General features: G+C 38.5%; 3 protein-coding genes across 9 annotated transcripts; 1 reads left to right on the top strand and 2 right to left on the bottom strand.

The window, feature by feature from the left end:
* Positions 1-55,291: 55,291 nt before the first annotated feature.
* LOC125226701 (netrin receptor unc-5-like) lies at positions 55,292-76,434 on the bottom strand. 4 transcript variants are annotated; one of them, XM_048130764.1, is made up of 13 exons: positions 76,014-76,434; positions 75,523-75,908; positions 64,907-65,117; positions 62,822-63,021; positions 62,516-62,594; positions 62,221-62,403; positions 61,818-61,874; positions 61,385-61,546; positions 60,980-61,111; positions 60,553-60,721; positions 60,107-60,198; positions 59,191-59,439; positions 55,292-57,368 (listed from the first exon to the last, which is right to left on the bottom strand). In XM_048130764.1, the coding sequence occupies exons 1-13, from the start codon at positions 76,093-76,095 to the stop codon at positions 56,209-56,211; spliced, it is 3,162 nt and encodes a 1,053-aa protein (XP_047986721.1). In that variant the 5' UTR covers positions 76,096-76,434; the 3' UTR covers positions 55,292-56,208. The 4 variants fall into 4 exon arrangements, with proteins under 4 accessions (XP_047986721.1, XP_047986722.1, XP_047986723.1 ...); XM_048130767.1 differs by lacking the exon at positions 55,292-57,368 and having other exon boundaries at positions 59,278-59,439; positions 60,174-60,198; XM_048130766.1 differs by lacking the exons at positions 55,292-57,368; positions 60,107-60,198 and having other exon boundaries at positions 59,230-59,439.
* A 2,543-nt stretch (positions 76,435-78,977) lies between these two features.
* Positions 78,978-111,514, bottom strand: LOC125226396 (cytochrome P450 4d2-like). 3 transcript variants are annotated; one of them, XM_048130372.1, is made up of 10 exons: positions 111,432-111,514; positions 85,922-86,011; positions 85,392-85,502; positions 84,493-84,678; positions 84,098-84,294; positions 83,725-83,781; positions 83,294-83,481; positions 82,540-82,691; positions 81,855-82,031; positions 78,978-79,852 (listed from the first exon to the last, which is right to left on the bottom strand). In XM_048130372.1, the coding sequence occupies exons 2-10, from the start codon at positions 86,004-86,006 to the stop codon at positions 79,674-79,676; spliced, it is 1,332 nt and encodes a 443-aa protein (XP_047986329.1). In that variant the 5' UTR covers positions 86,007-86,011; positions 111,432-111,514; the 3' UTR covers positions 78,978-79,673. The 3 variants fall into 3 exon arrangements, with proteins under 3 accessions (XP_047986329.1, XP_047986328.1, XP_047986325.1); XM_048130371.1 differs by lacking the exon at positions 111,432-111,514 and adding an exon at positions 90,625-91,081 and having other exon boundaries at positions 83,294-83,477; positions 83,724-83,781; XM_048130368.1 differs by lacking the exon at positions 111,432-111,514 and adding an exon at positions 90,625-91,081.
* Positions 110,569-115,283, top strand: LOC125226398 (caspase-like). Of its 2 annotated transcripts, none has more exons than XM_048130373.1 (8): positions 110,569-110,686; positions 111,031-111,149; positions 112,222-112,371; positions 112,822-112,958; positions 113,379-113,524; positions 114,022-114,166; positions 114,624-114,753; positions 115,008-115,283. In XM_048130373.1, the coding sequence occupies exons 2-8, from the start codon at positions 111,097-111,099 to the stop codon at positions 115,117-115,119; spliced, it is 873 nt and encodes a 290-aa protein (XP_047986330.1). In that variant the 5' UTR covers positions 110,569-110,686; positions 111,031-111,096; the 3' UTR covers positions 115,120-115,283. The 2 variants fall into 2 exon arrangements, with proteins under 2 accessions (XP_047986330.1, XP_047986331.1); XM_048130374.1 differs by having other exon boundaries at positions 110,569-110,707.
* The last annotated feature ends 4,753 nt before the right edge of the window (positions 115,284-120,036 follow it).

Below are 120,036 nucleotides of genomic sequence, written 5' to 3'. Positions count from 1 at the left end.
TTAACCACCGACGCAAAAACGAAGGGGTGTTATAAGTTTGATGTGTCTGTCTGTCTGTCTGTCTGTCTGTCTGCCTGTCTGCCTGTCTGCCTGTCTGTCTGTCTGTCTGTCTGTCTGTCTGTCTGTCTGTCTGTCTGTCTGTCTGTCTGTATGTCTGTCTGTCTGTCTGTCTGTCTGTCTGTTTGTCTGTCTGTCTGTGTGTGTGTCTGTCTGTCTGTGTGTGTGTTTTTTGTCTGAAAGCTGAGTTATATATCTTCAAGACAGAGTCTGTGAGAAAAGAGAAGTCATGTAATGTATTGAGTTTCATACTCATACGTACGTATAATACAGGGTGTTTCAATAAAGATAATACAAAATAAGTGATTCCGGCTCTATTAACGACGAAGAATATAATGAACGTATTCAGGTCTTAAAATTGTACGTAATTGAATTTTGCTAATTTTCTAACATAATTAATAAATGCAATTTTCGAAGTGTGATCATTGCGACATCATGGCATGTCTTGGCATGCTAGTTGTAGGTGTCTTATCAGTTATCAAGGTGTTGATTATTGTGACAGAATGCGTTTTATTCATAAAATGTTAATTAGGGTTCAAATTCAACATAGGGTTCTAGCTAGGGGGGGGGGGGGGCAAATGTAACTGGTCCATTTTTTCCATATTTTACAATGTTTTCATTATTAAATAGAGTGTCCACCGGTTATATATGGTAGGCGTGTTCAGTCGATACATGTAGAACTCAACATCATAGTGTAATAATGGGAAAAATGGACTAGTTACAACTGCCCCCCCCCCCCCCCCCCCCCCCCCCGTCGAGATATGCCCCGCTGTACCTTAGTCAATATAAATGTACGTATCCGCAAACATTTTCCGTGACAGCTACTGATATAAAACGAAATGTCATTGGACGTGTAAGGTATAGCGCAGTCTAGAGTGTGGACTGATTTGAGAATATCCCTGCGTGTCGGGACATTAATTAAAATGGTCTGCATATGCATGCCGGTATGTCGGGCTGCTCTGACCAATTTTGAATGAAAATACCTATACGAGGATTCCCAGATTTAAATCTCTATGTTATCTGGCGAGTGCAGGCTTATGCTAGTGCGTTGTGGTCTGCGGTTCATGTATATTTGTATAATATTTGTAGGATACTATATTTATGCTGCATAATTCAAACTCCTGTGCCAAAAAACATATACATATTATATAACTCCGTAATTATAATATTATTGTATTATTATATTACAAAAAATTCTTACACAGATTGACTGAGACCCACGGTAAGCTCAAGGCTTGTATTGTGGGTACTCAGACAACGATATACATAATATACAAATAGGTACTTATATACATAGAAAACGTCCATGACTCAGGAACAAATATCTGTGCTCATTATACAAATAAATGCCCTTACCGGGATTCGAACCCAGGACCGCGGCTTAGCAGGCAGGGTAACTACCGACTGAGCCAGACCGGTCGTCATCAGAAGTTAACAGTCAACAGTATCATTTTATTAAGTTGGTTAAAATAAAGTTTGTCAAATGTGTGTGTTTCAAGTTTGTAGCAAGGACGATCTGGCAATCTCATACAAAAAAAGTGTACTCCTGAAATGTATGGGCCATTTATGGATGAAACTAAATGGCGCTGTTTTGCAGCCTGGAAGTGGCAAAAATCATATTTTTCCCAAATATTCGAACCGAGGACCGCGGCTTAACAGGCAGTGTCACTACCCGCTAGGCCAGACCGGTCGGTAAAACAAATAAAAAACAAAGTCAGAATAGTTCCTTCACCGTTAGTGATTTAGTTTATTAATTGGCTATATTTTCAAACAACAGAAATTGTTAGTTTGCTATACAGAAGAACTGCGTTATTCGTTTTTTTATTCTTTGTTGCTTGTTTAACCCGTAAACTGTGTGGGATAGGTTTGTTAGGTATAACTATTTGATTCTCATATTGATGTTTATAGTGACCTCTTTATACATTCAGTAAATTGTAACCGGCGATGGTATTTGTCCATCCAAACAGAAAGTCTCTTTTTTTTATTAAATTACTATCCATCCAATCTACGGTTTCGATGTAAATCTATTCCGCTTACATTCAGAGAGAGTGATAAGAGAACTCGAGCCTTAAGTGACTCGTCAAACTACATCATATATATTAGCTCCACCGATCCTTAGGTTCTCACGGCCGAAACAATTTTGCTTACCGTAATGACGTCACGATGACACGATGTTGCCAGTCCCCGTAATTACCCGGAATCAGGGTAATCGGGACGTTGAGTACGGCTTTTTGCTCGTTAGTTGTAAGGTGCAGTCCTAGTTATAGCGTTTAATTTGTTTTTTTGAGATGTACAGTCAGCATTAATATATTGTCACAGCTTTATTTTAAAGCTTTTAGCGATCTCAAAATTGAACATAACGTCCATAACGGAGAAGAAGAAAGAAGAACGGATGGAGGGAGCAACCTATGTAAAGCAGTCTGATTATAATGGCTGATTTGGACATACGTCTTTCATTTAATTTCCACCCCACTCTTCATAGCGACCGTGACAGGACATAACGTGGAATATTATGGCCTTCAGTGGTGCACATGAGCAAGCACAATCTTAACGTAATCATAATTGTTGCATTGGATGACCACCTAAAATAATTGGGTCTGCCCGCTAGCAAACAGGCTGAACTCGGTCCATTGGCTGAAAGTGCTGAAAAGCAGCGTCATCGCTGCTCGGTGATGCCTGAAAGGGATTTATTCCCGTCAAACTTTAACAAAACGGCGACGCCAAATTTATATCTCATGGACTAGTTTCAACAAAAACTTTGCGAATGTGGTGATTACGGTAGGGTATGACAGTAACTTGTGGTTGCAAACGAATATGCACTTTATAGAACACATCAAATAAAGAAAATAATTGTTTTCCTAAATATTATTAAGGACAATTTGATTTTAGGCACAGGGTGAGAAAACGGCATTTTAATTTTATGTTCAATTCCAATAAAAAAATACTATTAATGACCTGGCTGGCTAGCATAGTCGCGTGATAAACAATATAACGTCAGGGCATCCTTTTCGCACTATTTGTAAGTGCGATAGGGATGCACCGATGCGATAAAGATTATCCCACTAGTGTGCTACGCCCGCTGGATAATTTAATATAATGAATTTAATTTAGGTTTTGTAATTTTTAATTTGGCTCAGTTATTGACTAAATTGTAAAACCACTCGCAGTTCGTACATTAGGTAATAAGCCACCTAATAAATGCTATCGTCATCCCAATCGTTTTATAAAGAAACTCCCTACAATACCCGCCACAGTCCTGAAGATATAAGACTAGGGCTGTCACGACTGCCTTATTCTATTCCATTCATCAAAAACGTCCCAGTTCCTTAGAATTTTTAAGTCACTTACTGCCTTCTGGTCACAGAACTTTGCTGGCATCCGTTACGAGCTAATGCTCGCCATTATGCAGGCTTTTATACCGACAGACGCACTTCCGGTGCCGTCGAACGAGCCGGAAGTTGCGTCAATAAGACCGGTCGTGATTGAGCTGAGGGAGGACTGTCAGTGTCTACCTATGGTCCGTGTCATCCACGAAGACAAAGAAGAACGCAGTCTAATTTCACCTTTAGTAATATGATATTATGAGTCCACGCGCACGTCTATGTGAATGACACGATCTAATAACGATGGTAAGAAAAGTGTATTAGGGATAGCATTCTTACAATAAATTGTAACTACATTGGAATTATTAGTCAAGTTACTACCTTAGCTAAGCAAGACAAACTGGTAGTAATTACTTAACTAATAGTACTTGCCTAAATTTAGTATCCCTACAATTTAGTCTAGATTTTACATTCTACTAAATAAGTCTTCTTCTTCCTCGGTTCCTCATGACTGAGGGTCGCGACCACATGAGATCGTAATTTTGTGCACTAAAGCTCTCCATTCAGCACGGTGTTCTGCAGTCCTAATAATAAGCATTTGTATTAATTGCTGGGAGTCCTTCTGGACACTGTCCATCCAGCGGGTAAATTAGTCTACATTTTACTAAATAACTGAATTATTTAGCAGTCGCTAGCCAAGATTTGCAGCATAACTCCGCTACAAATACATCGGTAAACTAAGATACCGTTTCCAAATGAGCAGTTCAATCCAAATTTCATAGCTTGCGTTATTCCCTCACAGAACGGGTTGTTTCGGGCCATTGAATGTTATTAATGTTGCGTCCTCGGCACATATTCTTATTGCTTGTATCAGCTTAGTTTTTGAATAAACCATTTGATCTGGACCTTTGAGACACATCTGGAGTACAGAAAAACTATTTAGTAGTAAGAAAACATTGTGGGGTTTATCCTAAAATAGAGACCAAACATGATACTCGTATCCATCATCAACACCACCACACCCGTATTGTATGTTGTATATGTATGTTATTCGAACTCAGAATTACTAGATGATTTAATTTTGATGATAACTAATTTCATAAAAATTTTGTATGGAAAATTTAGTTCTCTAGATAATTTTCATTGGTGTGACAGATTCATCTTACTGTTAAACTGTGACGTAAAGGATTTTTTTAAAAGGTGGAATGTAAAGTGTTGTTGATTATGATGTTATGAGCGGAAGGCGCCCAAAATACCAGTAACAAATGGTTTGCAATATTTTTTTTCTAAAAACGTCTCGTTATACTGGTTATCTCCAGCGATGTGGTGGCACTTAGCAAAACATTGGAACGATAGCGCTCCTCAGACGCATAAATACGATTCTATGACTTGATCGTACCGAGAATTGATAGCATACTGGCCCAAACATTTGAGCCACATAGTACTGAGAAAGCAATTATTTTGAGAAACATTTACTATATCTAGTTTAGTTTTAGCTACGTACATTAATCAGTGCGAAAGTATTATTTATACAGATGTTTTATCTATTATTATTTTTGTCATAAATAAATTGGTTATTAAGGTTATCATTTCATATAATATTTAGATAGCAATAAACTAAAAGAGTACTTTCCTATAAAATAAGGTAATATCCGCATCACAATAATATATGTCATTCAACGAGATTTGTTTGTTGTTGATACATTATGATGTTTCGAACTAAAAAAAATTACATGAAATAAGTTATATGAATACCTGTGATATTTTTTAAGGTTATATAACATAACACAGAAATATAAAAGCGTAAGTATTCAATTATATGGTAAGTACGTAAGGAACATAATAATAGAATTGCCGTCGAAAGGAAATTAATAAAATTAATGACATACCTACGGCATTCTGTGAACCATTTTATGACTAATCGTAACATTTAATGCCATTTTTAAGATACCTAATTGAAATTCTATTATTCATTACGGCTTTATCACCGTCTACATTGTTATTGAGACTTTAATTTCACTGTCCCAAAGATATAATTTTATATTATGCTGAGACCAATATTTCGATATTCTTCTTACGTTTTCTATTAGATACGTGAATCGGATAGTTATATGAACCATGCCTATTCAGTTTTGTTTTTAATTAAGTTATAAAATTGTATAGACTCTTTGCCACATGGCCCTCGATTCAGCTAATTAATAGTTATCACACTGAGTTACTATTTCTGTTTTTCTGTGTTATTCTGTAGATACGATTTTTTAATTTGGCGCCCAACGTGGGACTTAAGATTAATAACATCATACCCTATGAGCCAATTATATAGAAATACGTTAGAAGTCAATTTCTATGTTAATTTTTTTAAATTAATTGCCCAGTACGTACGATTTTTTTTTATTTTGGGGCCCAGCGTGGGTCAAGATTAATAACACGATGTCCTACGAGTTAGTTCGACAGAATAATGTTGCTATGCCCTTACAGGGTTCATGTGGAACTGTAATAATCTTAAGAACTGTATACTAACATGAGTGCAATAAACAAATTGAAACTTGAAACTTAAAACTAGAGAAGCACATCAGAATTTTCGGTTTTTTTTTAATCAATTGCCCATAGATGATACGATTTTTTTTAATTTTGGCGCCCAACGTGGGACTTAAGATTAAAACCATCATGGCCTATGAGCTAGCTAGATATAAACACATCAGGAGTAAATTTCTATGTTATCCATCCATTACTACTATATAAGTGTAAGATAGAACTAATAAATGGCTGAAACAACTTAGCTATGATGACACCGAATCACTTCTATACCGCGTAAATTATTGATTGTACACACACTCACACACACACACACACACACACACACACACACACACACACACACACACACACACACACACACACACACCCGTGTTAGTACTAGTATTAATATAGCAGCTAAAATATATTGGTTAATACAATAAATAATAATTAAAAGTATTACAAGCATTTAGTTTATATAAAGTAAATTAATTAGCTTATTTATTAGCTTATTAATAATAATAAAAAATAGATGTACCTATGTAAAATTTCTTTGAAAAATTAGATTATTAGGACTGTTAGTTATGGAGGAGCGGGGCATCCCAATACAGGTCTAAAGGGAAGTCCCAACCACTGATGGCAATATTGTAAACCTTTTTCAAGGAAAATAAAATATTTTTCATTTTTCATGTTTATAAGTGTACTTTTTCAATGAATAAAAACATTAATTAACTACTCAGTAGATACGATTTTTTTGGCGCCCAACGTGGGACTTAAAATGAATAACATCATATCTTATGAGTTAGTTGGATAAAAACACATCGGAAGTAAATTTCAATGTTTAAAAATATTCTCTTACCGTTTTCTTACGAGGAAACTGGCGATAAATCGCGACCTTAACGCTGCACTTTTACAAAACCTTGGTCCTATAGAAACTCTTATCAGTCTTTAGGTACAGACAGCCGTTCATCTGGTGATTGAAATTAATGGTGGGCTGGGGCGTTATTCCAATTTAGTAAACAGTGAAAACGAGTTAAAGATTCAGCAGAACCAGTTTATACGTGATTTGTGATATTGGGCAGTTATCATACATTCTGGGGTACATGTTAGACTGGTTATTGCGCTAGCCTATGCTTTGATAAGAGGAGGAATACTCGGGTTGGCCTTATCGTGGCTTTGTCGTCGGCCTTCGGCTTTTCAAAAACTCCCTAATAGTTTGTTAGTTCGCGAGGGTCCGGTAGATTAAACTGACATCTTGGAAAAGTGGAACAAGTTTTGGGACCGGCTTTTGATGTGGTAAATATGCAGGAACGCTATTGTAGTCTTCTTTGGAAAATATTCACAATGTAGGCGACATCTTGGTTTGACGTGGTTTGACATTGTTGCCCGTCTTTTTGATAATGCTTAAAAGTATATTATTAGATCTGGCATTCCCTTGCGGAATGTTTTGGTATAGTCGTGTTCAGTTATATTTACACATTTACGCCACCAAAAATATCTAAACACACTTTTATGCTTGGTGTATAAGACGCGTGTCCTCATTATTTCAAAATTCCTAAAATGTTATTTTCTGTCATGAACGTAGTTATGCCAAATCTCGACTATCGAAGTGAAATATCTGGTTTAGAATAAATTGGACGCCATGTCAGTTTTACGACCCTACTACACGAGTTGAACATCGATTCTTCAGACGTTAAGGTTTCCTCCGTAGCAGTAATATATGGACGCACCAGACCAAGAAGGCGGTTCCGGGACATAACAGTAAATAACGCATCCAAACCTCCCTCCGATACATGTAAGAGAATGACATCATTATATGCTTTTGGCAATGGCATGGCATTAAGAAGGGAGAATGACCACTAAACAGGCCATAATGAAACAGAACAATACCGTAATTATAATACAAAACAATACTGTACTGTAATATTGCAACCTCGGCAAAACATTATAATGAATACGTCACCTATTTTATTGCTCAAGATCGACTCAATAGTGACCTAGTATTAAAGTCATGATATGTTTGAGCCGGAACTCAAGTTTCTTTAAATAAAACAGGAATAAAATATATTACCATTTCTTTTAATGGATTTAGTTACAATGAGAGGTTCTAATCTAGGACACGTAGTGGAGAGAGAATTTTGGTTAGAAAAGAAGGGTCGCTGGTGCCGCGCACCGTGCTTTTATAGTGTCGCGACGGGGGAAACCGCGGCGCTTCAGTCTTCATTCCTATTGGTCCGGCAGGTCGAGGCTCTGGCCGCTGCTCATTGGATCAGCGGGGTGACCGGAGGTTGGCTATCCTGTCTGTGTTGCCAGTCAGGGCGTTAACATGATATTTTTACCCATAATCGTCTAAGTCCCACGTTGGGTGCCAAAAGTGAAATGCCTATCTACTTTGGCAAATATTTTACTATTGTCAATGGTTGAAATACTTTCGTTAGAAGAAAATTACGTTATAAACTCTTTAATTAGATTTCATTTTCACGGTGACCATTTGCTTCAATACAAGAGAGAATACAAATAGGATAATCTTCAAACTCTCATTGCTGCATGTTAAATCTCTCGTCTCCAGACCAACCCATTCCAACTAAGGGTCGGTTTTTCGGGCGAGAAACTCGACCACGAGTAATTAGAGGCTGCAAACTTCCGAACCATTAGTTTCCGTCGTTACACCGCTAATTGCGGTCCTACACCCTTGCTTTGCACCCAATTAGTTTATTATACGAATTAGAAGTAATAGTTTTGTTGGGATTACGCGGCGGAAATGGAATGTTGTGTTCATTAGGTGTTTTTGGTGAATGGTGTTGTGGGTATAAAGATTTTTTTGATTTCGTAGTTAATAGCAAGCCTTTAGAAATACAAGGATATAATAAATACGAGGGGCGTTCAATAAGTAATGATAATGAGTATTAAAACATAAGAATGTAAGTATCCTTATATTTTTATAATTAAAAGTAACTCTTTTGTGATTTATTTACATATTTAATTTTTTCAATCATTATTTTTTTGCCCCCTTTAAAAATTAAAATCTTAACGATAGTCTAAATACCATGTCAGTAAGCACTTCACTTCATTATACTTCAGATTAGCGATTATATTACAATTTTATTGAAAGGTCGGGTATAAAATATTAATGATCCTTATATTACCTTCAATATTAGGTATGTCACTTGTAGCTTTAAAGACACTAACTTGAGCAGCACCCTCGGCAATTTGAGGGTTCGGCCCTCTCGACTGTCATTTTAAAGGCCAAAAACATTATTATTTGTTTGTTTAAAATGTTCTTATTGTAACTAATCATTTTTTTAATATTAAAATGATTGTATGTTCTTCTTTAATACTAACGTAATTTTGTTTCCAATCTATAAATTTTCGTGATAATCTGTAAAAATCGTGAACATGACCCAAAACAGCACCTAGATTTTTTTTGGATACCATACCGTTTGAAAATGTATCTATACGAACTTTCTTTATTGCTGTTACTAACAAAGGATAAACCCAGCTTTAATTTAAAGATTTTTTTATTTTTTTTATTGATTTGATTATTTTTGATATTCATGTCAGAAATGAACTCACGACATGTCAAATATTCATGAAAACATGCTCTTATTTTACTGAAAATTTTCATCCCCCACCTTGTGTCAATTATTTACATATCAAAGAAAAACAAATGAATATAGTAAAAATTTGTATTATGCAATTTCACTTTAATGAGTACTGCTACATGGACAAGTTAAGAAAAATTAAATCAAGATACATCAACATATCCATTCTCATTACTTTTTGAACGTCCCTCGTATAATATGAGCCCAATTTATCCCACTGCCTGGACAAAATTCTCTCTCCTCCTTGGTCATACGTCTCGATTTGTTGCTAATTCTAAAGAGTCTTAGTACAAATTGGTTTTCTATTGGTATTCAATAACTTATAACGTTATAGGTATGTACGTTAACTACGGTATCATAAAACAAATCAACTGCATGAATCATAGAATATTGACGATTAAGTGAAAAACTACTGAACATGTTTTCATATGACTTTCACACCGATAGTTATTCTTGAGAAAGATGTAAGTAGGTGTTTAATTTGTTAAAATCTTGTATTTATAACTCCTGCATTTCCTGAAAACCGAGGCTGGTCACTAGTCAAATCATACAGATGTATTAAGAACAAGTACGTATCCAGTTCATACAACCCTGCCCTTCGCCACTATTCAGTGAAAATATCTCACGACTCAGTACCTAAAAGTAGAATGAGCATCCCGTTTTTCCACAGGCAACTATAAATCCAGCGCCTGCCTCAGACGTCTGCCGCCCTCCATTCGCTGTCCATTCATCTGTCGGCGTCTTTGTTTACGAGATTTGTTGCACATGTGTGTTTTGTACTAACAATAGAACCTGGTTTTGTGTTCTCATTGGTTAAGCGAGTGGAGTTTTTAGGAGCACTAGTGTAAATAGGCCTTCAAGATCTGTAGTCATAAAGGAACATTTGGACTCGCAAACATTTTAATTTTTGGGACGTGTGTACGGCAAAACTGGGTAGTTTTGGAGTACATAGGTATAGGCGTGCTTGCAAGGACTAGTATTGAAATAAACAACTAGTGCAGTAAATTCCGTCTGTTACCGAATTTAGTTTGGAATTTTTTGATGGGAATTTCCATAGGCTTATGCTGCGTGATATTAATATTTCTGTTAAGTGTGATGGATGAAACCGGTCCTAAACTCTGTGTCTTCTAAAATCATATAAACACAGTGAGGTCTTTGTTCAGTTTTAATTCGCACGAGCGATCCACTCGCTCTCGTTCGGAAACAAATTCTTAGAATTACATTCCTTACAATTTGACTGCATTTATCGCGTCCTCTAGGTACAAAGCACAAACTTTTCACAAATTATAAAGAGACCCTAACATGGAATGAACACTACCTATATAGATCATCAAAAAAAAGGAAGTGAAAATTAAAACAATATGAGAATTACTTTGAAATGTCGGTACATTAGTAAAGGAAAGGAAAATTTCAATGTGAAACCTATGTTTATACTTGAAGGCAAAAGTAGGCAACATATCTCTGCTAAATAATGACGATAATCCACTGGACGAGAACAGTCTCGTCGCACTAGGCTAATGCTTAGGTCACAAATCTTCTTATAGGCCAGCTGCTAGTCTTTATAAATTCGATTTGTGCTTAACTTACATATTAATCATGCTATGTATGTCTTCTGTGTTAACTCCTTAATAAAGAAATAATAAATTAAAAATAAAAACCAACTTTCAAATAAATGAACATTTTAGAAATGACTACACATTTCTATCGTTCTCTGAAAGCCATTTTCATAAACATACTCGTAGATGTAGTATGTACATCACATAATTACACGCAGTCCATTTCACATTTCACAGCATCCCCTGACGCTGCATTATCTCACCGAAGTTGCTTAATTCCGCAATCGGATTCTTCCGCCCCCGCATGTTCTATTTCAATTAGATCGGCAATCTAGTCCGGCCCTCGGAGACGCGATGCTGCGATAAGGACTGGTTATGTTATGGTTTGTTTTACTTGTAAGACCAGCCAGTCTTAGTATAATAGCTACGAGTAGTCAAGTAGTTTATATTTTATTTTCTGTTCTAGTTGTATAACGTAGTAATAAATGAGTCACGTTTGCTTATAAATATAAACGACGTTCGGTTAAAATTTTTAAGAATACTTCACAAAAAGTTTCATCAGCACGGCAAGCATGGTCGCGCGATAAATGATAAAATATCTGGCCGTCCCTATCGCACTTACAAATACCATACTTGCCTGCCAGGAATAATTAAATAGAAAACATAACCTAAATTAAGTACGTGTTTGTGTGTGTAGTACCTATTTAATACGTGTTTGTTAGTCGATGAATTGTTTGGTTTTGATATGATAAAGATCGTGACACCACCACGTGTTTTGATACATCGATGAACGTTTTGGATATTATCGCGCTTTTTTTTCTATTTTTTCTTTCGTTTCACTTTCAACATTAAATAGCAATATTCAAGGTCGTGTCAAATTGTTGTTTTTGTTAGTTGTGTAAGTAGTTGGTATTCGACTCCTTTATTTTCTTGCAGTTTTATTATGAAAAATAAATACAGAAATCTTACCATTGCACTGCAAGCGATCTAGCTAGGTCACCCACTCCAAAATAACGAAACAAAAGTATCACAAAAAGATCTTTCCAATTTTTGTTGTACCTAATATACAAGCAGCTGTAGTACTTCCTTCCATACACTCTGTCTCATTTACCACAAGTTCATGCTCTAATGGCTAGCTTGTGGTCAGCATAATGTAAGGGCAGTAATGGTACTACGTGGGCCATTGCGGCGCTAGTTATGGACCTAGTTCATGGGGAAATTTGGTCGTCTACTGAACTTGATCTTTATCGTAGTTGTAGGGTAAAATGAGTAGAGAAAGTTATGACGGTAGTTCTAAGTTATCTGTAGACGCTTAATGGATCCTGCAGAATAAGATTTTAATGTGTCACATTTTGACTCGTTCTATAATGAAATTAAATACATTTAATCCTACTTAATAAAACAAATATGTGTGTAACGTCCCCGTAAAGGCCTGTAACGTCCCCGCTTCTTTTTCGGCATCTACTTGGTGGTTATATTAGCTCACCTATCCTGATGCATGCGGCAGACGTGGCCTGCCCAGTCCCACTTCAGCCTGGCGATCTTATCCCCTACGTCAGCTATGCGAGTTTTTGAGCGCAGCGTAGTGTTTCTGATGCGGTCCATCCTCGTGACACCCAGGATGCTGCGCTCCATTTCTCACTGGAAAACCTTCAGTTGGGACTTCTGACTCTCGGTGAGTGACCAGTTTGGGCACCGTAGGTATTATAAGTAAGTTTTAATGTATTCGCTGCTACCGCAACTATTCGCTGAGTGCGATGGGTGTTGCTATTTATTATTGGGTATGAGTAGTGTTTTAGTAGGCAGAAGCTCTTATTTTCATATTTTATAGCTATCGAACTTAGTAAATATATGACAAAAAAGAGCTTTGGTTACATTATGGATCAAACTTATTTATTTGGAAAAATCTTATTTTTGACACTGAAATATACGATCCATATCATTATAGCTGAAATTGTATGTCTGTTGAACTTCGAATCCGGTGGATTCCGGCGGTTGACATTCTTCAATTTATAAAATAGAAATGTTTCATAAGTTCTTGCTCGCGCAGAGCAAATAAAGTGAATTATTCCTTTGCAACGGACGTGTTTCATTATTCTGAGCTCACTCACTTCTTGGCTTTAAATCTTTGATTATTCCTTTTCCCTTTGGGATTTCTTTTGTAACAGGAACTATGTTAACGAAGTATACTCGTACTGAATGAAGTTTTCCTGTATAAACGATATGTTAATAGGAAAATCAAATAAAGTTCATTAGGTACGAGTACTTAATTTAGGTAATGTTTTCTTGCCTACAGTTAGTGAGCTTCCTGAAAAAGAAACATAATGAATTTTATGAAAAATGAATACAATGCGAAAAAAACAATATTTATTGTGTAAATTTTGAGCTACTCCTCAAGTAAGACTGATTGAATTTTAAATTTTCTCCTGTTATAAAACAAATAACAAATTTAATTAGCTCTGCTTATTACATGTTACAAAGTTTACCACTCACATGAAAGCTGGAAACAACCAGGATAAAACGCATTTTTGTTCCAAACATTTTAACAATTGAAAGGTGTATGCTGGCTTTTACGCGTCCGCTTTGTGGAAACAATGTAGGTCATAAAGCGATGCGAATATGCGTGAAGTATGCGAAATTTTTAACTATGCATATATATATAGAGTAGCATAATGTGGACGGCCCTGCAAATAGTGTTCACATTGAACGAGTGCAAGAACTTTGGCTTTCGGGCTTTGATAATTTTGGACATACTCACCGTAATTTGAATTGTTCTCTAATAGGTACTAACATAAGTAATTTATGAGGTCAAAAATAAAAAATAAAACAGTTTCTCTAAACACCTACGCAATTTTCGGCTAAAGAGAAATACGTTTGTATAAAAAATAAGTAGGAGAAGGTTGTCTATTGTTTGCCCGACAGTCATTTGACGACCGGTCTGGCTCAGTCGGTAGTGACCCTGCCTGCTAAGCCGCGGTCCTGGGTTCGAATCCCGGTAAGGGCATTTATTTGTGTGATGAGCACAGATATTTGTTCCTGAGTCATGGATGTTTTCTATGTATATAAGTATGTATTTATATATTTAAGTATGTATATCGTCGCTTAGCACCCATAGTACAAGCTTTGCTTAGTTTGGGGCTATGTTGATCTGTGTAAGGTGTCCCCAATATTTATTTATTTATTTATTTTATTTAACATAATATTCATAAGCCCGAATCTAACTTGCCTGAATTTCATTTGCCCGAATGATTTATTTACCATAAAAACTGTATGACATACTGGTTGTTTATCCGAACATTACCTTCCATAATCATACAATGCCATACTATTTGTTAGCCATATTATTAAGTGCAATAATATACTTACTTACTTACTGCGATGGCTCAGCGACCCGAAGTGGATCTTGGCCTCCGACACTAGATTCCGCCATTCGCTCCTATCCTGTGCAATCTGATGCCACTCAGTCACTTGAAGGTCACGCAGGTCTTTCTGGACCTTTCAATCTGGGTCTTTCAATAATATGGTTTAATATAATATTCAAACGCCATAAGCAATTATTGCCATATTAATTGTTGCCCATATTTGAACCTAATTTCTGATAGCAGTTTCATTTTCCAGGGTGTCACAGTTCTAACCTAACCTAACCTACTTTCTGATAGCATTTTCATTTTCCAGGGGGTTACAGTTCTAACCTAACCTAACCTACTTTTCAAGCAGTTTAATTTTCCAGGGGGTCACAGTTCTAACCTAACCTACTTTCTGATAGCAGTTTCATTTTCCAGGGGGTCACAGTTCTAACCTAACCTAACCTTCTTTCTGATAGCAGTTTTATTTTCCAGGGGGTCACAGTTCTAACCTAACCTAACCTACTTTCTGATAGCAGTTTTATTTTCCAGGGGGTCACAGTTCTAACCTAATCTAACCTACTTTCTGATAGCAGTTTTATTTTCCAGGGGGTCACAGTTCTAACCTAACCTAACCTACTTTCTGATAGCAGTTTTATTTTCCAGGGGTCACAGTTCTAACCTAACCTAACCTACTTTCTGATAGCAGTTTCATTCTCTAGTACTTCTAGTAGTGTCGCCTCTGTGATAATTAAGCATTTCGATGATTCTGCCAAATCACATTATGGAAATTGACTTTTCTGGTCGCTAATTTGGATGATAAATGATGGTATGGAATGTGGTAATTACTGATTTCGATGATTCTGACAAATGACATTATGGAAACTGACTTTATGGGAAACAAAGTTTCTGGCACTTGATTAATATAGTAAACAATGATTATGGCATAAGATGTTATGAGAAACAATATTATGATTGTTGAATAGGGTGGCAAATAAAATTATAGCAAATGAAATTCTGGCAAATGGGGGTATCCCGTAGGAGAAATGTGTATAAAAGATACTTTGATGACTATAACTCTTTTAAACAAAATACCGGCGAGTCGGCTCGGCTTTGTGTAAGAATTTCACGGGTTGGCTTCATGCGTTGGGGGTTATAAATTGTAAATTTTACGGTGACATGTTAAAGTCGGTTTTCAATTGTTATAAGTGGCATTTTGATACTGCTGGGGCCCTTCCACTCGGTAATTACTTGGCCAAATATTTACTTTGCACGGATTCGCCTTTCTGTAGAGAGTAAGATTAAGGTGTGATCTTAGTGCCATACGACAGCGGATTTTGCCATATTTAACGTTAAGGCTAGCGGCAGCCGTTGGAACTAATTTAACAACATGCAATCAGGGGCGGCTCACTTGGCGATTCTATCGCCGCCCTACAAGTACATTCCGGCGGCTGATTCAGTGGTGATGACCTTCGCGCGGCGCATTAGAATTAAATGTCGGGTGCTCGCGTGCGGTCCGTTTGTTAATGTAGGTAAGAATTTAGAATGGCGGCATTTTGTGAACATCAAAGGAGTGAGCCTTCTGTACTTGTACTATTATATATTCTGTGATACAATTTAATATGGATAACTGAATGAAGAGAGAAACTGCTCCAGTTTCAGTGCCACTCTTAGCAATAAAAGAGTTGAAAGAAAACGAAATTGATAAAAGTGATATTGCAGTGGCACTATACCCACGGGAGAAAAAGGTTATTGTGTAATTTCTAAACCCTCGTCACACTTTATCACGGAATTACATATAAAACTGAAACTAAAGGCAGTAGTACGAAAACGGAACTTAATCATGAAGCTATAGCCGTCGCTTCACTCTATCCACCCAAACCGCTCCTTTTCGTAGATGAAGCGTCTTCGCTGGTAGTTGGAAAGTTGGGCGCCTGTCCACGGCGGGATTAAAAGCATGATAACATCAATGTCGCTGAGATACTGCAAAATTTATGCTTCTGACTTGCACTTTATGGAATTATTCTGCAGTAAAAAATACCATTCCAAAAAGAATTTTAAATGTAAGCACAGTATTGGTGCCGTATGTGACTGTTAGGTATCTTCTTTCTGAGTCGTAATCAGTTAATACATATTAGAGCACTTATTTAACTATTTTTTACTGACCGAATAAATTAGAAAACTTATGTCTTCTTTTATAATTACACTTGGCAGAGGACAGGACGAGTTGGAGATTGCTCCACCGACGAGAGCACAGTTCTTAAGTGTGAAGAAGAAAAATGACAATTTTTCATAAACAAAATAATTCTAACGCCACGCCACGGACACCGGACAACGACATAGAAGTTAAACCTTTGACCGACATATTTCAAATACTTATTGAAAAGCACGATTGTACCCGTTTGTTATACTGTCGAATCAATCGGCGATTCTTCGTCAGGTATGAGTGTTCTCAGCGATTACACTGAGACAGGTGTTGGGCCGTGTGGTAGATTTGAGGGACCAGGGAAGACACTAGTGTAGCTCCGTAATGGCCGTTTTTCCACATAGATATTATGTTCAACAGAGTAAAGAGAACATCAAAACAGTTCCCTGTCACATTCCTGCTTCATCAGCGTCCCCAAATTATGTCCCCAATTGATGTGTTTGATTCCCCATTTTTCCCGAGCCTACAAAGTGCAAGTTACCAGTTTAACGAGTCGGTAATTCGTTTAACTGCGATAAGTCTCTGATCCTCTGTAATCAGGTCGGGGAAGTCGTCCGTCTTATGGAATTAAATAATTTTGAGAGAGAAAAAGTTTTCAACTTGGTCGATACTGTGGGCAGATTTTGGATACAGGCAGAATAAGAATATTAATGAAAACAGTTTTATTTCATTAAAATAAACTAAAATATGCTATTTGTACTTACCAATTAAATAAAAAATTCATGTAAAGATTTAAGAATCTCATCCAAAGTTTAATACCTAAATCATACTTTACTCACGTTAAACCAGGGGATTGAATGAAGCTTCCGCAAAATTAAGCGCCTACAAATTTAGCCAGCGCCGGTCCGGTCTACGACGAGTCTTACTTTAGGTACCTTACCTACACGAAGTTCTGACAAGGTTTTACGGCGTAATATCGGTAGTTTTACAGTTAAGAATGCGACAAATAATGAAACAAATTACAACAATCAATACATTCACAACGATTGTCATTCGTGTTGTGGTAAAAGTATGTACCAGTGCCCGACGTGCTGCCTGCGTAATAGACGACACCCTTTACATTTATTGACAATGACTTTATACGTTACTTAATAACATGAGACTATAATACATTTGGCACCCAACGTGGGACTATAATACAATTGGCGCCCAACGTGGGACTATAATACATTTGGCACCCAGCGTGGGACTATAATACATTTGGCACCCAACGTAGGACTGCGTTGAGTTTTTCGTGATCATGATGCATGCAACTGCGTCGGAATATCGGGAGCTTGACAAAAATCAAAAAGGTAATATTCCGGACAATATAAGTATAATACAATTGAAAACAAAATATAAAACATCTCAGTCCTTAATTAAATAAAGCAAGTTTGTGGCATTTCTTGTTATTTCGGGGTTACTGTAATAGAATTATGAGGTTTAGCGGTTTAAGTCCCGAGGGTTAACACTGCGATGTTGCTAAGCCACAATAGAGCTAAAGCAGTAACACAACTTTTCTGAAACAAACTTAGTAGATCGACCGGGGTAAGGGCAACGTTTTCTCTAAATTCTCATGAAAATATATAAATGGTGATAGGAATTAAGTAAAGTGAAAGTATAAAATTGTGCTATTCATGTACTTCTGAAGAAGTCGTATATATACATCCAGGTTGAAAGAGTTCTTTTTTTTCTTACAGAAGAGAAAATTTCTGTCTACATGTTGCTACTAAGATATATTTTGTTTTTGTATACTTTTTGTTTTTCATTTTTTTTAACATTGGTTAGAACATACATAATTTTAAATCTCTTAACTGAAAGTACTGCTTTAATCTATTAAACATTATACGCCGTGTACCTAGAAATATTGTAGTGGAAACATAAACTTTAGAGCGGCAGTGCAGTGGTCGTAAAAATCTTTTAAGTCACAAGAATGAAACTAAAATGCTTTACACTGATTTAAACTTTCACGATTATTACACATCATTATTTTTAAAATCGGGACTTAATCGCGTATAACTACATATTAAACTGACCTCCAACGTTTCAAGGACGGCGTTGTCCCCGTGGTCTCGGAGAAGACTGGCTTGAAATGACATCAACACCTTCTGACAGCCGCGCGAGTTTTTCGAACTACCCGCACTTGGTTTTGATTATCAACTTGAACTGTTTGCGCACTAGGGATGTTACTCTGTCGACATACAACACTGACGATATTTGATTTAACGACTGTCGATATTATTTTCGGCTTACACTTATTAATGACAGGATTCCATGTGGATGAGATCCTAAAACCTTCGTCCCGATTGAAATTGCGATGTTTTTTGATTTCAATGGCTTCACGCACTTTTCTACTGTAGAAATGGCGTTCCGTGGAAAGGACTTTAGGGTCATGTAGTTCGATCCAGTGGTTTGGCCCTGACTCTAACAAATGTTCAGCCACGGCAGACTTGTTGACCTGACGATTTTTCACAGCCGCGATGTGCTCCTTTACCCTTTCTTCTATGGTGCGCTTAGTTTCTCCAATGTAGGAGCTACCACAACTGCAATCAATTTTATATCAATCACCTGGCGTTTATAAAATTGATTGCAGTTGTGGTAGCTCCTACATTGGAGAAACTAAGCGCACCATAGAAGAAAGGGTAAAGGAGCACATCGCGGCTGTGAAAAATCGTCAGGTCAACAAGTCTGCCGTGGCTGAACATTTGTTAGAGTCAGGGCCAAACCACTGGATCGAACTACATGACCCTAAAGTCCTTTCCACGGAACGCCATTTCTACAGTAGAAAAGTGCGTGAAGCCATTGAAATCAAAAAACATCGCAATTTCAATCGGGACGAAGGTTTTAGGATCTCATCCACATGGAATCCTGTCATTAATAAGTGTAAGCCGAAAATAATATCGACAGTCGTTAAATCAAATATCGTCAGTGTTGTATGTCGACAGAGTAACATCCCTAGTGCGCAAACAGTTCAAGTTGATAATCAAAACCAAGTGCGGGTAGTTCGAAAAACTCGCGCGGCTGTCAGAAGGTGTTGATGTCATTTCAAGCCAGTCTTCTCCGAGACCACGGGGACAACGCCGTCCTTGAAACGTTGGAGGTCAGTTTAATATGTAGTTATACGCGATTAAGTCCCGATTTTAAAAATAATGATGTAAAATGCTTTAATCTATTTGTTTTTATGGATCTACAAACAAGTTTTAAACACAGTTTTCTCTATAGAAAGCTCAGCCTACTTAAGTACTGGTATTACGATTGCTTTCATGCAGCCTGGCAAAAGAGAAAGAAGAAAAGATAGAAATTAAAATATGAGAATTTCATGAAATAAATTGAATTACTCTACGACGACGTTGCCACTTTTTAATTTTCTCTCTTTTTTACCAGACACACGATTGCCATATTTTGTAAAAGAAAGAAAAGCAATGGTACAGTACTTAAGTTCGTAAATTCGCTAGTACGTTGCTATTAATACGCCAATAACATCGTTATTAGATTTCAAGTGGCCATAAAACTACACGGTTGCCAATAATAGGTACTAAAACAAGTTATTCGATATGCGGACGTGGACAATAAAATGTCTGGAATCAATGAAACTCTTTATTGAAGTCGTTATAACTTGTCAAACATAACAATTTGACAAATATAATAAATTGTATGTTCTGTCTAATGGTAAGCTGCCAAAGTTATGAATTCCTAAAACAACAGGGATTTTCGAAAATTTAATGTAAAAAAAACCTCGACAGTGACAGCTCACCACCGCCGGAGCGTCTATTGTATACTTATCGTAAATTAAGACTGTAATGTAAGGTACCTATGGTGCAAATGTACTTTCTTTTTAATACGCATGTTGGTCTAGAAAAACATATTAAGTTCATTTTAATATAACCTTATTTTTTTGTGTTACCTCGCGCGTACATTGTACTTTTAAATTTTATTACTTTTCACTTACCCTAATTTCTTGATACTATTAAAAGCATTTTAGCATTTGGTCCCTGTTGTTGTTGACATGTCTGATAAACTCCTTATTCTCATTTTTATTTACCCCCACCCACACCCCAGTTCAGCTACAACATTAAATACGACAAAAAATGAACAAAGACTTTTCCAGTCATAATAAAATAATTATGTACAACAATTCTATCTCGAGGCGTCGCGCGTGTTTCTCTCAAATTGAGGCAATGTCCCACCTTTCCTCATGAACCAATATTTGTACCTTCAGATAAAGTCTAGCTAACAATTTAAACAATCCTTCATATTCTCTCTTTCACTCAACAACTGCTCGTGAATCGAGAGAAAGAGAAACAGCGATGGAATTTTCAGTCCACAGTTTCAAGTAACAGTCAGTGACAATTGTAACTATCAAACTTTTTGCCAGAAAACTTCATCCGATTCTACCTTGTGTGCAAACAAGAGATCTCGTAACTTTTGCTGCATCAATTTTAGTTCGTCTCGCAGATTGCGACTCAATGAGTTTCAACGTTTTAGTTTTAATTACTAACTTCAACGAGGTATAGAGACGCTTTACGTATTGCTTTTAATTTAGTGAGCGGCGCTAATACATAAGTTTAAGCATTATAAAAATAATATTTAGACTTCGCTATGATGAAAAAAAAATAGTTCATAGGTATTTATTTTATTAACGAGACTTCACCGAATTCAGCATGTCACCAATGTAAAGATGAATAAATAAAAGAACTCACAAACAAAAACTTTTACTAAGTATTGTATTTGACTTTACTTACCATGAAAATGCAATAAGATAATAATTCATTTCGTAGTAAGTATTTGATTAGGCAATGGTAATACGTATCATTGCCATAGCTTTTTGTAGAGTAAACATTATCAAATGAGTCGGTCTAAGAATCTAATGTCTAGCGCATACCTACATTTGCAACAAATTGGTTAACAAAGCGCTTATAGGCTCGCTGCACTCTCATGTACGATACACAACATGTACATATACTATGTCCCCTGATCCATCACGGAGCTAATTGAGTAATGGCCGATGGCAGACTGATTGATCGCGGCTAAATATGATGCATCGGAAAACTTGCAGATTGTCGCGAGCATTGATTTGGCGACTGGCTTCGTGGGGGAAATTATTGGAACTAGTGTACGAGTGTTCAAAGAAAATATTGATTCATATTGATGTCAACTATGGTTGGTACCTTATTAACTATGAAGAGGGGTTCTTCAAAAAAGGAATGTACAGCGTATGGAGCATCTAAACTCGCATGAAATTACTCTGGAGTTCATCAGTGACTGCTACCAAATCAGTGTGATCTGCATGCGTGTTTGCCACCAACATACCATTTGCCAATGTGGCACAGTGAGCTGCGACTTTTCATGGAGAAATTATGAATGAATTCATTGATTTTGCCATGCACTTTTGCAGCTCGCTGTACCTATGAAAAATCTCCCGTGTTCTTATATGTGAAAGGTTTATATTTATTCTCGGCTTGGAAGCTTGTTGCAGGTAATACTTCATTATTTCAATTATTTTCGTATCGTTTTTAATGCATCAATTTCTGAGTCTGTCAAGTGTATCATTATCAGCCATCTTAACTCACACACAAAGAGATCAAGAACAATTTTCTCTAACCACCGTGAACATAAGCGATACATCTGCCTCTCGATACAAATTGCTCGCAAATTGATACGAGCGCAATTAGACTCCACACAGAACAATAATGATCGTAACGGAATATGTACGGAACCTCTTTGGGGTACCGTATGAAGATCAAAGAAATAATGGTGCATATTAACTTTTAAAAGTGTTTAGGGAAATTTTACATAGGTGCGTTTGAATGAAGAGGGAATGAATATTATGTGAATGGATATTTAGATTACTTCATTATATATTTTATATACCCTTAATCGCCCACTGCTCAGCATAGGACCCCCTTATAGTGCATCACTTCTCTCGGTTCTGACGGGTCTTTGTCTCAACTTTAGATAACTTGGTATTCCGAAACTTTAAATCGAATAATTGTGAGAATAGAAGAAGGAGAAGATAAATGAGTTTATAAAATCAAGTACCTATTAGCTAAAGCGATAATATCTATTAGAAAATATTACGGCAATGTCTTGATGCCAGAGTGCAAAATAAAAATATGTGGCAGCCTGAAAAAAAAATTGGTGACATCCGTCATCGAATCTGCTAATGGAGAAACATATAAATGTTCTAAATATTTAGTATATCTATGTTAACAAAATAACCGCCGATAACGTCAATGAATTTGTAATAAATACTAAGCAACGCAGATAGAAACAAAGATTAAGTAGTTTTTTAATAAAGGTCGCAGATACCATTTACTAGTCGGTGTGGACGGTGATGATGATGATGAAAAATTAAAATTCACCAAATCACCATTTTTTGTCTTTTACCAATTTCAAAACAAGCATTGCAAAGATATCATGATGACCAGGCCCCGTAGCCGAATGGCATTTCTCCGACGCCAAACGAAAACGAAACGTACTCGTAGTCCGGCTCTGTCGCGCCAATATGCACGAGCGATAGGGATAGATATCTACTAGCGCTTCGTTTCGTGAGCGTTTCGTGATCGTTTGTGCCATTCGGCTACGCACCCTGGTTATCTAAAGCTTAGCTATAAATATTTAAAAAAAAAACTAAAGGCTGCGTAAACATGATTTTTATTTGTTTTCTTTAATACTCACGAATCAAGCAGTGTTGCAAAAATGTAACCAAATAATTGAACATCAGAACAATCTTTTCAGGAACACAGTTCCATTGAGCTTATTCACTTTCTCTTTCACTTGCAAAACATGTTGTATAGGAGCAAGCTAGACAGCAATATCGTTTGTAAAGTGAAATAGGTTTAGAGCGAGTAGCAAGTGAAAAATGGAAATATCAGGAGCACTCCGCTCCCCGTGGCGATGGCGGCGTGTACCACTAGACTGAGAGGGAAATGATGGTGCTAAGATGGGGGACTTAGACTCGACACTCCTCAGCAGTGGCCTATTTTACAATAGTGACAATTATCGCCCGACAGTGACACTTCGTAGTTCACCTGTTCAACAAGGGACTATTGACGCTGAGTAACAAACAATGTTACTTATCAATATATCCCACTGGAGTTCTGCTCATACAAAATCTGTAAGATGCTCCTGAAGCTTTGTGGTGTAATTTAAACGCTTTAGTGGTTTTATATTATAATAGCAGACTAAAATGCTCCTGAACTTTGCTTATCTGAAGTTAAGTCAATCGAGAAGATTCTCCTTCATTCGGGTATCTATCTACTTCGAGTCACATCGTCTCCGCTGGCTTGGCCATCTTATAAGAATGGGTGAGGATCGGGCAGTCAAGAGAGCCTTTCTGGGTTGTCCAACTGGACGCCGTCCCGCTGGCCATCCTAAATATCGTTGGGTAGACAGAGTGGAAGTAGATCTCCGTGAACTCGGCGTTAACGAGGGCTGGCGAGAGGTCGCTCTGGACCGCGTAAAGTGGCGTGCTCTTGTGTTGGAGGCCAAGGCTCACTTTGGGTCGTCGCGCCAACAAAGTAAGTAGTAAGTAAGTAAGTATCTACTTCGAGTGGGTTCGACTCACTTATTTTGCAGCTCACGGACTTACACACATACTTACTTAGCAGACAGTGCCTAAATAAACAAACAAAAATAACAAAATATGCAAATAGAAAAACGCAATTGAGAGCAAACGAAATCTCTCCACGCGAATTATTCTCGAAACGTAACAAATATACATGTATTTCTCCTCATTCTTTGACTCACAAAGGCAGGATATGGCGGAAATTTTTCAAAAGTTGTCTGCTTCCGTAGTTGATTGTATGCAGAGAAGAAGCTCGGCTGTGCTACCGTGAGCTCTTAACACGTTACTCGATAACGTGTCCCGTGTGGGTTAAGAATTTCATCACTCCGTTGCCTCCCGTGTCGTAGGAGTCGACTGTGGGATATGGGTTCCATTGTGGCACACCTCGGACAATGGCGATCAAATATATGAAAGAGGCGCTTTCCTACGCACACAGTCTAAGCTCGCGTAGGTGAACGCATACCATGCTTGTAGGAGTGAGATATGAGAGGTCGATGGTCGCGTTTTTGACAGACGGTAACTCTGAGATAAGCGAGAGCGGGTGGGCGGTACTTTCAGCTGGGAGCGTGAGTGGCCATACTGATACTGTAATTGTGGTATGGACGATAGGCTCACAACCTGTCACTGCAATATCACATTTTCGTTATCTTTCAACCCCTTTATTGTTAACTTTAATACTAAACTTGATCCCTTTCATGTGCTCTGCCTACCCAGTTTGGAAATATTAGCATGAGTGTGTGTCTTCAATAGCGTAAACGTCACTGAAAATGACATTTTTTTTTTATTACTTATAAATGGGCTTACTCTTGACTACAGACTAGCCAAAGGCAAAGACGTGGCCTACGGCATTAATTGTACGGAGAAAGTGCACAGTTACTTTACTAGAACCAAAAATGACACATTATATTATACCTTCTGGGTGAGTTCGCTCTATTGTAGGCCACGTGTTCGCCTCGGTTAGTCTGTCGGCCATCCATACTATACTAATGTTATAAATGTGAAAGTGCGTGTGTCCGTTTGTTTGTCCGTATTTCACGGCAAAACGGAGCGACCAACTGACGTGATTTTTTGAGGGGAGATATTTGAAGGGAAGGAGAGTGACAAGGCTACTTTTTGTCTCTTTCTAATCCCCCACTTCCCTAAAATGGGAGTGGAAATTTGTATGGAGAATTCCGCAATTTTAGAATTTAGTGCGACCAAAGCCACGGGCAAAAGCTAGTTTATAATATAACTAGCTTTTGCCCGCGGCTTCACTCGCGTTAGAAAGAGACAAAAAGTAGCCTATGTCATCCCATCTCTTCAATTATCTCCACTTAAAAAATCACGTCAATACGTCGCTCGGTTTTGCCGTGAAAGACGGACAAAAAAAGAGATACACACACTTTCCCATTTATAATATTAGTATGGATAAATATTTTCCGTGACTTTTCTCTATCGAGTATCGTATTCTAGAGTGAATAACCTAACCACAAAATTAAAATTTTGAAAAACCTCCGACAGCGACATAGTAGACCACTTTTCATGAACACTCCCGACTTACTTAGCTTTCAGACAAAAAAAAACTAAATCCAAATCGGTTCATCCGTTCGGGAGCAACGATGCCACAGACAGACACACACACAGACAGACACGTCAAACTTATAACACCACGTTGTTTTTGCGTCGGGGGTTAAAAAGGCATGGTAGTGGCTCTGTTGTGTCCTGCCGACTGACAAATGTACGGAGCGGACAAAAAATACTTGAAAGGAACGCGTTCAAATATTGCGAGAGACATGCATGGAAATCCTTATGGAAATCATTTTTTATTTTCAGATACCTGGGGGCTTATTCTTGAATCTCGGCCATTCTATTTCGTGAAATTCGTTCAGAAATAATATCTCCACTACTAGCGATTTACATTCTACTAACAGAATCAAAAACGAGTGGTCATTACCACTAAGTTTTAAAATTACTAGCCGTCCTTTTGCAAAAATAGGATTACGTCGTTTTCCACAGACTTTCGAATGGATTAACGAGGATTTTGTCCAAGTAAAATTTGTAATTAGTCAAGTTTCAATGACTGCCGTCTTCCAAAATGGGCTTGGAATATTAGGAACATCCGATTTGATATATGTTAAGATTATAAATATTAATCTTATTAACACAATTTATCAGAGCATCATGGAAAGATGTGGTGTGAAGCACAAATCTAAATGAGAAGTTTTTTCTAAATTTTAATTTTGTGGTTAGGTTGATACACACGATTTACTGAAATTTTATTGCAGTTTTAGATAATTAATTAATAATTATAGACAGTAAACTCCACCCTTTGTGCAACTTAGGACTTATGCCGAGAATGAGTGAGCATTAAATCTGAACGTGGTTCTGAGCATAAATATTATAAATTTGCATTTCTTGGCACTGTACTAGTCTCAGAGCAAAATGGTGTATTTTACTTATACATCTCTGCGTCGTTACGACTAGTTGGTTTTAGTAAGATCTCCCAGCACTCCACTACTGACTTTGATTAAAACCCGAGAAGGATATAATTTTGCATTTCTGACAGACACATATGTATAAATAGGTAAGTAAAGTTGCGTATGCACATGAACAAATATATACACGTAAGGGCATCCCAAAGAAACGTCTAAAAAAATCTTAACATTGCCCTGGCCACGTAGCCGAATGGCACAAATGCTCACGAAACGAAACGCTCGTAGATATCTATCTCTATCGCTCGTGCGTATTGGCGCGCCAGAGCCAGACTACCTTTCGCGGCGTTTCGTTTTCGTTTCGCGTCGGAGAAATGCCATTCGGCTACGGGGCCTGAACCTGAATGTAGCGATGGAGTACAGACAGACATCACTACTGCTCGAATATTTTTTTATAAGTGCTTGAAACTAAGTTTACTTCGTATGACTTTTGAAAAATTGCTTGTCAACAGTCGTTACTCATAACAGAAAACTACTGCTGAAGTGTAAAACGGAACTTTTGTTCGGTGTGTGTGTCGACATAAGTATTTGAAGACAAATGCATTTCGTATTTCTAGATAAAGATTGGGATTTTTCTACATTCCGTGCAAGTGCATGTTTGTGCCATAGATTATAGACAACCCTAGATGATTGTTACGTAACGTCACCAATGTCACCATTGCACTACTTTTAATTTCCATTGTCATAATATTTGATCTGATAATTTTCATAAAAAAAAATACTTTTTGAGTTTTTGGTGGAAAAAAGCGGTACCACACTGTACAGATTGAAGATGGAATAGAGATAGATGGATGATGAAAGTTATTTAAATTCTGCTAAATATCTTCCGTGTGTTTTTTTTTCCTGTGTATGGCGCCGACAACTATGACTTCGCGCGGGCGATAAAAATACCTACTGAGTACTTTGTTTTTGAAAAAGTTTGCAACTTTGATTTGTGACCCCTCCTTAGTTAGATATGCACCCACGTAATGCTATCTCGTTTTATCAATCTTCCTTGACAACTTAATGGATTATAGAAATCTTTAGGGGAGGCAGTGTCTTGAGAAAAAACTTTCCGAAGGCAGTTTCGATGGCAACGATGGCATGCATTATCAAGTTACCCATTAAGGCAAGAGAAATTTATGTCCCAAAAAAGAAATATTGCTTTTTGGCAAGATTTTAAGGGTCGTTCATTAAACATTTCAAATGTTCAAAAATTACCTCGTCAAGATAGTAAAAAAAAGCGAGCTACGTAGAACGGAAATTTAATGTTCGTCAACAGTAGGTACATCATATAGTGGCACCATTGGAAACTTCACTTTATTATTATGGATAACGGAGATATTAATAGCTTTCCTGTACTGCAACGGTAAGTAAATAACAAGCAGATAATATATAAGAATCGGTTGAGACTCGTAATTGCGACCTAGAGGAGAACATCCTGAATATGATATAATATAGAATGACATACAAAAGTCATCATCATTTGAGTATAACAGACTATACAAGCAGTGTCAAGTGGGCAGACAATGTATTTCATGGCTGTGTAAGCCAATACGGGAGCGACAAACACGACCACAACTCTGGCAGGTGTAGTGTACCCGTGGCGAACAGGTATCGCGCTGATGACGCATGGCGCGCTTACTTGCGAGTGCCGCAAACCCATGCGCGGATCCAGGGGGGGTCATTGGGGTCATGACCCCCCCCTGGAGCCTAGGTTGGCCATACAAATAGCCACGTGACCCCCCCCTGGGCACGAAGCTGGATCCGCGCTTGCGCAAACCAAGCACTGGTTGTGGATACAAAAGTAAATTACCCAAATCAATACGTAGAGCTACTAACACTTCAGTCAATAAAATTGATCTTCCCATATTAATTGCATATTTGGCAATAATAATTCAAACTATCAACTCAGTAAACCAATAAAAACTACACATTAAAACTAATCATTGCACCGGGAGAGAAATAAGACCACAAGCTAACAAATTAGTGACTTATTATTCCCTACTTCGTTTATTGAATTCTCGTTTGGCGGCCGGCCCGGACCGCCCACGCTTTCACGGAATTCGAAATAAATCCCGGGGCGGGATCCCGTCCCGGGCTGCGGTGCGACGACGTGGCGCCGACGCCGATTTATGTGGAGGCTTCCGCTGTTGGTTATTTTTTGACACTTTGGAAATATTCGTAAATTGTTACTGGTACGAAACAATTGGTTTAAAAAGATTAAGGATGCATTACTTACATAATTAAAAAAAATCATGAAATTAGAAAACAACAAACAATAGCACATCGATTACATACATACAATACAATACAATAGTTATTTGTTATACAAGGGGGCAAAGATGTATTTTAACGCCGAGTGTGGAATTGAAAAACGAGCAAGTGAAAGGATTCTTTAGTTGAACCACGAGCGAAGCGAGTGGTTCGAGAATAGAATCCTGAACTTGCGAGTTTTTTAACACACGAGAAGTAAAATACATTTGCACCCGAGTGTAACACAAAACTTTTCCCCTCACTATAGCGAGGAAACTACAACGCAAAAAATGCGTTTATCACTGCTTCCAGTAGTTCCACAGGTGGTAAATCATCTTTATTACTAGATTCACCTACTTTTATCAATTTTAAAGCAGTTAATTTCACTTTATTCAAGGTCAAATTACTTTACCCACTAGTGGATAAAATGCGTTTTTACCCGCTGGTATTAAAGGACAAAACACGTGTTTCCGAGCTAGTGAGGGGAAAATATTCTTTATTGTTCACCAATATAACAAGATTACATTAAAAAAAAAGCACATAACTTTAATTAACTATGGTAGACAACAGGCGGTCTTATCGCTAAAGAGCATACCTAACATACCTAAGCCAGTAAAGTAAGAAACGCCGGCCCGGGTCCACTTCGGCTGACAATTACATGTGATCTGAGGCATCTTGTTTACCATCCATTCATTTATTCTATTTGTTTCATTTATCCATGGATCTAAAAAAATCTAAATGTGCTACTCTTAAATTACCAAAGTAATCTTAAAATCCCCGTCATCTGGGGTCGGCTCTCCTTGTCTGTCGTTTCCACTGTTCCCGGTTCTACGTTTTGGGCTACGGTGTTGCCCACTCCTATCTCTTAAATAAATAAATAAATATTGGGGGACACCTTACACAGATCAACTTAGCCCCAAACTAAGCAAAGCTTGTACTATGGGTGCTAAGCGACGATATACATACTTAAATAGATAAATACATACTTATATACATAGAAATATCCATGACTCAGGAACAAATATCTGTGCTCATCACACAAATAAATGCCTTTACCGGGATTAGAACCTGGGACCGCGGCTCAGCAGAACCAAAAAACAAACTATGAAAGTAAATATGTATGATGTAAGGAAATATTATTTTCCTAACCATAATAAACAGAATATGTCCTTAAAGGGCTAGAATAATGCTGTATTTACCTTCCATCAAAAGCCTTGAATAAATACGTCCAGAAAGTAACGTCTTCGCCCGTTTTAGGGTACACATCAAAAGCATAAAAAAATATTTTGGCTCATTTGAATTTCATCACATGACAGCCTCATACATAATAAACAGTTATTTAGTTTGAGGCACCTACTTATGTATAAATATAATGTGGCTTGTTGGTTTTCGGCAAAGGTTGTGTTTCCAGATCGGGAGCCCGATTCAGACTTCGGAATTTGTTGCGCTTTTATTTTGTTTTGATTCGATCTGAGCCTTTGCCGTGAGTTTCTAATTTTTAGAAATAAAACAAATAAACGTCAAAATTAAATTCATTGAGTGGGCGATGGGCTGCGAACCTGTCACTGTAAATATCAAAATTTCGATTTCTTTATTGCTAAGAAAGTGGCACTGACACTTGAAACTTGAGTGGCACTGAAGTGTCAAAACCTGTTTAAATCTTAAAAACTGTAATTGTTTATAATTACATATTAGGTTCATGAATGGGGAACAACATGGAACATTTTTTGTCATAATGACTCACACATTGCATTTTTTATTTTAACCTTTTTCTAACGAACAATTTTCAAAGTCGTCGTAATAACACATACTTACAATACTTGAAACACCATCTGTACTGAAAAATACACCATCTGTATTTTTCAGTACAGATGGTGTTTTTTTTACGCACTAGTGCGAGAAGTGGTTCATTATATAACAGGTCAAAACTTCGGAAGCTCATCTGTACTGAAAAACGTCGTACGATAGGTACTCGTGCGAAAAGGAAATTCGCAACTCATGTCGATTTAAAACACTCCCTTCGGTCGTGTTTTAATTTATCGCCACTCGTTTCGAACTTCCTTTTTTACGCACTTGTGTCGTAATGTACTATTAAAAACTTATATGACAAGATTCATACTTCTAAAGAGTTTGCAGAAATATCTACCTATTTCATACCTGCTATAAAAGACTTCACCGTCTTGATTCCTAGTTACGGCGACAAGAAACTTGGGAACACTTTGAGCTCTTTAACTTTCCTAATAGAACCGGAAGAAAGTTAAATAAAGCTGTAGGTGCCAACAAGTTTTATTACTAGGTAACGGCAAACTAATAACAATCTGTTGCTGTAGTTTCGTCCATGAGATAGGTAGGTACTTATTAATATTTATTTAGGTATAATTTATGTTCATACCCGAATTCAGAAGGAATTTGGCATCATATTCAGATACATACAACTCATTATTTAATTCAAGCATAATGCTAGTACAGGTTCATAAAATATTATGACAAAAAAAATCTAAAACTTAATATAGACAATTTTCGAAACTGCAGACGATATGCATGTGATACATTGCTACCTACAGGATGCAATTTAATTTAGTCGATCGATCATATTATACCGACCTAAAACATTAGAGAATGCAATAAGACATTACACACAAAAAGTACAGCGCAAACATACATACATACATACATACAATCACGCCTGTATCCCATAAAAGGGTAGGCAGAGCACATGAAACTACTAAAGCTTCAGGGCCACTCTTGGCAAATAAGGGGTTAAAAGAAACCGAAACAGTGGCATTGCAGTGACAGGTTGCCAGCCTCTCGCCTACACCACAATTTAACCCAAACAGCGCAAACACTTAAGGAATATTTACTGTAAGTTTTTTAGCAGTCACTCAAAGAAGCGACCTCAATGTTATTAGAGTTAATGTTCCTACAAAGGATTATTTGGGTTCGGATAATTTTAAAGAGCAAACTTCGGGGGCAAATGCACCGATTCAATGACTATCGGGCAAAGTTACAGTCGATATTAACATAAAACATCAAAAGTCGCATTAAAGTGTCCAAATTCGCGGTCCCCTTTAATACCGATTCCCCTCGGCCGCCGTGGCCGGTGAAGCGAGCGAACATTCGGCTGCCAACTTTGCAACTTCTCGGTCGCGTCCAAGTCATGGACGAAGGGATTTCTTTTTCAGACCTGGTGCCGTAGCCGAATGGCATTTCTGCGACGCGAAACGAAAACGAAACGCCGGGCGATAGAGATAGATATCTACGAGCGTTTCGTTTCGTGAGCGTTTGTGCCATTCGGCTACGTACCCTGGAGATAATCCTCATTGGATACTGCCGGCCCGGTGTTCGACAGCATGCCCGACTCGGCTATGCTGGAGATCTCCATGCACCTAGTCGCCTACGGACTACGGACTAACGGCCCAGCCACGACATTGGTCTAAGCGCGGCAACCATACGTGCGAATGAAAAGTCCCATCGCTGTGTCTCTCTCCAATGTACGGCCGCCGCTCACCGCTGTCACGATTAGACCAACGTCGTGGCTGAGCCCTCCGCCCTGTGTAGTACATAGTTTGTTACCAGAAACTCGGCGCTATCGGTATACGCTTTGTTTCCGAGTGTGTGTTTGTGTGATCCGGGAAAGTGATGTGTGTATGTGATGATGATGATTTGTGGAGTGTAATGTGTGTGTTAAGTGTACTTACGTGATTATACTCGCCACAATTTAGTGGCTATTGAAGTCATATTGCTATCTCTTTCATGCCAAGAAAGACCCAGTGAGATAGAAAGGGTTATAACATCAGTCGCACCTTTGATGTTATTCAAACTAGACTGTTTTTTTGAACGTCTGTATGGTTTTCGCAAGCAATGTTACACACTTTCGACATAAGGACGAATCTTAACATTGCCCTTGGAATGTTCATTGACAGATTATAAAATCACAGTTGGTCAATGGTCACTATACTGTTTTAAGTAGACAAGCTCGACAAGCTTTCTTATCAGTTAATTACCCGCCGTACGCTTATGACTTTAACCAACTCCCTTTTATTCAACTACATCGAAATACTTGAACAATAAAATAATTATCATTTATCGCAATAGAAGTTATGTAGTGGAAGCGGCGGGGGAGAAGTGACAAAATTAAGATATATCGCCTCCATAGATACGATATTATGGTGGTGTTAATAGCTGTTTATCGCTAAGGATAACTTTATCACTTGTCATAACATTGAATTACTTGCTGTGATTTAATTTAATTTATTATAAGTTGTATTATACTACCTATTATGTGAATAACGGTGACTTTTAATAAAGTCAGGTACATAAAAATAGGCAACTTGACTGTAGTTAAAATTAGTTATTTGTTATACAAGGGGGCAAAGTTGTATTTTAACGCCGAGTGTGGAATTGAAAAAACGAGCAAGTGAAAGGATTCTATAGTTGAACCACGAGCGAAGCGAGTGGTTCGAGAATAGAATCCTGAACTTGCGAGTTTTTTAACACACGAGAAGTAAAATACATTTGCACCCGAGTGTAACACAAAACTTTTCCCGTCACTATAGCGAGGAAACTACAACGCAAAAAATGAGTTTATCACTGGTTCCAGTAGTTCCACAGGTGGTAAATCATCTTTATTACTAGATTCATCTACTTTTATCAATTTTAAAGCAGTTAATTTGACTTTATTCAAGGTCAAATTACTTTACCCACTAGTGGATAAAATGCGTTTTTACCCGCTGGTATTAAAGGACAAAACATGTGTTTCCGAGCTAGTGAGGGGAAAAAAATATTTTATACTATGCACGAAATAAAGCATCAGATAATTATAAGAAAAACATGAACAGAAGTTATTTTTAAATCCAATTTCTATTTAATAGGTCAGCTAGAAATATATAACTGAGTAATTTGTTTCGACAGTTCTTAAAAAGAAGCTGATTTGACTAATAGGAGGCAAGTAGCCTATTATACAGCGTGTGGATTCCATACGGGCGAATAATGTACCCAGTTATAGTATCTGATGGTACGAATCGTATAGGATAATCATTTTGTTAAAAAGTGTTTTTAATTAAGAGTAATTAATTTTCCAAATCTAGCCAAGCACCAATGTACACCATCCAATTAATTTGACATGACGTTCATGTCGTTCGACGTAATGACGTTTAGGTACGTTCGCTAATTGATGTGGACATAATACACTGCGTGCTGATTTATTATGTATGAAAAAATATATCTCATCTATAAAAAAAAAATCATGTAGTTGGATTCCTTAGATCCGATACTAATCGTCATTAAGATATTCGCCCGTATGGAATACACATGCTGTAGAAGTTTCGATCTTCGAGAACAAAAACTTACATTATAATCTCGTACAGACAAAGGACTAAGACACAAAATGTACAGAATGTACATTTCAAAACTATATGAACACGGTGTTCCTTGTTACAGTGGAGAAAAGGCTGTAAACTGTGAAGAACTTTTTGGCGTGAAAGACAGGCTCGTTATTCATCCAGCTAGCGAAGCGGTTCTTTCGGAACTTAACGAATGAGTGAGTTCGGGAGCGGAGAGATATTACCGTTGCATTCTGATTTGTTCACCCTTACTTGAGCACTGCATAATTGCATACCTATAGTGTGAACGTGTGCGCAAAAATGTAAGCTGCTCAAGAAAGAGAACAATGTAGGGTTCATTTAGACGGCGTGCGAATTTTAGTTACGCTGGAGGCCTAGTCTATACATATATAGATTGGGCGATAGGTTCGAACTCCGGCTGGCAATGAGATTTTTGAATAAAAATTACGAAGCTATGGAGACACTGGGTCCTTGGTCGGCCGACATGAAAGCCTTTGTGGGAGCTCTGTCGGCTCGGCTTATCGACTCTACTGGAGATGGAGACCCTAGAGCTGGCGCGTATTTCTCGCTAATAATAAAATAAGCTTGTAATAAATAATACTAATGAAATAATTAGAAAATAATAAAAAATATAACCCAATTATAAAAAAAAAAACATCTAACTAATCCGCCTGCGGCATGGTTCCCATTATGCTGGCGGCATTTTCTCGCTGTATCGCAACGCTGACACGCTGCGCGAAGATGTCGCCAGCTTGGTCACCAATTAAGTCAACCAGAAGCTTCGCGATTTCTGTAAAAAAAACTTTTGCCCTTTTGCGCTACCTATACTTTATATGTACATTAAACAAACATTAATATTTCAATTTTCTCGCTAAAAATCAAACCACAGTATTCTTCCCTCCAGTCTTAAATACGCTCTGGTTGCATCCCCTTCCGTAACACATCCCCTTACTGGTTCCCATCAAAGTGACAGATTCTGCCACTTGACTAAAGGAATGAAGTGACGTGTCGTGTTGGGAATAGCTTGTCTGTATTCCCAAAGCAGAATATGCAATATTTTTCTAAATCAGAATTGGGCATTGACATTTCCATTTCTCGTTGCAGCTGCCACGACAGCAACGCTGTGGCAATATTACTATAAGAAGTAATGTTAAACGAGCTATGTAGCCAAATGTACGAATGCCAAACGCTTACGATAATATCGTTATTGTAGCTAGCTATCTCTATCGCCCTTCAATATTGGCGCGACAGACCCAGACTGCGTTTCGGCGTCTAGCGCAAAGAATATAATACTCACTAGGAGAAGAACGCCAACTTCATACAAAAAAATGCCCCCTTCCAGTCACACACTTACACAACCTTCACACGTTTATATTAGTGGCGGTCTCAAACAAATCCCTGAGACATTAATGGAACTAAAATTGACAACCGGTTTAGCGTATGCGCGGATAGGTAGAGTATTAAGCAAAATATTTCACTAATACAAATAACGAAATAGAACTTTCCGCAACACTACACGTTTCACAAGAAAGCTTAACTACATCTCTCATGGATCTTCCAATTGCTAATTTACTATTTACTTCACAGTTATAGTTCTAGCTAGATTAGCATGACACTTTTCCTCAGCGAAGCGAACCTTCAACAACCATTGACACATTCTATTGTGTAATAATGTGGAATTTATGATTTACTGTGAACTCCTATTATAATTTTCACATGAAAAGAAATACACAGCGATGATAACAATTTTCAATGAATTTTCATATATCGACATTGACACATATCAATCAAAATATCAGTGGCCAGAAAGCTAGAAACAGGTTGCACAAGGAGGTTATTAGCTAAAGCCGAGAAGCCGGACTTAAGTAACAGTCAGGAGAAAAAAAAAATTTATTCCTGGTATACACGGCACTAACGACCAATTACTACATGCGCATTACAAGGGGTCTTATCTTACTAAGAGAGTTAACAGGCCTTGGTCTAGCGTCAACGATTGTCATTTTTGCTAGGCCGGCTGTCTCATATTACACGGAATGGAACGGAAATCAATTGGCATATCTTCGATTGCATATACCTTTTGGTTCTCGAGGTTCTATATATTTTTTTTTTTCATTTATACCGGTCTGGCCTAGCGCATAGTGATCCTGCCTGCTACGGGTTTGAATCCCGGTAAGGGCATTTATTTGTGTGATGAACGCAGATATTTGTTCCTGAGTCATGGATGTTATTCTATGTACATATATAAGTATTTGTAGGTATATTATTTATATCGTTGTCTGAGTACCTGCATCACAAGCCTTCTTGAGCTTACCGTGGGACTCAGTCAATCTGTGTAAGAATGTCCTATAATATTTATTTATTTATTATTCATTAATTAAGGTCTGCCAACAGCGCTTACAATAAATAGTACATAGTTACGTATGCATTCATTAGTATTTTAACCTTATTGCACAAGTTATAATTATAGGCAAACACCCAAGCACGTATATATAGAAAGTCTAAGGGGGGGGTCCGGGTCATGAACTCAACCGGATAAAAAAGGTCTCGAAAGGACTCGAATTAATAATGATGCAAAATAAAAGACACTACTTCGTTATAAAACTATATTTTCCCCTCACTAGCTCGGAAACACGAAACACCAGCGGGTAAAAACGCTTTTTATCCACTAGTGGGTAAAGTAAGTTGACCTTGAATAAAGTCAAATTAACTGCTTTAAAATTGATAAAAGTAGGTGAATCTAGAAATAAAGATGATTTATCACCTGTGGAACTACCTGGTAGCAGTGATAAACGCATTTTTTGCGTTGTAGTTTCCTCGCTATTAGTGAGGGGAAAAGTTTTGTGTTACACTCGGGTGCAAATGTATTTTACTTCTCGTGTGTTAAAAAACTCGCAAGTTCAGGATTATATTCTCGAACCACTCGCTCCGCTCGTGATTCAACTATAGAATCCTTTCACTTACTCGTTTTTCAATTTCACACTCGGCGTTAAAATACAACTTTGCCCCCTTGTATAACAAATAACTATTAATCGTTTTCTTCTTAAAATTAGTTGATTGACAATATCATTAGCGTCTATTATTACGGCAGCTATTTCCCTGTGGATGACATACTCGTAAGGGCTAGCCCCGTGAGGCGCTCTTGTCCCGTCCTATTACGCAAAAATGTTTTTAACCTTTTTAAGGTTGAAAAACTTCTTTCAGCAGTTGCTGTTGATACTGGTAAAGTGGCCAGTATCAATAGCAACTTTCTGATCGAAGTAAAGAAATTTGGATCACACTGGTCGATGGCCCCAATAGCAGGTCTAGGTTTTTTTTCAGGCTCCAAGGTTGACAAATGACTCGGATCTAACTCGGATATCAAATGTTCCAAGAAAGGATAATATACGTTTCGCCGGTAGTATATCTCCGCAGTTTCCCCTGGAACATTGCGATGGGTTTGGCGACCAGTTGTACGAGGTGCCACTAGTTCACCGCCAGCGCATACATTTTCGGCGCCCTTGGGAAGAAGATTCACTATGTAGGAAATTAAATCGCAAGCGTAGCGAGCGCGAAATTTTTTTCATAGTGATGCCGTAATTTGAAGATTAACGCAATACACAATTTATGGATTTCATCAGACAGAGTGCGAAAGGGACAAATGGTTGAACTTTCGTAGTCGCACCCTAGTATAGTTACGTGTGGCTGAACGTGAATATCATGTCCATATAATTTTTAAGAAAAAAAAAACCGCCTTCCTTTGGGGTTCTGGTGATAAATACTTTCAAATGTTGGATTATGTTATCAATTCGTCTGTATATTTTTTAATGTTTGTTATTCGATATCTCCGTCATTTCTGAACCAATTTTGAAATCTGGATGATTCTGAAGTACTTACAGATGAGAATGATTATCAGAACGGAACTCTAACCAGGGGCGGCTCACTCTTCATCAGCAGTTCCACTGCACCAAATATCACTGTTCTGGACGTAAGTGCATGCTGTTCTTATAAAAATACCAAAGTCACTATAAGTGTGCCGTTCAGATTTGAGGAGTTCCGTTCTGACCATCATCAGCAATTCCACTGCACCAAATATCACTGTTCTGGACGTAAGTGCATGCTGTTCTTATAAAAATACCAAAGTCACTATAAGTGTGCCGTTCAGATTTGAGGAGTTCCATTCTGACCATCATCAGGAGTTCCACTGCACCAAATGTCACTGTTCCGTACGTAAATGCATGCCGTTCCTTTAAAAACACAAAAATCACCATATGTATGCCTTTCAGATTTGAGGAGTTCCCTCGATTTCTCCAGGATCCCATCATCAGTACTAGGTTCTGAGAAAAATGGGACCAATCTGTATGCACATACATTCAATAAAAAAAAAAAAATTTCAAAATCGGTCTAGTAACGACGGAGATATCGAGGACCAAAAAAAAAAAAAAACATACAGACGACTTGATAACCCCTTCCTTTGAGATTTGGAAGGCGGTTAAAAATAACAAACAAAATGGGGCACTCATAGTGGCCAAGTCAGGAAAGCAGATTCGGAATTTGTCCTAACTAAAAGAGCAGATAATTATAAATAGTAAGCGCGATTTTTTTCCTATTGACTCGATTAATTAAGACAACCCGCCAGCGGCGAATTCGCGAACTTTCAAGCTTTTATCGTCTGCACTCTGCAGAGCTGCGGTCTTTGACATATTTTGGGGTATTTTGACTTCACAGGGCGCCTAAGTTCCCGACTTTTAGGCCTTATATTTCGCCATCACTATTATTTATTTTTATAATAATGCTTAAGAGTTAATTAAGAGATTAACTGCGGACTCGATCGTCACCGTCGGGACGCCCATTTCGGTATTTTGCCACGTGATCGGAGTGCTTTGAAATTCGCTCACCATCTGCTGCAACTCACAAAATTGCGCCTCCCTGAGACGTTTTGCGTCTTTGGCTTTATGAGGAACTCCGCTTTGGACTATCGGGTAGACTCATATTTTTGCATTTGGATAGCGACGTAACTTTGCCGTTCGCCGCACAATGTGGTTCGTCAAGGGCTAGAATCCTCCTTTTACGGCGCCCCAGCAACAGCGCCCTTATGAAAGGCAATATGGTGCAACTTTCCACTTAATCTGAATTACAAATCTAGATTTTCAATAGGTGGATTAATTTCCGAATCCTCTCGCCATTTTGTGATATGTGCGCGCCCACGCAACGTATAATTTTTTGTATGGATTTTTCCACATTCTCGATTTTGGCGCCCCCTTACCATGTGGCGCCTAGAGCGGCCGCTCCACTCGCTCTACCCTTAATCCGGCCCTGCCTAAGGGGGGGTTTGAACCCCCTGAACCCCCCCCCCCCTTATATACGTCCTTGCGGTGTTTGAAACACCACTTGTATAATCTTAATAAGTTAAATTAACATTAATTAGTTAAAAAAGGAATCTGAAACATGCTGTAGTTTTACGTCTATTATGTCTAAGCTACTATATTATATTTGCGTGTGATGTGACATACAGGGTGACTGGTAATTCGATCTATCTCTTCAAAGGGGTTATTCTATAGGTTATTTGCAATGTTTTTGGCCCAGTCAACTGGAGGTCGAAAATCAGTAGTTTTTGAGTTATGCGAGTTTTTTAGTTTTTTTCGGAAAAATTCTACCTCTCGGCCTATGAATGCAAATTGTAAAAAAAAAGTACCTCAGTGCATTAGGATAGTATTTTCGACCCCCAGTTGAATGGGCCAAAAACATTGCAAATAACCTATAGAATAACCCCTTTGAAGGAATAGATCGAATTACCAGTCACCTGTATAAACTCCGTGTCTTTGGTGTATCACGTCAACGTTAAATCTAAAATAACTAGTAGGTAGGTATGTTAGTTCCAAATACTACGAAACATAACTTATACAAGTCCTTATGGACTAAATCATTCTAGGAACTGACTTTTAGATAAAGAAATGAAGTGGGATGATGCATTTCCACTAGGGCTTCCAAATACCGGACCTTATCCAATACCGGTATTCATTCCGGTATTGGCGATTTCAATACCGGGATCCCGGGATCCCGGTATTGAAATCGCGAACATATAAAAACCAAGTAATTTGCTTAATATAACAAATTTTATTCAAAATCTCGTTTGTTACTTTTCATGCGTGTTATACTACAACGAAATCTTGCCAATCCGACTTATTGATATGTCAAATCGAATACATTTCGAACTTCATAAGTTTCGATTTCAACTCAAAACGGTTCGCAAACTTATGTTGCCAAGTCGGTTCAACTTCTATTGTTTTTAAGTATACATAGTTCAAAGGGCTACGGCCCGTTCTCTTTATTTTTGTTATGAGAGGAACTGCATGAGGACGCAGTATAAAAGTAAGCGGGAAAGAGCGCCAGATCTCTACTCAGGTGATTCTGTAAGTTAAATATCGCCGCCAGATTGGACATTTCGCAAGAAGACGCGGTCATAGCAAACCATGTTTTCTGCCACACCGATCTCTTTAGGCTCGTGCGGAATAGAACCTTGTAGTTCAGTAGATAATCTTTTACATTGTATAGTCAGTGTTATTTAATGGTGTCATTGTACTGTAGATTTAACTATGATATCACTTTATTCAATAACAAGCATTAAGAGCATTTCTCGATTAGGTATACACACTCTACACTCTACAGTTTCATCATTGATTTTTGAAACTAGAACATGAGATGATTTTTTTGGAAAGACATAAATATCTGTGGTACAATTTAGTGGTATTTTTGTTTTTCGTGGCGCTAAAGGCGCTAAAGCACTAGTAAAATAAATCCGCCAAATCATTGTACAATTAGCCAAAAAAGCTAAATTGTCCGACACAGATTATTTTATTATAAATCACATTAAGAAATAATCTATGGAATCACACATTACTTTGCGGAAATCCATGATAATCAAAACCAAGAAGATTACTTCGCGGAATAGGAACACTTAATTTACGGATTAGAAAAGTAATTTTCTTGATTTTGACAATTCAGATTTCCCAATTTCGTTACTGTAGGGAATGTTACGGCAAAGTTTTGCGCTAGAGTTCAACACATTAACGCACATGCACAATAAACCATTGAGTAGCTACGTTATACGTTAGTTCGTATGCATTAACCAATTTTTTTTAAAAGTTATATCTATGATATAGATACAGCAAGGCGATTTGTTTACAGAGGGTCTGTGACCTGTTGCAACTACGTTTGACGTGTTGCTTCTCTGTCACACTTACGTGCAAATTCACAAGTGCGACAAATGTGTCAAATAAGGTTCGCGGCAGGCCCTCCTCAATGAATGCTTTTGATACGTATTTTTAATTATTTATCAAGGTAATCATCGAAAAAACCATCATTTTCATACAAATATTGTAAAAACACCAAACAGAAAATGTGTCAAATCGAGAAACGAGAACAAGAAGCAAGATTTACGCGTGTAGCGACCATCATGATGCAGAAATTTAACGTTTTTGATGAGTAATTTACGTTCATTTGCCATAATTTGTTAGTTACTAAAAATACCGGGATCCCGGTATTACTAAATTAAATACCGGTATTGAAATGTGCCCAAAAACAGGCGGGATCCCGGGATCCCGAGATACCGGGATCCCGGTATTGGAAGCCCTAATTTCCACTATCTGAGATTGCCTAAAGTTAAAATGCATGTGGATGGTAAAGTGCTCTCTCGGTGTTTGTGACTGCGGCTTGCTTTGTGTTGCATAGTTCTATATATGCAACTATTCCTTTGATAATTTTTAAGAAAAAAAAACCGCCGCCTTAAGGGGTTCTGGTGAAAGCTACTTGCGAATGTTGGATTATGTAGAAATGTTTAGGTATTTTTTAAAACGGCTTTTAATACTTTAATTATTTGATGGCAACACAAATGAATATACGTATACCGTTAAGGTTTGAGGAGTTTCCTCAATTCCTCATGAATCCGATTATAAGAAATCGAAGCTTGACAAAATTTGACTTGAAAACTCAATATTCTTAACAAACATAACTAAATAAATGTCACTCTTCTGAACTTTAAATGCATGCTATTCTTATAAGAATACCAAAGTTACTAAGTGTGCCGTTTAGATTTAAGGAGTTAAGTTCTAATCTTCATCAGCAGTTCCACTGCACCAAATGTCACTGTTCTGGACGTAAGTGCATGCTGTTCATATAAAAATACCAAAGTCACTAAAAGCGTGCCGTTCAGATTTGAGGAGTTCCGTTCTGACCATCATCAGCAGTTCCACTGTTCCACAACGACGGAGATATCGAGGAACAAACATTAAAAAAAAATACGGACGAATTGAGAACCACCTTCCTTTGAGATATTTGAGGCGGCGGTTAAAAATACAGCTACTTAGCTAGTTATGTGGCAAGTAAACTTTGGGATATAATTTCAAATAATAATTTTATGGTTTTGATGTTCCAAGTTTAGGGCAATCGTCTCGGAACTCTAGTTAAATGTTATATACATACCTACCTATTTTTAACCGACTTCAAAAAAAGGAGGAGGTTCTCAATTCGACAGACTTTATTACAATAAAATGTTTTTTTTTTTTATAATGCACCGGTAATTATACGAGTAGGTATGTTAAAACTTCATTTTCATGCTTTGTGTCTTTATTTTTATGTGTGCCACAAATATTATAGAAACCTTCTTCTTAATCTCAAACATAGTTCGGGTTAAGTCGATTACCTTTTGGATATTCGTTCATTTCAGGTCTTATCATAATGAGATTCCGAGCCTTTTCATAGCCAGCCAAGCGGAATACTTATTTTGATATGGCCTTCCTTTTTCTTATAACTCCTAGCTCAAGTAAAAAAGCTTTTGTACTAGACAAAACCGTCTGAGAAGCTACAATTCATTAATCCGAAAAGAAATTCTACCTAGTCTTATACAAATACTTTTCATGAGTTTCCCTCAGTTTCCCTACACGTAATCGGTTAACTTTGTAAAAAATGAGAATAAGTACCTACGGCGAATAATCCAGTTGTCAAAAATGACCCAATTGTTTAAGGGCCCCTGTTTAAAAACTGCTTTTAACGGCTTAAGTAATAAATTCAAAAACTTTTTCCTTAAAGTTATGCATTATTAATAAATCGATAAAGGAGTAGAAAATTAAAGAAATGTTCCTACTTCAAATTCATGTCTTAATCATATTCTGCAACAACCGACCTTAAATAAAAAACATAAAGGATAAAACGAAACTTTACGCTTCAGCAAGTTAGGAGTTCGTCAAAATAACTGATAGAATATGTATTACCAGTTACCAGTTCTTATAAACATAAAATTTTCGGCACCTAGCCGTTGAGAGGTTTTTAAATTTATTCACCCTTCGATTCGGGAAATTCTCAAAGTTTGTGGAAATTCAGGCGATTAAACCGGAGTCCCATTTGCATAACGGCGCTGTATCGTCTAGTCAATGGTTAGAAGAAAATAGTCTACTTTCAGAACAGCTTAACGTCATATAAGTTTTGGGTATATGAGTATTTTAGTTTTAAAAGAAATCGGGCCTAAGCGTTTGGCTATGTCGATATTTTGGGTACACGGCTACCTGCATGATCATTTTGAGAACATTGGAATAGGTGGAGTGAATGATAGTTTTCTGAATAGGGATCTGCTATTGACAGGGTAATACTTTATTACCTAGGTAAGCGAGTGACAAAAAAGGTAAAGACATTTTTTGGGTAACCGGACATTACGATACGAAATACACGCATGGGTGTGATATAATTGGTGAAAATATGTGATTTTTTACAAACTGATAATTGCTTTTGATAGAGGGTACCCAATGTAAGTATGTACCTATTGTATGCAATGCAGTTTTCGCTGATAAATCAGTCAAATGTCAACCAAGGTATTTCATCACGTTGCACAACAGCGGTGCCCACAACATGAAATTGCAGCCACAAAAATGCATTATAAAGGGCACCAATCACAATCATGTAACTTTGCAGTTCACCTTCGAAGTTCTTCAGAGATATTTTTTGATCACTTTAATGATGGCAGAAGCTTTGATGCCATATACCTAGTGAAGATTTGTTATTTGTTTATCTGCTTGCAAAGTCCAATACAAATAAAATTCCCAAGAAAAATACAAATCGAATGCCATATCCCAAAGAAGAAAAAGCTTTTCAACAAAATCACGTCAAGTTTAAACAAGGGGCCACGCTAAACACCAGCATTCTTCATAGCCCCGTATTAGAAGAGTTGTAGGGCCGAGTAATTGGAGGGGGCTTGGCTCGCGAGCTCTCTAATACGTCTCTTGGAGAGCGCTTGTCCCGCTGCAAAAAAACTCGGCCTGACTGTTTACAAGGAAAGTTTTGCGTCTTTGTTCAGTCTCTAGTATAGTTTGACCCGTAGGACAATAGTTGAGCGGTTTTTTGGAGCGTGTACGATTGTATGTGCTTTAGGTACTTACATGCGCGACATATTTTGCTACATTCTAAACGCGCGTTTCCAAAAACGAGTTCATAAAGTCGATAATAAAAAACAACCCTTGTATTCTTTATAATAGTAGGTATGACATCGAAACTGAAGTAGGTGTCCCTACTTAATACAGAAATTAATTAATTTAAATTTAATCTGTTAAGTTCTAGTTTACACATCGTGTTGTCAGAATAAAGAAATATATAAAGCATTGGAAACGCATAGTAACAATACTAGTAACTATATATCTCTATCGCTCTTGCACATTGGCGCGATAGAGTCAGACTGCATTTCTATCGGCGTCAGGCATCGACGTTTGCCATTCGGATACGCCGACTGAATAGACATCACAATATTATCCAAATAAAATACTACCCAAACACCGTGGAACCTCAAGTCCAGAGTCCAGTCCCAAATTCCACAGAAACATAATTGGACTACCCAATCAATCTAAAAACAGGGTTAGGCAACTAAGTGGTCAGCCAGGACGTAACAGCGGCCTTGTAATGAATAATGAAAACGCAATCAAAATAACACGCGTCACGCGTGTACCTTTTAGGGCGTCCGTAAATGAAGCACACGAGTGCTAGTATAAATTGTAGGTGAAATTCGTTGCACTCATCCACCGCGCTCAGAACTATCGGCCCTATTCGTACTTACGTAAATATTAGATACGATATTGTGATCAATATTTAAGAGGCAGTCTTTGTTTGAAGAAATATCGCATTGATGTTAGTGTTTAGAAACCTGTTCAAATCATCATCGTCACATTTCTGCCAAAAAACGTTCATTGCTGGACATAGGCCTCCCCAGAGAATACCACATTTGCATGATAGGAGGAGAATGTCATAATCGCCACGCCTGCACGGATAGCATGGTCGCGCGATAAACGATAAAATTTCAGGCCGTCCCTATCGCACTATTAGTAAGTAATCCAGATATTTTATCATTTATCGCGCGACCATACTTGCCTGCCTGGATTGGCGACCGCAGTCGAGTACACCGAATTTGAGGGACGATGCCCCGTGGTCTTGGTCTGTAGTTTAAGGACATACCCGAACCTAACGGCAGTATTTTTCGCTCCAGGGTGCGTAGCCGAATGGCACAAACGCTCACGAAACGAAACGCTCGTAGATCTCTATCGCTCTTGCGTATTGGCGCGACAGAGCCAGACGTTTCGTTTTCGTTTCGCGTCGGAAAAATGCCATTCGGCTACGACACCAGGCACATGCGCTAGCAAGGACGCTCTTTATAGCGTAGTTTTCGTGAATGGCCTGAATAGGGCCCCGTGTTTGACCGGCCATCCGTGATGACAGCTGCGAAATGGTTAATTGGAACCAGTGTTTTCTATTAAAAATAGATTTGGAATCTGTGGCGCACCACTGTGAATGCGGGTGCAAAATTCGTATTAGGTTCCTACGCGACAATTTTCCCAATTATAATTTTTTTAGAACTTCGGACGTTTTACTACATTTATTTAATGTGGAAATTAGAAGCGATCCGTGTTTACTTTAATAAATATTGATTATACTGTGTAATAAAATGCCACATTCATTAAAAACTGAATCAAAGTATATTAGAATACACCGAGTCCTTTATCTTAGATACGGAGCCTAATGTTAAGTTGAACGTGTGTTGTCCTTGAGAATAATCTAATAAAGGATGGATGTGAAATTGTGCAATTCTACTGGCTTTTTTGTAGCAGCTATCAAAAATGATTTTACTATATGCATTTGATGCATTTCCATACAACATGTAGATACTAAAAACCACTTAATGTGAGGTGCTTCATGCATGCGAAGTTTTAAATGTACAATTAGAACTTCCGTACAACTCTCATCCCCAGAGTACTCTGTTATTTCTCTGTCCCATCCTGCAACATTAACAGTGCAATACAGGGTACCAAGCCAATATCACAAACACGTACTACTTCGTAAGCGGATCGTAGCTAGCTGTCTCTATCGCCCTTTCGTAGCAGCGCGAGCGCGACAGAGCTGGGCATTTTTACGACAAAAGATACAAAAACATTTCTTTTCTAAAATAGGTTAATTTAATTATAGTTTCCTACTCAGAATCACGAGCCCTTTCGACCCTGCTAGGTAAAATAATACATAGGTGCATACAAAAAAAATCAGTCGAATTGAGAACCCCCTCCTTTTTTGAAGTCGGTGAAAAAAGCGTCCATAATTTAATTTTTCTACTTCGTTGCCATTTTGGGACCATTTTTTTGTCTTTTGTAGATCGAAAGGGCTCGTGATTCTGAGTAGGAAAACCATTAAAACTTACCTTAGAAAAAAAAAATTTGGTGATTCCTCTCGCGAAAATACTCAGCCAGACGAGTCGATCGCCTCGTACCGTCAATGACTGTCACTTCGGCTAGGTTGTACACAAAACCAACAACTTGCCTGAAAACTTCACCAGCACAGTTCACATCTCATTAGCTCCTTCGCTGCGCCGTCACCTCTCCTTACTCTCGGCTCACCGGTTTGACGACCAGAATAAATCAGTGACTACCATGGGCTTTTAAGACGATACAGTAGGGGTCAATTCTCCATACAAACGCTCCCGACTATTTCCTCCCTGGTTTTTGAAGATAGAGCAATGATTTTTTCAACACAGATTGTTATTATTTTTATCTGTGTCGGACCGTTTTGATTTTTTTGATATTCTGCTTTTTAAAGATTCTAGAGCCAATCAAAAATTTCCAAAAAACGGCCCCCCTCTCGGTTACCTCACAGTTACCGCCTGTCAATAACGCGAACAGTCGACCTCTCATATCTCACTCATACAAACATGATACGCCTTCACCTACACGAGGTTAGAATGTGTGCTAGGAACGCGCCTCTTTCATATATTTGTCGCCAGTGTCCGAGGTGAAACACTAGTATGCTATGCCCGTAGGTGTGTGAACAGCACCCTCAAACCTACTAGAACCAAAATCTACACAGATATCACTATGTACACTTTTCGTGACCTTACCACTATCGCGAGAAACGTACACTAAAGCGTCAAAAACATAGTAGGGGCTCAGAATAAATCAAAAACAATGCACATTACCCAAACGTACATGTTAAAAGCGCAATTTGTTACGTCTTTTGTTCGCGAACGAGGTCCGTTTGTCTCGGGGTAGTGCTTTATGGAAGTATCTTGGATGCTTACGTAATAAATATACAAGAGGGAGATATTTCGATTTTCCGGTTGTCATTTATTTCTGAGAACCTAAACGTCTGTGGGATTATATTGATGCCGATGAAAGCGCAGTGAGCAGATTTCTTAGGTTAGATTTCTTAAAACATCTATTTGACATACCTAGTCCTAAAATTTGGCATGTGTGGCGGTGTGTGTATACTGTGTATGTAAGTACAATATTAAAATTTACCTACTTACATGTTCCGTTTACAATCAAAAGGATATTTTTGACGGTTGTCCATAAAGATATATTTCCATAGTGGCTTCAATAGGAATTTGATCCTATCGACGACAGACAATGGTTTTAATAAAAACGTCACATTTGGCTATCAAATGCGACTTTACACGTCGTTATAGGTAGACTAGTTACGATAAGTACCTACCGTCTTTAAGTATTTAGATTATAAATTTTTTCACTTTTCTAGAAGCAAATTACACTAACTTAGACTATTAAAGCCACAACTTTATTAGTCAAGAAACACAATGAATTCTCTATTAATCAAACTCGACGCAATTTCCTTCAGTAAAGCACCTTTGATGAGCCGACACAGGAAATCCTGGGACAAATTGACTAAGCCTTATTGACAACTTCCAATTCTGCCTGATGCTACCGCAAGAATAGATAGGTAATAATTTAATTAATAAGTGTGTTCTAGCCAAATGTAGGTACGCTGTGTATTCAATATTTATGTGTAATAACGATGGAATTTAAAGAACACTGCAAACATGTAAAGTATTCACCTGCCAACTTCTGAATATTTTTTTGCAATCATGCCAACCACAAATAGATAGGCAATGGTACAAACTACAAGGTCCAAAACACGGAGAAACTAAAAAGCAAAAAATAATAAACCTTTGAATTTAGATTTCTTATCGGATTGCAATAATCTAAACATCCAAATTATAAACAAATCAATTATTTTTGTAGTCGGTACGGTACCAGACCTGTTCATCGCCTTGCTATTTGCTGTTTGCCCCACCCAATCATACGCAGGCTGGCCCCGACTCCAAAAATAATTGATTTGTTTATAATTTGGATGTTTAGATTATTGCAATCATAAGAAATCTAAATTCAAATGTTTATTATTTTTTGCTTTTTTGTTTCTCCGTGTTTTGTAACGCGCTTATTTTTGAAGGCGGTTTTATTTATTTTTTTGTTCATTTTTAGTGGTTCCTATTGATATTATATGTATCAGTCCGAATATATGTAGGTACAGTAGTGAAAGAATTATCCTTTAACTCCTAACCATTGAGGAGTTGACCTTCCATCATCAGCTCAGCCACATAAAATTATTACCATCAGGCATCCTTTTTTTGAAGTCGGTTAAAAACAGTCATGTTTTTATATTTTAGTTATTTTTCTTTCGCACTCACAAAATATTCATATCAATAGATAGAAGAAACAAGTAACTTGTTACTTGCCTGTGAGTTTGAATATGTCTCAGGCCCTTGAGTAACTATTCATATGTTTATGCTGTTGTACTTAAATATGTATCACGTAACGAGGCATTTTTTATGTTTTTGTTGATTTCAACTTACAAACATTGAGTCCCAAAAGCAGCAAGCTGCGATTAAAGACGGACAACTCAGTGGATTTCACTGAGTTCATTTGACACACTAAGTAATATTGTCCTTCAGAAGACTTTAACTAAAATTTTATTTACTGATAAACTAGAGAAACCGAACCCCATTGAAGTTACGAAATATCTTTCAACTTAATAATGTATAACAAGTAGGGTCTATAGGTGCCATCTAAAGGCTGATATACAAAGACCTCATCACCATAATCAGGTGAAAATGTGACGTCATCAAACCTTCCGGGACATCCTGTGTTAATAATGCAAAATTTCAATTGTGCTGTTCAAGTCGGCACCGTGGGAGGCAGTTTGGGCTCGCATAACACCTTCATCTTTATTAAAGGTTTTCTTTAATAGAGCTGTGGCGCAAGTTAAGAGTAACTTCCCCCTCTTCAAGGTTCCGCTACATCCTCTAAGTTCGACAACAGGTTATAGGGCCGATTCGTGTTGTCCCTTTCTAATGCATGTTACTATCCCTTTAGACTAAACGGTTGTCAAAGTTAATAAGGTACAGCGGGGCAAACCTCGACTGGGGGGCAAATGTAACTGGTTAATTTTTTCCATGTTTTACAATGTTTGTATTATTAAACCGGTTGTATATGGTAGGTGGTGTTCAGTGGATACATGTAGAATCAGTTCCAGCGATTATCAGCACATAAAGTTTATTTATATAAATAAGTAGATTAGAATAATAAGACTACCTTTTTGTACCTTTCGGCGTATAAACTCTAGGTCCAGGGGGTTCCAGCACGAACAAGTTGTTCACAGAAATCGCGAAGCGTCTGGTTGAGATAACTGATGACAGAAGATCTGGCGACATCCTCGCACAACATATCAGTATGTTCATATAAACAAAGATTATCATACTATAGTATATAGTAGATTAGCAATAAAAGAAAATATTAGTTTTCAAAAATCGCTACCGACTATATTTGGACCACAATCCAATATAGTGAAAGGTCGGAACGTGGACTCAATTATTAAACAATGAAGGCCGGTGCCCGCAACCCTAGCTCTAATACTGAGCAGTATGTGGGTCAGGAGACTAGGGAATGCCCTGGTGATGGAACTAATCGTTTAATTGGTTATGAGCTCAGGCGATTGTTTAGAGAGGATTAAGGTAAATGTTTAATATATCATATTATTTAAAAGCCGACGTCGTAAATGCGTTAAAACGCTAGGAGCGAAAATGCTAAAATAGAAAGGAGCCCCCCTTTCAATTTGGGAATTCTACTTTAATATACTAGTGTTATTAACTAGATTTATCGAAAAAAAATGTCAATTAAGAACAACTCAGTTAAAAGATATTGCGAAAAAATCTTTAAAATCGAGGTTCCGCTCTCGACTGTTTCCTCCTTCAAAACTTAATCAATCGGAATGTTATTTGAGAATCTGAATAACAATGAAATAATCAGATGTGTCGGACCGTTTAGTTTTTTCGGCTAATTGTTACCAATCTTGAGTATCACACCTTTTTTTTGCGCCATAATGAAAAAGGCCGGTTTTAGAAATTTTTGATTGTCTTTAAAAATAAAAATATCAAAAAAATCAAAACGGTCCGACACAGATAAAAAAAAATCTGTGTTGAAAAAAATCATTGCTCTATCTTCAAAAACCAGGGAGGAAATAGTCAAGAGCGTTTGTATGGCGAATTGACCCCTCCTGTATCGTCTTAAGAATTTCACCAAAAGCTTTCCTCTGATTCGACTATTGACTAAATTGACTTTTGACCGTCGACGACCATCTGCATTGCCGGTGCAGCCGCAATGACTAACTTAACCACAGAGCCTGCCGGATGAGTGCAAACTTCTATGCTTTCTACGCCTTAGTCCGTTTTCACATTATCCGATCCGATATCGGATGTCGGAAGGATTTCAATAGAAAACATCCAAGATGGCGGCTGTAATGTATGGGATATCGGTTCGACATCCGATATCGGATCGGATAATGTGAAAACGGACAATAACGTCATCTACTTACATTCTTATAAGTAGATTCAAATGACGTTATTGTCCGTTTTCACATTATCCGATCCGATATCGGATGTCGAACCGATATCCCATACATTACAGCCGCCATCTTGGATGTTGCATCTATTTTTTTTCCCTACGTTTCTGCATGATAAAAGCAAGTTTATTATGGGTTAGCAATTATACATTCTTAAAGATTCAAAGATTCAAAGATTCAAAGAATTTATTTGCATAGAACACAGTTATAAGGTGTTACAAAATAAATAAATCCGTGCATTCAGTCTGCATGCAGGCGTGCAAATATTTAAAAACAGGCAAAATATTTACAAAATCATGTCAAACTAATAATTAAAAAATCGAGAGTCATTACTTATAGACTAAACCTAAACTAAAAATACATTAAACAATTTCATGTGTGTATAAGATAAAATTTCCAATTTAACAATTTATAAAATAATTAAAATATAAAGAAAACAAAATCTAACAGTCACGATTCAAATATTTTTTTACGCTATAGAAACAGTTTTCTAGAAGCCAGTCAGTCAATTTTTTCTTAAAGCTATTCCCTTGTAGTAATTTCATGTAATAATCCATTATATATCACTATACACATGTTAAATACATTTTTATTATAAATCATTTTAAAGCACGTGGTTTATACAGTAGGTTCATAATATTTGGTCTAGTCTGTCTGTTCATTACTTCACCTCGTTTTTTGAATAAATGATGATTATTATTAACAAAAATACAAATGTCTCTTAGGTACCGGCCACATCAGACCGTCGCGTTTCTCGGGGCGCGCAACGGACGTAAGACGCGCCCCAGGCGGCGTGGCGGCGGCGAGGCGCGCGCCGCGCCGCTTGGCGGCGCGCCTTACGTCCTTTCTATACAAAATGTACTGAGGAGACGCTTTTTGAATTACACTCAGGTGGCGTGGCGCGGACGTCCGTTGCGCGCCCCGAGACACGCGACGCTCTGGTGTGGCCGGTCACTTATGTACAAGCAGGGCAAAGGAAGAATGCGTAACTTTTTGAAAAGTGGAATGCAAGAACTGTCAGGCCAGGTATTACAGATAGCACGAACACATTTTTTCTGAACGATTAGTACTCTCTCTACATCGACGGAGTTGCCCCACAGCATCAGACCGTACCGAAGAACAGACGAGACATATCCGTGATAAGCCGCCAGCGCAGCTTCCATAGAGACAGTATTTCTCAGTCTTCTGAGAGCAAAAACAAATCGGTTCAGTTTTGTGCAAATTTGCTCTATGTGATCTTTATATCTTAATAGACACTGAAGTTTCTATTTCACATTGAGAATTCGCCAGTTACAATTGCTAACCCATAATAAATTTGCTTTTATCATGCAGAAACGTAGGGAAAAAAAATAGATGCAAAAATATGTTTATTAGGTGCAAAACTAAAACTAGTAAGGTACAGCGGGGCAAATGTAACTGGTTCATTTTTTCCATGTTTCACAATGTTTGCATTATTAAATAGAGTGTCCACCGGTTATATATGGTAGGCGTGTTCAGTGGATACATGTAGAACTCAACATCATAGTGTAATAATGGAAAAAATGGATCAGTTACAATTTCCCCCCAGTTGAGATTTGCCCCGCTGTACCTTAGCCTAGATATTATGTATCCTTCAAGTTAATCATGTAATCAAAACATATCCTTCACACGATTCCCCTGAGATTGAGTTTTCATATCCAGAGATGATTACTTTGATTGCCTTGCAACTGGCTCCGAGGTGCATTTCCTAGAATTTTATCTCATTCAAATTCAGATCCCATCCCATGGAGAGCACATATGTGGCATTCCATTCCTGAAGGGTCCTTGTGCTTCATCTGCAAATAAGAACGAATTCCTGTTGGAATTTGCGATGAAAGCATCCTTATTGCTCTAGAAGCCAAGCGAAACGTGCTGCTCCTCAGTGCAGTAAAAGTTTGATGACAATTTATAATTTAGTCCCTCTCCCTATTGCATTATGTGACGTTTTTAACTTAAAGGTACCACTATTTCGATTGCCATAAGGACAACATTTGTTCGTATACCATTAAATAGTGTGTATGTATAGGCTTTTCATACTATGCCTTAAGACTCAATAGTGCGTTTCATTTATGAATGAAAGTTAAAATCAAGAGAACATAATGGTACCTACAGTCGAATGAATATTACCTATTAGGTACCTAATACGTGTTGTATGACTTTTGGTGTGCCCGTGCAGTGAGTAGTTAATTGACCCTTGACATGGGACAGGCCTTTAGAATCATACCATATTTTAAATAGGTCATAATTTGATATCTAAAAGTAGTCAATTAGAAAACTCTTTATTTGTAGCGACTTGAGTTATTTTCAAAAAACTCTCATTTAAATAATTAAGTAGCAGTAAAGGAAAGACAAATTGGTGAACCTACTTTACATACTTCAAACTGCACTTTATATGCGTCAATTGTAGGCACGAAGGCGCCTACAATGTTTATTGGAATTATTTTGGAGGCCCAAATTACTTTCAGTTGCGCTTAACCCATTCACAGTACGTAGCCGAATGGCACAAACGCTAAACGAAACGCTCGTAGATATTTATCTCTATCGCTTTTGCGTATTGGCGCGACAGAGCCAGACTACCTTTCGCGACGTTTCGTTTTCGTTTCGCGTCGCAGAAATGCCATTCGGCTACGGCATCAGAGCTAAATAATTATAACAAGTTACAAAAAAAAATACACTTAGAAACATTTTCAACCAAGAATTCTAAGTAATCGACTTATGTCAATATGTAGGTTAGTGGCGAATGCGTTCACTCAATAACGGACTCGGGGGATGTAACTGATGTAAGGTCAACCAATTTCAATCCTATGCCACTACAGAACCCTGTCTTATTGACACCGTGCTTTATTTGCCATAGAAGTCACTTTGACGTTTATTATGAAAAGGTTCTACAATGCCCTCTGATTCAAATTAGTTGACTGTACATAAATATACAACCACTCTCCCAAAACACGTTTGATACATAGGTACCAGCTGTTCATAATAGGGTAGTTGAAGATGATTTATACAGCGACTGAGCGAATAAAACACAGATTTGCATAAACTTTTATTTCAATAAAAAAGAAACCCTATGTTGTAAGGGCAACAATTTCTGTCTGACACTAAGTATATTTATAAAACGGTGTACGCTGTTAATACGAGTTGAGTACAAAAAACATTAGCATTTCATCCTAAAGTAAAAACGGCTTCCTGTACACACATTATGTGCAATTGTTAAATAGAATTAGTCGATGCCCAGTTACTTTAATTTTAGAAGTTACTGAAGATAAACTGAAACGGGACTTACCTACTTGTGTAACACTTATTTTCATTTAGTCCGAGGTTATATTACGTAGGTAATTAATTACCTATGTGGTAATACGGATTCTTTGAGCTGGCGGACAAGCACGGTCGCGTGATACCTATAGCCTGTCACGCCAGGTCGTCCTTTTCGCACTATTTGTAAGTGCGATAGAGACTCACCGACGTGATAATTATCACAGTAGTGATGTGTTACGCCCCCTGGGCTGTCAGGACTAGCCTACCACTATGTCACGCAAAATAGGCTCATCCGTCCATTAGGCTTGACGAATCGAATTTCAATAATTCGCCTTCTACAGTTACTAGGCTTGTGCCGTTTCGTTCGTTGATCGGAGCGCTCCGATCTCGTTCAATCGCTCCCACGAACTAGTTCGCTCTTTTAGGTCTTTGCTCATTTAGTTCAGTCAGACTACTCAGACCAGCGACCACTACGGTCGGAAAGATCAGAACGAATGGGACCGACTAGTGTCAAAATTATACGAATATTCCACAGACAATAACAATTCCGGGCCGAAAGGTTGTAAGTAGCCGAAGCTTAATATGAAAACTTGACGTTTTTGTGTCGCTTTGCTTCGCTCGCGCTCGCCGATCCTATACTGAACTAAATGAGCAAAGAAAGACCGATTCACAGAGCACGGAAAGATTCAGTTCATTTCAGTCATTGATGGGATTTTATTCCTAACAGTTCATAGTTCGTGAACGACAAAAACCTAACAGTTACTATAAAAACTGCGTCCATTGGCGACGCGTCGAATTGAATTGACCGTAAGTACATAGTAAATGTACAGTGAGTTGCAAATGTTGCAACAGTGCATGGCGAATTTATGAATGAATTTATTTATAATTTCTCCATGCAACTTTGCAGCGCACTGTACTTGAGGCAAATTTTTGCGATTGCTAGCCGCAGGAAGTTTGCCCAAAATACACTACAATATATTACGTATGGTCATGGGAAGATTCCTAAGAAAGTTTTTGGTAAACATCACCCGTGTCGTAAGTCCCGTTTCAAAAAAATCAAGAAATGACTTTTGGTTCACTATATTGAAGTATATTGTACTATAATGTGGCGATTAAATATGTGTAAGGTGCAAGCACAATTAATATTTAATATTCTGTACTAAAATAAGACTTTGGGAAATTATTCTGATTCAACCATTATAATATGTACAGAAGTCCAAACTAGGTAATGTATGAATCTACATTAAGTAAATAAATATACCTTAGTTAGTTACCATCAACATCATAATATTCAATATTTAATGACATCTTTATTGCTAAATTAAAATATTAAAGAAGTAATTAGGTAGCCTCTAATATTATAGTACTTAATATATATTTTCTTTTCTGCATTCCAACTTTTTCGTATAAAAGTAGCCTAAGGTGTTTTCTGAACTATTTCTATGTCTACATCTAAATAATTGTGTCGAAGTTGCAATTAACGCTTTCACTGTCCAATGCCACATACATTTGAGCCACGGCTCTTAGGTTTCAGAGCGGAACAGTGAACGTGTTAATTGGGGAAACAACGTCTTTCAACAACAGTGGCACAGTCAATCCTGCCCATTTCTCTAAACACCTTCGACAGATTCACTAACATGTTAGCGTTATTGTTCCTACACATCCATAGATTCAAAATGTTCTCCGTCGGAGAACATGTATTCGAAAAATAATAGTAGTACGAAACTATCCTCAACTTTTCTGCTAAAAGCCTCCAATCATTACCTTTCGGAGTTTGAGAGTCTAGTAATTTACACAAAATAATTCGGTCCGACTTAGTAAGAATGTTCATACGGTAGTTATTGTCCACGCTTAAATTACTTCTATAATGATTACCTCTGTACACGAAATCGTATCTGCCTTCTTTCTTAGATAAAGAGGAATAATTAAACGGATTCTCTACAATATGCATGTTGTAATCGACGCTGGATGAACTAAAACGCTTGTTGCAAGTCAAGTTCGAGTTGAAATCGTTTGTTTTCAAAGTAAAGTTAACCGAATTCGATTGCTTTTGTTTTTGGTAAACGAACAAGTTTAACTCGAAACAACTGATAGCGTCTGTTTGTTGTAAGATAAAATTACACTGTAAAGATCTAACCCCAAGATTCCAGACATGGGCGTAGGCCAACTCCTGATATTTGTTTCCCGAAATTATTTTCCAGCCCACACCTAAATCTCTAAGGTTGATACATAAATCAGAACAACTTTCTTGAAAATAAATTGTTTTCGGTTCAGTTAGCAAAGAACTACCCATTCGCTTTTCATTTTCAACACAGTCATGCAAGGCATAAGGGGTATCATTTATCACATGAACTTTTAAACTATAGTAACTTTCGTCTATTTTTTTCGAAACAAACAAGGCTAGTTTCAGCAGTTTCGCGTCCAGGCTGGTGAAGCTCCGGCCAACTAAAACAAAGTCGCTTAGAAATTCGCACACGAGGTAAACTTTATTGGGATCGACTTGGGCGAAGATGGGGCTTCCGGGAGTTTCTTGACCCAGCGTTACAACTTTTCGCCATTCTCGTGTGTTGATTTCTTCTGGTTTCTGAAGTATGGAAAGCACCCAGCTGGCGTTTTTGAGTGATGCGTTGTGGGGGAAGGAAAGTATCACCCCTTTGCGGAAGTGAAAGTTTTTCGGCCCGCAGCGGATGACTGGGCTCAACTGAGTTTCCCCTGTAAAAATAGTCGTGTCATGATAGTGATACCCGCAATCTATTTTTAACAAAACAAGTAATAACTTTCAAAAATTACGCATAACAAACTATTTTTAACCGACTTCTAAATTCCAAAAGGGGGAAATCTCTATCGTTGTATATGGAAGACTCATTCCTGATGACACTAGAAAAGTATATTTCCGATAAGCCCTCCAAATCACAGCAATATTTGCACAACGAATATTTTCGATTTAGGTTCCTCCGTTAATCTTATATTGGAAAACTGTTACATAACAATAATAGCCTTGCATATGGTGTTTGTTGACCTCGAAAAAGCATACGATCGCGTACCCCGAGAGGTTTTGTGGTGGGCTCTGAAAGAGAAATGCGTGCCTGGGAAGTATGTGGAGCTAATTCGGTCAATGTACAGCCAATGTTGTACACGCGTCCGGTCAGCTGCCGGCACCACCGACAGGTTCAGTGTCGCAGTGGGCTTGCATCAGGGATCGGCTCTAAGCCCGTACCTCTTCCTGCTTATTATGGACGCCTTGTCGTCGGACATACAGGAGGAGGTACCCTGGTGTATGCTTTTCGCCGATGACATTGTGCTTGTCGGTGAAGACGGACACGAGGTACAGAGCAGACTCGAGACATGGCGGCAAAGGCTGGAGAATGTTGGCTTGAAGATCAGCAGATCTAAAACAGAACATATGTTCTGTGATTTCGGCGGTCTCTCTAGTTTTGCTGCCATAGAACTCGATGGCACTTTATTGCCGGTCTGCTCCGACTTCAAGTACCTTGGCTCGCTCGTACAGTGCGATGGCGATATCGATCAGGACGTGAAAAACCGGATTAGCACAGGGTGGATGAAATGGCGACAGGTTACGGGAACTATTTGAGACGCCCGGATGCCTCTTCGATTGAAGGGTAAAATTTATAAATCCATCATCAGACCTGTCGTCATGTATGGATCAGAGTGCTGGGCCCTAAAGGTGATGGATGAAAAGAGATTGCATGTAACAGAGATGAGAATGTTAAGATGGATGTGTGGCGTGACAAGGATGGATAAGATAAAAAATGAGTATATAAGAGGAAGCCTGAAAGTTGCACCGATAGTAGAAAAAGTAAGAGCTAATCGTCTGGCATGGTATGGGCATGTGATGCGAAGGGATGAAAGTCATGTGACGAGAAAGGCATTGCGAATGAGTGTGGAAGGAAGTAACGGGAGAGGAAAACCGAGGAAAAGGTGGATGGATTGCGTGAGAGATGATATGAAGCGAAAGCAAGTGAATGATGAAATGACGGATGATAGGGAGGTATGGAAGCGGAAGACATGCTGCGCCGACCCCAAATGAATGGGATAAGGGCAGGCGAATGATGAACAATAATAGCCAAGTTGGAACTGTGCTCAAACCTATTTCATACTGTCTGGTGGAACAAATATAAAACGAGGGCACAGTATGAGGCAGCAAATAGACAAGAACTGGGTCGAAAGTTCACGACGTTACATTGGGAACTGTGAATCTTGTTTTACGAATAAAATCTTGAAAAGTTTTTATACTTAAGCATATTTGAACGTTAGACAATTTTATATTAAATATGATGTCGTATCATGTCCGAGGATCTAATGTGTTAGAAGGAAACTCTAATAATGAAATCGAAATGGGTAAGAGATGAGAGACAGCTGACTTCCCTGTTGCTTTGCTAGCATATTTGTACAGGCACTTTATGAATCTCATTTCGATCTGGTAAGTATCAGATATCAAAGATACCATCGTGGAAGTATAGTGGAAAAATAAGGAAATTGATGACTGACAACATAGTACACAGTATGACAGTACCTTCTTGAAGCAAAGGCCTATTCCATTCCTCGTCCGTCACCTCGACCATGAATAGTTCTTCTTTCTCCACCACCCCGTCAGGCACGAAGAGGCTAACCCCACACTTGTCCATGATTAGCCAGTCGCCATCACCAGTGACGATCTTCGACGTGGTAGTCTCGAAGTGGGTGTTCATTTTAGAATCTAGTGAAGCGTTGTTCTTTAGCGACGGCGACATTTCTACACTTTCGTTGCCATATGACGAGCCCGCTGTAAGGATTTAAATTAGTAAGATGTTGTTTCTTTAGAGGATAAATAAACATATTAAACATAATTCAGTAAAAAACGTAATTTATATACCTAGAGACACGAAAGAAAATGAGACGAATAAAATTGTGAAACATTTTAAGATGAAGAAAACATTGCATTATTAATTACTAAAAAGGTGTATGTAATAAAAATGCTCTGTTTATATCTTTTAAAATTCATCAAACCACGTTATTTAGCACAAGCAGTTTTAGCGTAAACGATGAAAGCAGTAGTGTTAATGAATATTACCAGCATTCTAAAGGATAAAACACTGGTATAAACGCACGCGAATCTACAAAACATCCTCAAACAGATCTTGTGAATATTACTCCGAATAGTATGCATATAGGACTAGCTCATATAAAAAATAATAAATCGTAACACAGATCTGCTAAAAGATATGGTATTGATATTCTGGTGGTTCAAGGACGTAATAAACAGAATAATGATGTGCAGGATAAAGATCATGCAGAGAATTAAAAGCACGTGCATTATCATGTATCTATATCATGACAAAACATTGATAAACGGTGAAAAATGTAGCAAAAAGGAACCTATTTCATTAAAAATAACGAACATGGAAAATACAAAAAAAAAAAACAAGCGTGCATTAGTACGTGAGACTCACAGCTCAAAAAGCAGCTGGAATCAGAACGGTCTGACTCCACTTCGGCACGTCCGATGTCCGGTCTTACCTCATGGTCTATGGGAGACATGTAACTGAAGGAAATGATAAAATTATCATCCGAGTTTGGACATTGCAACCTACAAAGTTAAGGGCGAATTACTAGTTCACCGGACGATTTATGAGTCTGTCAGTTAATTGCAAAAGGTAAAGTTGACGATTGACGAAACGTAAGGTAAACAAGAATGAACAAGATCGGCTTATTTTTAGATTTTGTCAATTGGTAATAGTGGGCGTCTTACGGAATATCAAAGAAGAAGAAAGGTCACAGAATTGAAAGAAATTGTTACTGAAAAGGTCAATTAAGTGAAATCAATAAAAGTCTTGCAAAGAGGAGCGCTTGTTTCGCATACATACAATTGTATTAACCTTTTATAGTTATTACCTACCTATTGGCTAACTGCGGGACTTCATACAAGTGATCTGGCCTCGAGTTGATGGATGTGCTCATAGGTCTGTGTGTCCTCCTAGAGTCCATTGTCTGGAATTCTTCGTGTATTGTTAGGTCTGGCTGGTTAGTCAGGGTCCTTTTTATTACGCTGCCAAAGTAGTTTGAACCTAAAAGAAAATGTAGTTGTTAAATCTGTTTTCGACCACATCAGTAGGCCTAGCACATGATTGCCGCGAGAGTATGTCGCCGCGAGATAAATGACACGTCTTCTTCTAACTGTATTAATGACATAAGGACGGGTAGTCTATCTCGCGGCAATCATGTGCTAGGCCTACTGGCTTAGTCTTGTAGAAAATTTTGAATCAATAGCAAGACCATCTTTAAACACGAAGACGAAATAATAAATTATATTCATGATAAATTACCTGGTGGAGGCTTCACATAAGGTGAGTTTTCTGATAGCTTTATCTTCATATACTTTATTCCCAATAATACAACAACTATTAAAATCAAAAATGCAATTGACAATGCTACCAGAAGCGCCCAATACGATGACACTGGAAAAGAAAATTTTAATTATTTTTAACTCTGAAATTTGGATATGGATAGGATTGCATGGATATGAAATTTGTTATGAAAAAATCATACCATTTACAGATATGATTAACTATGGATTCCTTGTTGGGAATTGTTCGATTTTAGTGAATACAGTATGATAATGATTTTTCTTTCTTAAAAATGTCCAATCTATACAAAATGTACAAATCTATTTCCAGATCCAAATACTTTGATATGTATAAAATAGCATAGTATATGCAGTAGAATATTACCATCGTTTCCCTTATCAGTCTTGGATGTCCTCACACACATAGGACATTGAGCCATCTGATAGTCTTTCCCAAGGCAGGCCGCACTGGTCAGACAACGGCGTCTTCTGGTCTGAAGACAGTCGGTGTCACAGCGCGACCATTCTGACCATTGGGACCAGCGACCTAAAAACGGTATGTTTTATAACAACACTTTATCATCCTGAGCCCCATTGCACTTTTCTATTTGAAGCCTTCTTTTATGTCATTATTTAATTCAATTTGACTTGGGGGGTTAAGTCAAAAACTCTCAACGATCCTCTTAACCTGGTGTGTGGCTTCTTCAATTGAAATTGTTCCACTGCTGTCAGAATATTGGAAATCTTACTAATTATTTAGATTTGTGAAATGATACAACTAAATTGATCATACCTTTAAATGTGCCGTACCCTCTTACCTATTACTACATCAGACGATTGATCTGCTAACTCATCTAAACCATCGACATACATGTCTGAAACAAACTTATAATTAATATTAAGTTTACGAGTTAAATAATGTTAGATAAATGTTAACAAACGAGACAGAATCAGACTAAGCAAACTGCAGCACATTTTGCAGTTTGGCATTTGTATCAGATTCTGCGCACAACCACCAGAGCAACATCTGATTGCACTCCAAACAGTCCGGTATCTTTTGCACACTGAAGCAGAAGCACGGTCCCCTCTGGTCAGAATCCTAGGTGCAATGCAAGATCAGACCAATGGCCGACCTGACCGATACTTGGGTGTGTAATCGTTGCACCAGCATTCTGCCCATGATGATCAGGGTGACCAGCCTTCATTGCTGCTACAACCTACCTAGATCGCAATCCAAACAGTCCGGCGTCTTCTGCACACTGAATCCCAAGCACGGCTGACCTCCGTTCAAAGGTCTAGGTGCCGTGCATGACCGGACCCGTCTCCGACCCGTCCGGCCTTCGCGCGTTTGGCCGTTGCACCAGCAGTCTGCCCATGATGACCAAGGTGACCAGCCCCCGTTCACTAGTGGGAAAAACAAAAGATTATAAACTAACAAACTTGTTCTTTTTGTGAAATTACGACATTTTTAGAAGTCATTTATATGATTTTCTTTGAGGACTAGTTAAAAACTTACCGAAAACTGTTAACAGTGCTGGCTCAGATATTCGTTTTCCAGCTAAATTTTCAGCAACGCAAGTATAGTTTGCCATATCCTGAAACAACATCAGGCTGAGTATGTGTTAAGTAACTTTCGGTCCCTTATTTTGAATATTCCTTGGTTTAGAATGACTGCTAATGCCTCTTTATCAAATTCTTTCATTACGTTCAGAGAGCATCTTGTGTGGAATTCTAAAACCTTAAGTCTAAGCAGAAATGATCGCAATAGGCAGTGTTGCTCGTAACTTGCAACAGATTTACAAAGGCAGTGTCAAAGACTTACCAGCAGCGAAACCTGCTTGATGACCAGCTCCCCATCCTTAGTCACTTGCACGTTGTCACCAACAGTGATCGGTGCTCCATTCTTCAGCCAGTAGAGCTGCGCGAACGGAGCCGCGGGCGGAGGCTCACAGCGGAACGAGACGGGCGCGCTCTGTTTGACCAACTGGGATTGAGGGGCTGAGGTGAAATGCTTCTTGATATCTGGGAGAAATATGTCCATTTTCGGATTTCAATCAATATTAACAAAGGTAAATGGGTGCGTCTTTTGATGAACTTTCATAGGAGTTCGTTTGGGAAGTAAAAGTTTAACCATCCAGTATTTACTAAAACTTTTTAACCGATTTCAATAAACTTTTTAACAAAAAATAAAACCGCCTTCAAAAATAAGCGCGTTACAAAACACGGAGAAACTAAAAAGCCAAAAATAATAAACCTTTCAATTCAGATTTCTTATCGTATTGCAATAAGCTAAACATCCAAATTATAAACAAATCAATTATTTTTGTAGTCGGTACCAGACCTGTTCGTCGCCTTGCTATTGCCTGTTTGCCCCACCCAACCATACACAGGCTGGTACCGACTCCAAAAATAATTGATTTGTTTATAATTTGGATGTTTAGCTTATTGCAATACGATAAGAAATCTGAATTGAAAGGTTTATTATTTTTGGCTTTTTTAGTTTCTCCGTGTTTTGTAACGCGCTTATTTTTGAAGGCGGTTTTATTTTTTGTTAAAAAGTTTATTTATTTGTTGATTTTTAGTGGTTCCTAGTGATATTATATGTATCAGTCCGAATACATGTACAGTAGTGAAAGAATTATCCTTTAACTCCTAACCATTGAGGAGTTGACCTTCCATCATCAGCTCAGCCACATAAAATTATTACCATCAGACGTAAATACTGGTGTACCTTTGAAAAATAGACTAAAAACATTACATGTGCCTATAACATTTGAAGAGTTCCCTCGATTTCTCCAGGATCCCATCATCAGACCCTGACTTGGTGCCAATGGGACCATCTCGGGGTTATACCGGTTCGATCAAAAAAAAAATTTTGAAAATCGGTCCATGATTCTCGGAGATATCGAATAACATACATACAAAAAAAAAAAAAAAAAAAAAAAAAACATTCAGTCGAATTGAGAACCTCCTCCTTTTTTGAAGTCGGTTAAAAAGGAGAAGGTTCTCAAATCGACTGAATTTTTTTGCTGTTTATATTTGTCGCAGTAGCAATCATTGACAGATAAACATAGAAAAGAAAAAAAAAACAAAACAAATGTGGCGATTTAAGCGTTTCTAAAAGACCTGAGACTATCAATGGGACACAGATTAAAGTCTCACAAGCAAATTCCACAGTAAACAGTCGGTTAGAATATGGCATATTTTATTGGTCTTCGGGCACCTAGAGGATATGATAACATAGGCAACTCACATGCATTTTCCACAGTAGACGGTTGGCTCCTAATATCCTCCCGGCCAGTCCAGCTGGCGTAGCATGCTTCCAATTTTATCACTTATCTATGTGGATAAAGTATCCGTCACGCTTTGGCAAGTATGTCAGTGAGAGAGTGACAGATGTCTTATCCACGTAGATAAGTTATACAATTTGAAGCATAATACGCCGGCAGTGAAGCACGGGCACTGGGACTTCCCTAAGTACTCATCCACATGGCCCTTTTATGGGTCATTGGGCAGCTAGAATATATGGTAAACTCACAAGCAAGCTCCACAGTACCCAGGTGGCTCCTTATATGTCCTCAACTCAAAGCAGGAGCATAGCTATTCCTCGCTCTCGAAATACTCCTCCAGATGGCCCTTTTATGGGCATATGGTTAGTTAAAGGACAGTAACTCACAAGCAATTTCCACAGTAGCCGGCTGGCTTCTAATATGCCCCCGGCTAGTCCAGGCAAAGCACGGGCACTGGTACTTCCCGAAGTACTCATCCACATGTTCCTTTTAAAGGTTATTGGGCAGCTAGAGTATATGGTAAACTCACCAGCAAACTCCACAATATCCGGGTGGCCTTGTATGACGACTCAAAGCAGGAGCATGGCTATTCCTCGCTCTATGGTTAAAGGACTCACAAGCAATTTCCACAGTAGCAGGCTGGCTCCTAATATGCCCCCGGCTAGTCCAGGCGAAGCACGAGCACTGGTACTTCTCGCTCCCGAAGTACTCCTCCACATGCTCTCTGGTCACGTTGTACTCGCCCTCGATGATCCTCACCCCTGTTTGGGGGTCTACGAACGCGAAGTTTAAGGCATGTGTCTTTTCGCCGTTACATTTGAAGTACACCTAGGGAGTAAGGATCTAGTTATCAATGCTTGAAAATAGTAAGTAAGTATTCGAAACTTATGAAAACTCATTTTTACCGAAGGTTTACGGGAAACTAGAGTTTTACATACATACATACAATACATACAATCACGCCTGTATCCTACGAAGGGGTAGGCAGAGCACATGAAACTACTGAAGTATCAGTGCCACTCTTGGCAAATAAGGGGTTGACAGAAAACGAAACTGTGACATTGCAGTGACAGGTTGCCAGTCTCTCGCCTACGCCACAATTTAACCCAACTATACTTGAGTTTTATACAGAAAAAAACTCACTTCGCATAAATAATCACAATTTTTTTTATAAAAATCAGATTGAGCTCTTTCTAACGATACCCCACTTGACCTAGTTACTTGAAATTTTCAGTTTGCCCCCCTTTCATTTTGGCCATTTTCTGCAATGAATATTAATAAATTTAAAAAAATAATACTTTCAATTTGTAGAGGTTAACAATGTTCATAAGTAAATTTAAAAGTGGAAAATGTCTGCCTTGGGTGAGACTTGAACTCACGGCCTCTGGATCGATACTCCAGCGCTCTGCCAACTGATACACCAAGACTTCAACCAAGCCAGCGAAATTTTCCACCACTTAGGTCAAATTTATTCTAAGCCTAATGGCATCGATTGCAGACGTTTCTGCTAATCAGAAGTTAAAATGTTCATAAGTATTCAAAATTTCAAAGCGATAGCATAAGTAGTTCTCGAGATATTTAATAATGTGACAGATAGACAGACAGACGGACAGAGCGGCACCATAAAGCCCCATTTAGATGGTACGAGTTTCTCGCCTCGAACGTACGATTATCAAAGTACGAGAAAAAAAATCGTATCATGTAAACTATGCGTACGATATCGCACGAGAGGGGGCGATAATCGCCTCGCCTTTGATATTTGTATGTCTCCGTGTAAACAAAACACATATGCGAGAATCGTATACGAGTTTATACGCTACTCAGTCGAAATTAATTCAGTAGAAATCATGTAAAACATGGTGTTTTTATATTTATAGCTGCCTCTCAGTAACTGCTAAAACCAAAAATAAATTCGGCTTATTAATATTATACAGTTAATGTTTACCTACTATGATTTAAAAAAAATGTTATTTATATTCTATGTTTAATAATATCCTAAACCTAATCGCAACCAAGATTTTATTAGCTAGGTAACGCTACGGTCGAATTCATTATTTTCCCTATTGTATATTATTGAGACCTTCATAAATCATTTATAGTGTTTTTAATATTATTGGGTACTATTCAACTTAAATTCAAATAAATCCAAGGTAAATTATACCCAATATTATAAAAAAGCATATAATATATGTGTTTATAATGAATTAATTAGCAACTAAGCACGCAAGTTGACAGGCAAAACTCGTATGAAAATCGGTTCGCTCCGATTCGTGCGATAATCGCACATTCGAGAAAAAATGTCATACGAGAACCGGTTTAGACGAGTCGAGAAATGTTATGGAAATATCTCCCGAAAATTCTACTCTCCGTCTAAACTATTTCACCTGGCGATAATCGCCTGGCGAGTCTCGCATACGATACTCGTATGCGAGTTTTTATTTCTCGGACTAATGTAAACGTTTTGGTACGATACTCGCCAGGCGATTATCGCATACGATAATGTTTCTCGACCAAGACGGGCGAGAAACTCGTACCATCTAAATGGGGCTTAAGGGTTCCTTTTGTATCTTTTTGGTACGGAACCCTAAAAATGTTATAAAAGTGACACCAACAACTGCAAACTTTATTGGACTTAGTTGTTGAACCAGAAACAACGGGAAAACCGTTTATTATAAACTATTGTAAACTTTTCAGTACCTATGTTTTTAAGTTCACTAAAATTGTTTTTTTCGCTGAAGTTAGGTAAGCAGTAGGTACATTTACTTTATGAAGTACGTCCGATTATTGTAACTTAAGTTCAAAATATTTTCATTTCCCTTAATTTATTATTTCATAAAGCTTTGTTTCGTAATTTACGAGACTTATTGACTTGACAATATATCACACAGAACTATCAATGGGTAAAATATATACGGCTGCGGAAAATCCTCTAAAAGCATCGAACAAAGCGCTACCGGTAGTTCCACCGTCGTTAGAAGACGACATCACTCACGGAATGGTCCTGACACCCGTGCCGAACAAAAGTTGGCGGACATTGATTTATCTATCATACTCGCACGCGAATCACGATCGAGAAATGTATTATTGATGGATGGTTTAATTACTGTCGTCTGTCACGTATCGGTTTGAGAATTAGTAAAGTTATGACGGTAATAGTTCTAAACTCGTACCGTCTATAGTGTATTTATTTTTTCGAAAACTGGACGCAACGTAAAGACTCATCATCATCCTCCTTGCGTTATCCCGGCATTTGCCACGGCTCACGGGAGCCTGGGGTTCGCTTTGACAACTAAACCCAAGGTTTCGCATACGCACTAGTTTTACGAAAGCGACTGCCATCTGACCTTCCAACCCGAAAGGTAACTAGGCCTTATTGGAATTAGTCCGGTTTCCTCACGATGTTTTCCTTCACCAAAAAGCGACTGGCAAATATCTAATGACATTTCGCACATATTTAAGTTCCAAAAAACTCATTGGTACGAGCCGGGGTTCGCACCCGCGACCTCCGGATCGAAACTCGCTCGCGTTTACCGCTAGGCCACCAGCGCGTAAAGTATACGCTAAGAAAGCAGTTTTTGACATATAGCTTAATCTTAACAAATTGATACGAAAACGAAAGTTCAAGAGCATCTGAATATCTTCCAAAACAATCTACGAAATAATCGATGGAATCAGGCGTTACTTTGCGGAAATCCATGTTAATCGTAAACTAGAACTTTCCTTTGCTAATCCGCGAATCGATAACGTGCAAGTCAATCAGTGCTAACCTGTTATAATTACTTGCGTATTTTTTACATGCAATTAATTTTCCCACCCTCCCACCGCAAAAATAAAAATAAATACGCAAATAAATATAACAACCCACCACCAAAAATACAAAACTCGACACGTGTTTCGCCTCTCTACGAGTACTGGGGACGCTATTGCTATGTCTTGTATGGGAACCCTGCATTTTATGATTAAGCACTGAGACTTGGCACAGTTGTTCATTGGGTGGCCCTGAGTAGATAAAGATCGGGAGGCATCGAGAGCCCCCCTTAATTTAGGAGGGAGGAGGGGGGAAGGCTGGCGCCTCCGCGCTTCCTTTGAAACCATATTTCTCTAAAACTGTACAAAATAGGGCATGCGATATATCATTTTCGGATAAATGAAGGACGAGGAATTCATTTTTGGAACAAAAGAAATGTATTTTGAACAAAAATACAAAATAAAATGGGAAAATCTGAAAACGAGATTTTTTTTATACATATTATTGCACATTTTATAAAAACTGTAATGGTCTTTTCTAAATAAAAAATATTATTTAATAGCTACATTTATCTAGTTTTAGAAAATGTATAATTTGTTATAGAAATATATTATACGACGAGTGATAAAAATTAATTTACAACGCCCGATAGGGTGATTTGAATGCTCATTTCAATAAGTTTTGTCAATGATTTCAGGTATAATCATTATTTTTAACACACGAAAGCCGTAATCATTGTATTTTATGGCTATTTTAGTGATTAATGTACATAAATAAAAAATACAAATACAAAAAATAAAAAAAATATTAAATGTGATAACTTTTTTATAACATTATCCTATTATGTTCTTTCTATACAATATATATCTAAAAGCAATAAATATGAATGAAAAGCCACATTTATGTAGTTTATAAAAATATATAGTTTGTTACATAAATATATTACGAAACGCGAGATAAAAAATAATGAAAGTGACGTGGCAGGGTGATCTTGATGTACGGTACGGGTCAGCTTGTATGATTCGATGAGGTGAAGCTCTCAAAAAGTGTAGTTATTTAGAGTACTTCAAATTAAACAACATACTCCTATATAGTCTGAATTTAACTATTTATATCACATGAAATGATCGATTGATATGATAGGTCAGATAATTATATACATCTGATCCTAATACATCTTGTGACATAGTAGTTATCTATATGATTTGCATAATTTATGGATAATTCTTACTTGACATATTTATTCCGCACGAAGCGCTTTGCTTCTTCTTTTCTTATGCGCACTGCCAAGGAGTGGAATTCCTTGCCGGCGGCTATATTTCCGAGCTCATATAACCCGGCAACCTTCAAATCAAGAGTGAACAGGCATCTTCTGGGCGAGCTCACTCCATCGTAGGCCACGTCTTTGCCTTTGGCTAGTCTGTGGTCAAGAGTAAGCCCATTTATAATAAAAAAAAAAAAAAAAAAATTATTCCAGATCTGCGTCCTGTACTTTGGATAACGAGTGCCGAAAATAGTTATTAACCAAAAAAGACCGCCAAATTAACAGCATTTCACCGACAAAAGCTGCCTTGCACCATTTTTGTAAGGGTTATAGGTATATCAAGGTGTCCATTTATGGGGTCAACTGAACCCAATTCAAAATTTGCCATTATTTGCTACTTGTGGCTGGACGAAAGTCTGTAACAATTGGGATTTGGGAGCCTACTTGCCCGCAACGTTGCCTGTTGCTGCAGAAACATGCCTCGAAATTGTCAGATGCAGGTGTAAAAAACAGTGCCGCGTAAGGTGCAATCGTAAAAAAAGACTTTTTAAATTAAATGTTCGGAGCTGATGTGCTTATGCAGTGGATGTTGTTATATGTACATAATTAAATTCAGACTATTCATGTTGTTTTATTTGAATAACTCAAAATAGCTACACTTTTTGAGAGCCTTGAGTACTAGCCCCGATACACATTTTTCGTCTAGTCAGACCATTTTTTGAGGTTCTCCTTTGTACAAAAGCAATGTCTTAGTTCAAAAATCATTAATGTTTAATGCTAATACGAATCTAGTTTATTTTTTATGGCACTATTGCGCAATAACTAAGTAACTATCATTGATACTGAAAGGAAGAATATGACGATTTTTATTTTATCTTTTATGGATGGGTAAAACCGATTTAAGGGGGCCCAAAGGAAGTAACTAAATTCTGCTAGTAAACTAAAAAATCTTGAAGCCTATGCATGCAGAACTGCTTTAGGAGAGGAGAACGTGATTAAGACATTTTTTTTGCAATATAAGTCACATGCAATTTTATTTTACAATCAAAATATACTATATTATAGGATTTTTACAATTTTCTGTACTGGGTCGTGATAAACCTACATGTGTAAACGTTATTAGAATAAGTATATTTCTGTATTACTAGACGAACTCCACTGCATAGCGGGTAGTACCTTTACCTCACCTCATCGAATAATGCAAGCTGACCCGTACATTAAAATTTTCATTTTCATTATTTTTTATCTCGCGTTTCGTAATATATTTGTATAACAAACTATATATTTTTATAAACTGCATAAATGTGGCTTTTTATTGATATTTATTGCTTTTAGATATATATTGTGTAGAAAGAACAAAATAGGATAATGTTAAAAAAAATAATCACATTTTTAATATTTTTTTAAAAATTTGTATTTTTTTTTATTTTAAGTACATTAATCACTAAAATAGCCATAAACTACAATGATTACGGCTTTCGTGTGTTAAAAATAGTGATTATACCTGAAATCATTGACAAAACTTATTGAAATGAGCATTCAAACCACCCTATCGGGCGATGTAAATTATTTTTTATCACTCGTCGTATAATATATTTCTATAACAAATTATACATTTTCTAAAACTAGGTAAATGTAGCTATTTAATAATATTTTTTATTTAGAAAAAACCATTACAGTTTTCATAAAATGTGCAATAATATGTATAAAAAAAAATCTCGTTTTCAGATTTTCCCATTTTATTTTGTATTTTTGTTCTAAAATACATTTTTTTTGTTCCAAAAATGAATTCCTCGTCCTTCATTTATCCGAAAATGATATATCGCATGCCCTATTTTGTATAGTTTTAGATAAATATGGTTTCAAAGGAAGCGCGGCGGCGCCAGCCTTCCCCCCCTCTTCCCTCCTAAATTAAGGGGGGCTCTCAATGCCTCCCGATCTTTATCTACTCAGGGCCACCCAAGGAACAACCTGTGCCAAGTCTCAGTGCTTAATCATAAAATGCAGGGTGTTGTGCAATAGCGTCCCCAGTAGAGGCATCCTCAGGAGCTGATGTTGACGGTCCGAAGTCCCGCAACTGACTGATCGTCCCCAGAATGGTCGGCCATATTTATACTTTGTCCACCCCCCCTACCAAGCAAGTTAGATGGAAAAATTCGTAATAACGGCGATGACGCAACATTCAACTGCTCATTAAGGATTAACCCCCTATTGTTGTACCTAATTATCTCCAACTGTTCTAGAACCCCCAAACGCAGCCCTTTCTCACATACATGTAAAACATCAAAAGAATGATTCTCTGATACAGTATGGTCACTCTCTATCAAATGCTTTGCAAAATTGGATCTCTCTGGATGGTTGTGCCTGTATGATGCCATATGCTCCTTATACCTAGTAGTGAAATTGCGGCCCGTTTGGCCCACGTACACTTTGTTACAATCACAGCTCAACTTATAAACCCCAGATTTTTTCCCTTTCTCGATCCTATCTTTGCCGTTACAAAGCTTGGAGTGCAAAGTGTTATTTGTCCTAAAGGCCACAGGAATGCCGTTTGACTTCAAAATCTTATAAATGTCCTCTGACACTTTGCCAACATAAGTAATGCTCGCTTGACACCTCTTAACCGGTTCAGAAGGACGTGCCGCATACAACATATTGTTAACCATAACCATTCGCTTCTTTCTGATGATGCCATCAACGATTGATTTATCATAACCGTTCGAAACTGCCAAGTGGTAAATATTGTCCAATTCGGCTCGATAGTGTTCTTCAGAAAGAGGCACAGACAACATCCTATGCACATAACAGTGAAAAGCGGCCAATCTATGCTGCCAAGGGTGTGTAGAAGAAGCTGGTATAACTGTATCAGTATGTGTAGGCTTGCGGTAAATTTGAAATTGATGACTATTATTAACTCTAGTAATGGTCAAATCTAGAAAATTCAATGACTTGTCTTGCTCTAGTTCCTTCTTAAACTTGATCTTTGGATGTTTACTATTAAGCCCAGTAACAAATTCATCCAGCAGGTCCATACTCCCCGTCCAACAAATAATCAAATCATCTACGTATCTGAAGTAATACAATATATTATCATTCCCTGCAATATGCTGGTTCTCAAAGTGGTCCATAAAGATATCCGCCATTAAAGGACTCAGTGGAGAACCCATGGCTAAACCATCACTTTGCAAATAATACTGTCCCCCGAATCTAAAATAATTATGTTTCATACATATAGCAGTTAGATCTATCAACTCATCTACCTCCCCTGGATGTAAACGTTGCTTTTCAAAAAGGTCCCTTAGAATATCCAAAGTCTCCCCATACGGCACATTCGTAAACAAACTATCTACATCCAACGAAAGCAAGACAGCATTATCTGGAATAATAATATCTTTGATCTTTTCTATTAACTGCAAACTATTCCTCAAACAAAACTTCGGCCGGAACTGAGACTTTTCTCTAATAATGTGATTCAACCTCTTAGCTAGATTATAAGTTGGTGCACCCAAATATGAGACCACTGGACGAACTGGAATGTTATCCTTATGAATCTTAGGTAGCCCATAAAGAATAGGAGCTCGTGGATTCATTGGCACAACCATGCTCTTCTGATGTTCAGTTTCAAAAACAAACATAGAGTTCTTAATTGCCTGTCTCAGATCTTTCTGGAATCCTGGAGTTGGGTCTCTCTGCAAACTCGAAAAGCCATCACCTTGAATCAGATCAAGAACTTTCTGATTATAACTTCCTTTCTCCATAATAACAATGCAATTTCCTTTGTCTGCTTTCGAAACTACCAAATCATTTTCTCGCACTTTCTGTTGAATAGTTCTCAGTGCCAAACCATCAGAACTAAATCCACCACCCTGTGCCGGAACAGTACTCTTAATAACATTGGCCACCATGGTCTTGGTATCTAAATCACCACGGCCCCGCACTATCGCTACCTCTGAATCCACAGCCAAATTCTCTAACGTCCCCTGAGTTATTTTTGGCTGGAAATTATATTTCAACCCTTTTCCTAAAAGCTCTACTTCATTCTCCGAAAACTCCACATCAGTTAAATTTTTCACACGAGGATGGAAGTCATGGTGAGGTGTTGGTTCCGTTTCCCTCCCCCTCAAAAACGAACTCGAACTCGACTCCGTTAACCTACGCAATTTGTTTAGCTGAGTAGTATACATCTCATGTGCAAGTTCAGAAGCAAAGTATCTCGCCTTTTGGTCTAGGATATCAAACTCGAGATTATGCAACTTAAATGAGAGTTCAGAATACAACACTTTAAGATGCAGTTTCAAATTATCTCTAACCGAAAACCAATGGCGAGATTCTTCGTTCAACCAAATTCTCTGAGCCCTACTAACAGCCAACTTAGCAGCCCTCGAATTGCTACTACAACGCAACTGGATGTAATTAGGCACAACGTTCAAACGCTTGCACTGTTGATTAAACCACACATTCTGGACAGCTGCACGATGTTGTTACTATCGAGCCGAATTGGACAATATTTACCACTTGGCAGTTTCGAACGGTTATGATAAATCAATCGTTGATGGCATCATCAGAAAGAAGCGAATGGTTATGGTTAACAATATGTTGTATGCGGCACGTCCTTCTGAACCGGTTAAGAGGTGTCAAGCGAGCATTACTTATGTTGGCAAAGTGTCAGAGGACATTTATAAGATTTTGAAGTCAAACGGCATTCCTGTGGCCTTTAGGACAAATAACACTTTGCACTCCAAGCTTTGTAACGGCAAAGATAGGATCGAGAAAGGGAAAAAATCTGGGGTTTATAAGTTGAGCTGTGATGTTTGTAACAAAGTGTACGTGGGCCAAACGGGCCGCAATTTCACTACTAGGTATAAGGAGCATATGGCATCATACAGGCACAACCATCCAGAGAGATCCAATTTTGCAAAGCATTTGATAGAGAGTGACCATACTGTATCAGAGAATCATTCTTTTGATGTTTTACATGTATGTGAGAAAGGGCTGCGTTTGGGGGTTCTAGAACAGTTGGAGATAATTAGGTACAACAATAGGGGGTTAATCCTTAATGAGCAGTTGAATGTTGCGTCATCGCCGTTATTACGAATTTTTCCATCTAACTTGCTTGGTAGGGGGGGTGGACAAAGTATAAATATGGCCGACCATTCTGGGGACGATCAGTCAGTTGCGGGACTTCGGACCGTCAACATCAGCTCCTGAGGATGCCTCGTAGAGAGGCGAAACACGTGTCGAGTTTTGTATTTTTGGTGGTGGGTTGTTATATTTATTTGCGTATTTATTTTTATTTTTGCGGTGGGAGGGTGGGAAAATTAATTGCATGTAAAAAATACGCAAGTAATTATAACAGGTTAGCACTGATTGACTTGCACGTTATCGATTCGCGGATTAGCAAAGGAAAGTTCTAGTTTACGATTAATCTACGAAATCATTAATCAGTGGTATGTTATTATTTGAATGGTGCAATTCTACGGCTATATTTCACTAAGGGGGAAAACGATCGGTAAATAAATTTTGTGTATATTATGCGTAAAGATATGTTGATAGGTACTTTGTATATATGCCGATATTGCCGATGCACTTTAGCTGTTTATGTCTACTATTTTCTATTTTCCTCTCTCAGTTGTTCTAAGGGTAGCTGGAAGCTAGAGAACCCTTAAATGGATAAGCTCGCCTTTGTACATAACCATTATAATTTGTTCTGTGCAATACAGTGTTTACTAACTACTACTACTATTTGGTATTGTTATTTAATTACGTGAACAATTTTTTCCGAATGATTTGTACCTACCGGAAAATATTAGTTATGATTCAAAACGAACCTCTCTCAAGAGCTATTCGAAACGAATAGCTCTTGTAATATTGCACCAAATTTTGCTAACATTATCAAAAAATGCTTTCAAGTGTCATGAAAAGTTGGTTAGATCGACTGACCCCTACTACATACAGTTTTCATTTAAAAATAATTATTTATAATTATGAACATACTATACGAGTAAAAGAGATATTTAAATGTCTGCATCATCTACATATACAAGGGGCCCAATGAATGCACTATGGCCTTGAAAAAACCCTTTATGAAGACCCCTGTTGCGACCCCATCCCTCAAACTACGCTATTACTTTGATTAAAACGCACCTTCGCAACAGGAGGTACACAATTACAAAGGAACCTATCATCTAATTCTAAATATTAATATTCAAAATAATACTTACTTCTAAAGCATTCGCCGCTCTACATTTTAATTTAGCTGGTTTATTTTTCACTACATAAGTATTTTCCGGCTCCAAAAGGAAAATTGGAAGGTTATCTTTAGCCGTGTGAAGTGGTATTTTATCATCTGGTGCATGCTCTTGGTTCTCTTTGCTTTTCACATTATCCTTTTCTGGCACGTCTTTGTAATTTGTTTCCTTTTCATAATCATAATCTGCGTATAGACTGTCATCGTCGTCATCTACATCTTCGATTTCTTCGTTGTTATTAAATACAGGGGGAAGAAAGTAATCTTTTGCGGAGGCATCTGGTTTAGTTAGGAAATCTAGTGGTTTTTCTAGCAGATCGTCTGTTGTTTCCGTCGTATCATCTGTTTTCGTCCAAGAACCTACAAACAATTTTACCTTTATGACTTTTCTAAAATATTATTTTAAACAGGTAGTTCTTGTTATTTTTTTTTTTTGTTTGTAACTTTATACTTTTTATTACTTACCCTTTGCTGTGTCTTCTCCTTTTACATAAAACGTCAGCTGTATTTGTAGTAAAAATAAATAGGTCCAAATATTCACTTCCATTTATACACTCTATTATTTTAATGTTTACAAAATCATACTCATTACGATCATTTTGTTCCATTACTACTTAAACACTTTACATTATACGTAGAACAAAATTGCACTGTGTTGGTGATTTGTGATTATATTTACAGGTCCCTAACATATTATGTGAATCCAATAAGAGCGTCATAAAACTGAAAATTTCGCGCGAATTCACTGCACCAAAATCAATATTTAAGCAAAGTCTTCCAAAGACAACGTTCAGTCACACAAACTGCTATATAAAGTTAATCCCGTTGAATTTTCACAATGGCAGAGAAGTCGTAAAAGTTTACGAGAGCTCCCGGGATCCAGGCGAGGGTCTCACCCCTGTGGCGGACGATTGTCGACTGGCGAAGGGGATGAATGAAAACAAGAACTTTGTTGGGGTTGCAATGCGCATGTCAGGAACTTGTAAAAAGAGTTTGGTTTGGTGGAAAAAAGAAACAAGTGCCATAGTATGTTGTAAGGAACTTATGTTCGTTTTTAATATTATGGCATAGTTAAAAAATTGCACTGTTACTTTTTAATTTTAGTTACATAATAGGTAATTTTCTTATAACCCTTGCAGTTTTAAAGAACTTTCGAATTAAATTTTCACATGACACCTATTATTATTTTAGGTAGGTAACGTATTATACTTTAATGTTTTAAATGCTAAAGAATGGGTCATATGGGATTTAATTCAAATGTATGTCCCTACATTACCTACCTACTGGAGGAATGGAGAGGAGGCCTACGTCCGAAGACGGGCGCTTTAAAGGCTGCTACAGATAGATAGATAGATAGATAGATAGATAGACATTACCTACACAAGGACAACAATAAGAAAAACAGTCTTCGATTTATACACTTGTAATTATGAACATTCTGTATGATTATTATTTTAAATACACAAACTTATGATAATTACCTACCTAAGTATAAGAATACTAAAGTCGCCGTCAATAGAACTTGTGAACAATGTAAACAAACCTTGTAGTCAAAATGTCTTTAACTTCCATTCTAATTCATCAGATACTGGCTAAATCCATGTGTTATTTAATCAATTCATATCACATTATGATCCTCAACCTTTAAAATAATAAAATTGTGCTAAAATATTGCTAATTTGCTAATAATATTTTATAGGCACGTATTTAACCGGGCGACTAAATAACCATAGAAATGGGTATCAAAAATAATAGTTTGGCGACTAAAATGTGGCCTCAAATTATTTAAATATGAGGTATCATTTTAATGTCATTACGGCTACGGTTTATTCAGAAGCGAGTACCAACTATTTATTTGGCAACTGAATTATTATATTATTGGAAACAATTTAAGAGATACAGTTTAATAGGAAAACGGCTCTCTATTAATATAAAATATGCAGTTCTTTTAAAATATTTATATAGCAAATTAACATAAAAAGTACATTTAAAATTTATACATCGGCACTCTTCACCTGAGCTTTCATTTTAATAAAAAAAAGGATTCTTATAAAATATAATGGTCGACAAAATATTATACTTATGGGTAATAAAATAGGTGTTTGGGAATGCTGGCAACTTCGTCTCTATACAATGAATTTAACTTTTCATTACGTTTACTCTATCGAATCTAAGACCGGCCTTATACGCAGTCTTAACATCACTCTGAAAGATTCATTTTTTTGGCAGGAAAACTTACTCAGAATATGCTTTGGCATAAATCGTTCCGCAGATTTTAAAATATCGAATCTTATGCTGGCATGATGTTCATGAGCAAAATAATCTTCTAAATTAAGAGTACTTCCGTAGATTTTTGTTTGCATAATATTTAGGCGGTAAAAAGTTGTCCATCTTTTTCCTATTTCTGTTTTGATATTAGCGAGTTATGTGTGTTGAGGATGCAAGATACCTAACACTCCTCCTCGCTTCGCTCGTCGTCGTACCTAACGGTGCCTCTGGGACTGTATTTCATTTCCTTTTTGCTATCGTTGTTTTGTTTATACAAACTATCTAAGAATCATGCCATAGCAAAATTTGGTAGGACTTATATTCTACTAAAAAAATAACCTAACCCTAACCCACTTTTCTGCTAGCAGTAAATAATTCTGTTCTTGTAATATTATACTATACGATTATCATGGTAATGTTTTTAAATACCAAACTGGCAAACAAGCATACGATCGGCCTGATGGAAAGTGGTCACCGTAATCTATGGACGCCTGCAATTCAAGGGGTAACATATGCGCGTTACCGACCCATTAGAAGCTTATACACTCCTTTTTGCTGTGTACTTATTATAAAATGATTTGGTACGCGTTCCCTTATAGAGATATTTAAATACTACTCGTGGTTTACGGGTCGCAAATACGATGTTTGAATAGAATAGAATAAACATTTTTCACGAATAAATACAGGCAAGACAAAATACACATAATAACAACAAGACAGAAAGGAATGAAGTGCCACGAAATGGCCTCACTTCTTTTCATAAAGTAACGATTTTATATGTGTTTTAAAAAACCTACTTCCCAATTAATTTTTTTAGTTGCCTCCGCAATTTAAATACTACTTTAAACGATGAGCTAAGTATAATTATTTAGGTGCTAACATCTATATGACTACAAATATTAAAAACCTTACTCTTTACAATACTAGGTGCCAATTATTATTTTAGTCGCCAAAGTATTGTTTAATGTTCCTCGGAAATATTTTTGTCGCTTGAAATTTGCTGCCGTTTTTTCAATAATAATGATGCTTAATATTTGAGGCTCATATATTTTTTTTGTCGCCACAATATTAAAACACAGCCAAATTATATTATTGTATGCCCGACTTAACTTCCCGTTTAATATTTTAGTTGCCCGGTTAATTATATGCCTATTTTATATAATGGTTTGTTTCATTGTTGACAATTTCTATTGACAGCGATTTTACAATTAACATTTTATACCTATCACTTTTAAATAATCTCCTTGCATGCCATTATTCAACCCTACTATTCGACAATATTACGAGTATAATTATGAAGCGCCGCCTAGAACAAAAAAAACAAGGTTCACGCATTAACTCGTATGCATAGTTAACACAAAAACGATCTTGCTTAAAAAGTTCCTCCGTTTCGTAGAGATGGCGCTAGGACTGTAATAGCTGATTAAGTGACACACTTTACTTATAAATTAACCCTTAAATGCATAGTGATGTATATGCATCATGTATTTTTGAGCATGTCAAAATTCAAATTTGAATAAATCTTCGTCAAGGTCATGTATTTAAGGGTTAACTTTGGAGCAGATCTGCGCCATATGTATCGAACATGTGTTTATTGTGATTGATATGTAAATGACACATTTTTTGACAGGCGCATACGAGAATAATTTTTTAATAATCTAGAGTCATACCAAGCAGCAATTTTGACAAAGAGCCCAAAGAGATTGCAAACAGGCATACGGTCCGCCTGATGGTAAGCGGTCACCGTAACCTATGGCCACCTGGACCGATATCCTATATAAATTTGCCTAAACTGTACTCCATGATATTATTTTCATGAACATAGAAGTCTTCAGAATTATTTAAGCCCAATATATGTTAAAATCTATTTTCTAATTGTATTTGGAACTTATTAACGTCCTTCATCATAATATCAAACTTGACCCTCAAAGGTTCCTTGAGGGCGGCCTGATCAGCGCCCTCTGGCGGCAGAGCGCGGTACTTGCAGAAGAGAGTGGCCAGGACCGTCTTTATGGACATCATGGCGTATTGGTAACCTGGAAATTTATAATATACATTTACAAAACACATAACAACAGAAATAGTTATTTGTTATACAAGGGGCAAAAGTTGTATTTTAACGCCAAGTGTGGAATTGAAAAACGAGCAAGTGAAAGGATTGTAGATATACGTTGTTCGAGAATAGAATCCTCAACTTGGCGAGTTTTTGAACACACGAGAAGTAATAGTTATTTGTTATACAAGGGGGCAAAGTTGTATTTTAACACACGAGAAGTAAAATACATTTGCACCCGAGTGTAACACAAAACTTTTCCCCTCACTACAGCGAGGAAATTACAACGCAAAAAAACGCGTTTCTGACTGCTTCCAGTAGTTCCACAGGTGGTAAATCATCTTCATAACTATATTCACCCACTTTTATCAATTTTCAAGCAGAACATTTGACTATATTCAAGGTCAAATCACTTTATCCACTAGTGGATAAAATACGTTTTTACCCGCTAGCATTGAAGGACACATGTTTCCGAGCTAGTGAGGGGAAAACATTATAAACATAGTGCTACTATCAACAATAATACAATTTTGTTTTCTTTCAATCCCTTAAATGGAATGGCAATGAAACTTAAGCAGTTTCATGTCCTCTGCCTACGCCGTTTGGGAGTGCAGGGTGCGTAGCCGAATGGCACAAACGCTAGTAGATGCACGAAATGAAACGCTAGTAGATATCTATCCCTATCGCTCTTGCGTATTGGCGCGACAGAGCCGGACTACGTTTCGTTTTCGTTTGGCGTCGGAGAAATGCCATTCGGCTACGGGGCCAGGTGTGGGGGTTTAAGTATGTGTAGTTGGTGTGGGGGTTTAAGTACTTTTCGGCACTAGTGTGCAAAACTCGGTTAAATATGAATGTTGAAATTTGAAATTTCAAAGAGCCACATGAAAGGGAATGTAGGTACAGTCAGCCAAAAAAGTGGCTTACCACTTTTCGACTTTATGTGTCTAAAATAGAGTCGAAAAGTGGTAAACCACTCTCTTGGCTGACTGTACCTACAATACACATGGAAAAAAGGTTTTGCAAATCGTGTCGACTTAAAACACTTCCTTCGGTTGTGAAATTTATCGCTACTCGTTTGAATTTCTGATGTACTACAGATATTTACAGGAGACTATTGAGACACGTAAAAATTAGGTAAATATGTCCATACATAATTCAAAATGTCGTAACCAAATATTTTATTACTTTGTACGGACAAGAGTACAATTACGAGGCTACCTTTCGTCCTTATGGCAATCCAGATGCCATAAAAAATTGCAAAGTGCCATTAAATTTCGCTTTGAGCTATTATAACAGTTTGCACTAGGTACTTAACACATGCAAGTTTTATTTTGTAAAATTTCTAAAGCTTACTGTGGGAGTGGTATTGACATTAAATCGAGAGAAAATTGAAACCTTAAATCAACACAAGGTCAGCAAAATTACTTTCATATCAGGAAAAAATAATATAAAATTTGAACATGCTGAGAGCAATAAAAAAGGCCAAAATGCCAATCGTTTGCTGCGTCGCGAATGATTAGTAATCATTCTCTGTCATCCCCCTTCCTTTCTTTCGTTAGCGCGCAAAGGATTAGTATCTTGACTACGACCTAGGTACCCAAATCCACAGTATGAGTTCTCGAATTGCGTAATATGACAATGCTGACTGACTACCACACACTTTTCTATTATGTGCTCTTACGTATGAGAGACTTGTCTTTAACTATATTTTTGCTTTTGCTCTTACCTAGGCACTTCCTCTAGCTATAGATAAAGGTCATGAACTGAGCTGGATGCTGTAGGGGGTCCGAAAGCACTCTGGTCTGCACAAGTCAGCTTCCTGGACCTAGTAGCGAGGGTTACGGTGCATCGCCCAGATATTAATGACCATGCCAACTACTTTCACTCCTCTGGGACCGGAGATTGTAAATGAAGTCTGGAGAGACTGGAACGCACAAGGGCTGACTGTGTCTTTAGGTACCTTTGTCTATTTGTAAACCTCTTACCTAGGCAGTTCCTCAAGCCATAGCTGAAGGGCATGAACTGGGCTGGATGTTGTAGTGCGCCCAGAAAGCGCTCTGGCCTGAACATGTCAGCGTCCTGACCCCAGTAGCGAGGGTTACGGTGCATCGCCCAGATGTTGATGACTATGCCGACTCCTTTCACCAGGGTCAGACCGGAGGCTGTTGGAATTATAAGATTTATTTTGCTTATTTTAACTGAGGAAGGATTTTGATGACTCTAAAGGTGTCGTGTCAGGTGCTCTTCAATGTTTCATATGGGAAGTGATTCATAGAATGACGACGTTGCTATCTTAAAGTGGTTCGCTTTCCAAATAATTTATTAAGTCATTGAGCGCTCTTAATACCTAGACGTATTTTTGATTAAACTGATACTCAACTAACGGTACCTACTTTACAATATTATCTCGTCAAATGATAATATCTTATTTCAAGCGTCATGCTCGACGGATTATGCTATGATCTGCATCGGTGGATAGGATACGGCAATGTCCTAAAGTACGATATTATTTTACTTAAAGCACTTGGTTTGATCAACCAGTTTCATTTCTGTCTTTTTATGGTTCTGTTTCATTTCATTTCATTTCTGTCTGTGGTTCTGTCCGTATAACCAAACGATACTTGTCCCATTTAATAGATTTCGTCTCATGATATTTTTGTTTCAACTTACGTAGTTCTGTGTCCTGTTCAACAGACCGCACTATGATGGGCACGGGTGGGTACAACCTCAGCGTCTCCTTGATAACCGCTTCCAAGTACTTCAGTCTTGGCAGATCTTCCGCCGTCACATCTCTGTTGGAATCTCCGAGCACTTCACACAATCTACAGAAGTCAAACAAATAAGTTGATTAACATTCGACCCAGTAGGTCGACAGACGACTTTTAGCAAATATCTATTTACTCTATTCTCTTTTCCTAATACCAAAATCTCAAATAAATAGTTTGAAGTTAACCGACTAAAACGTTTGTAAACATAAATACTTATTGGTTTTAAAACAAGTTTATTTTTGGAAACTTTTAAGAATTTGCTAAGTTTTTTCTTACATCTTAGAATTAAGCCGGAGGTAATCTTTTTGCACGTCCGGTTTGGTTCTCAAATACATATTTAAATATTTGATCAATGTTTTGTGACAAAGTGTTTACCTAAGTACATTTTCTTTCTGTACCTTCTTACTCACGTTTACATACAATAAAAGGTTGGCTAATATCTACTATATTTTTCGAGCGTTGTCACCGCTTGTGTTTAATTTCCCAACCCCCACCGTATCATCGTCCTCCTTGCATTATCCCGGCATTCGCCGCTGCTCAAGGGAGCCTGGGGTCCGCTTTGACAACCCCCACCGTATATATCAGCCTAAATAAAAGTTGATACCTAACACAAAAAAAATTAGACCTATTTGTCCGTAAAAATTCACAAGACTTACTCCTCATACACTCTATCCTGGATCTCAGGGTGCCTGGACAGCATGAGGACAGTGAAGGAAGCGGCAACAGCAGAAGTATCAGTTCCAGCGACGCTGATCACCATCGCCTCTTCCGCGAGCTCGTGGTCGGAAAGCTGAGAAGATTCTAGAAGCATCTCGAGGAAACATTGTGGGCTGAACACTTCTGGAAAACGAATAGTCTCTTTTAAGCTTTTTCTTTAAGTTTCGAAGTATTTTGATATTTTCACTCGGCGTGTTCCTAAGTATTTTCATTATTTGAGGAATTTCACTGGAATAATATTTCGGTGACTGTTTTTTATCATTGTTTCTTGACAATTAGTATGTGATATGTAGAGCCATGTATCGTAGAGACACACATCGCAGATTAGGATAGTATTAATATTAGATTACTCTGACCAAAGTTTGCTACCTGCGCTTTGTTTAGTTTTGGATCTCTGTTCCATTTCCATTCTCTTTGTTTTTATGACCTGTAAAAAAACAAATGGAAGCATTAAAATAATTCATCTGGTCCGGAGTAAACTAATCTGATTTCACTTTCTTGTTTCTAGAGTTAGGTACTCCAATAATCTGTCACGGCACATCAGAGCCTCGGGTCAGCTTTGCTCATCAGACCCTAAGGTCAGCTTTGGCAACTAATCCGAGGCTTTAGCGTAGACACTAGTTTTAGGAAAACGCCTGCCAACTGACCTTAACCCGAAGGCCCTATTGAAATAGGTAAGTCCGGTTTCTTCGTGAAGTTTTCTTTCACTTAAAGCGACTGGAAAGTATCTAACTAGTTCACACCTGTTCCACAAAGTCATACATGAGCCTGCGGCACTCCTCGGCTCGCTTGTACTGCGGTAGGAGGCTGTACACGGAGTCCGCATACAGCCAGGGCTGTACCATGCGCGTGGCCACCAGCTGCGTGATCTGTTCCAATGCGTCCAGGAACGCTTGGTTGGGACTCAGCTGCGCTCGCATTTGAACACCTAATGTTGTCTCTACAAGAAGGTTGGGCGTATGAGGTAATATTTTGACAAGCAAGGTCATTCATATAGATTGTCATGAACTCTTGCCACCAGGAAAGTAAAAGCCTTAACTCTTCCATAGAAGATTTCTTAAAAGCTACACAACAAAAACAAAATTAAATCTTTAGTATTTTAAGGTAAGAAACGTATTAAACCCTAACGTATACGTACCACAAACAGCGTCGAAAGTGTAAGTAGTGAGGAACTTCCAGACGGAGAAGGTGCCTCGCCCAGCAGAAGACCCAATTTGGTCCACCATTACGGCACTTTGCCGGGCGAACACCTCCACGAAACGGTTCAGGTTCTTCATGCTGAATGTGGGAGCTACAAGCTTTCTTCGTGGGCGCCATATTGAGACTAGAATTCAGATAGAAAATATTTGATTAATAATTACTCGCGCTTAGAAAGGCATGGGTTAGGTACTCTCTCTGATGTTTATTATTATTCAAATATTGTAATTTTTGCTAATATGTACTAAGTTATTTTTTTTTTATGTTTACACTTACTCTGAAACCTTTAGCCAGAAAATCAAAGTAACTTTTTTTTTTTTATACTACGTCGGTGGCAAACAAGTATACGGCCCGCCTGATGTAAAGCGGTCACCGTAACCTATGGACGCCTGCAACTCAAACAGTGTCACATGCGCGTTGCCAGCCCATTAGAAACTTTTGTACATTCCCTTTTGCTGTGTTAAGTACACAGCAAAAAGGAGTGTACAAGTTCCAAGGAGGGTTCGGGTTGCCGACGACTCAAAGGACAATAAACGGAACAAGTTAGTTCCGTAAGTCCTCCCGTCATCAGCACACCGCACCCTCGTTGAGCTCTGGCAACCTTACTCACCGACAGGAACACAACACTATGAGTAGGGTCTAGTGCTATTTGGCTGCGGTCTTCTGTAAGGCGGAGGTACTACCCCAGTTGGGCTCTGCTCTAGATTCGAACGAGACGATATCCGCTGTGCTGTGCCCTACCACACAAAGCGGAATATCATTCGCTATGCCCTACCTCCTACTTATGAATGGTTTTATGCCGTTTAAAAACTATCAGTACCTGAACTAAACTATGTATACCTGGCGCGTAAATGCTCCCATTCCCAACCAGGAACTGCAGGAATTTCATGACGTAGTCCTTGTCCAAGCAATTTTTGAGGATCACCTCTGCAGCCGAAGGATCCGCTACCACTAAAATGATAGGAATAACAAATGTTTTTAGTTAGCTTGCTTAGTGCCCCACTCAGCAGGCAAAAGTTTCCGCTCCTTTTCTCGGCTTTAATTTTTCGTTTATCTTTTTTTTTTCGGAAAAAAATCTCAAATTAGGTCACCATGTTTTCCAGAATATAAACTACTAGCTTTTGCCCGCGGCTTCGCTCGCGTTAGAAAGAGACAAAAAGTAGCCTATGTCACTCTCCATCCCTTTAACTATCTCCACCTAGACCACGTCAATTCGTCGCTCCGTTTTGCCGTGAAAGACGGAAAAACAAACAGACACGCACACTTTCCCATTTATAATATTAGTATGGATTCAGTAGCAGCTGGTTAGTTGAATTCAAGTAAGATTTTTTTTAAATTATAATTGAAGTAATTAAAAAAAAATCCCTTACTGATGTAGAGTCGATTGGCGACCCAGTACGATGCTAGCCCCCCGCGATTGATTGTCAATCGTCCGGATTTCTGGAACACCCTCATTTGATCTGAAACCAATAATCATATTTGTATGAAATCAAAGACATTTAGGATTATTTTCTAAATACTTAAAGTTATTAAATGAAATGGGTATTATTTTCCTTCTAACGTTACATAACCTTTAATGGAAGGTACTAGGTACCTAATATCCATAATACCTGTGATAGTTGTCAATGGAGCAAACGGGATCAACCTCATAAGGGCGACAAAAATTGTTTTTTCCGTACAGCTGTTGGCATAGTACAATTATTTTTTCGCAATCCTGTGATTAGTCCACAGTAAAAGTTGCTCAGAATGACCTACATTATTCACCCCTTAAAGTATTGCAGATGACTAAAAAACGCCCTGATTAACACGTCACAGGGCGTTCATAATATGGATTTTTTCCTTTACCGCACATGCTAAAAAACCTTACGTAGAACATTTTCTAAAAGAAACCTTACATAGAACATTTTCTTAAAAAAAAAACATTACATAGAACATTTTCTAAAAAAACTTACTTACAGAACATTTTCTAAAAAAAAAACCTTACATAGAACATTTTCTAAAAAACCTTACAGAACATTTTCTGCCCTTGAAGTAATTCAAGACGACGCGACCTTTCCTTGCCAAGAAGTACATGCCCTATATTAAAGGAAATACCGAACACCAAGGTTCTGCGGTCAGCGGATTGACACGGAATGTGAGGTAATATCAACATATTTTACCACATTAATCGATTATTGATCGATTTATTGAAGTTCAATGTTGGCAGGAAGCGGGAGGCATATTATAATTAAAAAATCTCAACTTTGCTGTTATATGCCATTTCAAATACGAAGGCCCGATCGATGGTAGAAACTTAACTTGAAACTTAATGGCCCGACTGATGGAAAGCGGTCACCGTAACCTATGGACGCCTGCAACTCAAGGGGTGTCACATGCGAGTTGCCGACCCATTAGAAACTTGTACACTCCTTTTTTGAAGAATTCTGTTTTTACTATTCCTATTGTAAATTCCTAATGACGTCTCAAATGATGTCGGTAGGTACTTGGATTTTTTGTTACTCAAACGTTACGTATGTACAAAATTATGTACATTTAAACATATTTTCCATAAAGTCGATATCTAGAGAAGAAAATTCCACAGCACTTAGTGTATATTTCGTATCTTATCAATAAAAATTCAAGATACTATTTTAAAAGTCCGAATAGGTCTCCGATCTTGCATTCTTACTGCAGTGTCAAGGCACAGTATAATAAAGAGTACTATCGTACAGTATGGCCACTCCCGCTCCCCGCTGAAAGTGCCGCCCACCCCCTCTCGGTTACCTCACAGTTACCGCCTGTCAAAAACGCGAACAGTCGATCTGTCATATGTCACTCATACAAGCATAGTACGCGTTCACCTACACGAGCTTAGACTGTGTGCTGGGAACGCGCCTCTTTCATATATTTGATCGCCAGTGTCCGAGGTGTGGTCAAGGTTAAGTTTGTATGAACTTTTCTTAAACTGAGACTTATGTGGTAATTATGTGAATTATTACGAGGCATATTGATAAAAATTATTAGTCAAATTATGTACCAACATTTTAACGAGTCAAACAATACGTATTTTTTTTAAATACAAACAAATCCAATTATGAAGCTTTATGAAAATATACCTCTGCAGTCGAAATTTCATGTGCATTATATGTCATAAATGTCATAATACATATCATTAATTTAAGTAAATAATTTGACAAATTGCCTACATCCTACATAAAATTATATTTGAAGAAAAATAATAAACAATAAGGAGTGTAAATAACAAAAGACAACTTCGTATAAACTACGTACCTATCACACTTAAAACTACGTTCGTGAGTAGGTAATACTCGTATACCTACATGGTTAGATACTTAAATGTAGTCATCTATTCATTACTGTATACCGCAATTGAAATAATTCGTAAATTATTACCTCTTTATGATTACATATTATCACAAATTAAGCACAGTTTAATGCATAACTGTAAATTGAATAAATATACCCACAACATTGTAAGAAAACTGAGGTAATTATGAAAATAATGACGATCAAAGTTACTTTTATGGATATTAGGTACAACTGCTTTGCCTTTTGTACATTTTTTTTTACTGTGCAATAAAGTTTAAATAAATAAATTGCTGGTGTAAGTAAATAGTACCTTTAGTTAATATTAATTTTACGAACAATATGCATGCTTAATGGTATCATTTACAGTTTATAATATGCATAATGTAACCAAAAATATCATAACTCCGTATACCATTTGAAATAAATTTTAAAAAACCTGCCTATCACAGAAACTCTCAAAAAATAATGCTCCTTCAGATGTCTTTTGGTTTATAGTCTCTAAATAAAGTAAGCAGTAGTATATCTTAGTTATATGTTATCCTGAGTTCTAATATAGATAAAAATAATATAAAATAAATTAAATTTAACTATTCAGGCAAACAAGACAGGTATCACGCAAAAGATATGGGTCAAAGATATGGATCAAATCTGATACTATGAAAGTTAACCCTGTGTCGAGAGATTGCATTAAATTCACTAAATACAATTAGACAATAATCCTCTGTAGGTAGGTATCCATTCTGTTTGATATAATCACTGTATTCATCATCATCATGCAATAGTATAAATTGCATAACATGCTACCTTATAAGTAATAAATAACTTTATTTATTTACTCCAAGATACGCGAGTCAAGATAAATTATGGTCAAAAATAATAATTCGTCCTTGACACTGAGTAATTTGGATGCAAGACCCGTTTTCTGCCCCGGCCTTAAAAGTCGGTTAATGTGGTAAATGTCCTGATGTAATCTTAAAACGTACATGTCAGTACAGTCAACCAATTGGAACCCTAGGCCACTGTAGAACTATGTCATCGTGACGTTATAAATCAGATTGTAAGAAATCTCTTACTGCTGTCATTTTGACATGGTTGTAGAGTGACCTAGGGTTCCAATTGGTTGACTGTACATTGCAGTGACCGGCAAATAAAGCACAGTCATGTGTGTTTTTGCATTTATGTTAAGACGAAAGGGGAAGGGTTCCTCGAAATTGAGCCAGCTTAGGACATCAAGTTCAAAGTATGAAAATACTTCGCAGTCTTGTGAATAAAATGCAACTTCCTCATCAGTGTTTGAAGAATCAAGAGAGCTTTTACCAGTCGGGAAAAAGAAATAAAAAGGAAAGAAAAATGTCGACGCGAGTACCCATTTGCTGCTCCCAATGAATCATACATCGTAAGGGGTCCTTTCAACCCAGCATGCGTGCGTAGCCTACTGCACAAACGCTCACGAAACGAAACGCTCGTCGATATCTATCATAACTAATCGCTCGTGCGTATTGGCGTGACAGACACAGACTACCTTTCCGGGCTTTTCGTTTTCCTTGTTATGTTAAATTGTATCTTGTTATTTAATGCATGTTAGTTATAAGATGTAATGTTTTGAAAAGAAGTTGCCCGCCGAGTTTCTTGCCGGTCCCATAGTGGATACCCTCCCAACTGAGGGGGGACTGAAATCTTCTCGAGGCTGAGGCGTAGGGTTAGAGCCGGCGTAGCTTTATTTGACGTTCATATGCGCATTGTAATATGCCTACTTGAAAAATAAATATTTCATTTTCATTTTCATTTTTTTCCTTTCCTGCCTATCCCGCAGTTAATGTGTTAACGGCATCTTATTCTTTAAGAATTAAAGCTAAAACTGATACGAATTGGTAGGTACTTATGTACTTGAAAATCATAAATTTATAATCCACCTTTCTTAACGCGGTACGTAATGGTTGCATCAGGGTAATTATTGCACACAGCACTGCATTTCACTGCGTTGACGGATTTCCCAAGTTCATAACTTCGTTACTTTTTTGTTCAAAGTGAACTTTATGATGCACATGTTAAAAACTTCTTTACAAGTACCAAGTACATATGGGCTTTATGTAAGTTGTCGGAAATTAAACCAAAATGGCGGTTATCCTTGTGATTACGCTCGTGTTATTAATTGGGTCTACCTTATCTTAAAATCTGAATTGTATATATCTTTATGTGGTGAATAATTTTTGTTTCATTTCGGGGATAAAATTTGTTTAAAACTTACGCGCCTTGAAACCCTCGCAAGGCTTAAGATTCCACGACCTTTCGCTTGCTCGGGTAATCAATATTGGCACGTGCGGTTAAACAACAACTTTGCCTCCTTGTAAAACAACTGAGTATCACCCGAACCATACCGAACCATACAGTGACCCAGTAGATGTCAATAAATGGGACAGACGGGTGTCATCTATTGGGTATTAGCGTGTCGAGCACCGGTACTTTTACCTTAATTATTAAGCTCGTTCTAATTTTATTAAGCGTCCAAATTGCAATCTCTTTACGGTATGGTTAGGGTAATTTTTATTATGGCAATTCGCCCCTACATTTTCAATCATTGGTTAATATAATAATGGCTCGTCGACGATTACCCCAATGTCAAAGTTTATGAAGGCACCAGTTTCATTAAAAAAAATGGCCTCTGAGCCCTACATTTTTCAAATTTGCCGCCTTTTTTAGTGCCAAGATTTGGTTGGCCGTCTATCTACATATAATATATTTATTGTAAAATATCCATAAATACCTTCATCACTGCCTCGTAACAAGTAAGCATGCCCAAGAATGGGCCATGATGGTAAATCCCCAGGCAATTTTCTGGACAGTTCCACAATCTTCCGATTCTCGAGTCGACTGTACACCACCCACACTAAACACGCCACTAGCATTAACAACACAAACATTGTTAACTAAAAAACACTACACAAAGTTCTAAATAGTCAGTTCAAAATCATCACAATATTTTTAAAAAGTTTTACTATTTTATGTCATAGGTTTTTTAATGATAATCCGTTCTCATAATTGGAAAACCATAGGAAGTGTTTTCAATGATCGAAATCAGCTATTTTTCAATTATTAAATCCGGCTTTGAGTTTTATTTTTGCGGAAAAACAGTTTAAAAGAGTTTTCGCAAAATAATTTAGTTACTTAGGTAATTTTAAAACAAAGTGACTTCTGGTAAGATTCGCTCGTAAAACCGAAATATTTTTACAGAGATTTTTTTTATTTTCTGTGTTGACCGTCTCCCTTGAACACCGGACTGAGCATAACTTGCACAGCAATCTGAACTCGTGCGTGCCATTGTTACCGGTGTCACAACTCGTCACAACACTGCTCGCAAAAGATCCTTATTGCTATGAACCAGTTACGAGTTACGTGGAACCGCATGACTGTTTAAATGGGCCATTCTCAAGGTTCCACGTCGTCAGTAAGCTTACGCTCCAGTAGATAAAGTCTGTTTGGGAAAACGATACCGGTGAAATGTATGGGACCCCATAACATTCCGCGAATCTTCTCTTCCGAACAGACTCTAGTTATAACACAAAACATTTGCATGTTGCAGGAATGCAGGCAGAGTGATGGCGGGTGGACCAAAATGTTGACAGAATTCACAGAATGGTGGCCGCTTTCAGAAAGAAGCGTCTAGTGTTCGTTAGCTCGTACGGTGGACGATATTCGAAAAATTTCGGGACACCAGTGCTGTAACCGAATGACATTTCTGCGACGCGAAACGAAAACGAAACGCCGCGAAAGGTAGTCTGGCTCTGTCGCGTCAATACGCAAGAGCGATAGAGATAGATATCTACGAGCGTTTCGTGAGCGTTTATTCCATTCAGCTAAGTACCCTGGACTAGACTAGAGCAGGACAGGGGATAAGTGGCGCATTACATTTTCACGAAAACGAATGTGTCATGTAAAAAAACAAAATACTGCGATTTACTGAACTACCATGACGATTACGATAGTTCTGTTTCCGGTGGAAAATACGATGGGAAACCATTATGCACATCTGGGTGCGTAGCCGAATCGCACAAACGCTCACGAAACGAAACGCTCGTAGATATCTATCTGTATCGCTCTTGCGTATTGGCGTGACAGAGCCAGACTACCTTTCGCGGGGTTTCGTTTTCGTATCGCGTCGCAGAAACGCCATTCGGCTACGGCACCTGCAGTCCAATTCTCCTCGAAGCTTAACAGTACCATTGATAAATTTTATTTGGTTTCAGAAAAATTCTAAATGTTCATAAATGTTGGTCAATGGTAATGGACCTCCTAGGTATGTGGTTAAATCCTTGGGCTCTAGCTCTAAAAAGAACTTTTATATTTTGAATACCTGTTGAATTCGAACATTATAAGTCGTAATAATTAACTGACATAATTATTAAGTAATTAGGTATCTAAATTGACAGCGTTTTACCTACCAATAAAACGCTTATTAAATACTTACCTTATTCAAAACCTTACATTATAATGAGAGCAGCGCTCGTTTTTCGTGCCGGAGGCGGTCATCCCCATGACTGTTACCCTTAAAACGTCTACTTTTTATAGTCTGGCAACACCAGGCAGCTGATTTCAAGTCTTTATAAAAGCAGTTTGAAATCTGGATACCTCATTGTGGCTCATAAGCTATTAATTTTTAAGTAAAACCAGGCAGAGCTTGTATGTAAGGTTTTGAATAAGGTAAGTATTTAATAAGCGTTTTATTGTTAGGTAAAACGCTGTCATTAAATCCTGTACCGTTATTCAAAACCTTACATTATAATGAGACCTGTTTGTTATCGCCTGGTGTGATAAGAAGCCAATGTGACTTCAGGAATGAAATTGAATGTACCTATTGTGAAATATTAAAATATATTTAGTTGTCACTAAACTGGACATTTTTATGGTAATGCCAATGATGCCTAGTGGACTTTATGCTGTAATTAGACACTAAAAGGAGTACTTTATTATAGTTACGATCAGGAGGTACTAGGTGTTAATAAATAAAATAAATGATTAATCACAACACATTGTTTATTTATTTTTCAAATCAGAAAATAATTACATGATAATCTTATCCGATTAAACAATCTAGTCACTTATTTATAGTTAATCTAGTCACTGAACCTTATTTTAATTTATCACTTTAAACAATCTAGTCACTGCACTTGATGTACTGAAATCACTTTCCTTAACTACTCTTTTATAGTGGTTCATGAAAGTGTTGTGGGATCGCCAATTTCCTCTCTGCAGGATCTCATCGAGAGGACAATTTTCAATCCAGTTTTTCGATGCAACTGCTGATCTTATGCTTCCTGGTGTAGCGTTAATTCCTGCTGCTATAAGTATAGACTTAATCCAATTTGCAATCATCGTTTTAGAAGCTGGTTTAGGTGTCCCACATATGCTAATGAATAAGTTTTTTATACTTTCTTTTCTTCTCTCAAGTGATAATTCTAACAATAGCTTTATCCAATACACCGGATCTAAAGCTTGAGAATCTTTATTTTTAAGTAGACACCATCCTTGCTGCCTGTAGTCGGGCCCATCAGTTTTAGAGCCGTAATCGGGCCAAAACATAATTGAATCATCTTCTATAATACATTTATCTTTTCCTATAGAAAGTAGAGTCAAATCATGAACTCTTCGTCCAGAACATAGAAGGAGAAGGCAAGCTGTTCTTCTTGAGCACTCGTAAAGGCTGTTTTCTGGTGTGACATTGTTGAACCAATTTGATAACACATCTATGTCCCAAACTGGTGGCTTCTCATTGCGTCGTTTTGGTTTTCTTATTGCGACCGACTTCATGACATGACGAACTAGTGGATGAGAACTTAGATTCTTGGTTTTGTCTGGATCGCATAAGGTTGAAACGACGGATTTGTGAAGAGCTATAGTACTGAAGGAGAAATTATTCTTCATAAAAATATCTGTCAGAAATCTAGCCAGATCTGCACTTGTTGGGTTTTTGAAGTTAACACTGTTCTGTTGTGCCCACTCGCACCAGCGTCGCCAAGCTGGTTTATAGGTTTTAATGGTAGAATCGCGCCAGCTAGATTTCAGGAACTTCTTTTGTTCTGGGGTCCAATTTTTTAATGCCTGATCCCACCCCCACATTTCCAGATCTCCATCGTCATGTTTTGTACCTTGGATGGGGGAAAACCTGTCGATGTGTCGATCAGAACTTGGTCTAGACGCCGAATGGTGAACGGAGGCGCTATCGCCCGTTGTTTGAGGTCCGGACGCCAAAAAGCTTTTTCCCATTTTGGAACAACTATGAGGTAATGACCTATTGCTTGATTGAGATGATTCAACACCCGTGGAATCAAGAATGGGGGTGGGAACACCCATGCCAGTGAGTAGGTCCATGTTTGACTTAGAGCATCGTGAAATTCTGCATTCTGGTCTTTCACATTGAGGCTGACGTAACGTGGGACAACATGAGCTTGGTGAGAGGCAAAGAGGTCGATCACAGGGGTTCCAAACCTGCTGAAAAACATCTGAGTGAAGTGCGGGAGTAAATGCCACTCTGGTATTTTCTTTTGACGCGATAGGTGATCTGCTTCTACATTGTAGAGGCCTGGCAGATGATGTAATGTTAGAAATATGTCTCGCGCTATTAATATTTTGTAAAGCTTGGCTGTTAGATCCGAAAGTTGTCGAGATTTTGTTCCTCCTTGGTTCTTGAGATATGCCAATACCGTTCGATTGTCCGACTGTATTGCCACTGTCGTATGGGAAACATTCGTCTGCATTGCGAGAACTTTGTAGATGGCAAGCATCTCTTTTACATTGGAATGCAGAGACATTTCCTGGGGAGACCAAAATCCTTGTATCGACTGATTGTTTAGCTGGGCTCCCCAACCTTGACCGGATGCGTCTGTTGTCAGATGATGTGTTACCGGATATTGGTGAATGACGGACGCATTCATGTGATTTTGTAGCCACCAAAGGAGCTCTTTTTGGGCTTCGGACGGTATCGGGACTTCGCTGCGATGATCGGTTTTTAGGAGATGTTGACAAAACCGTTGCAGGGCTCGGTGATTCAATCGTCCGTTCATGACGCAGAAGCTTGCGAAGTTCAATGTCCCTACTAGACTTTGCATTTGTTTTAGGTTTGCCGTCTTTCTTGTTAATAAATACTCTATTTTCTTTCGGAGAGCAAGGCATTTGTCTGATGGTAACCATTTTAGATTTGTGAGGGGGTTCCACATCACTCCCAAGAACTGTAAGCTTCTTTGGGGTACCAGGACCGACTTTGCCATGTTTATGTGCCAACCGAGAGATTTTAATAGGTTTAAGGCCATGGTCACTTGAGATTCTAGTTGCTCCCTGTTTTGGGACACTAAAAGATAATCGTCTAAGTAGACGATGACTCTGACGTTTTGTTCGCGTAATATCTGGGCTATCCAATTGCTGAGCATGGCAAATACTTTGGGGGCCGATGAGAGGCCAAACGGAAGGCAGGTCATTTGCCACAAAGTGCCCTTGTATATTAGCCTTAGAAAGCACCTGTGGGCATGTGCTATCGGAAGGTGGAAGTAAGCATTTGACAAATCGATTTTGGCCATCCAATCTGACGCCTGAACAAAGTTCGGGATTCTTTGTATGTTTATCAGCTTGAATTTGCCTACGTATACAAATTGGTTTAAGCTTTTCAGGTTGAATACTGGACGGTGAGTGCCGTCTGGTTTTTTGACCAAAAAAATTCGAGAAACAAAACTGGGGCTTATTTGTACTGGTTCTATGACTTTCATATCTATTAACTGATTGATTGCCAGATCCATTTGCGATAATGCGAATGCGATGGGAATGCGATATCCCTGTATTATTTTTAATAGCATTGGACTTGCTCCGTAGGATTCCCATACGTTTGCAAATTGGGATATCTGACCTGCCTGAAACATCGAGTCAGAATTTCTTCTTTCCTCGAGACTCTTTTCGTGAGTCATTGTAAGATGGTCTAGACGCTTGGTTACTAGAAGGTCCTGACCTACCTCTAGAGGACCGGGTGCGAAAATTTCGGTTACCCTGCGCGGGCATTCTTTGCAAGGATTGATCGTACATACCATAACCAACTTGCGCAGCTGGTACTTGCGAGAGTTGAGGGTATGGATAATAAGGAACCTGCGCGGTTGCTGTTTGTGGATAATAGTAATTATTCATAGCCGGTGGTGTGGCAGTTTGGAAACTTGGTTGATTACCCTGCGCGGGTAACAGGTATTTTTGCTTTGAATTTGGAGTAGAATCAGCCTGCGCGGCTTTCCTATTGAGGCGAGTTTCATTTTTAAGAGGCCAAAATACTTTACTTATGCCTCCTTTCTTTTCTAACGTAGATGAGAATGTGTCAACATGAAAGAGACTATCGCAGGTAGGCGGTATTTTGCGAAGGGTTTCTTTTGTAAATTTATCTTTGACCGATCGTAAAATACTGTCTCTCCTTTGCTGTACTAAATCGGCACGATGGCCGCAAGCCATTTGTAATAAGTCTGACGAGATTTTCTTGTAATCTCCTTCCAAGAAAATTTCGTTAATCTTATTTTGAATCGTTCCGACATCTACCACCTCAGTTACAGCTATCCACGACATAAAAGTGCGAATTCCTTGTTCCATCGCGTCGCATTGCTTTAACAATCCTGAGGAGATAGCTGCGAAACCTCTTTCGGTGTGGCTAAGGTTGTTAAAATGATCGTAGGGTTTTATTTCTTCGTTTGCCTCTAATTCTATAAAACCGGGGGTAGACACATAATTCTTTTGAACTTCGGAATAGCGAATCTCAGCCCAATCTGACGATTCAAATCTTTGAAACTGTTTTAGAGATGCCAAATGGTTTGAGGCTGATTTTGGCACGGGCGGATCTTTAGTAACGGTTTCTAAGGTCATTGAAAAAGGTTGCTCGGGGACCGCCGGTTCTTTTTTATTATTTAATACCTGACCGTCCCCGTCAGGCAATACATTGGATGCCTCATCGGAGAATAAATCCCCACTCTCATTCAAATCAATGGCATCGTCCGCGGATATTTCTATATTTTCACTTGGGGACGGCGGGTTCTGTTCGGGGACTGAAAATTTGCTTGACAAAAAATTTTGAATATTTGCGACTTGTAATGACAAGTTATTTAGAACCTCATCGTAACGAACACGCTTTGTATTTCCCGAAGTTTCATGTAAAACTTTCCGTTTACTTGAGGGTAGATTATCAGGATCGCGCTCCTCCATTTTATCAAGATATTCGGAATGTTTTATAAAAAGGGCTATTGAGAGGTTTTAAAATATATAAAGGGTATACAGGTAGTGTCGTCTAAATTCACTTACCAGGGACGACCGCTCCTAGCGAAAAATAAGACGCCAATGAGGTATCCAGATTTCAAACTGCTTTTATAAAGACTTGAAATCAGCTGCCTGGTGTTGCCAGACTATAAAAAGTAGACGTTTTAAGGGTAACAGTCATGGGGATGACCGCCTCCGGCACGAAAAACGAGCGCTGCTCTCATTATAATGTAAGGTTTTGAATAACGGTACAGGATTTAATATTGTATTTATATTAAATATATGAAACAGCACTGTTTCATGTTTATTTGTCTATCGTTTTTCGGTGTAAGTAATTAATAAAATCATTGATCTAGAATTTTTTACAAATATTATTTTATCTTTATTGAATTTTTTGAAATATATTCGATTAATAAGAAAACGTAAGGTACAGCAGGTCAAATCTCGACTGGGGGGCAAATGTAACGGGTCCATTTTTTCCATGTTTTACAATGTTTGCATTATTAAATAGAGTGTCCACCGGTTATATAGTAGGCGTGTTCAGTGGATACAATCATGTATCCACTGAACACGCCTTATCATAAATAGTGTAATAATGAAAAAAATGGATTAGTTACAATTGGCCCCCCAGTCGAGATTTGCCCCGCTGTACCTTATTGGTTTGTAAAATTACCTCTTTTTCAAGTTACCCTATTGTCTCTGAATTATTGTTTACCTAATACTAATCGATTGAAATAGCTCTTAAATATTATAAACACTACCGCGTGTATTACTGACCACAAGAATGATTTAATGGAAATATAATTAAAATGAGACAACAGGTAATTATAGTACACAAGAAACAACACGCATTAAGTAAATTTTAATATTATATTATGTGACTCCGCAATACTGAGTTAACTATATAATAGAAGGGACATGAACAGTTATTAAGGTAACAAGTCGTTTATGTTATATTTAGTTGTGCTGTAATAATATTATTATAAATATAAGGGTTCAATGTGGTTTAAAAAATATATCCTAATACTTAACAAAGAAAAATTCTTTATTCATAATACATAAGTATATCACATTTATAAGCGAGTACGACGCGAGTGTGGAGGATGCTTTATGTGCTGGGCGGGCCTGTGTGCGTAGCCGAATGCACAAACGCTCACGATAATATCTCATTCGTAGCTATCTATCTCTATCGCTCTTGCGTATTGGCGTGGCAGAGCCAGACTGCATTTCCATGCATTTTTAATCCAACGACAAATCGCCACAAAGGGGTCAAACTGAAAATAGGAGCTGGACACCTCTTCAGCACATGCTGAGTTTGGTAGGTACCCGGATTGCCATGCTTATGTTATACCGAGATTAGATTAGATAAGTTATAAACAAAATGTAATGTAAATTAATCATAGTATATTAATATTATGTTTAGTAAAGTTTAAGTTTATTTTAATTGTAACTTGTTTAAAATGTAAAATATAATGTACCTACCAAGTTCGTGTATTGCATGTGAATTATGGTAATTAAATGATTTTTAATTTAATTTAATTTATTTTTATCGGTGTCTGGCGTCGACGATTGACATTCAGCTACGCCGGCTGTGATGATGGTTACCTATGTGCTAAACTAAATTGTGTTATAATGTCCAAAAAAGCTGACAAATAAACCAGAACTTAATTAAATAGCAAGCGAAATAAAAATAAAAATGTGATACGTTTAATACCACAATATTTAACATAAATAATTAAGTAGTTATAATGAAATTAGCACATTCCATACAAATGCGGAACACCGGCAAATTAGCACATTCGTTTAAACACTTTAAACTAACTGTAGGTATATAAGGTACATGCGCCTAAGATGGCCCGGTTCTTAAAATTTCCCACTTTCAACATTTCATAGATTTGTAAGTGTGAATGAGCTTAAATTATGTGTCCTTAGTTTTTAGCACCATAAACAAAACTGCAAATTAACGCCATGGCTTGCGTGGACGACGATCGCACGACCGCCACCGTCGCGTCGCATCGCATCTCCTATATCATCCATAGTTCATGGACGCCGCTCACCTAACGCCATGGCTTGCGTGGACGACGATCGCACGACCGCCGCCGTCGCGTCGCATAGCATCTCCTATATCATCCATAGTTCATGGACGCGGCTACCTAACGCCATGGCTTGCGTGGACGACAATCGCACGACCGCCACCGTCGCGTCGAATCGCATCGCATCGCCTATCATCCACAGTTCATCAACGCCGCTCACGTAACGATGTGGCTTGCGTGGACGACGATCGCACGACCGCCGCCGTCGCGTCGCATCGCATCGCATCGCCTATCATCCATAGTTCATTGACGCTGCCCACCCCACCTAAGACACTTACATAGAGAAGATTTGATTTCGTTGCGTCGCGTCGCATCGCATCGTTGTCGCGTGCCCGTCGTCCACGCGAGGCACGGCGTTAAGTATATGTACGTACTAAACAATAATATTCCTTTAGTATTTAAAGTCCTTTAGTATTTAGTTCATAAGATCTCTTTCTTTCTTTTTCCAAATCTACTTATTTGGTGCTATATTTAGATGGTTTCTGCAAAAAACGTTTTTCTTTCTTCGATTCTAAAATGACAAAAAGAAAAATAACGTTGGGCCATCTCGGGCGCCGGTACCTTATATTACCTATAGTTAAGTGTCAGTCTATTTTCTTAGGCCTGTCTAACGAGGTGATTGGTCTTCCGGTATAACTACGTTTACCTGCCTTCATACGAGCGATATACATACTCATAATATATAGTTTTATGGCGGCTAGACCGATTATATATACCTAAAGATAAGTTCGCCTTTGTACAAATGATGTGTGTGTTCTTTTTTCTTTACTGTGTGTGTTCTTATCTTTGTACAATAAAGTGTATTACTACTACTACTACTACTAAATCAAAATATTCTTAAACATTTCATTAAAAGTCAACTTTTCCCGTGTGATTTTTCTAATATTGATTGAAAAAATACACAGTTTTCTAAACAAAACCAAAAATTCTAAAAGATGAAAATAATTGAAAAAAAAACTTATAAAACCGTTTTGTAAAGTTTTGTATTGTGTACCGACACCGACTCTTTTATTTAAATATATAGGTACTCTTACCTACTTTTATTCTAAATTGTACAGATATTTGGTTTAACTGTCATATTTTATACATTTTGTTTAAATAAAATTAATCTCGTTTCAAAACGAAAGCTCAACTTAGTTATAGATATAGAATATAGATAGATAGAATATTAATTATAATAATAATAATAATAAGCCCCCAGGGCAGCTTGTGGCGAGCTGAATGGGAAGTGGCGTCCCTTGGGTCCCATGCCCCCGAGAGTCGGTCAGGCCCCTCCCTCCGGCTTGCCTTCACTGGCCGGCCGGAGTGAACACTGAGCAGGGGCCGCAGGACTCTCACCTCTGGCTTGCCTTAACCGGCCGTCCAGAGTGGGGTGCCAGAGCTATATGCTCGCAGGGTGGAAGTGAAATATGCATAAGACGCGAGTTGGCACAGTGGCTGTTTCGTACAGACTGGGTAGAAAGCGGCGCACACCTCTCCACACCCTAAGCCGCTCACGCTATGTTGTCCCCTTGTCGCTCCGTGCGAGCGGCCGTTTTCGGGGACCCATATAGTCGTGTGCAATGCGCGCTGCAACGTAGACGCATTGATGTATTTAATATTTAAATATAAATTGTGAATTGGCGCGGCGCGGCCGCCGCTAGTAAATAGACACGATGGGTGATTCTCAGCAGAATAAACCTATCGTGAACGAGTTCCTCGCTTTTCTTCAACGCAAAAACAAGCTGGTACTGGAAGGAGCGATGGATGCGAAGACGGCTGTCCAGATGAATTCGCGTGCGTCGAGTTTCACCATCGATGACATCTGTGAAGCTAAGCAAGTGCTGTGCCAGTCCCTTGGGATTGCCGGCACCTATGTTCCACATCGACGAGGGGATGAAAACGGACAGAAGACCCTTGAAGATATAAAGAAAATCCTCAGGGAGAATCAAGACCGGATTCCGGAGTTCGTGGCGACGACGTCGTGTATTCCGGAAAATCTCGACATTAGCAGCTTGTTTAAGGAAATCGAGGTCCTTAAAACAAGTTTAGCCGAAATGAGTAGCAAATTTGAAGCCAGCCTTATTACCATTGCTGATTTACGCAACGAAATAGCATGTTTGCGGAATGTCCCAACTCAGCCGGCCGCTTCAAATTTCGAACGTGACTCGCGACCTGACACACGTGTCAAGTCAGTTCGATTACCTGTTGACGCTGTAAAAAGTGTCGCAAGCGCCGCTCCGCCGCCCGCGCGCCCTCCGCGCGTGCAACCGCCTGCCCCTTCGAGCTTACGTCAGCGTTCATACGCTAGCGTCACCGGCCGGCAGCCAGCAGCTGACCGGGTCAGCACGCCTTCTAAGAAATGTGAATCACGGGCTCTTTTAAGGAGAAGTCCTCCCGCACCAATGTAGATACGGAGGGATTCACATTGGTGGAAAGGAAAAGCAAGGCGCGTAGGGCGCCTCGTAAGACTGTGAGTGGCACTGCGGATCCGGTTAATTCTGGTCTTCGGGTCGCCACACCAAGTAAGCCGCTCTACGTGTCTCGCCTGCATTACTCCGCCGTGGCCGACGAAGTGGTGGAGTACGTTCGCCGGAAGACTGGCTTCACGCTGAGGGTGCAGCAGCTGCAGTCGCGCCGCTACGTGCACTTCAGCTCGTTTGTTGTGCGCGTGCCGAGGCCGCTGCAGGACACCATCGCGAGTGCAGACTTCTGGCCGAAGGGTGTAGTCTTTCGACGGTTCCGGGGCAACCTGCCGAATTGTACGCCCGGACAGACGACGCAACGAAGCCTCGACGTTACGTTGTCACCTAAATCTAGATGACGTTTCTTACTTTTATGTGTTTATTTTTTTTGCTCTTATGTATTTTTAGTTACTCAGTGCTTTGGTTTTTACTGTCATACTGTGTAACATATTTGAAATAAAAATAAAAAAAAAATAAAAAATAAAAATATAGTGAGTTGGCGAGTCACCGCCTGCCTATTTTTTCGTGTTTTTAAAACATATGATCAAGGCAGGTGCCATAGACCTTTCCATAGACCGGTCACTAGCACACTAACATTTCAACCCAATAGCCCAGTATAATTTGTTTCTTTTCATTGCAATAGTTTTACACTAACCGGGGCTTGTCCTTGGGTGCATTCTATAGTGCGGACAGGGACAATCGCCGGCTAGTGTCACATTACTTTAAATTAAACTGTCTTAAAGGGCCTCTGCGCTGTTGGCTTCGGCCCCACGCACGCCTCCCAAAAGTCCGGGACCCCATGGTCCCGAGAACTGGAAAAGACAAACAAATAATAATAATAATAAAATACTTTATTGCACACTACAGAAGAAAAAGAAACATAATTCAGAACAGATACAACGTGGTAGGTAACAACAGGCGGTCTTATCGCTAAAACAGCGGTCGGCGGTCGGGATTATACTGCAATTATAGGTATTATATTTCTTAGAATAGAGGCATATAAAAAACAATCGTCAACATCCGTCTCAACAATTAATATGACAATAGCAAAACATTCCACAAATAGAAAATGTAGAGTATATCGTGAAAACCCAACATCGTCAAATGATATTTCCGTCGATTTGCTGACTAATGATTAAATTATCGATGTCTTGGCTAATACGTATAATCAACACTACTCACCGTTCATTACATTATTACGTCCCCTGCCTGCTAAAAGACCACAACTAAAAAATTTTGATTTTTGAGATTTTTGCGGGCTCAGAATCATTCAAATTAGGACCTTAACTCGGAAAATATAAGAAATAGTCTCCTTTAAAGCCTTTTGGAAGATGCATATTGTGAAGATGTCACAAAAATTGACAACTTCTTTCCTGCAATAGGTAGGGCCACAAAGCCAAAATATGCTGTAATAATAATATTATTAATATTTGATTTAAGACAGTACTGCACGAACATTTGAGATTTTTTTAGTGTGTCCTCATATTAGAAACATTTCCTATAATAATGAAACGTCATCATGTAACACTAGATTGAAGCAGTACATTTTGAGAAACAAACCAAGTCCAAATTTAATATAACATGATTAACTCACAGAGCTATTTTACTAGCGTATATACAACACATGTGTCAAAAGTTAAAAGTTGACACGCGATTTCTAGACTTTTTTTGAGATGTGGCTGTTTAGCAGGCACGGGGCGATTAGTAGGTGGTAATCGGCCAGATCATAATTACCTATACTTATACTTGCTATGTACGTTCAAAGTATACATATTTTTATAATATAGATGTATATAGTATACATATTTAATAATATAGATGCGGACAAAGCGGCAAAAATATGTATACACGACTATATTTCTAATGCGAGGCCTGATTTAGACGGCGTGCGAACTCGCATGCGATTTTAGTTACATTGCGGGCTGTTGAGGTTACATACAGTTTTGCACAACCATTAAATACCGCAATGTAATAAAACTCGTATGCGATTTCTCGTACCGTCTAAATGGGCCCTTAAGGTTGTGGATACATTTTTTTGGAACTTTGTCCGCCGCTCAGTGGCGGATTTGCAGTCCTAGCCGCTCTAGGCCCCAGGCCATGTGCCGCCCCTTTCTCAACACCCATAATTATAAACTAGATGCGTACGTACACGTTGCGTTGCGATTTGCGAAATGTCGTTACCAAATTGGCAGTGATCGGGGATTTGGATGCCACACTGCGGGATGTCAAGTAGAAACAGTGATATGGATACGTCGTCTGGCCCGTGGTAATTTTTTTTGATGCCATAGTACCTAGACAAATGGTCAGTCAGATCGCCTGATAGTAAGCAACCAACCAACAACATGAACAATGAGGTTACAAGTAAACTGTGAATTAAACTGTTCGAAAAATAAACGCTAACCCGTGTAGGTATTATATTTATAAAATAAACAATATTAAGAGGGCTTTCACGTGAAAAATAGTGAAATCGCAACCGAGCGCTTAATCATACCGTGTCACACTGGAACCCGCCCATACATTGCTGTGTTCAAAACTCAACTTAGCAATTGTGGGTATTTTGTACTGAAATTGAAATATATGTATGACCAGGGAAGTATTGTACCTCATTGCAGCAAAATACCTTCATTATCAGTTGTCATTACGTAGTTGCATTATGTTAAAGGTCTAAGATTTCATATGTCACGTTCAGTGGTAATTAGCATCGATTATTAAATAGACTTGTTTCAAGTTATAAGATGTTGTCCGTTTTTCGAAAACGGACAAAATTTTTTGCTCTGACTATTTGATCAGGCGTTTTTACTGTAGCGAAAATGTAACTTTTTCGCACTAAAACAATGATTTAGTGCGTAATATTTTACCCTAAGGTTATTTCTATTCATTTCGACGGTTTCAGATGAGAAAAGCGATTCAATTTTATTTCAACGACGAGAATATATAATAATATGTAGACCTGTACCCGTGGTGTCGTATGACACCTACTGTTCATAAAATCCTTATTCATGGAGACGCAATAATATCTGAGCACCTGATTCCAATAGGCAATTTAAGTGAAGAGGCCCAGGAAGCGAGGATTAAGGATTTTAAAAACTATCGAGAGAGATTTAGTCGTAAAACTTCCAGAATCGACAACATGACGGATGTTTTTAATAGGCTCTTGGTTTCCTCTGATCCCCTCATCACCAGCATACGACCTCTGCCAATTATGAATACAAAAATATTTCACCCGGAAGCTGTCGATATGTTTATCGATGAATATGTACCTTCATCATAGGAATATTTTTTTTATACAAATATAATGTAAATAATAATTATTATAAGCACTACTTGACATTACGAATGCAGAATGGTACTTTTTTTGCTTAATTTTACTTTTTGTAGTTATGAGCACAGCAATGTATGGGCGGGTTCCAGTGTGCGTGTGTGGTATCAAATTATAGGGCTTTGCGAGTAGTTTACAAATATATAACATATATTATCATAGGACTTTTTCTAATTAGTCTGACGAAATATGAAAAAATGTCCAGAAGTGGTAATAATTGTGACGGTGAAGGCTCGTTTTCAAAAAAATAGCCAAAAATAGATAATAGAAATTTATAATCACTAAGGCGTAACAGCAATTTAAGTAAACGTTGCAGATTATTTTAGTACGAAAATAACTTCGATGTGATGTAGATGTCTTTGAGTAATTATGTTAACTAGAGAGGGCACCTCAACTTGATTTTGTGTAACAACACTTAGAGCTGATCAGCACACACGCGCTTAGTCTGTGCCGAACGGCTGTGGTAGATTGACGTATCGCAATGAAAAATATTTCGTCTAAATAATGCCGTCATGTGTAGTGAGGTACTGCACAGACTGCTCAGGAAAATCTAACAAAAGCTAAGGAGTGACTTTTCATACGTAGGTTTACTGCATTTTTGTTTAAACACGCTTACTTTTAAAAAAATGTATCAATATAAACTCATGCCGAAGCGCCATGTTGCGGCGGCCATGTTTCGTTGAAACCAAAGAGTAAAAAATGCAACAAAAGCAGACGTGACAATATCGCAAGTTAGTTCAAGTTTCCTATCATACATTAAATTATATATATTTATCGACGCAAAAAAGGTTATTTAATTATTATTGTCAGAATTGCACAGTTTTCCGACATGTCGGTCTATAACAGATTCTCAATAAGTACGCGTGTCGAATTTCATGTGAGTATGTAAATGTAAGTGCAGTACCTAACTTGCCTGAATGAATTTGGGTAGGTAGACGGTCAAGCAAATTATGAGAGTATAAAAACGCGCGAAATTCAAATTTTCTATGGGACGATAAACCCGCGCCCATACATACATGGATGTAGATAAAGTTATATGTGGATAATTAGGCATTAAAACACTCATGTTATCTTATTAACACAACAAAAACAACACTCATCTTTTAATGCCTACCATTATGCAAATGTCACATAAATAACTAATATCCAGTTGCGGCTACGTGTACACATGTACGCTCAGTCCGTATACAGCTTTAAAAAATGTGGGCATTTGAAAAAATTGGAACTCACAGAGTTGTTAAAAAAAAGTTAAATCGCTGTCGGTTTTACAACGATAATTAAGCATGGAATTTCAATAAAAACATCGTGAATTATAGGTACTAAGCTATAATCTAAATTCAGAACGTGAAAAAAGTTTAGTTTTAAATACAGATTTCAAGCTTGATTATCATTACAAAACTAACAGCGATTTATGTTTTTTGTTAACAACTCACGCTAATTGAAAGTCATAAATTAAAAAATGCCCATGTAAACCCATGTCACTTCTATACTACGACTTCTAATCTATGCACTCTATGCAGGGCTCATCATCGCGACCGAAAGGTCGTAAGCGCCGAGTAAAATCGTAGCGCTTGCGACGTTACGGAAGCAGGCCATTGGTTCACACCCCGCCCCCTCGCCCCGCCTTCAGCTTACAGGCTGTGACACGTTCGTTGTTTGCTATAGCTCCTCTATACGAAGTAATAATTACTCAATGGTAGATGTTCAAAGAAATTGTCAGTTAATTTTAGGTAATTTGCCTCGTTTACTCTTTTTCAAAACCTTATAATAAAAATGTCGTCTGAGAAGATTCTAGTCTAGATACGTATTATAAATTTACCAGTTTCAGTATTACGAATTGTCCAAATTTTACAAATAAGATCGACTAATTCAGCGCTATACGCGGGTTTTCCTAAACGTGCATCAGAGAAAAAATCATAATTAATTTAGTGAGCTAACTTTCAAAAATCCAGTCTGATAAGAATCAAGATAATAAGATTCTCCAATTGAAACTTGAACTAAATATATCTATTAGATAACGGAAAGTGTAACATTTCACCGACTAAAACTATCAATTTTACATTATTTTGACGTTTTTGAAAGCACCCTTAATAAGCAAGTGTTGGTTATGATATTGATAATTAAGTAATTTTTATATAAATTACATATTTTATTGTAAGTGAGGCCTTAGATACTAAACTAATTTAATATAAAAAATAAATTCAGAAGTAATAACTCAGCTCTATTCAGCAGTAAGTAATTGATGATTGGATGTCGCATTTAAAACATTAACCCGTAATAGCAATATACTGACAATTAACTTATAATATAAAGGTGATACTGATATTATAATAAAAACCTGTCCTTTATCTAACCACATCAAGCCTGGAATCCCGCGGCAGATTAATACTAGCATAATGATTGCTGTCATTCACCCCTTATGCCATTCAAATCCCCAATCACTGCAAATAAGTAATTTTCCCCTCACTCGCTCGGAAACACGTGTTTTGTCCTTTAATACCAGCGGGTAAAAACGCATTTTATCCACTAGTGGGTAAAGTAATTTGACCTTGAATAAAGTCAAATTAACTGCTTTAAAATTGATAAAAGTAGGTGAATCTAGTAATAAAGATGATTTACCACCTGTGGAACTACTGGAAGCAGTGATAAACGCATTTTTTGCGTTGTAGTTTCCTCGCTGTAGTGAGGGGAAAAGTTTTGTGTTACACTCGGGTGCAAAAGTATTTTACTTCTCGTGTGTTAAAAAACTCGCAAGTTCAGGATTCTATTCTCGAACCACTCGCTTCGCTCGTGGTTCAACTATAGAATCCTTTCACTTGCTCATTTTTCAATTCCACACTCGGCGTTAAAATACAACTTTGCCCCCTTGTATAACAAATAACTATAAAACACTTAATCCGCTCACTGCAATTGCTTTACGCACACTGCTGACAAAACAATCGCAAATCGCAGACACACGCGTAATAGATAACAATAGGTAGGTATCATCCTATATATTTAACTAAAACTACTTAACTTTTATATGTCGGAGCCGGTAGCTCGACAATCGACATCAAGGGGCAGGCACCAGCTCCATGGCGGGCGGAAACGGTGGGCATATCACGCACACAAGTCCAACAAATGTTTATGCAACTGGTAACGAATATTACTAATATCAAAATCACACCAACTCAAAGCTTTAGCATCACTAAGTTATCAGAACCGGAAACGAATCCGTGGGTCAAGTGGTACACTACTAGGTACTTAAAGCGCACACGTAATCTCACGGCACGGTTATGGGATAGCGCGCGGTCGCGTGTCTCTATTCATCCATGTCCCAACCAAATCTTAATGCCCTCTCGGCACCTTAAGGAATGCTTACAACAAATATTTTAATTAATTTCATTACGTACCACATCGGACCCACGGCTACGTTCGGCAGTGTTTACAATATCCGCCCCGTCTCAAAGTACAAAGACATCACTGTGACAATTCCGCTAATGCTGTTAACGTAAACATTGGACCAGGAATGTGGGCCGCCTCCATGGGCCTCAGACACTATAAGGTTACAGGTGCCTTGCGCCGACATATTATATGTAATACGATGTACGAATTAAATATTTATTCTTTGATACGCAAAAATGGATACGATACTTACGCGAGCCTATATAATATTAAGATACTTTGCATTCAAGGTCTTTGTTGTTAATCTTGTTATCCTCAGTGATTTTTTTGCCACGATTTGCCGCCCTTAAAATCTGGCCGCCCTAGGCCCGGGCCTACTGGGCCTTACGGCAAATCCGCCACTGCCGCCGCTGTATTTAATATCTTGACTGTTCGTCACAATTACATTTCGTGACATGGCGTAGAATTATAGGACGTCGCTTTACTGAGATTCTACGATGTGTTTTTACGTTTTAGATTACGTTACTCGACAGCGTAAATGAAGAAATTGGACAACGCCCTAAACGATTACTTAGTAGAACCAAGGATTATTTATATAGGATTTACATACTTCAATTCATACTAAGAATCGTACCTCGATTTTTTTGCGTCACATAACTACACTGATGATGCCTACATTTTTTTTTTTTTTTCAAAATATGTATTGACGTGATATCGTGATTTTAAAATAAAGAAATACCTATGTCATTTGTTGTTATAAAACATAAAAACACGCAAAAATATTTGGGGAATATATGATTTTGGCCACTTCCAGGCTGCGAACAGCGCCATCTAGTTTTAAGCCTAAAAGGCCCATACACTTCAGGGGTACGCATTTTTGTATGGGCTTTGTCAGTCCAGTATTAAACGTTCTTGGTAGAACCAAAATTACACAGGTAGGTATTACACATAAAACATAATTAGTACAGCGTGCGTAGCCGAATGCACAAACGCCCACGAAACGAAACACTCGTAGATATTTATCTCTATCGCTCTTGTGTATTGGCGCGACAGAGCCAGACTACCTTTCGCGGCGTTTCGTTTTCGTTTCGCGTCGCAGAAATGCCATTCGGCTACGGGACCAAGCATACGCGCAGTACTTTGCTATTTATAACAGTTCCGAGATACACCGTAAGATGGCGCTAACCGCAGCAAGTTGTGCTAATGTTAGGTTTGGCCTGTATGTAGTATCAAGGATCGAGTATTATAGAGAGTTACTGTCGAAGTAAAATGTGTAATCACTGTGCATAGACTGCCATCTCTTGACACAGGCTTAAAACTTTTGAACCTCAGTTTTGACAATTTGGCCCATATTCTTAGCTTGATAATCTTGATATGTGTTAAAATGTCAAATATTAATATTAGCGCCATCTAGCCGAGCGTCCGCCAAAGGTGCAACGCCATCTAGGCGATCGTACCTTTTTCTATATGGTTCTGAGGTACGTTTTTTTCTTAGACTGTAGCTGTCTATACGGAGTTACAGAAATGTCTTTGGTAGTATGTAGATGACGCTGTTCAACGGGGGTGCGGAGTGCCGGGTATGCTTCTTTGCTACCGGCATGGTCCTCTTCGTCGTCGTATCCTCATGGATGAAGAGACGCGACGACTGTGGACACTCTTCACCAGTGCTCTCGACTCTACTAGATCCTGGATTCGGTGCATGCTGCCCATGTTGTCTCTGTCACAGTCGTCACAGACGTTATTCTGTCCGCCCAACGTGCGCCCATGCATTCACTTTTTCACTTCCCTGCTATGCGTCCCGTGATTATGAGCTTTTCTAGCTATCTGGCATGGTATAAAAAAGAAAACAATCTCAACCGTTAGTGCTTTTTCACATTATTCGATCCGATATATGATGCAGGAAGGATAACAAAGGCAAAAATCAAAGATGGTGGCTTAAATGTATGGGATATCGGTCCTACATCCGATATCGGATCGGATAATGTGAAAACGCAGTTACGACTGATGGTGAAAGTAAACGAAAGGACTAATCCACAATCCACAACTAGCAAACTCGGGTTGTTGCCGCACTTGGTATTTAGGTATTCTGAATTGATGACAGCTTATCAGTTATCTGTGATAATAGGAGCCTATCAAACATGAACATGTAGGTAAGATGGTGCAAGTAATATGTCGAACAGTCGATAACACGCTGTCTGCTATCTTAGTGTGTGTTCAAAATATATAAACATTGTGTCGTGTCAAAAGTGTCCTGAAATCCAGTATTTAGACAAATTAATCAAGTCTGTTGAGAAATCAAGGATCGGCGTAGATAGAGAAGTACGTCATTAAATATTTACTGTAGGTACCTATATTGCTGGAACAATGTTCTTTTAGACTGTGTTTTTATGTAGGTTTATTAAATTATGAAATACCTAAATACCTGTAGGTATAAACAGAATGCCTCGATTTTTATAACGAACGTTTAGCGACATCGACATCACTAAACTACACTACTCATGATGATGAGTCACTCAAGAACCTCGCCAATAAGCCTAGCGATTTTTGATTCATTTCCGTCTTTGATCCATCGATTTATAATCCTTGGTGTTCAGCCGCGGCAATGTATTGTACCCAACATGAAATTATCTGCAGAAGTGTAGATTGCGTTTGTTTTTTTGTAGGCTCAGCACATTTTGTAGAATTCATTGCACAGTTGCCACGGGAATAGAGTGCACGTATCGAGTGAAATGGCGGAAAGCGAAGCAGATTTTGGCAACCTGTTCAAGAAGAAAACTGAGAGGTAGGTAAAATACAAACACAGTATTAGTAACACAAACAAGAGGTTGTTTAACACTTTCGGCTTTGAGACACACGAATTATATATGAGCGCGGACAAAATTTTATTAAAATTATGAACCCAATGTGAACGTAGTGTGATTTAGGTGACCTGAGATAAGATCCACCTTAGACCCTTACTTTCTAAAATATTTGTGATGTTATGTTACCTTACCTACACAACGTAAAAATTATGTATATTACCTATCTTATGGCAGTTTAAACTGGTAGGAATAACATTACTTACCTATATCTGATCGTCTGTAGTTATAGGTTTTATAGGTGTATCACCTCAAACCTGAATGAAAACTATGACTATGAACTATATGTATCACCTGAGATAGTATAAAACTGGTTTACGGTATGCTAACGTATCACTTGAGTACTATTCAGTAATATTGTAATAGATAAGTACTTGAGTTTTTAACTAATAATTGCCTAAACCAATTCATTTTCGCCACAGGTATCGTGCACTGCATATTTTCCTGTAGAATGGTGACTGTTGACAGTTACACTGCTCTAAAGCGATAGGTGATGCGCGTACATTCAAAGTTGGTTCATTCCATTCGAGCCAGCTTTTATGATATGACCTGTAAGCCTTAAAGCTCGGACATACATGCGCGTTTTGATAGCGTAGGCGGAGCGGTAGCGGAGCGTTAGCGGAGCGCAACGATAGACCGCTACCGACCGCCGCTGACGTCGACGTCGAACGAACGCTGGCGTTGCGCCCAGCGGACGCCGGCGGGAACTAACGTGCGCGGATTGCGAGCGGAATGCGCGTGGATTGCGAGCGGAACGCCAGCGTTCCGCCGGCGCACCGCTATCTTGCGCTCAGCTAACGCTACGCTATCAAAACGCTTTATGTGTGGCGGAGGCTTTAGTGCGTTTTCACATTATCCGATCCGATATCGGTTGTCGGAAGGATTTCAAAGGAAAAAATCAAAGATGGCGGCGTAAATATATGGGATAATACCGGTTCGACATCCGATATCGGATCGGATAATGTGAAAACGCACTTACCAAATATAAATTTGCAGGCCAAAAGGTGAAGAGAAAGATGAACACCGTGAGCCGCTGCCACTCGCGGCCCTCAATTTCGACCCTCGCGATTGGTACTATGACATGTCTGGAGACAAGATCATGCTTATCTTCAACCACAACAGCTATAAGAGGACTCGTTATTTTAGGTAAATTGATAAGTAGTGGATGACACTTCTCCATCTATAGCTTAAATTAACATTGTGTGCCAATTTAGCGCACTAAACTTCGACTCTCGCGGTTGGTATTATGCCATGTCTGATTGTCCTACATAGCCAAGAGAACAATCGTTGATGCTACGAACGGAACGGTACGCAATTGGCTCTATTACGCCACTACGGGAGAGCGATAGAGACAACACTATGAAACAATAAGGAGTGTCAACGAATGCGCTCTTGGCTACAGCTAGAAGAGGACACGTGTTTTTATAAACTGGCCAGACATGTTGCAAATCGATCAGCCAGGATCCACCTTTGGCCTCTGTTTTTAAGTGATTGTCTGTATGTATAAGATCACATCGCACCTCGGATCAATGCCATACACCATAGTGTTTTAAATCCCGACAAATTGTTAAAGTAGCATGATGAATGTGTTTTCAGGGACAGGCAACCAAGCTCGCGCACAGGCACGTTACGCGACGTGCGCTCCCTGACTGAAACCTTCTCCAAACTGGGCTTCCAAGTCACTCCACACCACGACAAGACGCACGATCAGATCCTGACGATCCTTGATGAGTGTGAGTACTAGCCATAGAGGGTAGGTATCTTCATTCTACACCCCTGCTGGGGTGTGAGTGGCCCCTTTCGCGCTGAGCGCTGTGGGGGCTGCATCGGGTCGAGCCCCATCTGCGTGGGGCGGTCTTCCGCCATCTTCTGGGGGATGGCTGTGCGTCCGGTCTAGCCATAGATTGAGATTGCAAATTTTATCGTGTGGAGACGGGTCAAGACTTTCACCAACACCTTTCCTGGCGTGGGTGCCGTAGAAGTTGACTTAGGGGGAAAGGCTTAAGTAATTGTATTGTGGGCGATAGGCTATGAACTTGTCGGACACCTTGCACTTGAGCAGCCTATGACATGAATGTAGGGACACAGGCGTGACTTTATATGTTGCGCTGCAGAATTAGCTTCGTCTAACTCGCCGTTTTGTTTTATTGTAGTGTGTACGCAGCAACATACCAACACGTCCTGCGTATGCGTGTGCGTGCTAACTCACGGAGAGACTGGGGGCGAGTTGTTCGCGCACGACCGCCCGTACGAGATGAGCGATCTGCTGAACAAGCTGCAATACAACGCACCTGGCCTGGTACGTACTTGCGGATCTGCGTGTTTAGGCAATACACTAGTCGAAGAGTTCGCTCACGCCTGCTAACCACGCTGCAAAATACAGCGCTGGCCTTGTGAGCTCACTGCCGTTTACACAGCTTGTGTGACCCTTTTGGCCCCGCCCCAATTCGTCTTGAGATTGCAAGAGTTCCTTGGACAGATTACCGAGGCGTGTCCTATGGCAGGCCTGACAAAGGTTAGTTATAGAGGTTAACCCACCATTTTATATGGAATTTGACAGATGACAGCTTACTAACCCTGAGTTAAGTGATTGGTGCAAGTGGGTCTTATAAGCGCATCCTTATAATTGTACTAGTCGTATATACTAAAACAACGAATGCCACAAAAAATCTAAAATACTTTGGTATGCCTAAGAACTTGAGAACACTTCAGCAGTTACGGAAGAATCCCTTGCCATGCAATGCCAATAGTGAGCTTGTACGGTCTCTATACGATCTGTGTTGTGTTGTGTTACAGGTGGGCAAACCGAAGCTGCTGTTCGTGCAGGCTTGCCGCGGTGGTATGGTGGATGCAGGGCAGGTGGTACAACTAGACGGACCTGGTGACCCAGCCCGTCTGCCTTCCCATGTGGATACCCTCGTGCTAACCTCTTCGGTGGAAGGTAGGACATTCCTCATGGCATGCAGCTCGTTAATGAGAGCCATTAAACAGGTAGACAATGACGCTGTTCGTGCAGGCTTGCCGCGGTGGTATGGTGGATGCAGGGCAGGTGGTGCAACTAGACGGACCTAGTGATCCCGCCCGCCTGCCTTCCCATGTGGATACCCTCGTGCTAACATCTTCAGTGGAAGGTAGGATTTCGCCGAAGAAGTCAGCCTAAACGGCAGTAGTAGCAAAAACAAAACCTTCATCGTTTCCTTTAGAGTCTAGTCAATCTGTCTCTAAGTATGTATTGACTTGAGTCTTTTCTATTCACCCTTAATAATGTGATTTCAGCGTGGTCAGACCATTTAGAGTATTTAGACCATTCCCCGTTCCCTGTCAGCATTTTTCTTACGTATCATCTATGGAATCAGCAGACGATAGTGATCTAAGAAATTAATCGCTTGGGCTTCCAGATTACGTGTCATGGCGGGATTATTACGGTTCGTGGCTGATTCAGGAGCTGTGCCGTGTGGTGAACGCCACCTATCGGCATCTGGATGTAGTACAGATGGCAGCGCTGGTCACCTCCCTTGTCGCTCGCGAGTAAGTATAATCTTTTCTTCTGAAGCCGACGTAACAATCGTTAACTGACGCTACGTGGCGATCAAACCGCAGTCTTAAGTGTTATGGCCCGTCGATGATTCCACCAACGTGAGGAAGGGAAGCGCGTTTCATGAAGACAATTGGCCGCTGAGCCCTAAAATTTCTTTACCGCTTTGTTACTCGATCTATCGACTCAACCGTCTATGTATCTTGATCAAGTTCAAAATCTGAATGCGAAATATCTTGTGTTGCAGACGCGAATCCAACACGCCCAGCTCTCCATCGACCCATAAGATGAAGCAAACCCCCGAAACACGATCTACTCTCACCAAACTACTCCGATTCGATGCCGCTCCAGACTTGTAACCTCCTGCTCCTTTCCGGGTTGACAGTCTAAGGGCTCATTTACACGGTATAAATAAATATTGGGGGACACTTTACACAGATCAAGTATTGTCCCGGATTTGTAAGTTCACATTTTTGACACATTTGTTTTGAAGTATGTTGCGATTTGGCTAAGACGTATCGTTTGCCAAATCTAACGATTAATTTCGAATTGGTGAATCGATTAGGCCCTATGTACAAGGAGGCGCTTAAACAAATATACGATTTCTGTCAACTTACTGAAATGTCATTTGAATCGAAATGACAGACTCTGCCACAGCACTAGTTTAAAAATAGAAATGAATGATAAATGACATAATATGTAAGTAAATCCTGCATGATAAACTAATATCGTAAAATACTCACTAACGAAGATGTTTAATGTTTAAAGTAAGCGAAATATTGTTTTTAAGTACTTGATTTTTTTTAATATTATTACAGGATTTTATTTAAAAATTCATTAGGTTGCGCGAGTTTACGTATTGTGGACGCTGTCATGTGTCAAAAAGAGGTTCTTACACTCTGGGACAATAGGTAGATCAACCTAGCCCCAAACTAAGCAAAGCCTGTACTATGGCCACTCCGGGTGCTAGGCGACGATATATTACTTAGATAGATAAATACATACCTATATACATAGAAAACATCCATGACCCAGGAACAAATTTTTTTTTTTTTTTTTTGTGGGTAGCCAAACAAACAACACGTCAAATTTGGTAGAGCTGTAATTTTAATTTTGGAAAAATAGAATTTTACATTGTATGAATGTAAAAACTACTTACATGTGATATATAGTTCCTCATTTGCACCCACAGCAGTTATCACAACTTATAATACACAATTTCATCATCGCACAGTTTCATACATCAAAGCTCAAAGTTCGCAGTTAGTGGTAATCTCCTGAGTCACAGTATGGATCGCCTGGTGAAGCTCCAGAATAGCATTGATGGCATGAGGGCCATGTTCGAGTCTCGGATGACCTGTTTCGAGAACTCCGTGGCCCCTCAGGGGACAGAAGCGTTGCCGGATGAGTATACTGCCTTTAAGAACTTTGTGTGGAACGCTCTATCTAGTCTTCAAGAGCAAATGGAAGTTGTGATGAGCACCCTTGAAGAGATGGAGTCCCGCTCAAGAAGCAGTATACTTCTTCTGCATGGTGTTCCCGAAGAACAAGGAGAAAACACCTCCACTACTGCAGCGGCAATTCTCCAACAGACACTTAAGGTGGAGGGCGCCGCTCTCATAGCTTGCTATCGGTTGGGTAAGAAGGTGATACCAACTAAACCACGGCCTATCCTGCTCAAGTTCGGCTGTCAGCGGACCAGAGATGCAGTTTGGGTCGCCAAGAAGCTGCTGAAGGGCTCAGGCCAAACTCTGTCAGAGTTTCTTACTAGCACGCGGCATGCAGTATTTCTGGAGGCCCGCAAGCGGTATGGTGTCAAGGACAGCTGGACCAGTGATGGGCGCATAGTGGTGCAGTGCCACGACGGAGTACGCCGCAGAGTTGTTTCGATGGCCGAGTTGGAGGCGTTGCCGGCGCCGCCGAATGCTGCTGAAGTCGGTGGAGGTGCACAGGCAGACACGGGCGCGGCAGGAGCGAAAGCATCTCCTGCGGTTGTAGCACCAAGACCATCACGCCAAGCGAGGTCTGCGGCGTCCCAAGGTGTCGGCAAGCGTTGAAATCTTTCGCAGTTGTGCTCGGTGTTTTTATATCAATGACAATTTCATTAAACTCCAGCTTTTTATCTTCACAAAGCCGTGACGTCACAGATTCAAAATGCTTTTTTTTTTTATCTTTACTACGGTACATTTCGAAATCACTTTAGTTTTTGCAGCGGTACACTTAGAAAAGTATTTTGGTTTTACGTTTTCATAACCTACCGTGCCGTCCTGTCACACTGACATTCATCAATATGACATTTGACGTTTTCAGCGTTTAGTTTTTGCTCTGTTGAGGTGTATTTTTCTGTTTACTTTAACTTCTGACTATTAACCAATCTAGTAACATGTTTAACCTCAGATTTTTTTTTTTTTTTACTTTTTTCTTCTGTTCTTACTACTGCTTCTAAAATATGTAACTGCTTAATTTATAATAGCTGCTGGCGAGCAGATGAGGAGGTTTACTATTAAGTTACTCTTAATAGTACTTATTAGTGAGCTTTATATATTTTTGTTATCTTATAACACTTTTTATATTATAGACTGTATATATATATATATTATATATTTATATAAATTATTACCAACTATATAGAATGTCAGACGTTTCTAATGCTAGTTTTGACAGCGAATTTTTCTCTCTTTCTTCTCCAAGCCTTTATGATTCTTTGAGTGATGCTTCAGAGCTACCTGATTTGGGTGAGCGGCTGCAATATACGTTTAAATCTTCATTTAGGAACTTTAATGTCGTTCACATCAATGCACAGAGTGTGCCAGCACATTACCGGAACTGCTGTCAGCCTTCAGCTCCAATAAAAATATTCATGCCATTCTAATTTCTGAGTCATGGTTAAAACCTTCTCTACCTTCTACACTTTATCCATTGCCGGGGTTCTGCCTGATACGAAACGACCGGACCGGCGCTAGTGTGGGTGGAACCGGTGCCGTCCGCGGTGGTGGGGTTGCTATTTATATTAGAAGTGGCATTGCTTTTCGGATAGTAGCGCAATCACCATCACTCTACTCTAACTCTGCCGAGCATCTCTTTTTAGAGGTCACCCTACACCATTCCAAAGCCCTTCTAGGAGTTTTTTACAGCCCTTCTTCGAATATCAATTATTTCGATGCTCTGCACAACACTTTAATTGACTTAATCCCCCAGTTCGACCATAGTATTATCATGGGCGATTTCAACACTTGCCTCCTCAAAAATGATCTTCGCTCCTCTAAACTTCATTCCCTTACCACTTCTTTAAACCTGAGTGTTTTACCTCTCACAGCCACACATTTCCCGCATAATGGCCCTCCGTCCTTATTAGACCTCATTATTACTTCTTCTCCAGACTTGGTTTCCTCTCATGGTCAGTTTAATGCGGCTGGTTTCTCCAATCATGATTTAATATATGCTTCCTTTAGAATACGTCCTCCAAAACGTAAGCACAAAATCATACTTCGTCGCAATCTGCCCGATTTGGATCTGCAAGCCTTTTTTGCCGACTTATCGAGTGCAGATTGGCAGGGGCTGGAGAGTCTCACAGATATTGACATGAAGGTGAAGGCTTTCAATGAGATGTTGCTCGGTATCTTTGATAAACACGCTCCGTTGAAGCCTATACGCGTTAAGCATTTCCCTGCACCGTGGCTCACGCCGGACATCAAGCTGCTGATGGCCAAGCGAGATCGTGCTCGTGTGAAGTTCCGTCAAAATCCCTCGGATAGTAATCGCGAAAAGTATCAATCATTGCGTAACCGTTGCAACAAGGTCTGTAGGGAGTCAAAGCGTCGGTATATACACCGTTCTATTGAGGAGTGTCCCCCTGCTAAGTTGTGGAAGTTTTTAAAATCACTTGGAGTGGGCAAAACTCAATCTTTTGGTTTAAGTTCTCTTGACGTAAATGGTCTTAACCAATATTTCAGTACGTCGCCGGTTGTTCTAGATCCTATAGTCAAATGCTCTACCTTATCTCTTCTTGCTGCTATCACTAGTAACCCTAACTTAGAACCTTTTGATGTCGGCTTCATTACTTCACAAGAGACTCTTAAAATCTTGAAATCTATTAGCACGAAGGCCGTCGGTGACGATAACCTCAGCGTGGACATGCTTATGCTCGTGGCGGATTTCATCTCCCCCATAATAACGAATATAATAAATTTTTCCTTATCCTCCGGCACGTTTCCTGCATCCTGGAAGTATGCCCATGTTATCCCTCTCCCTAAAATATCCAATCCTGCATCTTTCTCCCAATACCGTCCTATTTCTATTCTCCCTATATTATCTAAAATTATTGAGCATCATGTAAACCGTCGTCTCCTATCTTATCTTAATAAAAATTCTCTTTTTAATCCCCTACAATCAGGGTTTCGTCCCGGTCATAGCACAGTTACTGCTTTGGTGAAAGTCACCGACGACATTCGGTTTAATATAGAATCCAAAAAACTTACTGTCCTTGTCCTCCTTGATTTCAGTAGCGCTTTTAACACGGTAGACTTTGACATCCTTTTAGGCATATTAAAAACTCTTAGTATTTCCGAAACTTCATTGTCCTGGTTCCGCAGCTACCTTTATGGCAGACGCCAGCGTGTGAAAACAGATGATGATTTGTCCAACTGGTGCGAGCTCTCCGCTGGTGTTCCGCAGGGGGATTCTTTCACCAATTTTATTTTCCATTTTTATCAACGGTATCACTAGTGCACTTAAGTCATCATACCATCTTTACGCAGACGACCTACAGATTTATGCAGCGGCTGGCTTAGACGATCTTCCCTCGCTGATTCATCAAGTGAATTGTGACTTAGAGTCCATACGGGATTGGGCGAGCAGATTTGGGCTCAAAATTAATGTTCTTAAGTCACAGGCGATAGTCATTGGCAGCCCTTACTTCGTAAGCAAGCTCTCAGACATGGTGATACCTGAAATTTTGTTTGATGGGTGCACTATCCCTCTCTCCTCTACTGTTCGAAATTTAGGTATCACCATGGATCAGACGCTGTCTTGGGCTCCTCATATTGCTGAAGTGAGTAAAGGTATTTTTGGGTCCCTTCATTCTCTTCGTCGATTGCAGAATTTCCTCCCTTTCCATACCAAGTTGACTCTTGCACGATCTCTCTTGCTACCCCTTCTTGACTACGGTGACGTTGCATTAGTTGATCTCAACGAGGAATTGCTGGACAAGCTCGAGCGATTACAGAATGTTTGCATCCGGTACATATTTGGCCTCCGCAAATATGACCACATTTCTG

The sequence above is a fragment of the Leguminivora glycinivorella genome, chromosome 5 (assembly GCF_023078275.1).
Source record: "Leguminivora glycinivorella isolate SPB_JAAS2020 chromosome 5, LegGlyc_1.1, whole genome shotgun sequence".
In the NCBI taxonomy this organism is placed as follows: domain Eukaryota; kingdom Metazoa; phylum Arthropoda; class Insecta; order Lepidoptera; family Tortricidae; genus Leguminivora; species Leguminivora glycinivorella.
This window is presented reverse-complemented; position numbering and strand designations above follow the sequence as displayed.

What these genes read in the sequence shown, in the direction of transcription:
- LOC125226701 (XM_048130764.1), bottom strand. Translation starts at nt 76,095, where the DNA reads ATGGAAGTGAATATTTGGACCTATTTATTTTTACTACAAATACAGCTG. An exon ending in TGCTACTGTGGAAATTGCTT is followed by an intron (nt 63,022 to 64,906) that starts GTGAGTCCTTTA and finishes TATTTCTCCCAG; the next exon opens with ATATCAAGAAGCATTTCACC. An exon ending in GACTGATAAGGGAAACGATG is followed by an intron (nt 61,112 to 61,384) that starts GTAATATTCTAC and finishes TTTCTTTTCCAG; the next exon opens with TGTCATCGTATTGGGCGCTT.
- LOC125226396 (XM_048130368.1), bottom strand. Translation starts at nt 90,781, where the DNA reads ATGTTTGTGTTGTTAATGCTAGTGGCGTGTTTAGTGTGGGTGGTGTAC. An exon ending in TGGGAGCATTTACGCGCCAG is followed by an intron (nt 84,679 to 85,391) that starts GTATACATAGTT and finishes TCTGAATTCTAG; the next exon opens with TCTCAATATGGCGCCCACGA. An exon ending in TGAACAGGACACAGAACTAC is followed by an intron (nt 82,032 to 82,539) that starts GTAAGTTGAAAC and finishes TAATTCCAACAG; the next exon opens with CCTCCGGTCTGACCCTGGTG.
- LOC125226398 (XM_048130373.1), top strand. Translation starts at nt 111,097, where the DNA reads ATGGCGGAAAGCGAAGCAGATTTTGGCAACCTGTTCAAGAAGAAAACT. An exon ending in AAGAGGACTCGTTATTTTAG is followed by an intron (nt 112,372 to 112,821) that starts GTAAATTGATAA and finishes ATGTGTTTTCAG; the next exon opens with GGACAGGCAACCAAGCTCGC. An exon ending in GCTAACCTCTTCGGTGGAAG is followed by an intron (nt 114,167 to 114,623) that starts GTAGGACATTCC and finishes TTGGGCTTCCAG; the next exon opens with ATTACGTGTCATGGCGGGAT.